Source organism: Nerophis lumbriciformis, linkage group LG15 (assembly GCF_033978685.3).
Source record: "Nerophis lumbriciformis linkage group LG15, RoL_Nlum_v2.1, whole genome shotgun sequence".
Taxonomy (NCBI): Eukaryota; Metazoa; Chordata; class Actinopteri; order Syngnathiformes; family Syngnathidae; genus Nerophis; species Nerophis lumbriciformis.
Window position 1 is genome coordinate 11,967,501 of NC_084562.2, and position 130,000 is coordinate 12,097,500.

General features: G+C 39.0%; 2 protein-coding genes across 20 annotated transcripts in view; one reads left to right on the forward strand and one right to left on the reverse strand.

Moving 5' to 3' along the window:
* Window positions 1-3,329: 3,329 nt before the first annotated feature.
* On the forward strand, window positions 3,330-91,208 carry madd (MAP-kinase activating death domain). Of its 17 annotated transcripts, XR_009816796.2 has the most exons (39): window positions 3,331-3,638; window positions 18,248-18,434; window positions 22,644-23,285; window positions 27,798-28,101; window positions 32,022-32,153; window positions 32,319-32,432; window positions 32,527-32,607; window positions 38,323-38,379; window positions 39,119-39,291; window positions 39,417-39,652; window positions 39,745-39,901; window positions 42,229-42,332; window positions 42,451-42,665; window positions 44,387-44,640; window positions 44,874-45,013; window positions 48,953-49,054; window positions 49,369-49,410; window positions 50,074-50,091; window positions 54,948-55,056; window positions 55,163-55,349; window positions 56,666-56,816; window positions 57,137-57,340; window positions 58,563-58,613; window positions 60,687-60,790; window positions 60,991-61,074; window positions 61,169-61,327; window positions 63,367-63,487; window positions 63,682-63,744; window positions 66,929-67,049; window positions 67,562-67,667; window positions 67,740-67,850; window positions 67,927-68,034; window positions 68,123-68,287; window positions 68,383-68,455; window positions 69,821-69,927; window positions 75,331-75,400; window positions 80,061-80,107; window positions 89,966-90,931; window positions 91,064-91,208. XR_009816796.2 is itself a non-coding variant. In XM_061974823.2 (38 exons), exons 2-38 carry the CDS (start codon window positions 18,376-18,378, stop codon window positions 90,077-90,079), a joined length of 5,085 nt encoding a protein of 1,694 aa, XP_061830807.1. In that variant the 5' UTR covers window positions 3,331-3,638; window positions 18,248-18,375; the 3' UTR covers window positions 90,080-90,990. The 17 variants fall into 17 exon arrangements, 16 of the variants coding, with proteins under 16 accessions (XP_061830819.1, XP_061830815.1, XP_061830807.1 ...); XM_061974823.2 differs by lacking the exon at window positions 91,064-91,208 and having other exon boundaries at window positions 89,966-90,990; XM_061974833.2 differs by lacking the exon at window positions 91,064-91,208 and having other exon boundaries at window positions 44,387-44,523; window positions 89,966-90,990.
* A 3,081-nt stretch (window positions 91,209-94,289) lies between these two features.
* Window positions 94,290-130,000, reverse strand: part of bbox1 (butyrobetaine (gamma), 2-oxoglutarate dioxygenase (gamma-butyrobetaine hydroxylase) 1) — a 78,094-nt gene continuing 42,383 nt past the window's right edge. For all 3 annotated transcript variants that reach the window (XM_061974841.2, XM_061974839.2, XM_061974840.2), the window contains exons 4-8: window positions 107,878-108,076; window positions 104,239-104,344; window positions 103,907-104,103; window positions 102,903-103,069; window positions 94,290-96,148 (exon numbers count right to left, since the gene is read on the reverse strand). In XM_061974841.2, coding sequence (XP_061830825.1) covers window positions 95,967-96,148; window positions 102,903-103,069; window positions 103,907-104,103; window positions 104,239-104,344; window positions 107,878-108,076 — 851 coding nt within the window. In that variant the 3' untranslated portion in view covers window positions 94,290-95,966. The remainder of the gene's footprint in view (window positions 96,149-102,902; window positions 103,070-103,906; window positions 104,104-104,238; window positions 104,345-107,877; window positions 108,077-130,000) is intronic.

Genomic DNA, 130,000 nt, shown 5'->3' on the forward strand with positions numbered 1-130,000 from the left:
CAGCAATACTAATAACGTCTGGATAATAATGAACGCATTACATTTTTACGATCTGCCGAGGGCCAATAGAAAACAAACGGCGGGCCGAAACTTGCCCCCGAACCACACTTTGGACACCCCTGGTTTAGGCCAACATACATATAAAACGCTTTATAAAATGTATTTATAGAATTTTTTTTTGCAAACGTGTTTTTCAGACTTTTTCAAACAAATGGTCAAAACGTATAATGACATCAAACATACAGGACTGTCTCAGAAAATTAGAATATTGTGATACAGTCCTTTATTTTCTGTAATGCAACTAAAAACATGAAAATGTCATACATTCTGGATTCATTACACATCAACTGAAATATTGCAAGCCTTTTATTATTTTTAATATTGCTGATTATGGCATACAGCTTAAGAAAACTCAAAATCCTATCTCAAAAAATTAGAATATTTCTTCAGACCAAGTAAAAAAAAAAAGATTTATAACAGCAAAACAAAATCAATCATTTGAAAATGTTTATTAATGCACTCAGTACTTGGTTGGGAATCTTTTTGCACGGATTACTGCATCAATGCGGCGTGGCATGGCAGTACTGCCATGGTCAGTACACCAGTTACTGGTGGTTTTGGCGCTGTGGGCAGGGCCCAGATCATGCTGGAAAATGAAATCATCATCTCCATAGACCTTTTCAACAGATGGAAGCATTTAGTGCCCTAAAATCTCTTGGTACACAGCTGCATTGACTCTGGACTTGATGAAACACAGTGGACCAACACCAGCAGCTGACATGGCTCCCCAAACTATTGCTGACTGTGGGAACTTCACACTGGATTTCAAGCAACTTGGATTTTGCTCCTCTCCAGCCTTCCTCCAGACTCTTAGCGCCTTGACTTCCAAATGAAATACAAAACTTGCTTTTGTCTGAAAACAGGACTCTGGACCACTCTGCAACTGTGCTTCTTTTCCATAACCCAAGTCAGACGCTTCCACCGTTGTCTTGAGTTCAGGGGTGGCTTGACCATGGGAATACGGCTATTGTAGCTGTTGAAAAGCTCTATGGAGATGATGATTTCATTTTCCAGCATGATCTGGCACCTGCCCACAGTGCCAAAACCACCAGTAACTGGTGTACTGACCATGGCATTACTGTCCTCGATTGGCCTGCCAACTCCCCTGACCTGAACCCCATAGAGAATTTGTGGGGTATTGTGAAGAAGAAGCTGAAAGACACCAGACCCAATAATGCAAATGAGCTAAAGGTCGCTATTGAAGCATCCTGGGCATCCATAACACCTCAGCAATGCCACAGGCTGATTGCCTCCATGCCACGCCGCATTGATGCAGTAATAATATAATATTTTATTAGAGCGTATCAAAACACGTATTGGTATGTCAGAGTTAGCCTTGTCGTGGTTTAACTCTTATCTTACTGACAGGATGCAGTGCGTCTCCCATAATAATGTGACCTCGGACTATGTTAAGGTAACGTGCAGAGTTCCTCAGGGTTCGGTTCTTGGCCCTGCACTCTTTAGTATTTACATGCTGCCGCTAGGCGACATCATACGCAAATACGGTGTTAGCTTTCATTGCTATGCTGATGACACCCAACTCTACATGCCCCTAAAGCTGACCAACACGCCGGATTGTAGTCAGCTGGAGGCGTGTCTTAATGAAATTAAACAATGGATGTCCGCTAACTTCTTGCAACTCAACGCCAAGAAAACGGAAATGCTGATTATCGGTCCTGCTAAACACCGACATTTATTTAATAATACCACCTTAACCTTTGACAACCAAACAATTACACAAGGCGAATCAGTAAAGAATCTGGGTATTATCTTCGACTCAACTCCCTCGTTTGAATCACACATTAAGAGTGTTACTAAAACGGCCTTCTTTCATCTCCGTAATATCGCTAAAATTAGTTCTATTTTATCCACTAGCGACGCTGAGATCATTATTCATGCGTTCGTTACGTCTCGTCTCGACTACTGTAACGTATTATTTTCGGGTCTCCCTATGTCTAGCATTAAAAGATTACAATTGGTACAAAATGCGGCTGCTAGACTTTTGACAAGAACAAGAAAGTTTGATCATATTACGCCTATACTGGCTCACCTGCACTGGCTTCCTGTGCACTTAAGATGTGACTTTAAGGTTTTACTACTTACGTATAAAATACTACACGGTCTAGCTCCATCCTATCTTGCCGATTGTATTGTACCATATGTCCCGGCAAGAAATCTGCGTTCAAAGAACTCCGGCTTATTAGTGATTCCCAGAGCCCCAAAAAAGTCTGCGGGCTATAGAGCGTTTTCTATTCGGGCTCCAGTACTATGGAATGCCCTCCCGGTAACAATTAGAGATGCTACCTCAGTAGAAGCATTTAAGTCCCATCTTAAAACTCATTTGTATACTCTAGCCTTTAAATAGACCCCCCTTTTAGACCAGTTGATCTGCCGTTTCTTTTCTTTTCTCCTCTGCTCCCCTCTTCCTTGTGGAGGGGGGGGGGGGCACAGGTCCGGTGGCCATGGATTAAGTGCTGGCTGTCCAGAGTCGGTACCCGGGGTAGACCGCTCGCCTGTGCATCGGCTGGGAACATCTCTGCGCTGCTGACCCGTCTCCGCTCGGGATGGTGTCCTGCTGGCCCCACTATAGACTGGACTCTTACTATTATGTTGGATCCACTATGGACTGGACTCTCACAATATTATGTCAGACCCACTCGACATCCATTGCATTCGGTCTCCCCTAGAGGGGGGGGGGGGGGGGGGGGTTACCCACATATGCGGTCCTCTCCAAGGTTTCTCATAGTCATTCACATCGACGTCCCACTCGGGTGAGTTTTTCCTTGCCCTTATGTGGGCTTTGTACCGAGGAAGTCGTTGTGGCTTGTGCAGCCCTTTGAGACACTTGTGATTTAGGGCTATATAAATAAACATTGATTGATTGATTGATTGAATCCATGCAAAATGATTCCCAACCAAGTACTGAGTGCAATAATTGACATTTTCAAATGTTTGATTTTGTTTTGATGTTATAAATCTTTTTTTTTTTTTACTTGGTTTGAGGAAACATTCTAATTTTTTGAGATAGGATTGCTGAGTTTTCTTAAGCTGTATGCCATAATCAGCAATAATAAAATAATAAAAGGCTTGCAATATTTCAGTTGATGTGTAATGAATCCAGAATGTATGACAATTTCATGTTTTTAGTTGCATTACAGAAAATAAAAGGACTTTATCACAATATTCTAATTTTCTGACAGTCCTGTATAGTTGTGTAAAGATAGAAAATAAAAAAAATCGACATTCGTGTCGAAGTGTCCACCCCCAGTATGCGGAACTGCCCACACGGATGAGGACGAAGAGGAGGATGTTGTGAGGGAAGGTAGGAGCGGGTTGAGCAAGGAGGTGGACAAGCTATTTGCATCCTCTTTTTTTATTTTTTATCCATGGCGCGAAGGTTGGCTCTTACGTTCTTTATGTATTTTAACGTTACACGGCGCTGCGAGAGGAAGAGACCGACTACTCCCCTCTCTCTCTGACCGAGAAGGGCATCTCCTAGGCGGGCCGTCATTACCAGCAGCGGTCGCAGCAGCTGGCGTCTCAACGGCGCAGTGAAGCTAGCAGGCTAATGTCAGCAGGTGAGGATGGCGTTTTAGTCACAAACTTCACATTTCTGTGTCATATTATCAACGTTAGCACAATTAAAAAAAATAAATAATTTTGTGCCGACGTCACATTTTGTGTTTTAATACTCGACAGGCGATTCAAAACCGACATCGCTCCAGTTAGCAACGAGCTAGCTAATCCAATGGTGACGTAGGAAAAGCTAATAAAATGACAAATATGGCGATGTTTTACTAATATATATTTTTCATACGCTAGAGTTAGCTAATATTATAACGACAGCTTTATCCTATTGTAATGCCACAGCCGCCCCCCGGCTAGTTGTCGCCGCAGTCAAATAGTGTTAAAATGTGTCGACATTTTTCTTGTGTTGCGTTCACATTAATGGTATTTGCAGTACACATTTACAGGGTAGAGTAAACATGTACCAAGTCAGTGTTTTTCAACCACACCGTGAAATACAGTCTGGTGTGCCGTGGGAGATTATGTAATTTCACCTAATTGGGTTATAAATTGGTACATTTTAAGTCTACTTTATACCTTTTGGGTACATTAGCACCCACCCGCACAAATGTACTTCAAAATGTAACAATCAAAATAAATGACTTTTTTTTGTTTTGTTTACTAGGGCATGCATATATAATATGTGTTAGTTTGACCATTTAAAATCAACGATAATAAAAAGGAGATGCTTGGAAATAGCATAAAAATGCCCCAAAAACTTGGAAAAATGCGATTCATAGCGTTACTTTTTGGTGTAACCATCATGAGCGTTCTTCCATCCATCCATCCATTTTCTACCGCTTATTCCCTTTGGGGTGGTGGGGGGCGCTGGAGCCTATCTCAGCTCACAATACGAAGGTCCTGAGTAGTCTTGGGTTCAATCCCAGGCTCGGGATCTTTCTGTGTGGAATTTGCATGTCCTCCCCGTGACTGCGTGGGTTCCCTCCGGGTACTCCGGCTTCCTCCCACCTCCAAAGACATGCACCTGGGGATAGGTTGATTGGCAACACTAAATTGGCCCTAGTGTGTGAATGTGAGTGTAAATGTTGTCTGTCTATCTGTGTTGGCCCTGTGATGAGGTGGCGACTTGTCCAGGGTGTACGCCACCTTCCGCCCGATTGTAGCTGAGATAGGCTCGAGCGTTCTGTTCAGGCATATTTCTTTTATATTTTGATAAATCATCATGTATGTATCATTAAATTTAAATAGGTATTGATCAATCTTTAAGCTGTGTGTATTTGATTTCAGTTTCCTTTTGACATCTTATTTAGAATTGTAGTTGAAACTTTTACAACCTTGTGTTGCGCTCATTATTATTATTAGCCTTTATTTAACCAGGTAAAATCCCATTGAGATCAAAGATCTCTCTTCCAAGGGAGACCTGGCCAAGAGGGCAGCAGCAAGGTTACATTCAAAACAGTAAACAAATACATAAAACATCACATTTACAACATTAAAACTTGCTCACATGACACATGTGCATACAAGGTAGACTGCAGTCCTTTCACAGAAGCTTTAAACTCATTCAACGTAACTAGGGTTTGAAGTTTAATATTCGATTGTAGGTTATTCCAAGCCTTCGGTGCTGAAAACCTAAATGCTTTCTTGCCCAGTTCAGTTCTTACTTTGGGGACGACAAATTGCAGAACATTCATTGAACGGAGATTGTGACTTCCTTGTTTCTTTGTTAAAAGACAAGACAGATAAGATGGAGTGATACCCAGAATGGTTTTGTAGATGAAAACATTCCAATGATTGAGGCGTCGAGCATATAAAGATGTCCAGTTAACCATTGAGTCATCATGATGGCGTAACCAAACTAGATTTCATTGAATTATCTTATTTTGAATATTTATTCCCTTTTTTACATTTAGTATGTTTAAATATTCATTTATAAACATTGAATACATTTCAAATATCAATAAAATGCGATTGCCTTCATCTTATAGGGTAATGTTTTGTTACACCTAGTCATGAGCGTAACACTAAACTTCATCACTTTGACTTGTAATATCTCTAATTCTGGTGGTGTTTTATGCTTTTTTCTTTTTGTAACATGTACCGGTACTATACATATAATACAATAAAGTCCCATATAAAATTATGTTTCTAGCAATACTTTAATTTTGCCTTTGAAAGTAAGACTCCAATGTCCATTAGTGGAGCTGTACACTTTTTGTTTTCGCCCTAGGGCAGCACAGTGGCACAGGGGTTAGTGCATGTGCCTCACTATACGAAGGTCCTGAGTAGTCCTGAGTTCAATCCCGGGCTCGGGATCTTTCTGTGTGGAGTTTGCATGTTCTCCCTGTGACTGCGTGGGTTCCCTCCGGGTACTCCGGCTTCCTCCCCCTTCCAAAGACACGCACCTGGGGATAGGTTGATTGGCAACACTAAATTGGCCCTCGTGTGTGAATGTGAGTGTGAATGTTGTCCGTCTATCTGTGTTGGCCCTGTGATGAGGTGGCGACTTGTGAGATAGGCTCCAGCGCCCCCGCGACCCCAAAAGGGAATAAGCGGTAGAAAATGGATGGATGGATGGGTTTACTAGGGCATGCATATATAATATGTGTTAGTTTGACCATTTAAAATCAACGATAATAAAAAGGAGATGCTTGGAAATAGCATAAAAATGCCCCAAAAACTTGGAAAAACGCGATTCATAGCGTTACTTTTTGGTGTAACCATCATGAGCGTTCTTCCATCCATCCATCCATCCATTTTCTACCGCTTATTCCCTTTGGGGTCGCGGGGGGCGCTGGAGCCTATCTCAGCTCACAATACGAAGGTCCTGAGTAGTCTTGGGTTCAATCCCAGGCTCGGGATCTTTCTGTGTGGAGTTTGCATGTCCTCCCCGTGACTGCGTGGGTTCCCTCCGGGTACTCCGGCTTCCTCCCACCTCCAAAGACATGCACCTGGGGATAGGTTGATTGGCAACACTAAATTGGCCCTAGTGTGGGAATGTGAGTGTAAATGTTGTCTGTCTATCTGTGTTGGCCCTGTGATGAGGTGGCGACTTGTCCAGGGTGTGACGCCTTCCGCCCGATTGTAGCTGAGATAGGCTCCAGCGCCCCCGCGACCCCAAAAGGGAATAAGCGGTAGAAAATGGATGGATGGATGGGTTTACTAGGGCATGCATATATAATATGTGTTAGTTTGACCATTTAAAATCAACGATAATAAAAAGGAGATGCTTGGAAATAGCATAAAAATGCCCCAAAAACTTGGAAAAACGCGATTCATAGCGTTACTTTTTGGTGTAACCATCATGAGCGTTCTTCCATCCATCCATCCATCCATTTTCTACCGCTTATTCCCTTTGGGGTCGCGGGGGGCGCTGGAGCCTATCTCAGCTCACAATACGAAGGTCCTGAGTAGTCTTGGGTTCAATCCCAGGCTCGGGATCTTTCTGTGTGGAGTTTGCATGTCCTCCCCGTGACTGCGTGGGTTCCCTCCGGGTACTCCGGCTTCCTCCCACCTCCAAAGACATGCACCTGGGGATAGGTTGATTGGCAACACTAAATTGGCCCTAGTGTGGGAATGTGAGTGTAAATGTTGTCTGTCTATCTGTGTTGGCCCTGTGATGAGGTGGCGACTTGTCCAGGGTGTGACGCCTTCCGCCCGATTGTAGCTGAGATAGGCTCCAGCGCCCCCGCGACCCCAAAAGGGAATAAGCGGTAGAAAATGGATGGATGGATGGGTTTACTAGGGCATGCATATATAATATGTGTTAGTTTGACCATTTAAAATCAACGATAATAAAAAGCAGATGCTTGGAAATAGCATAAAAATGCCCCAAAAACTTGAAAAAACGCGATTCATAGCATTACTTTTTGGTGTAACCATCATGAGCGTTCTTCCATCCATCCATCCATTTCCTACCGCTTATTCCCTTTGGGGTCGCGGGGGGCGCTGGAGCCTATCTCAGCTCACAATACGAAGGTCCTGAGTAGTCTTGGGTTCAATCCCAGGCTCGGGATCTTTCTGTGTGGAGTTTGCATGTCCTCCCCGTGACTGCGTGGGTTCCCTCCGGGTACTCCGGCTTCCTCCCACCTCCAAAGACATGCACCTGGGGATAGGTTGATTGGCAACACTAAATTGGCCCTAGTGTGGGAATGTGAGTGTAAATGTTGTCTGTCTATCTGTGTTGGCCCTGTGATGAGGTGGCGACTTGTCCAGGGTGTACGCCACCTTCCGCCCGATTGTAGCTGAGATAGGCTCGAGCGTTCTGTTCAGGCATATTTCTTTTATATTTTGATAAATCATCATGTATGTATCATTAAATTTAAATAGGTATTGATCAATCTTTAAGCTGTGTGTATTTGATTTCAGTTTCCTTTTGACATCTTATTTAGAATTGTAGTTGAAACTTTTACAACCTTGTGTTGCGCTCATTATTATTACCGGTATTAGCCTTTATTTAACCAGGTAAAATCCCATTGAGATCAAAGATCTCTCTTCCAAGGGAGACCTGGCCAAGAGGGCAGTAGCAAGGTTACATTCAAAACAGTAAACAAATACATAAAACATCACATTTACAACATTAAAACTTGCTCACATGACACATGTGCATACAAGGTAGACTGCAGTCCTTTCACAGAAGCTTTAAACTCATTCAACGTAACTAGGGTTTGAAGTTTAATATTCGATTGTAGGTTATTCCAAGCCTTCGGTGCTGAAAACCTAAATGCTTTCTTGCCCAGTTCAGTTCTTACTTTGGGGACGACAAATTGCAGAACATTCATTGAACGGAGATTGTGACTTCCTTGTTTCTTTGTTAAAAGACAAGACAGATAAGATGGAGTGATACCCAGAATGGTTTTGTAGATGAAAACATTCCAATGATTGAGGCGTCGAGCATATAAAGATGTCCAGTTAACCATTGAGTCATCATGATGGCGTAACCAAACTAGATTTCATTGAATTATCTTATTTTGAATATTTATTCCCTTTTTTACATTTAGTATGTTTAAATATTCATTTATAAACATTGAATACATTTCAAATATCAATAAAATGCGATTGCCTTCATCTTATAGGGTAATGTTTTGTTACACCTAGTCATGAGCGTAACACTAAACTTCATCACTTTGACTTGTAATATCTCTAATTCTGGTGGTGTTTTATGCTTTTTTCTTTTTGTAACATGTACCGGTACTATACATATAATACAATAAAGTCCCATATAAAATTATGTTTCTAGCAATACTTTAATTTTGCCTTTGAAAGTAAGACTCCAATGTCCATTAGTGGAGCTGTACACTTTTTGTTTTCGCCCTAGGGCAGCACAGTGGCACAGGGGTTAGTGCATGTGCCTCACTATACGAAGGTCCTGAGTAGTCCTGAGTTCAATCCCGGGCTCGGGATCTTTCTGTGTAGAGTTTGCATGTTCTCCCTGTGACTGCGTGGGTTCCCTCCGGGTACTCCGGCTTCCTCCCCCTTCCAAAGACACGCACCTGGGGATAGGTTGATTGGCAACACTAAATTGGCCCTCGTGTGTGAATGTGAGTGTGAATGTTGTCCGTCTATCTGTGTTGGCCCTGTGATGAGGTGGCGACTTGTCCAGGGTGTACACCGCCTTTCGCCCGAATGCAGCTGAGATAGGCTCCAGCACCCCCCGCGACAAGACAGGACAAGCGGTAGAAAATGGATGGATGATTGATTTATTGAAAAAAAAAATTACGTTTCTCAGTTCGAACATTAAGTATCTTGTCTTTGCAGTCTATTCAATTGAATATACTGTAAGTTGAAAAGGATTTGCAAATCATTGTATTCTGTTTTTATTCACGAATTACACAATGTGCCAACTTCACCGGTTTTGTATATTGCGTGACCCTATCTACTATTTATTTGGGTTTAACATTTGAGTTATTTGATGTAGACCCTTGTCATAAATCTCATTGTCTTGAGTGACACAGCAATAATGTCAGTGTTTTAAAACGTCCACTTTGTTGGATGAACGAGTTGTCAAAACCACACCATTTTTGATCCGTTTTATTTGAAAAATTGCAATATTAAACCCCTGGTAGCTCTCGAGCCTCCATCAGTGCGTGAATGAGACGCCATTATTCATTCTGTCAGTGTGAAGGCAAAACCAGATGCTCTATAATGTTGGATTTGAGTGTTTTCGCCCGAATGCAGCTGAGATAGGCTCCAGCACCCCCCGCGACCCCAACAGGGACAAGCGGTAGAAAATGGATGGATGGATGTTTTCGCCCTTGTGTGCACGATCCTTTCCATCCTTATCCTTTCCATCCTTTCTAGCTGAGCTACTGTGTGGAAAATGTTCCCTTGTGGATCATTAAAGTTTGTGTAAGTCTAAATCCAAAGATCTTTTTTGCCAACCAGTAATTATAATCCGCAAATAATGTGCCGTTGTTGAGTGTCTGTGCTGTCTAGATCAGTGTTTTTCAACCTTTTTTGAGCCAAGGCACATTTTTTTTCATTGAAAAAATCCGGAGGCACACCACAAGCTGAAATCATTAAAAAACTTGTCTCAAAGTACACCTACTTTGAGACAAGAGCTATAGTGATGCCTGGTTGGTTATGGTTTGAATTTATATCCAACAACTGCGAGAACGACTTTTCACTGTCAATATCGGCTGCTGAGTTTAATTTTTTATGTATTCTGCTGGTGGTGTGCCTCTGGACTTTTTTAATAAAAAAAATGTGCCTTGGCTCAAAAAAGGTTGAAAAACACTGTACTAAGTAATCGTTTAAAAAAAAGCACATTAGCTTCCTCGCCTGGTCAGTATTGTAGCAGTGAATGTCTTGCATAAATACTGTGATATAACCTAGACATGTTTATTGGAATCTTATATTAAGCACTAGAACTGATCTTGTAAAAAGTTTCTCATGAAGAAGACTTTTTGTAATATGTCTTTTCTTTATTTTTGATTTTTAATTTTTATTTATAAAAAAAAAACATCTGCACAAATTGTTTTATTTGTTTTTGATAGGTTAACGTGCTTTATATATTGTGCTCCTGAATTAATGTTGATGATCAATTTTAATTCATTATTATTAATTGAGTTGATATAATCGAGAGGAGCCAGATGAGGTGGTTCGGGCATCTGGTCAGGATGCCACCCGAACGCCTCCCTAGGGAGGTGTTTAGGGCACGTCCGACCGGTAGGAGGCCGCGGGGAAGACCCAGGACACGTTGGGAAGACTATGTCTCCCGGCTGGCCTGGGAACGCCTCGGGGTCCCACAGGAAGAGCTGGACGAAGTGGCTGGGGAGAGGGAAGTCTGGGCTTCCCTGCTTAGGCTGCTGCCCCCGACCTCGAATAAGCGGAAGAAGATGGATGGATGGATGGAGTTGATATAATTTGGTGAACTGAAATCAAACCATACACTTGTTGTTTCCCTGCCCGGTGTTGTTACCCTTTTAGGAAGAGATAAAAATTATGATGACATTTCTGTATTATTTATTTCACTAACTGATTCTTTGCTATCACTTTTACCATCATATTTGTATATATCATATTTGCTGCTGATGTTGTTGTTGTTATTGTTGTTGTTGTGTTTGCTGTTGTTGTTGTCGTCTCTCTGTCTTATCACCCTCTTGTCCCCACAATTTCCCCCTCTGGCTTCCTTTTTTTCTCTTTCTATCCCCTCCTGCTCTGGCCCGGATGCACCAATTAATAATATAAATCCATTTCCAGGGTGTACCCCGCCTTCCGCCCGATTGTAGCTGAGATAGGCTCCAGCGCCCCCCGCGACCCCAAAGGGAATAAGCGGTAGAAAATGGATGGATGGGCATTTAATGAAGTCAAATACAAATAAGGCAACAAGAGAAGTATCCCACACGTCTCTTTTGTAAAGTAAATTTGTACAGCCGATATGGGCATCGACATCAACGATACGATTTGCCTGAGAAGCTGGACAGGACAAAAAAAAGGAAAACAATAAATAAATAAATACTGTGATATAACCTAGACAAGTTTTTTGTAATCTTATATTTAGCACTAGAACTGATCTTGTAATAGTTTCTCATAAAGAAGACTTTTTGTAATATGTATTTTCGAATTTTAATTTTTATTTATCCAAAAAAAATCTGCACAAAATGTTTGAGTTGTTTTTGATATAAAGTGCTTTATATATTGTGCTCCTGAATTAATTTTGCTGATCAATGTTAATTCATTATTATTTATAGAGTTTATATAATTCGGTGAACTACAAGCAAACCATACACGTGTTGTTTCCCTGCCCGGTGTTGTTACCCTTTTAGGAAGAGGTAAAAATGAGAATGAAATCATTATTATGCTTTAAAGGCAATGTGCAAACAGAAAATATGCCGGTCATAAATATAAAGCACAAACTGAAATCCACACATGTACATCTATTTAACATATTTAGAATCATTGCAATTAAACAGATAACAAAGACTTGGATAGAAACTACAGCACCTAAAATAAAATCCTGGAGAACAGTCCTGAAACAGATCATAGAAATGGAAAAATTTACATGAAGTATTTGAGAAAAAAATGACATATGTCTTTAATATAATAATTGATAAAGATGATGGTATATAAATATAATGTAGTGTATGTATGTGTACATATTTATATGTATGTTAAGCATAGGTAAACATACTATCTCTGTAGTATGATTCTCTGTATATCTGTGCGAGATGGGAGTGTTTTTTCCCCCCGTTTTTTTTATCACTACCATTATTTTTTTATGTATATAAATATGTATGACATTCACTATCGTTATTGTTGTTGTTTTTTTTTTAAAGGGGGAGCAGGACAACGTTAAAGGACACGATTTTGTGTAATTTAGTGAAATTGAAATAAAGTATAAAAAAAGAAAAAAACAATTATATTTAATTTAGTTTTTTTAGTATCAAATGGTTCAAATTGGTCAAAAAAGGTTTACAGTTTAAATAAGTATTTATTTGAATAATTTCAGGCAAATTTGATTAACTTTAACTAGTTTCACCAAGGCAAGTTAGAAGGGCACCAAGGCATACATTATTTTCTTTCTATATATTAGGGTTGTCTTGATACCAATATTTTGGTACCGGTACTGGTACCAAAATGTATTTTGATACTTTTCTAAATAAAGGGGACCACAAAAAATGGCATTATGGGCTTTATTTTAACAAAAAATCTTAGAGTACATTAAACACATGTTTCTTATTGCAATTAAAGGACAATGTCCTTAAATAAAATAGTATACATACTAGACAACTTGTCATTTAGTAGTAAGCAAGCAAAGACTACTTATTTACTGTTAATATCTGGTTATTTGCCGTTTTAACATGTTCTATCTACGCTTCTGTTAAAATGTAATAATCACTTATCCTTCTGTTTGGATACTTAAAATTAGTTTTGGATAATACCACATATTTAGGTATTGATCAGATACCAAGACGTTACAGGGTCATACATTGGTCATAATTGAAGTTCTCGTGTGTCCAGGGACGTATTTTTTGAGTTTAAGAATGTAATATGAATTAAAAAAATACATAATTTTGTGATGATAAAAACTATTGATATAATCATAGTATCGACTAGATACACTCTTGTCTTTGTTGTTACCTAAGACACTCGTGTTGGTATCTGAAAGGGGTTGTTGCCAGAAGTCTGATGTGCGCTGCTATGGAAACGGAAATAAATGCGCAGAAGAATTTGTTCCAGCAATGGTTAAAATGATCAAAATACGGTAAATATTGTGCATATTACATATTGTTATTAATGTGTCTGTTACTACATTATATACAGATTTGCAGTGTGTGTGTGTGTGTGTGTGTGTGTAGTGTGCATATGTATGTATATGTTTATAATTTATGTATATACAAGTTCATTAAGTTTGTACATAGAGTGAACAGGTAGTTCCAGCTCAGAGTAATTTATGATTTAAAGAAAAGGGGTGGGATTAAATAAGTCTAAACTTCTTCTCACTCCTTTTCAAATATGTAAAAAAAAAAGAAGAAGAAAGTCCAATACTCATTTGTTTTCGTTTTTTATTCTCCATTGTTTTCATTTTGTTATGATGGATGTTAAGGCTATAGCACTGTATTGGATCAGGCTTGCTCTTGTTTTTTTGCATATTTGAAATAAAAATATATCAATCAATCAATCAATCAATCAATCAATCAAAAGCAGTGTTTATACAAAACGTTGATGGAGGGTTTTGAAGTTGTTTTAGAGGGCTTTAAAGGCTACGGTGACTCTCATAAGCTGCATCTTCTGGCGTTTTTTAAATGATCTTTAAAATAAAACAAAAACAAAAAAGACGTGTGTTCTTGTCTCAATGATTGTGAACGACACGCAAATTTCCCCAAAAAAGTGCAGTTCTCCTTTAAATGGTCTTATTCCCCCACTTTTTTTCGGTTACAACAAAAACCAAAATACTCTTCATCTACAAAATTCAAAGGAGAGAAATAGCTTCTCCAATACGATATTGTCATTTATGAAAAACAAAATAATATATGAAAAAAACAAAACATTTTGTGTGTCCAAAAACGAACAGCAATAACCAAATCTTATAATGCTTATGTTGTTAGTTTATACTGAACATGCATGCAATTGCATAATGATTCATCACATAATTACAGGTTTTCATTACATTATTCTGAAAAGGAGTAAGGATAAGCAGAGCTTATTTGATCCTACCCCTTTTCGTATCATAGCAGTTACTAACACATTTGTTACTACTCACTCTGTAACACAACAATGAATAAATAAATACATCAGTGAAAAAATAGACGAATAAGTAAATAATGATTAAATACATAATTAACAATAAATACAATTATCATACATAAAAAGTTAAGTAATAGTAAGTACCGTATTTTTCAGAATATAAGTCGCAGTTTTTTTCATAGTTTGGCCGGGCTCCAGTGCGACTTATATATGTTTTTTTCCTTCTTTATTATGCATTTTCGGCAGGTGCGACTTATACTCCGGTGCGACTTATACTCCGAAAAATACGGCATTAATAATGTCCTGCACGTCCTTCCTGCCCTGTAAAAGAAACATTCCAACGCAATGCAACGATAGAAAAACTCACACGCACGCATTTTCTAAACATTCTGCATAGATTCGAACAATGCAATATGCTGTCAAAATGATGTGCTTTGTGTAGCAATTATAGCTTGGGTGTGAGTATACTGTCCTACAGTGATATTTTCTGTACATAACCATGTTTTTAATCATTTACTTATAATTTACAACAGTCAGGCGCGGTGAGTCAGGAGATTTGTACTACAAATCACATTGATATATGGTGCATGTCGAGCATATACTGTATTGTCGTTCTTGCTCTTTGCTTTACGTGGTGGGGCTCAGAACGTAGTTGCATGTGTCAGGTTTATTTTTCAAATCCGGATTGATATTGGCTTAAAAGGTGCAGGAAATGTGGGCACTGTGCCGCTGCAAGACGAGGAAGCAGAAAGACTGGCTGGCTGGCTTTGTACTGCAGCATTCCTGTAATTTGTGAAATGTACTGTAGCTTGAGGGTAGATTTGAACACAGGTATATATTTTGTTGAGGTTTTTTTTTGCATTGAAGGGATGCTAGGACACATCTCAAAGCTGTGTCTAACTGATACCCTAAGATGTATAAAGTTAAGTTAAAGTTAAAGTCCCAAAGATAGTCACACACAGTCGGTGTGGTGAAATTAGCCTCACCCTGAAAATGTCAATGTGTAATTTGCATAATTGCTCATGCCGCATGTGCAGGTCATTTTTACAGAAAAAGCACCCAAAAATATGTTGAGAAATATAAGTTGACTTTCTTGGGGTAAGTAGAGCATATCTGCTTTCGTGTAACAATATGATATATTATTGTGACCAAAATGATCATGGCATTGTTGACTGTGCCTAAAAAGTACTTATACACACTCATATTTTTATTACGTAAACAAAAGAACAACCTCTAGTGTGTAACGTGCACAATTAAATAGCTTAGTTTCTTAGATAGTAATGTATTTATACAACTTTAGCTAGCTAGCAATCAGTGCACTAGCTTGCTTCTCAAGGAAATGAGCAGTATCACCAGTCTGTGAATTTATCAAAGTGCGATTATCAATCACGGTTTTATGATCATTTTGATTTGAAACCGCTATACAATGCTTGACAGTTAGTATTACCGCAGCTTATCATCATTACCGTTAATTGTTAAACCCCAATATAAGAGTCTCCAAGACCAGAAAAATCCTTAGATTTTTTTGAAAAGCTGAATGTTGAGTGTTCTGAATACTCACTAAATATAGCAACAGTGGCAGTAGTTACTCTGATCCACTGTACGGAGTTGGAACAACAAGCTACATTCACAGTCCCGTTATAATGTGTGTATGAACTAGGGATGTCCCGATCCGATATTTGGATCGGATCGGCCGCCGATATTTGCCAAAAAATGCGTATCGGCAAGGCATGGGAAAATGCCGATCCAGATCCAGTTTAAAAAAACAAAACTCCGGTCCGTGTTTTCCAACGCACCGATTTAAATAATACATTCCACTTTTCTGCTGCTCCCTAATTTCCGTTCCGCATTTTCCAGCACACTTTCAACACATCCACAGGTCTGTGGATTCTCACGCAGTTGCTTTTAGCTGCTGGCATTACATGACAGGCTCTTCTCACTCTTGCCTGTGTCTCCCTCTCACAGACAGCAAGCGCACCTTCTTACACACGTCACATACTGTCACGTCATACGTCACATACGTATACGCCCTCGCCGAGCAGAGAGGTAGCAGCATGGCTAACGTTAGCTGTGATGCTAGCGCAGCCGTGTGACCAACGTTCCCTCTCAGGTGCGCGCCTGTGCAATTGCGTCCTCTGCGCATAGCAATTATATGCCACGCACAAAATCAAATAAAAAAATAAGCGCATAACAATTTTCGACACACGGACACGACAAAGAAAACAGTTTTCGTCATCATTGTTCAAATATTATAACGTCTGTCGAGACGCTTATCTCCATTCGGTGCCACACGTCCACACCATCAAAATGCCGAGGCAAAAATGTCCACATCAACACCGTATGAAAAAATGAGTGATTTTTTTAGTTGTGATTTCCTTCTCTGCATGAAAGTTTAAAAGTAGCATATATTAATGCAGTATGAAGAAGAATGTTTTAATGTAGACATGCAAGCCTTGAAAGAACATTTTGAAAATCGAGACTACATTTCCTGCAAATGGGTGCATTTCCACCCTATATATATTTTAACTTTAGATTTATTCTCATATCAAACTCTTTTGGCTGTCTTTTTGACACTTACATCAGGCGCCGCCCCCCTCCACACCCTGGATTAAAAATAATGTAAATAATTCAATGTGATTATCTTGTGTGATGACTGTATTATGATGATAGTATATATCTGATAGTATATATCTGTATCATGAATCAATTTAAGTGGACCCCGACTTAAACAAGTTGAAAAACTTATTGGGGTGTTACCATTTAGTGGTCAATTGTATGGAATATGTACTTCACTGTGCAACCTACTAATAAAAGTCTCAATCAATCAATCAAAACACATAGAATCATCATACTGCTGTGATTATATGCATCAAGTGTTCATTCAAGGCTAAGGCAAAATATCGAGATATATATTGTGTATCGCAATATGGCCTTAAAATATTGCAATATTAAAAAAAGGCCATATCGCCCAGCCCTAGTTCAATGATGCCATTTCTGTTTGTCATGTATAATTGTGTCTATTTTGTGTTTATCCTTGAATAAACAGGTCAGTTTCTTGTTACCAACCATTGTGTATTATTCAAACTCCCCTAATTCAGCTGGCTAGTTGTTATCAAGAGTACTAAAACCCTTTTCAACATGATTCTGACAACTAAGTAGGCTAAATAACTTTAAACTTTAATACATGCTCGGATAGGCCAGTATCGGTCAGTATCGGTATCGGTCAGTATCGGTATTGGATCGGAAGTGCAAAAACAATATCGGTATCGGATCGGAAGTGCAAAAACCTCGATCGGGACATCCCTAGTATGTACGAGGGCAACACAAAATAAATGTGTCCAAATGTTTCATATAATAAACTAGAAAAGCACATTTGGGGAGCGCAGACCTCCCATTAGTAAAGAATCCTTCAAAGAAATCCTTAATCTAAACGGTGATCTTGATCACCTCCAAAATCTAAGCAGATCAGAATCCACCAATAACAGTTTGAGCTAGCTATAGCGGAATTAAATACATGGAGTGAACCCACTTGTGAGTTTTTGTCAGTCATCCACTCTCTTTGTCTCTGTAGCTGGAGGCGGGTAGCTTAACATACACACTCAAAGAAGTTGAGGATTGCCACGTAAACGTAAAATAATCGTAAAATGTACCCTGATCACTTCCAAAATAGTTACTTATCTAATTTTGGACAGTTCATAAAAGTTTAATCAAAAAACACCCATTAATGTTTTAATTGCGTTGCTAAGAGTCAGAAACCCCCCGGCGAACACATGACCCCCTGGCAAAAGTAATGAATACGTGGTATACAAGGTGTTTAAAAAAAACAAAAAACAATTAATTGTGATCATCAATAAATCAGTGTACAGCAGTAGAAAGAAAGCTCAATTTCATTACATTGTCAGCAGGTCATGTTTTGTATGACACGGAATAACAATGTAAAAATAACCAATGCATATCTTTTACGTTACAGGTCTTCTGGAATCCTAAAAAACGATGATAGAAACACAGCACTTTCACAACCTGACTGAAATCCACCGTTGAATCACTCGTGGCCATTCATCACGGATGTCGTGAAATACACGACGTGTTCGATTCAACATGGAGAAAAAGAAAATGTGCCCACGACTCCTGGACTACTTGGTAGTGGTCGGTGCAAGGTAATCAATTCCTAGCTTGTTGTTCATGATTAGCCCTTAAGAAAATATCTCTAAATTGCAAGCAAACATTTTACCCTCAGAGAAAAGTACAAATATGATGCTTGAATAGAGTTTTCCTCTATTCATCATAGAGGGGTGACTAATATATTTGACATGTTCAGATTCATTAAAGGAAAGGCTTCATTCCACACAGTGAACCAAGTTCATTGAAAATATTTCAATGAACTTTTTCATGAAAATGTTCCAATGTACTTGTCATCTTTTCTGCTGATATAGCAACTATTTCCTATGAGACAGAGGTTTTTTCAATTAGATTAGATTAATGCAATCTTGTCCATCTTCAGCTCTATTTTTACTCTAGTTTGTACAGCACATCCCTGTGAAGAATCATGCAAAAAGGCAGACAGTATCTCTTTGTTTGAACCGCTGTCGCTGCAGAAAAAGAAATACCTCGCTCTAAGGCAGTGATAGTTCAGCAAAGAGCTGTTTTCAGTGCAGCTATAGGAGAATGGATACTGTAACATTCGATATTGTGCTTCACTATTCTTAGGGTTTAGATATGGTACTTCTTTAGGGTGATGGGTTTAGATGTTTGTTACTTCTTTAATTCTCTGCCACTATTGTTCCTTTAGGTTAGGGAATCATTGGACTCTAACCATATGCAGTTATCAGGTCTAATTAGTATCTCCAGAATTTGCCAATTTGTGCCAATTCATTCAATTTCCCTAAGGAATTTGTTTCTGAGCAGCGCTCAAACGTGCACGTCAACTGTTCTATCGAAACATATGTTTGTTTCTTGTGTAGAGGAAGCAGAAACAACAGCGTGTAACAATATGTCATCTATTTATAGATCAAATTACGCAATTGTCGTCCTCCTGCATAGCTCAGACCTACTTCCTGTTCCTGTCTACTGCACTAAGCCTTCTGGTTAGTGTAGTATACAAACATTAGTTCACACTAGTTCACATGTATTTATATATCAGTTTAACATTTATTTATGCAGGATAAGACATATAAGAACATATTTTAATTCGCAATGCTGACTGTAAAGAGGCAAGATTTACATGGCAGAGATGATGATGTGCGATAATCTCTCAATGTCTCTAATTTACCAAAAACAATTAGTGCTCTAGATCGTTCTCAACAGTTCACAAATGCTCTAGATATGCGGTGGTAAATCTGTTGGAACATAAATGAATACCTAACACTTTTCTTGGAGCTATTGATGGTGTTTCTTTCTGTAATCAGAATTATTACTATTATGATTTATAATTAACTGAAACAGTACAGTAATTTGACAATGAGCTCTAAGTATGTGCTTGTATGCAATCCAGTATCTACTTTATAGGGAACCTATTATACAAAACCAACTTTTCTTATCCATTAGTACCTGTTTTTGTGTATTTGGGATCTGCCTAAAGCCATGTCCACACGAACACGTAAAGTTTGAAAAACACATATTTGGGGTTAAAACGATCTCCATCCACACAAGTGTAGTTTCAAAACTGTCTGTCTACATACAAACGCATACACCTACTGTCATGCACATTTTGTCTAATCAGAAGCCTGAAAAAAGCAGCAACAGCTGACTTGATGGCATTACATTTCCTTTGTTTATTTTGATATACTAGAGGTATAATGACATGTACATTATCTTTAAAACCAGCCTGCACGTACACATTATTAAAGAGCAAATACACGCCTGTGCTACTGAAACCCAACACTAATAGAATTATAACATGTTCAGCAACATGGTGATGTATTATATTTGCAGTGAACGCACTAATGAGCCAAGGAAACCCTTTTGCATGTATAAGTGCCTATATAAAGCGCACGGATGTTCGTGTGCCGCTGCAAAACTCTTGTGGAATTATACTGCATTTAATCATCCATATAGTGATATGGTACATGTGTAATGAAGTGTATATTGTCTTTAACGTCAGTACACACTACAAGGAGGATGCTACATCATGTTTGTTTTAGTTGTTTGGTCACTTTTTAAGCGCATGCACGGTCGTGCGCGGCTTCATCTACAAAAATGAAAGCAACGTAAGTTAACTTCATGATTGGTTGTTAAATAAGGACTAAATAATAATATAATGTTGCACCTTTCTTATGACACAGAGCAAAAAGTCTTGCTTGTCAAAGTTGTCCCATCAGCTGGAGGTTCCACAGCTATCATATCCAAAACAGCTGACTGTCATTAGCGCTGGCGGAAGTGTCGCAAAGCCCATTTTGATCAGTCTTTTTGATCAATGTGGAGTGAAAATATCAGCAAATTTACGTTCAAACATACAGTTATTCCTCTTATAGTGTGTTTAAAGCCAGAGTTGAGGAGCTCTGAAAATGACAGCGCACAACCGTGACGTCATCACAAGTCGCTGTTTGTGCCGTGTACACGCATACGCTAAGCAGAGAGTTTTGGAACTCTACACTTTGGCCAGCGTTTGCCAAAGTCTGCGTTTTTAAAGACAAAAGTATGTGTCTGCGTGTGACAAGATACCTAAACGCAGAGATAAGTATGTGTTTATTAAGTATCTGTGTTTGTGTGGACATGGCCTAAGACTTGAAATTTTGAAGTCAAACCATAAAGGCATTATGGAGATATTTATAAAACAATCTTGCCTTCCCTAACAGTTCCTCCAAACGAGCCGTTTGGAATTTGCCTAATTTGTGACGTTTTTCCCAGTTGTGACGTCTGCGGATATCTCCATATATGGTGAAGGTTTACATGCAGAGCTATGCGCGAGTCCACTATTGTAGTCCGACTTTGTAGTCAATAAGGTCCTTCTTTTTCTCTACCCTCTTGTAGTGGGGCAGACTTGCTTGTACATGCATCCTCCGCTGTTGCCATTTCTAATACAAAGAAGCATATAGTTCTGTCAGTAGACTGCATATGGAAGTGCTAAAAACTACAACATGGCTGACGGAACAGAAAGCCGCTGTAAAATAAGTCCGTAAAACATAATCTATGCAAAATATTGACCAAATAACCACCACTACATTGTATGTAGACCAGTGGTCCCCAACCACCGGTCCGTGACGCATTTGCTATTGTGCCGCAGGGAAACATTAAATATTGTATACTCGACTGCATTTTCTCCGACTTAACTTTCTCCTGTCCCACTAGACACACCCAATAAGCTTGTTTATAGATGTACAATAAAACTCCTCATAGAAAGTTGCCGTTTGTTATATTTGTTATAACTTTGTGACATGATACAATGCATGTTAATGAACATCCATCCATCCATCCATTTTCTACCGCTTATTCCCTTTGGGGTCGCGGGGGGCGCTGGAGCCTATCTCAGCTACAATCGGGCGGAAGGCGGTGTACACCCTGGACAAATCGCCACCTCACCGCAGGGCCAACACAGATAGACAGACAACATTCACACTCACATCCACACACTAGGGCCAATTTAGTGTTACCAATCAACTTATCCCCAGGTGCATGTCTTTGTGGGAGGAAGCCGGAGTACCCGGAGGGAACCCACGCAGTCACGGGGAGAACATGCAAACTCCACACAGAAAGATCCCGAGGCCGGGATTGAACCCAAGACTACTCAGGACCTTCGTATTGTGAGGCAGATGCACTAACCCCTCTGCCTCACAATACGAAGGTCCACATATAAAATATAAATGTGACAGATTGTAGCCAAAGGCTGATTTCCATCTGCATTTCATTGAAAAGAAACAAGCCCAGGGCTCCCACTAATTCAACGTTATAGTGAGTTGTATTTTTCATGCACTTATTTTTGCTGTATTTATCTGGCACAAGTGGAAAGCCGGGTCCTGAAAAAAATGCCTACACTAAACCGGTCCGTGGTGCAAAAAAGGTTGGGGACCACTGATGTAGACCACAGGGAAGTGTTTTGAATGTAGAAAAAAAAATCATAATACGACCCCTTAAAAGTCTACAATAAAATGGCTAAAATATCAATACATATTTTGTTTTTAAATGTTTTAGAGGTAAAAGTTACAAGGAAGACTTAAAACAAGTTGAATCGATGTTACTGAAAGAATACAAGCATTAAAACGTTGCAACTTTTGCCGCAAATTCAAACTAGTTAGGCAATCACATCACAAAAAAGCCAGTAAAATCCTGGAGGCACTGTTTAATATTAAGATAGGACATTAGCTGTCATTAACAATTCTTAACAAATGACTACACGTTGCAAATCAAATGTTTGTCTATCTTCTCTGTAGGCAGCCGAGTAGTGATAGTGTGGCCCAGACACCTCAGCTCCTCCGCCGATACCCACTGGAGGACCACCGGGACTTTCCACTCCCACCAGATGTGGTGTTCTTTTGCCAACCGGAAGGATGTCTGAGTATACGCCAGCGAAGGGTTAGCCTTCGCGACGACTCCTCATTTGTTTTCACGCTGACCGACAAAGACTCAGGAATTACTCGCTACGGAATCTGCGTCAACTTCTACCGATCATTTCAGCGCGGGCATCACCGTGCCCGTGCGGACAAGAGCGGTCACACAGAGACAGCAACGCGAGGGGGGGACTCTATGAGCGAGGGGTCCGATGGTAGCAGTGGAGGCCAGTCTTCTGTGTTGTCAGCGCCCAAGAAAGATGAGTCAGCTCCTCAGCCTGCTTCTGGTGATGACGTTGAACAGCAAAGTACTGAACTAAATACTGAAAAAGCTGGCCAGCTCAAACAAAATGCAGATAAAATGGCTGCCAGGAATCGCAACAGTACACTGACGTCACTATGCATACTCAGCCACTACCCATTCTTCTCCACCTTCAGGGAATGTCTAAGTATTCTCAAGAGAATGGTGGACTGCTGTAGTCAGAGGTTAACACAGCGTGCTGGACTGCCCCACACTTTCCAAAGGTAATCTTTGTCTTGTTTTGTCAATCTTCTGTGTTCCTAGTGTCTTTTTGCAAAAATTTAAAAATGGGTTTACCCATATGTGATGATTTATCAATATATATATATATATATATATATATATATATATATATATATATATATATATATATATATATATATATATGTCTTAATAAGGTTATCCAAAAAATAGTGCTCGATACCGTAGTAGAGCGCAATATATGTATGTGTGGGAAAAAAAATCACAAGACTATTTCATCTCTACAGGCCTGTTTCATGAGGGGGGGTACCCTCAATCATCAGGAGATTTTAATGGGAGCATTCGCATACCATGGTTTATATAGGGCACAGAGTGGGTGGGTACAGGCTGGCCTAGGGGCGTGGTGATTGGCTCATGTGTTACCTAGGAGGTGTTTCCGTCTATGGCGGCATGTTGTTACAATTTCGCTGCGCTTGTTGAGGGATGACAGGTCTGGACGGTAAATAATAAACAGTTTCTCTTTCAAGCATAGGTTGCATCTTTTATTACCACTATTGTAAGGTGTGCTGGATGCAAGAATTTGCCATGTTATTGAATATTCAACATTATTGTCTTTGAGGTCCCAAATGTGTTTGCTGAGTTCTGTGGTATTTCGCAGGTTTTTGTTCCTGAAAGAAGCCTTGTGATTGTTCCATCTGGTTTTGAATTCACCCTCGGTTAATCCTACATATGTGTCGGATGTGTTAATGTCCTTGCGTATTACCTTAGATTGGTAGACAACTGATGTTTGTAAGCACCCCCCGTTGAGGGGGCAATCAGGTTTCTTTCGACAGTTACATGCTTTGTTGGTTTTGGAGTCGCTCTGACTGGGGGTCGACGGCTCATTTGCAATTGTTTTGTTGTGGTTTGAGATGATTTGTCGTATATTATTCATGCAGCTGTAGCTCAATTTAATGTTGTTCTTGTTGAATACTTTTCTTAGGTTGTTATATATATATATATATATATATATATATATATATATATATATATATATATATATATATATATATATATATATATATATATATATATATTAATATATATAAATATATATGTTAATATATATTAATATATATATTAATATATATTAATATATATATATATATATATATATATATATATTTTAATTCAGAATTATTATTATTATTGTTACTAATATTTTTATTATTATTATTATTATTATTATTAAAAAAAAACAAGTATGTTGCCTTTTCCATCCAGCAACATTTTCAGAAAGTGTTTAATGCTGCAGGCAACACTGCAATTTAGTACAAAGCGAGCCTCAGTTCTGACTTGTGAGTATTTTTATTGCAGATGCCACATGCTCCCTTTTTAAAGGATGCACGTGTACAGAAACACACATCTACACAAATATCCACAGTTTCACTTAGGGATTGGAATCTTACAACTCCCGATTCGATTCTGATTGTTTGGGTGACGATTCAATTCAGCATCAATTTTCGATTCATCGTGATTCTCGATTCAAACCGATTCTTGGAATGTATTATTTAGTAAAAATTATAATAAAACCTTTTCAAAACAGATCATAGGCTACAAAAGCTCCTATTGGCTGCTGATAAGTAACACATACATGCAGTAGTAATAACGGACATGGCCTAAAAACGTATTTACATTTTTTTATTTTTATAAAAGAAAACAATTTTTAATCGTTTTTTTTATTATTATTATGAATCGATTTAGAAGCGGTTTAATAAGAATCGTACTTTAGATGTGAAATGTTTTTTTTTTAGTACCCATAGTTTCACTAGTGAAGAACACATTTACTTTTAGAGAAATGTATTTGTCATAGAGATGTAATGATATGAAAATTGGATTTCACTGTTATTGTGACACAAATAATCACGGTTATCATTATTATTGGTGTATTTTTGAATGTGTTCAAAAAGTACTTATACAAAGTATATACACACACTGAAACTTTTTATTTTTTTAAAATAACTAAAACAAACCCACTATTTTGTATGTTTTGTGTTTCTTATGCTTCACTGATAAGAGTGTTCTGGTGGGCGGTGTGTTCAGCAGTCCTTGAATAAAAACACCTCCGTGTCAAACTCCTTCGAGCATACTTGCATTATCGATCACTCTGGGCTTAGAGAGAACATCTTTTAGGTTCAATGTGCACAATAGAATAGCATAGTTGCTCAGACAGCAATGTGTTTATATACCAAGGTTAGATTGGGGTATGTTGTTTCTTAATGGGGAGAGACGTTAATGTCTCATATTACCATTTAAGCTAGTGAGCTAGCACCAGTCAGCCCGTGAGTTTATCAGTTTGGCTATCAATCACATTTTTTATTGTTTCAATTTAAAACAGTACATCGGTAGTTTTACAGGGGTTATCATTAATACCGTTTTATCGTTACATTCCTAATTAGTCAATTATTTTATGATTATTATATAAAATATCAAACGTTCTGCTAATGTTCTTATTATGTGATCAGTTCTTGTATGCATGATATGAAACCAACTCTTACAAATGATGGAGGTTTTGAAAATGGAAGTCGGTGAGTCGATCAGTGGAGTTGAATCTTTACCGTGGCTAAGTCTAAAAAAACAATTGTTTCTTACTAATCTTCTTTACTCGACAAGATTTATATTTAGCAAATTAGCAGTGTTCCTTCAGGATTATAAAACATGTTGAGTGCACACCTGTTACATTTTCAGCCTTACATGTAGGCGTATCCTCTGCAGAACTGTTTTGTGTTTGTGTGAGACAGCAGCTACAGCCCAAAGGCAAATGAAAGTGGATAATTGTTCTGGCTGACATGGTTGGTTGAAATGTTGCAGGCAATAACAGAGAAGTGGGAGAAGAGCCATTGTCTGATGGCTGCAAGGTTGTTTTTTTCTTCAGTGATGCCAATAACAGATTGAGGTCTCTGGTTTCCTTTGGGAAGCAGCTGCAGATAATAATTGTTCTCCCTCTTTGCCACTGGCACACTTACCGACACGCTCAATAGGTCTTAATGGCATTGTGACTGCAGAGCTCAGGGTTTGCCAATCAATATTTCATCAAAAGCTTAAGAGTATGTTATTTCTTGTCATCCCACTAATTAAATTGTGACTGCTGCTTGGCCATGTCTCACTGACATTGTTATTTTAAAACAAGACAGGTACCATAATACCAATCTTGTACAAATTTCACAAGTTGACAGGTTAGATTGCGCAGTATATACAATATAAATCACTTGTGTGGCCAGCCACATCAATTTATATGGCCTGCAAAAGCCTGAAAATAATCATTATAATACTTAGTATAATAACACTTTTTCTATTCTTACTATTCTTTCCATTTTGATTGAAAATATACATCTACTCCATGCAATGACATATATTTTAAAGTTAAAAGTAATCTAATATTGCAACAAATATATACATTCCCAACATTTTTTAAATAAAAAAATATATCTGCTTCACATATTATTTTAAAGCAAATTGTACACTGTAAAAATTTAAATATATTGTATGGTAAAACAAAAACTGGCTGCTCTTTAGCCAGATTTTTACTGTTAAAACTGTGGTACTGTTTTTCCTTTTACAGTAATGTGCTGTAAAAAAACACATGAAATTTTACTTTAAATCCATTGATTCTTTTTTTTATTTTACAGTGTACCTATATTATTTTTATAATCACATGCGTAAACAAATGTGTAATAATATAACGATGCAAATCCTTATAAATGTATATTCATATATTATTTACTGTTACTAGCGGCTCTCTCAGGTCAGCCATAACTGCATTGTGGCCCTCAATAAAAACTTGTTTGACACCAATTTTAGCCAACGATAGCACTGTATTAAAAGCTGTGATAATGCATGTTGACACATTCTCTCTGTGTCCTGCAAATTTGACAGTGACAAGGGAACTAAGGTTGTCCTCAACGCAATGTAGTGTCCTCGTCAGCGAGCTAGCAGCTATCAATCAATCAAACAATCAATGTTTACTTATATAGCCCTAAATCACGAGTGTCTCAAAGGGCTGCACAAGCCACAACTACATCCTCGGCTCAGATCCCACATCAGGGCTTGAAAAAACTTAACCCGATGGGATAACAATAGCTAATGTCCCTCCACAGTGCAGCTTCTATAACACTAATCCACGGCGGCAAATAAGCTGTGTTTCTTATAAGTTGTATTATTACTGGAGGACCAGTGGACAATAAATATCTAAACATGGTACACATTGCTACACATTTTAGGAGAATGCAAAAAAAGAATAGCTAACCGCTAAGCTAACCGTCTATTAGTTTGCTACACGAACACGGAGCTGTGGAAAATAACTTGAAGACAGCATCATTGTGCAGGATCATTTGTTGTAAATATAACAATATAACGTGAATAAAACAAGGTTCCCACGTGCGTCAATGCAACTTTATTATCTTGTGGTGGCTTGACTGGCTCTTGCGAGGCTGTTATTTCTCAGAAATGTCCCATAAAAGCTACTACTCACTTCTGTCCAATCATGTCTTCCACAGGGACACCATGTGGCGCGTATTCACTGGGGCGCTTTCAGTGGAAGAGAAGGGTAGCCAGCTGTTGGCTGACCTGCGGGACATTGAATCCTGGATATACAGGTTGCAACGGTCCCCAGTCCCTGTGGCAGGTCAAAGACGTGTGGATGTGGAAGTTCTGCCCCATGAAATGAAACGGCCTCTCACCTTTGCCCTACCTGACAACTCCCGCTTCTCGATGGTTGATTTCCCTTTGCATTTGCCTTTGGAGTTGCTAGGTGTGGATGCCTGTCTACAGGTGCTTGCCTGTGTCCTGCTCGAGCACAAGGTAAACAGAGATGGTAATTAATCCCAGGGTTTTATTGTAGCTGATAAAGATGCACAACATCCCATGTCCGTAACTCTTTAATTGTACTCTAAACCATGAACTATTTTAATGTTGACATCTGGTAAAATATGTTTACTTCCGTTCAGAGATCAACCGATATGTTTTTTTTTAGGGCCGATACCAATCAGCAGTAGTAAAGGAGGCCAATAACCGATATTTAGAGCATACTTGCCAACCCTCCCGAATTTTCCGGGAGACTCCCGAAATTCAGCGCCTCACCCGAAAACATCCCTGGACAAATATTCTCCCGAAAATCTCCCGATTTTCAGCCGGAGCTGAAGGCCACGCCCCCTCCAGCTCCATGCGGACCTGAGTGAGGACAGCCTTTTTTCAGGACGGGAGGACAACAGGGTGACAAGAACTAAATCATCCAGACTAGAGATAAATTGTATTATTATGTTTATCTTACCTAAAAATAAATATATGTATTAATTAAAAAAAAAAAAAAGAAATTAATTTTGACTATATTTTGCTAAAAACATCAAAATTAATTGTATTTTTATTTTTATTTTTTCTGACTCCTTATTACATCCAGCCATAGAATTACACCGGTACATTAAAATAAACATATTTGAAATAATTAATTTTAAATTATCATAATAATTCATTTAAAATGACCATATTTAATTATTAAAATAATTGCTTGTTTATCAACAACTTTACCATTTTATTCATTACAATTTGAAGCTCTCAGAAGCTAAGTTATCTTATATTCATGTTATATTTATGCAAGTTTGAAGTATCAATTATCTAAACACAGATTTGTTTGCATATTTTCAGGATGTAGATACATATATATATATATATATATATATATATATATATATATGTATGTATGTATGTATGTATGTATGTATGTATATATATATATATATATATATATATATATATATATATATATATATATATATATATATATATATATATATATGTATATATATATATATGTATGTATGTATGTACTGCAGTGGTTCTCAAACTTTTTTTGTCATCCCCCACTTTGGACAAGGGGGAGTTTTCAAGCCCCACCTGCCCCCATCACCCCAACAGAACGCTAATGCCAAGCTTAACATTTTCAAATTTATTGAACATCAAGTAACATCATGTTGTATACATTCAAACTCAATAACATAAAATAACATCAAGTTCAATAATAAATAAAATAACTTGCATCAAGTTCAATAATCAATAAAACAAAAGTGTTATAACTTGCATCAAGTTCAATAACAAATCAAAAAAAGTGTTATAAGTTGCATCAAGTTCAATAATAAATCAAATAAAAGTGTTATAACTTGCATCAAGTTCAATAATAAATCAAACAAAAGTAACTTGCATCAAGTTCAATAATAAATCAAATAACTTGCATCAAGTTCAATAATAAATAAAATAAAAGTGCCACTTTGCAATCTTTGCAAAAAAAGAGGAGCTATGCATTTGGCAAGACAGTGCAAGTGACAGCACTTTGCCCCAGGAGAGCCACTTTGCTTCACTGTGAAACAGCACGGCTGTATGATCAGCTCCCATTTCCTCACACAGTGCAGAGAACAGTCGCGCTTTCAGTGGTCGTGTTTTGATCAAATTTACCGCGCTCACAACATGTTAAAACCTCATTGAGTTCGGGGCTGAGCTGCCTTGACGCGAGTGCTTCCCAGTGAATGACACAGTGTGTCCAATGCGCATTTGGCGCAACCCTCTTTATTAGAGCCTGCAGCCTGTTTCTTGACCCTGCCATGGTCTGTGCGCCATCAGAGCAAAAGCCCACACAGTTTTCCCATTTAAGGTCGTGTTCTTTGAGGAAACTGTCCATTATCTTGAACAGCTCATCAGCAGTGGCTCTATTTCTTATGTATTTGCAAAACAGAAAATCCTCGCACAGTGACTCGCCATTCACAAAGCGGACGTATGCGATAAACAGGCAGTCTTTATTGCTGTCAGTAGCTTCGTCCACTTGTAAAGCAAAACGACTTTCTTTTAATTTGTCTACGAGTTGTTCCTCAAGATCACTTGCAATGTCGCATATACGTCTCGCCACTGTGTCGTTTGACAGTGGGACAGCTTTTAATTTTGCTACGCTTGTCTCGTCAAATTTGTTCCGCTTAGCCCCGCCCCCATTAGTTACTGTTGCTATGTCTGTCAAACTTTCGCTCCTCCCTAGAAATTTAAAGCCTACAGGAAAAATAAGTAATTTACATTTATTTATATAGCAGATTTCACAGACAGAATCACAAAGTGATTTACAGTGTGTATAGAAAATGAAAGCATAGTAAAAAAAAAATCTAAGAATATAATAAAAAAATAAAATAAAGTGAAATATCCTCCCGTTCCTCGAGCCCCACCTGACATGTCTCTATTCCCCACCAGTGGGGCGCGCCCCACACTTTGAGAAACGCTGATGTACTGTATGTATGTATGTATATATATATATATATATATATATATATATTTATACATATATATTATATATATATATATATATATATATATATATATATATATATATATATATATATATATATATATATATATATGTATGAAATACTTGGTGAATTCTAGCTGTCAATATACTCCTCCCCTCTTAACCACGCCCCCAACCACGCCCCGCCACACCCACCCCGACCACGCCCCCACTCCCCACCGCCCCCCACCTCCTGAAATCGGAGGTCTCAAGGTTGGCAAGTATGATTTAGAGCTGATATTCATTTGCAGCAAAACCTATTTAAACATGAATAGTATACTTCACGGTGGCAGAGGGGTTAGTGCATCTGCCTCACAATACGAAGGTCCTTAGTAGTCTTGGGTTCAATCCCGGGCTCGGGATCTTTCTGTGTGGAGTTTGCATGTTCTCCCCGTGACTGCGTGGGTTCCCTCCGGGTACTCCGGCTTCCTCCCACCTCCAAAGACATGCACCTGGGGATAAGTTGATTGGCAACACTAAATTGGCCCTAGTGTGCGGATGTGAGTGTGAATGTTGTCTGTCTATCTGTGTTGGCCCTGCGATGAGGTGGAGACTTGTCCAGGGTGTACCCCGCCTTCCGCCCGATTGTAGCTGAGATAGGCTCCAGCGCCCCCCGCGACCCCAAAGGGAATAAGCGGTAGAAAATGGATGGATGGATGGATAGTATACTTCAGTAAACCGCTGGACAAGTCTATAAGTTGTTTTTTAACATAGTTTTTTAGGAAACGTCGGACCAGTAGCAACATAATGTTTAATGCAGCACTAATGTTGTTAATTTACCACCAAAAACGTAAATAAAAACAATTCTGGGTTCCTTAATGTAACAGACATTTTTCAAGATGGCTGACATCAGTTCTTCCTGGATGTTACAGAAAGTATGAGAATTGTGTGAGGTGCTGCCTGCCTGCTCTTCTTTTCTAATATAATCAGTTTCCTATCTGTCAAGATATTTACACAAAAGTTTGGGGATTTTGGCTGAGTTATCTTTTCTGTTGTCTTCATGTCCATCAATGTTTTGTGTTATTTGATTGAATCACGGAACATGAAACTCGCTGCGCTCCATTAATGAGCCCACGCTGCGAGTTTTACGGACGGATGGTTGTTGAGCGGATGCCATCGCTGCAGTCGTGAAATCAAACAACCGAACCGGGAAACGCCGGGAAACAAAGTCAAAAACTGTATTCCCTGGCAAAAATGATTTGATGTTGTGACAAGCAGAAGAGACGTACTGTACAAGCGACCAGCACTGCAGGAGGAAGAGTAGGGGGGGGGGGGGGGGGGCAGCGGAAAGCGTGATTGTGTAAGCGCTGTGGTAAAGAATAAAAAAAGAGGAACTTTTCCCAATCAGGGAAAATGTGTGTGTAGAATAATTTCAACCATCCCCTTTATCATTTTCTTTCTTCAGGTTATTCTCCAGTCTCGAGATTACAATGCTCTATCCATGAGTGTAATGGCATTTGTGGCCATGATCTACCCTTTGGAGTACATGTTCCCTGTCATCCCCCTATTGCCAACATGCATGACCTCTGCTGAACAGGTAGAACACACAATGGCTATATTAGATTAAAATAAAAGTGCAATGAGTGACATGATTCTGATTTTAGAAATGTATCAGACCATCTATATGCTCCATTCTGTCAGCAATTTTCTGAACAGTTGGAGATATAGAAAAACATAATGATGAGGTTTTCCCTCTGCACAGCTCCTTCTTGCCCCTACTCCCTATATTATTGGTGTACCAGCTAGTTTCTTCCTTTACAAAGCCGACTTCAAAATTCCAGATGATGTATGGCTTGTAGATCTGGACAGCAGCAAAGTAACTACATTTTTGACATCATATTTCTATTCCTTTTATTATTTTGTTCTCAATAAATCAAGACAAGGAAAGACTATTGTGTATGTTTTTCCAGGTTACAGCACCTACAAACGCGGAGAGTCTGCCATATCTTCCAGAGCCAGAAGCTGGCGAGCTTAAGAAACATCTGAAGCAGGTACTTTTGTAATTGGTCTAATTTTGTTATAACTTGTTTTGTAATGTGATTCCACTACCATGTCAAGGCCTGTTGATGGTTTTTGAGAAGTTGTAGGTACAGATAAAATATACCCATTTACCATGAGCTGCAAAAAAATGCCTAAATTATTTGCATACTGTTCCTGCATTACCCAGGTTTATCTACAAGCCTAGCTGTGATGTTTTTTTGCCATACATTGGTCCCTGAAATTTGGAATTCTGGGAGTAATGTGTTCTCTACTGCACACTTCATTGGACAAGTGTTATCAAGTACATTGTTTTGAGCAGTATACACTTAACAGCAGCCATCTTCTCACTGCCATTTATGCTTTTTAACAAAGTTACATATTTCAATGTTTACAATGTAACAATAGTGTTTAAAAAAAAATCACTTTAAGACCCTTGCATTTTTACTCCAACCCCAATCGTGCTAAAATGCTTTTATATTGTCGTGTGTAAAAGGGTTTCACACTAAATTTAGCAGTACCACTTGTACTTAAAGGGGACATTTGCCTGTTATTCACAATCCCTATGTGAGACAAGAACACGTTTTCTATATTGTAAAATACAGCTCGTACTAGTCTGTCAACTATGTATCTAATGGGAGTCATCTATTCCGGCTATTAAGCCTTCTAATAAACATGCAAAACCCGCCACCATTACATGTCGTAACCTGCATATTAAAGTATTAGGGACATTGTTACTATAACACCCAAGGCCGAATAACTACTTTTAATAACACAGCGTCTTGATCACAGAGCGGTAGCTAGTTTATGTAGTATTGACATACTGAGCCGGTGAGCTGCTGAATCGCCTTTGTGTTGGTAGAAGTTTGTGCTCGATTAATAACCATGCCTCTCACTATCATAATAGAAGGTTGTGGCCATAAGCCAAGAAGTTAATCAACTTTGACATTTAATTTAGACCCAAAGACATGACAAGACGCTCTTTTGCTCCTAGCATTTTTTACATGAGGAGTGAGGATTATAATGAACGGTAAATACTAGTTGAAATATAATAACATCCTATCAGTGAGCTTCACAGTGAGAGCAGATATTGTACAGTAAGTAATTTGTTGTTTGTATTTCTTGTTTTGCACTTAGCAAAACTGCTATATGACGTTTAGTGTTTCGAATTAGCATAATCTTCCCAGCTCCCTAAAACTTGAAGCTAAATCCATCCTCTGTATATTCATGCTAAAAAATAAAAGGTTGGATCATCATTTAACCCAAAGTAGTCGTCATTAGCTCAGAAATTATGCCATGTCATAATAGTTGTTGTTATTGTTGAAAGAAATAGCAAATGTTGCGTAGCGCTCTGTGAAATCAATGCGCCCAAAATACATCTTTCAGCAATGCTTAAAATTTCCAAAATACCGTATTTTTCGGAGGATAAGTCGCACCGGAGTATAAGTCGCACCTGCCGAAAATGCATAATAAAGAAAGGAAAAAACATATAAGTCGCACTGGAGTATAAGTCGCATTTTTGGGGGAAATGTATTTGATAAAACCCAACACCAAGAATAGACATTTGAAAGGCAATTTAAAATGAATAAAGAATAGTGAACAACAGGCTGAATAAGTGTACGTTATATGACGCATAAATAACCAACTGAGAACGTGCCTGGTATGTTAACGTAACATATTATGGTAAGAGTCATTCAAATAACTATAACATATAGAACATGCTATACGTTTACAAAACAATCTGTCATTACTCGCTAAATCCGATGAAATCTTATACGTCTAGTCTCTTACGTGAATGAGCTAAATAATATTATTTGATATTTTGCGGTAATGTGTTAATAATTTCACACGTTAGTCGCTCCTGAGTATAAGTCGCACCCCCGGTACTACAAACTATGAAAAAAACTGCGACTTATAGTCCGAAAAATACTGTAAATATTACATGATTTCATGAATATGCCTTAGATATATACTTACACCATGTATTCTTGTTTTTAGAAGGCATTGGTAGCTGAATCTTGCTTGCGTTGATTTACGATTTTGAACATAAAAACGAGAAAGACGTGTTCTTGTCTCACATAGGGATTGAGAATGATAGGCAACATTGCAGCTCCCCTTTAATGTTTCTTAACTTTCCAGGAACTTGGGTATTCCTTAGCAGCCAGCCATTGTTTTTCTGTTGACCGTTTTCTTGTAGAACATTCTACATACAAAACTCTCTTTCAGCTGTGTGAAGAGTAGGGTCCCCCTATCCCTGCAGAGTTGTATGTATATTACCTCGTGTGAAAGCATTTGGACATGAATTTTGTTGTGCACTAACAAAAAAGCAACAATATTTTCTGCTCTTTTCTTTCTGTTGTGTTTGCATGCTGTAGCTCTTGAAGGTAAAGCCAGATCTTAGAATCGTACTATTTGAGCAAAAATATTTAGTAAAGCTGTTAAGTCTAGTTGCAGTTTCTGATCCCTCTTATCCCTCTAATCCAACATGTATCATCAGAATGTGGTTCTGATTCATGGAAACACACATTTTGTATTACTACTTCCCAATATTAAGCAGCATTAGGGACTCGCACAAACATTCATGTAAATCCTTCAGTTAACAACTATTGGAAACTTGCTTCAAAAAGATGTTATAACTTTGATCTGCGCATTTCCATTTGGAGCGAGTTAAATTACATTTATTCAATCTGACATTGACATTTTTCTTGAAAATAACACAATCATAAACTAAACTGACTTTCATTAATATCAGAAGTCTTCACTGCTGTATACAAGAATTGTGTGTAGCATGGCATCTTAGGAAATTGCATTTTGCTTGTGTGACAAGATTTTTGCTGGTTTTTTTGTGTTTTTTTTGTGGTTTCCGGTGAATTAATTTTCTGTAGCTGTTTTAGATGTCGAGGATGGAGGGAACAATTACTGTGGCAAGAAAACACTTAACCAAAGGACAGACAACAATCTCTTTTCTTTGTTTCACTGTAATTTGGTTGTGATTTAACATATTACTCAACATTCTGAACTATTTAGGATGAAAATCTTAAATAGTTCAAGTTAGGAGAATTAAAAAAACAGCAAATTGTTTCATGTATTTTTCATGCCGGTATTAATGCCAATCGATATTTTTAGTAAAGCTGTCTTCAACAAAGGATTTTCGTTGTCAAATCTGATCCTTAAGATTTTGCCCATAGTCGACTGTCCGTCGAATCTATTGCATTGTTTTTAATTTAGAAAAATAAACAGATTCTGATGATAGTCGTATATACTGACTGCTCACTAGGTTACAGTATAACGTCACATGATGCAGAGTCGTGTAGAAAGAGAGTATGGCCAACTAAACAACAGGTGCCATGACTGCTACCAAAGACGTGTGCAGCTGTGTCCGGATGCATGCAATTGCTGTTGTTTTGACGTTAGATTCTCTGACGAAATAAACCAAAATAATATGTTGATATATAGTTCTAAACATACTCCAGCTAATACATGCTTTTATTCAGTCAAAGTACAATTGTGCGGCCGTATTTGACGCACTCTGCTGCTACATTCCTGCGGTTTTTGTGACCAGCAGGCAGTCTAACAGGCAGCCAACGGCGCAATGAACGTAAGAAAATACACAGAACGACCAAAAAATAACTCACTACCCTCATTTTGCTAAAATCTTCATTATCTTTGGACCAACAATCACGGATAAATTGTGACTTGTGTGTGAAGTAAGTCAACTGTGGTGAGTGACTGCCTCCAATGTATCTGTAATCACTGTATGTATCACTCGTTATGTATTATTCTAACTGATCTTTTTTATGTAATATGTTAAGTGAGTAGGTGTAATTTTGTAGTTATTTCCCCATATTTCTGCACAATAACTCAAATATGGTAACACTGACGAGCAGTAAAGAATATGGAGTGTTTTTTGGTCCAGAACATATTTTGCTGTATTCATTGTTGACATTTTCCTTGCCACTTTGATTTGTATATGTTTGAGATTTTCAGTTCACTTTCTCATCTATTATTACACCTTAAATGGGGTTTCTTTAATTTTTTCTCAGTCTATTTGTATTTGTTTGACTTTCTATTCTGCTGCTTCCGAATTGCATTATTTTAGTTATACTGAGATTCAAGTAGTCTGTTTTTGTCAAACTATCTCTTAAATGTTATTATTTGTATTAGCTTCTGTCCAGTGTTGATGGCAAACGTTCACTTCCCTTACTTGTCTTCTTTACGGGTGGCAGGGATAGCGATGTAAAAGCTTTCCATAATTTTCCCCAGCCCCCTGCTGAACAACTGGGCATTTATACATGTAGAAAAAATAACGAGGAACCACTGCGAACACATAGGATCAGCTCAAAGTTGGTAGTCGTCATGGCATCCTTTATTCACCTGAGTGTCTTTTGACCAATCATTGAGGAGATCGCCCGAAACCGAGTTGGCCATACTCTCTTTCTACACGACTCTGACATGTTATTGTCTGACGATGCGACTGTTCAACCTCCGAATCGAGCAGAATCATATTTTAAGGCAGCCCTATTTCTAAGTAATTTTAAAGCCAAATATTTTGTTCATGTATTATATAGTATTTGCCTATATAAGCTAAGCATCAATTGACAGTAAATTAGGGCAAGCTGTTTTATGAAATTGAAAATAATTACATAGTAAGCCCAGTCAGGTGTAAACTGACACTTTTATTGATTATATACCTTGAATCAGAGCCAGTTTGATGGCTTTGAATGTTTCCTTTTGTATGGATGTGTGATTAAGACAGCTGCGGTTCCAGCTTCAATGGCGCCCTGTGCTAGACTTTTTCCCCATATTCTTGTGGCACCCTCTATAGAAATTGCCCATATGGCCCATAGCTAGAACCACCACTGTAGGTGTGTGAAGCCTTTGTTTAAAAACTAATGATGATTTGTGAAGAGCGGAATTAGCACTGGTTGGTTGTTTTTTAGAAGCTTGTGACATCTACATCAAAGTAGAAGTAGCTATTGATGTGAAAGTCACTTACATACTTGCATTGTAGCCTGCATTTTTGTCTTTGTGTTGCCATTATACCAGCTTTTACATATTTATTAGATTATATGGTAGTAGCGATTTAAAGCCTGCAAGTATTCATCTATATTTCTGAAAAGATCTGCTGGTGTATCATCATTGCTTTATCATAACCACTGGTTCATTTCAGTTAGTCATAATGCCTAATCACTGTACACAGTTGTGGTCAGAAGCTTGCATAACCTCATTGTGGGCATAAACATTATGGCAATATTTAAGTTTTAATGAGGCAATTAATGTATAAGTAAGAACCACTACGTGATATCTGACCACAACTGTATTTATTTCAGCGGCTTGGTTTTTACAGTGTCTAATAGTAGTGCTTTGTCTGTGTTCCTCATTTTCTTTTACTGCTTTTACATCATAAACATTTAGTCTTTTAGACCTCTTCCTCCCCCAACCCTTTCTGTGTCAAAAACTTGTCTCTCCAGCCACACATATACAATGATCACTTCTGCCTCCCTTCTTCAGTGAAGCAGTAGTTACTAATCATTCCAAAAATATAACTTTGTTGGTTCATATAGTCTCGATCTCGATATATAAAAAACCTCACAAGGCATATTGTTTACTGCAGAATGGAGACATGGAAGAGAAATGGAAAGGGACATGATTTTATCATGTGCTGTTCCAGTGACACTTACCACCTCAGGCCTTCATGTGAATCTCCCTGCATTGTATTCCTTTCCTAGTGTCTGCTTAGGTTGACTGTGATCACCCAAAAGCAGATCTTCTCCTGTGAAAATAAGGTTATTCATTTATCCTCCCATGAAATGTGGAATGCCCTTGCACGGACATCACTTTTCACGTTACTTTGCTTGCGACTACCCCTTTTTCAAGCTCAATAATTGAATAGAATGCATATCAGTGCCTCAGAATATCTTTCTTACCACTTAATGATGCACTTGATACCTTTGGCTTGAGCATGACTGACTGAATATGTGTGCATTGACATTTGCATCAGTGAGCCCTGGTAATCAACAGCAAACAAGGTGACGCTAATCCCTTTTAACAAAGACATTCCACCAGTTCCAGCAACTAAATGTTCCATTAACCTTACAGTAGCTAATACTGACAAGTCTGCGGCAGTTCCCTTAAAGCAATATAGTGACTTTACCACCCTCCTCCTTTTATTTCCCCTCCTCCTCAATAATGGCACATCCTTAACAGGCATCAATATGGTCATAGTTTAGATACTGTAAATCATAAGAGTATAATTTTTTTAAAATATAATTTGTCTTTTACCTTACTAAATCCAGCACAGTATTCCTGTTGTAAGGATGTTACATCTTTTTGGAAACAGACATACTTAGTCACCCTTTTAAGCGGTGTTAAAATAGGCTCAAAACTCAAATTAATTGATTTACTTCTAATTTTTTGACACGGACAAAATAGCCTAATGTTGATGCCTGTCTTGGTAGTGTTTTAGCAAAGTGTAATTTTATTCTTTCCCTCTCATTCTCTGTACTACTATGTTACCTATTCTAGGCCTTGGCGAGTATGAGTTTAAACACCCAGCCCATTTTGAACTTGGAGAAGTTTCAGGAAGGTCATGAAATGCCTCTGCTTCCTCCTGGACGTGATAAAGCCTCTCCATCATCCACGGAGTTCAACCCCCTCATTTACGGCAATGATGTTGATTCTGTGGATGTAGCCACCAGGCAAGCTTTTTCTTCAGTTTTGTTTGCCATTGTACAGTTGTTCAAGTTATTGCTGTCTCTGGAGAGAGTTAAGCACATGTCATACGTTGTAAAATAAAGTTCACATAACTTATTTTGTTTGTCAGGGTGGCGATGGTACGGTTCTTCAACTCCCAAAATGTTCTCCATGGTTTTCAAATGCACACAAGGACTTTGCGCCTCTTCCCACGCCCCGTGGTGGCTTTCCAGTCATCGTATTTTCTTGCGTCTCGACCGAGGCGCTCAAGTTTTGCCGATAAGCTTTCCCACACACAAGCCGTGGAGTTTTATGGAGAGTGGGCTCTCAATCCGACTAACCTCGCATTTCACAGGATACATAATAGTAAGATGATCATTCCAAAAGGTTTCTTTGCTGCTCTTGCATGGAATTAAAAATTGAGTGCTAATTGTACAATCTGCACACTGTGGTTACAGATGTGTTTGACCCGTCTTTAATCGGCGACAAACCCAAGTGGTATGCTCACCAGCTTCAACCAGTGGTTTATAGAGTGTTTGATGGAAACTCGCAGCTGGTTGAGGCTATGGCAAGTCCATTTGAGGATGAGAGCAATGACTCTGATCCTACAGACAGGTAAGGAAAATCAACCACATTTTTGTTTCATAGTGAGATAATTGAGCTTTTCAACTGGTTATTGTAGTATAACAAATACATTTCAAAGTAGAGCTGCATGATTCATCGTTAAAAATTGTGTTCTCGGTTCATTACAGTTTCCCTTGGGATCAATAACATTTTGTCCAAGTCAGTATTTTACAACATGTTGGTTGTAGTTTATACTGTCAAATGTATTACTTTAACATTGTATTTATGTTATTGAAGTATAGGGTTGTAAGATATAGACAATATACAATATAAACTAGGTAAATTCGGCCAACAATAGAGCTTTAATTACGATCGTGATAATGCATGTTGATGACATATTCTAACTGTGTCTGCAAAAGCGACAAACTAATGAATGCATCCCCAACGCAATGTTGCGTCTTCACTAATGTCCCCCTGCAGCGCAAAGCCACTTCTAAGTCAGTAATCCTTGCTTTAATTGCGGCAAATAAACTACAGTAGGTAAGATTGTATTTTTGCCTCATCCTTCACTTTAAGGGTGGGTGAAGAATGCATAAAGAATGCACTACCAACCCGATAAGATCTGGTAAGTCCGAAAGAGAAAGAGATGACACAGTATTATCTACTCATAGATGCTACATGGTGGGTGTTTGAGCACACTGCAGCTAGTCCTGGATAGTCCCACTCCTTAAGGCTTTAATCAAATGCATGATTCTCCCAGGAATGAGGCAAAATACAACCTCATCTCCTGTACATTTCTTACAAATATCTCTGGAGGACAAGTAATAGCTAAATATGCTACACTACACAACGTAGGAAGATAAGCTAACCGCAAGCTAGAGCTCTTGAATGTAAGGTGAGCGGGGTGATACAAATATTGACTGTAACAATACCACGTACTATATTATTATATGGTTGATACCACAGTGGTTAGATCGCTATTTGTTTATTATCAAAACATTTTTTGTCGTTTTTGTTATTGTTTACAAACTGAGGAACAAATCAAATCAAATCAACTTTATTTATAAAGCACATTTAAAATTTACCACAGGGGTAGCCAAAGTGCTGTACAATGGACAGGTTAAAAGATGATACGAGAACCGAGCAAACACAACACAACACAAACAGAGCACGATAAAAAATAAATAAATAAAATAAAAATAAATAGAACATAAAAACATAAAAACAGGTTCACAGCAGGTGTATTATGGGAGAGAACTAAGCCCCTTGACAAAGAAGGGCTTCACAAGCAAAAAGCAAATGATTTAAATTGGAGCCAGTAGTAGAAAAGGATTTAAATATTTAATTTATATTAATAATGATAAATAATGATAAATGGGTTATACTTGTATAGCGCTTTTCTACCTTCAAGGTACTCAAAGCGCTTTGACAGTATTTCCACATTCACCCATTCACACACACATTCACACACTGATGGCGGGAGCTGCCATGCAAGGCGCTAACCAGCAGCCATCAGGAGCAAGGGGTGAAGTGTCTTGCCCAAGGACACAACGGACGTGACTAGGATGGTAGAAGGTGGGGATTGAACCCCAGTAACCAGCAACCCTCCGATTGCTGGCACAGCCTCTCTACCAACTTCGCTATCCTGTGTTTCTTTCTAATTATAATTGTGATCAAAAATGTAAATGTATTGAACATTTTAAGTATCAGTATCAGCATTGGTATGACCAATACTGTCCCTGTAACTGCTTAGTATTGGATCGATACCCATATTTTTTTTTGTAGTATCGCTGAAAACTAATATATATATATATATATATATATATATATATATATATATATATATATATATATTATACAACAGCAAAATAATAAGTGTTAATTACATTTTAATACAAGTGTAGATAGAACCATGTTACAACAGAAAGTAACCGGCTATTAACAGTAAATTAGCAAGTAGATTGATAATCGTTTTGAGAAAATAATTTAACTGTAAACGACGCAATATGTTACCGCATATGTCAGCAGAAAAATTAGGAGCCATTGTAATCCATTTTGAAATTATTGTATTGTCATTTACTTACCAAATGTTGTGTTGAGATATTTTTTTTTCTTTTGGTGTTATGCTCAACAGCGATAATGGAAGTAAGTTAAGTTCCTGCTATTCACCGTACTTGAATGACCATTTGAGTATTCTTTTTTTTTTAAATTAAAATGAATCAGTTTAATAAACATTTTTGGACAAAAAAATGGGTCAAAAAATCGTGATCTCAATTTTAAGCAAAAAAAAAATTGTGATTAAAATTTTTGCCAGAATCGTGCAGCCCTATTTCAAAGTATTTCGTTGGAGTAGGTATCAATATTTTTTTTCCTTACAGCGGTAGTGACAGTGAGGCATATGATGACTCAAGTTCATCCTATTCCTCACTTGGAGACCTTGTAAGTGAGATGATACAAGGAGATATTCAGGGTGACACACCAAGTATGTTCATATTTGTCTCTACATTTTATGAATGAGAATCTAATACTTAATATGTCCGGTGGTCTTAATTGATTTTATATTAAGAAATAACTTTTGGTTCTTTTTTTTTTTAATGTTGACTCTTCAGGCCTAGAACCACACACCCATGCTGCTCTGGGAGACGCAAGTGAGGTGGAGTTTCAAGACTTTCGGGACTTCAGAGACGGACATGGCCCAGGGAGTTCATCGAGCGGGGACGGTCCTGCAGAACATTCAGATGGACAGCCCCATCGCTCAAGCTCCAGCACAACTGCAAGCTCCAGTCCCAGCACTATCATCCAGGGAGTTAACAATGTGTGTATTCAATGCCAACATATTATTTGTGCAAATCAGTTGCCACTTGCTGTTATTAAAAGAAGAATGGCTATTAATATTCTCTAAGAGATAATTGTATATTTATGTTGGTAATATGATGCCGGACAGATCTGGCAGGCCCAAATGCATAGTGAGGGTCTGCTGGAAACGTCTGGCAGAGTCTCCCGTCAGAGTTTCAATTCCCACCTCCGGAAGAACTTCGAACAGGTTACGAGGGAGGCGCTGGACATTGAGTCTGAATAGACCATGTTCTGTGCCTCTATTGTTGTGACTACCGATCGGAGTTGTGGCCGCAAGGTGGTCGGTGCTTGTCGTGGCAGTAATCCCAGAACCTGCTGGTGGGGGATGCCGAAAAGCTGAAGAAGGAGTCCTATCGGGTCTCTTTGACTCATGGGACTACGGAGGCAGCGGAAAGTACCGACAGGCCAAGCGATGTGCAGCTTTGGCAGTTGCAGAGGCAAAAACTCGGACATGGGAGGAGTTCAGAGAAGCCATTAAGACTTCTGGACAACTTTGGAGTGATTCTGGACCACCATCTGCCGCCTCAGGAGGGGGAAGCAGTGCACTGTCAACATTGTGCATAGTGGGGACGGTGTGCTGCTGACGTCGACTGGGAATGGTGTGGATCGGTGGAAGGAATACTAAACGTCTTCCAATGAGGAAGCAGTGCCTGGGGACTCCGCGGTGGGCTCTCCTATTTTCGGGGCTGAGGTTGCCGCAATACTTAAAAAGCTCCTCGATGGAAGGGATTGATGAGATCTGCCCGGAGTGTCTTAAGGCTCTGGATGTGTGGGGCTGTCGTAGTTGACAAGACTCTACAGCATTGCGTGGACTTCGGGGGCGGTGACTCTGGATTGGCAGACTGGGGTGGTGGTTCCTCTATTTAAAAAAGGGACCCGGAGGGTGTGTTCAAACTATTGTGGAATCACACTCCTCAGACTCCTCGGTAAGGTCTTTTCAAGTGTACTGAAGAGGTGGCTACCTTCGATTAAGGTGGAGCAGTGTGGTTTTCGTCCTGGTTGTGGAACTGTGGACTAACTATACTCTCGGCAGGATCCTTGAGGTTGCATGGGAGTTTGTCCAACCAGTCTCCATATGTTTTGTGGACTTGGAGAAGGCATTTGACCATGTCCCTCGGGAAGTCTTGTGGCGAATGATCAGAGAGTATGGGGTATCAGACCGCCTGATTGGTGCGGTCCGCTTCCTATATGATCATTATCAGAGCCTGGTCCGCATTGCCGGCAGTAAATCGCTGCTTCTCCACATTGGGAGGTGCCAGATGATGTGGTTCGAGCATCTAGTCCGGATGCCCCCCGAACGCCTGGCTGCGGAGGTGTTTAGGGTGCGTCCAACCGTTATCAGACCCAGGACATGGTGTAGGGACTATGTCTCCCAGCTGGCCTAGGAATGCCTCGGGGTCCCCGGGAAGAGCTGAACGAAGTAGCTGGGGAGAGAGAAGTCTGGGCTTCTCTGCTTAGGCTGCTGCTACCGTGTCCCGACTTCGGATAAACGGACGAAGATGGATGGAAGTTGGTAATATATATTTTCTAGCCACCATTTTTCTAATCACCCATCACAGGTTACCAGTACTTGTTTCCAGTTGTCTAAATTCCTCTTTTAACACAGCAGTGGTGGTATAGAATTACAACCACATGCAAACATGATAAATATTATACACTTTTGTTTTCTTTCCCCCCCAGGACCAAGGGGAAGCACCTGATAGTGAGGCACCAGCCGCCTCCGCCCCACAGAACCCTGTCCCAGGAGTTGGTAGCCAGCCATTTTTGAGACCTACAGCTGACGCTAGCCTGGGGGACTCGGCAATACGAAAACGAGAGTATGACAACCCCTATTTTGAGCCTCAGTATGGCTTCCCCTCTGAAGATGATCCTGATGCAGAAGAACAAGTGGAGTCATACACCCCTCGATTCAACCAGAACCTCAATGGCAACAAGTGTGTTAAACTTGTTCATCACTTGAATGAATACTTTTCTCTTCATTCAAATGGGCTCTATGACCAACCATGAAATGTCAAAACCCAGCATGTCAGACTAGTACTTCATTCATGGTGGTCTTGAATCTTTGGTGGTGTCATGTCATGTACATGTTGAAACATGTTACTAACATTGCATGCAAATTTTTGTTCTTTCATGAGGCCTGACTAATGATATTGTATCACTTCTTAAGGGCTCAGCGTCCTTCACGTCCCAGTAGTCTGAGACTTCCTGGGGAGTCAGACGGAGAGGGAGATTCTCATAACAGCTCACCAAACTCAACTATTTCCAACAGCAGCAATGATGGATTTGGAGGACTGATGTCCTTTGCAAGTAAGAAAATGTTATTTGATATTTTTGTTGTTGACATTTTCCTATGGAGGTGAATGGTGAGGGTTATAAAAAACCTGCATCCTGTCTGTTTGATGCACTTAAATTGATTTTAGAAATTCAAATACGGAACCATTTTGTTCTTCAGGTTAAGTTGAAGTAAGAACTTGATTTTCTGTACGACGACTGTTGAGTCCCATTGCAATTAATCACTTTTTTGGGCAATGTACCAGTGACGTGCGGTGAGGTTGATGGCTGGTGAGGCACTGACTTCATCACAGTTAGATTTACAAACATATGAACCCTAAAGAGTATCTTATTCACCATTTGATTGGCAGCAGTTAACGTGTTATGTTTATAGCTCATACCAGCATTCTTCCCTGCTTGGCACTCAGCATCAAGGCTTGGAATTGGGGGTTAAATCACCAAAAATGATTCCCGGGCCCGGCGCCGCTGCTGCCCAATGCTCCCCTCACCTCCCAGGGGGTGAGCAAGGGGATGGGTCAAATGCAGAGGACAAATTTCACCACACCTAGTGTGTGTGTGACAATCATTGGTACTTTAACTTAACTTTAACTTTACACATACAAACTGTAGCACACAAAAAAGCACATTTAATTAAAAAAACGTTATTATGGTCTTACCTTTACTTATAAGTGCGGGAACAGTGGTGTTCGTGTTGGAGGAGTTGTGAATGAATGAAATATGAAACCGTGCTGCAGTCTGCAGGTGTACCTAATGTTGTGTCCCAGCAGTCGTTCACGCTCCTCCGGCGCGAGCAATGTTGTTTTTGCACTTTTTGGCTTCTTGTTGAGTGACTTTTTTTGGGTGGATTCGGTCTTGCACGTGGAGGGTTTGGGTGTGGGCTTTGGTTGGTGTGGCGCTCCCGTCGGGGCGTGCTTTCTGCGGCGGGGGTTGCATTAACCGGCATCAGGAGGCGGGATTACTGCGAGCCTCAGCCAGTGCGTCTTTGCAGCAGTTTTATGATTGCTCAGCACAAGAAATACGTTACACACATACATTTGTTGACAAAATACACTGTACATTATATACCTCAGCTAACTAAAGTATGGAAATGTATAATATAATTCATATAGCAATACGGTCTCACTGCACAGCAGGCCAGCAGTTAGCCGAGTCCGCAATCCATGTTGAGGCACAACTGAGTGAAGTGCCTCAACTGGCTGCTGATCACCGCAAGTCTCTTCTCAGTATTTGAACGGCAAATGTGAAAATTCAGCGATTTTGAATAAAAATAATCTAAAACTGGTGAAGTTAAATGGAAAATAACTTTATAGTATAATCACTGAATACATATAACAATTTAATTAATTTTTTTTCTTTTTACATTTTTTTTCTTTCCATGATGGCCGCACGTCACTGCAATGTACAGTATTCACATGCAGTGGAACCTTGATTTACAAACTTAATTGGTTCTTGAACAGGATTTGTAAATAGAAAAGTTTGTATATTAAAGCAAATTTCCCCTTAATAATGTAAACATGACTAATTGACCTGGACAAACCGTAATAATAATAATGGATTAGATTTATATAGCGCTTTTTTCTAGACACTCAAAGCATTTCACAGAGAAGTGAGAACCCATCATTCATTCATTCACACGTGGTGGTGGTAAGCTAATTTTGCTGCCACAGCTGCCCTGGGGTAGTCTGACGGAAGCGTGGCTGCCAATTTGCGCCTACGCCCCCACCGACCATCACCTTAGTACACCAGTGTGAGTGGCACTGGGAGCAAGCGTGAAGTGTCTTGCGCAAGGACACAACGGCAGTGACTTGGATGGCAGAAGCTGGAATGGAGCCTGGAACCCTCAAGTTGCTGGCACGGCCGCTCTACCCTCCGTGCCACACCATCCCCACGGTCCATGATTTAGTAAAAGTGTCTACACTTTGAACACTATATAAAGTGCTATGCAGTACTGTATATCAAACAAACATAAGGCGGTGATGTGATGCGGTCAACTATCTCCTTAATAACAGAGTCAAAACAAAAACAACTACCGTATTTTCCGCACTATAAGGCGCACCGGATTATTAGCCGCACCTTCTATGAATTACATATTTCATAATTTTGTCCACCAATAAGCCGCCCCGGACTATAAGCCGCGCCTACGCTGCGCTAAAGTGAATGTCAAAAAAACGCTGCGCTAAAGTAAATGTCAAAAAAACAGTCAGATAGTTCAGTCAAACTTTAATAATATATTGAAAACCAGCGTTCTAACAACTCTGTCCCAAAATGTACGCAAATGTGCAATCACAAACATAGTAAAATTCAAAATGGTGTAGAGCAAAAGCAACATAATGTTGCTCGAACGTTAATGTCACAACACACAAAATAAACATAGCGCTCACCTTCTGAAGTTATTCTTCATTCGTAAATCCTTCGAATTCTTCGTCTTCGGTGTCCGAATTGAAAAGTTGCGCAAGCGTGGGATCCAAAAATGGCCGGCTCCGTCTCGTCGAAGTCATCGGATTCAGTGTCGCTGTTGTTGTGCAGCAGTTCTGTGAATCCTGCCTTCCGGAAAGCTCGGACCACAGTTGTGACCGAAATATCTGCCCAGGCATTTACGATCCACTGGCAAATGTTGGCGTATGTCGTCCGGCGCTGTCTGCCCGTCTTAGTGAAGGTGTGTTCGCCTTCGGAGCTGTGTGAAAAAAGCCACCCGGCCTCTTCGCGTAAACTTCCCTTAACCACTCGCTCATCTTTTCTTCATCCATCCATCCCTTCGAGTTAGCTTTTATGATGACGCCGGCTGGAAAGGTCTCTTTTGGCAAGGTCTTCCTTTTGAATATCACCATGGGTGGAAGTTAGCATGGCAAGCTAGAACCACAGTGAAGGATGACTTCTCATTCCCTGTGGTGCGAATATTCACCGTACGTGCTCCCGTTCCACAGTGCGGTTCACAGGAATATCAGTTGCTGTGAAATACGGTAGTAATCCGTGTGCGGATGGAGAGATTGCGTCTTTTTATGAACCGGATCCTTGTCGCTTTGTAGGAGCCATTTTGTGGTCTTTACAGATGTAAACAGGAAATGAAACGTACGGTGATATCCGCGCGTTTTTTCTTCTTCTTCCGGGGGCGAGTAGAAGAAGAAGCGCTTCCTGTTCTATGGGGGCGGGTGCTTTCCTTGGCGGTTGCTTGCGTAGAAGAAGAAGCGCTTCCTGTTCTACCGGGAAAAAAGATGGCGGCTGTTTACCGAAGTTGCGAGATCGAAACTTTATGAAAATGAATCGTAATAAAGCGCACCGGGTTATAAGGCGCACTGTCAGCTTTTGAGAAAAATTGTGGTTTTTAGGTGCGCCTTATAGTGCGGAAAATACGGTAGGTGAACTGTACACCTCGTATGCAGCCGCCTTGCCGACACAAACCCGCAATCTCACAGTTTGAATTCACAAAACTCACTAACTTTACCAGCCAGGGTCGCTACAATGGTTAGGAATAAAAGGAATAAAATACACATTACCTCATCGGATAATCTTATTGGCGTGCAGCGGGGAGGAGACAGGGTTGACAATGCTGTGGATATTTCCTGAAAAATATCACTTGTCCATTGCTTTCTTTGGACTCATATTGAGCTAGAAAAACTAGAAAACTGCTGTTAAAAGGCAAAAAAAAAACCAAGTCAAAATCTAGCAAAGTAGCACTGTAGCTTACAGCAGCACTGCTGAACTGACAAACGAGCACAGTGGATGTGCTGCCGGGCACAAAATGTCTGTTTCTGCGAGGCACACAATTGGTAGATAAAAATTTGTACTCTGAGACAAGGTTTTGTACAACAAAGCGTAGTTATATTCGTTCTCTGGTTCATTAATCGAAAAGTTTGTACGATGAGCGTTTTGTGAATCGAGGTTCCACTCTATTTAAATATGAAAATTATTTTAATTAACGATTTCAATTGCAGCAACTTTTTGCATTTATTATAGGTAATCTTTACAAGAACCATGGCACTAGTTTCAGTCTGTCCCATCTTGCTCTACCCAACAAAGCTGCAAGAGAGAAATCAACACCTTTCCCCAGCCTCAAAGGTACCGTAGCACAGCCAGTTACACCCCTGTGAACTGTCACTGGCATCTGCAATACATGTGTTTCTCATAGCCAAAATATTAGATTTTGTTCTATTTTTACACACCTCATTGCTTTATGTACCTTGGATGATACAATAATGACTGAATCTTAATAGTTATTAAAGTCATTATGGCTGCAGTACATCAATAACTTACTATGTTGCACATACCGTAATACTTGAATATGTAAGGTAGTTTTTTTGGTGATCGTTTGACTGAATATCATTCTGTTTTTTCTGTTCTGCTTTATATTCCTCTATATTGTTCTATAAAAGAATATTTGAGTTTTGATATTGAGGAGGAGAAGAACCAAGCAGGTTTGTAGAGATAAATGTTTTTATAGCCTGACTTATTTCCCTCTGATTGCTTGAACAGATATGGCACTATTTCAAAGGAGAGTATTGAGGATTTTAAGCATAGTTTTTCTCTCAAGTTTGTTAATAACTCAAGTCACCACAATGATTCCCGGGCGCGGCCACCGCTGCTGCCCACTGCTCCCCTCACCTCCCAGGGGGTGATCAAGGGTGATGGGTCAAATGCAGAGAATAATCTCGCCACACCTAGTGTGTGTGTGACAATCATTGGTACTTTAACTTTAACTTTAAGTCTTATCTTTCAACTTGCTGTGCTTTTTATGTGGCCCGAAAATGGTCATGCACAGCGGTAAATATATTTGCAATCATTGAAACCAATAACATTTGATCCATATTGTTTTTGTTTATTTCTGGGGGTGGGGGGACCTTTTAGGGCTGGTGGTGGAATAAGTGTATGTTTTTGCCAGGACAATTTAGGACATTGGCCAACCTTGCTTTTTAAAGAGGAAATGACTACTAGAAGAACATGAATAGGTTAGATTTTCAATTGAGAGAAAAAAATAGGAGTAGCATGACACTCAATAACTCAAATCCAACTGGAATAGCTGCCATAGAAATTGTGTTCTGTTCCTTTTGATTACGATGTGTTCTATCTTTGTTGTCCAGATACGCCTGACAGCCCGGGTATGTCATGTCTGATGTGATAGTCTGTATTAGTTCCTGAGCAGGCTTCTTTTCTGTGACTTGAAGTGGCCTGTATCTATCTTAGTTTCCCTATTGCTCATTACAGGACTAAGATAGAATAAATTGTGGTGTGCTGTATATCCACACCTTCCTGTTTCTTCCCTGGCCATACCTTTTTGTGTGACTAATTTATGAAGCAGACCCTCAAGATAACTCAACCCTTTATTTACACCTTGGCGAGCACAGTCAGTCAAAGTGTTTCCTCTGGGTCTTGTAAACTATTTTTACATCAACACATTTGTACTCCTGCAAGAAAGATATGTCATCTATTATAACTGCATTGCTTTTGAATGACATTCCCAATAAGTTACATACATTGTGAGTGGAATTTCCCCCATCTGACTATTTATCTGTCTGCCTTGTCTTACTACATTATGTGTGGTTACCTTGTATTTTTACCTACACATTTTCAAGGTAATTTTTCATTACTGCATTAATGAATCATTTAGAGTTGAATCTCATTCATCGATTCATTTTTTCTCCCATTGCCTTGTTCCACAGTTTCTGATTACTTGAGATTACCTAAAGTGTAACTGAACTTTTTGGGGGAATTATGCCTATCATCCACAATCCCTATATGAGACAAGAACACACATGTCTTTCTCTTTTCTGTGAATTCTAAATAGTAAACAAGCAGGAGGCAGCTAACAGGTAATGGGCAAACAATATAGTCAATAAACCTCCAACAATGTTTTACTCACAGGCTGTAAGTATGTATGTAATGTATGTATGTAATGTAGTAACAGGCACATTCATGATAACATGTCATTTTTACAGTATTTTGGTTATTTTAAGCTTTACTGGAACTTCCTTTCTTGGCGCATTGACTTCACAGAGCACATAGCAACGATCTCTCATTTTGTTGACAACAAAAAAAACTATCACTGCTCATGGCAGACTTTGTGAGAGCCAACGACAAATGAGGATACATAATCTTTTTGAGCATGAATATACGAAGCTACAAGTTTCAAGAGCTGGGTACAAAGCAGATCCAGCTTTAGTAAAACACCAAGCCATCAAGAACGAGTACTAAGGGCTAAACAAGAAATACCAAATACGAACACAATAAAAACAATCACTTAATGTCGCTATAGCATGGTTAATATGCAGGTCGACGTGTAAATAGAGGGTTGTTGGCGGTTTTTGGATATATTCTTTTTTAGATAGCTTCTTTGGCAGAATAGGTTACTCCCCTTTGCCTGCATTGTTAGACACCTCTTTCTAGCAGTTATTAATTATTTAGAACACAGAAAAAAGAGAGACGTGTTCTCGTTTCACGTAAGGATTGTGATCAATGGGCAAAATACATTTTAAAAAACTGCAGTTCCTCTTCAGGTCTTGTATTGTACCACTACTTGTTATTTTTCTGAACATTTTCAGGGTTCAGCGTTTCTTCTACGTTTACAGCTTTGGTCTAGTTGGTGGTGGAGATATGCACGTGTGCAGCATAGTCGGTCGGCTGTATTGCAAACGCTCCTTCATAGTGACATTTCACAAACTTTCAAAAATATTCCAAAATAATCCACTATGTCAAAATTAAGACTTGTCATTAATCATCCTCCGCACGCAATATAGAGAAAGCGGATGACAAATTGTAAGCGCATGGAGAGACACAATTGACTGCCGAGTAAATAAGATAAGGCTATTTCACTCATTTATTTATCTCTATTAGTGTAATAAAAGGACCATGAATATCCCATTTCATTGTGAATATTTAAATGACTTATTTTGTGGTCTGGCACTATATAGATACAGTTAACATAACCACATTATTTTATAATGGCAGGGGAAACACTTGGGTTAATGCAAATATCATTATTATGATTTTTTTATTTATATATTTATATTCTATTTGTATTTATTTTTGTGCCGTGTTTGAAGTCAAGTGTGCACGCATGTTATTTCATGGGTTGGTGTTCGAACTGGTTGTTTCTGGGCCAGTATTCCTCTCGTTGTCCACTTATTGGTGGAACTAATTCTGGGTTTTGTGTGCAGTATTTGGGCTAAATTCTTTAATGGAGATAATAACAGAGGCCCGCCCAGGGAGCGGAGAAGGTGGGTTCTGCCCTTTCCCCGAGTGAGCTGCATGCTTCTCCAAGCCAGTCAACTCCATCTCCCAAAATTATTTTCTGTTTTTGCTCTTTTTCATCCCTGTGTGTCTCTTCAATGATATACTCATCTCATCAGCATCATCATTTCCCAGACGGTTTTCACTTCACATTATATGTATAATAGTTATTAAGCCATCTATCACAAGCATCTTAAAAGTGTGGGGAATATTTAAAAACACATTATGTAACATAACCACAGGGAAATGACACCACTCACAAAACAGGATGTTAAAGGGTAGTATGATGAAATTAACTTGTCTACTTCTTTTGTCCCTTTTTTGCTGCTTCTACATTATAGATAGTATTGGGCCTAGTACATACAGTATTTGTGAAATGTATACACCCTAGTAGCTACAGCAATGGTATGCAACTGTTAAACCTATTATTAGGTATTAGTTGTTTTCAAAAAGGTCTGTCTTTTCTTGATGTAAACAGACAAAAGAAAAGAGTTGTTCAAAGCTGAACATCTCGTGCGACGGAATCTTGAAAGTAAACAAACATTTGTCGAATCTGCTTTACGTCACTGCCAGCAAACGGTGAGCGTTGATGACATTGCGAAACTCGAGCAAAGTCCGAATTCCTAGGGGTATATTTTTAACACTTTACCATGGCACTATATTTTAAGAGCCAAAGAGAAGAGCTAAAACGAAAGAGTAAGAGGGAGATTTCGGATTGAGCCTAAACCCTGGTTAATCCAAACTCAAGAGCCACATTTTTTTCTAGCCTAATATACAATTGTGATAGTTGTTTTTGGAAACTTGTTTTATTGGGCAGCCATTTCAAAAAACAACCAAAAAATGAGGTAGCATAATAGCACACATTTTAATGAATAGGCATTAGGGCTTCACAATTTAGCAAATTCAATTCTGGAACCAGTTTTACACACACATAGATGGAGTCACGCACAACATTATTAAATCCTCCATGTCTTGCTCTGCTTTAAAGAAACTTGAAAAGTCGTTCTGCCGTTTTTCATTGGAAAGTCCCTGGAAGAACAGTTAAAGGGGGACTTTAACTGTTAAAATAGAGACAAAAATATAAGTAATTAAAAAACATTGCACGCTCGCTCAGTCCACAGTATTTGTATGCACTTACAGTAATATTAACAAGTCAAAAGAGAAGTCAATGAATTAATACGATTGTGGTGATGAATAATAGCCAGTGAGCCTTGCCGGTCTCATCGGGTAGAACCAGAGCGGGGACGCCAGCTTGCCCTGTCCGGCTCACTGGGGGACAGCCAGAGTGATGTAGTGTTGGCCGTCATGCTAACAGCAATGCAGGTTAAGTGAAATGCCAGCGTTCGTTTGAGATGCAGCTTTATTTTACTTGGATAAGTAAAATTACATTTAAAAAATAAAAAATAAATTAGAAATTAGATCGCATGTTAGTATGAATCAATATTTTGATTTAATAAAAGGAACACTGTAACAACACAATGTAACTCCAAATCAATCACACTTTTGAGCTGTCTGCATTGGAAGCAACACTGACTCAGTCAATTTCATATGCTGTTGTGCAGATGGAATATACAGCCTGTATTGGGTTTTTCCACTTTAATTTTGAGTATGACTCCAAATCCAGACTTCCATGGGTTAATAAGTCAGATTTTTATTGATAACGTTTGTGTGATTTTGTTGTCAGCACGTTTAACTATCTAAAGAACAAAATATTTATTAAGAATGTCATTTATTCAAATCTAGGATGTGTTGTTTTAGTGTTCCCTTTGTTTTTTGAGCAGTTTATGTATTTTTTTGTGCAGCTCTAACAGGCATTGTGTGGAAATACTGCTTTGTTGTGCACTGGTTGAGGTGGCAGCATGTACAGTACATGATATGATGTGAGCTACAGTGCAGTATTTTCACGTTAGAAGCATTATCGCAGATATATTAGCAAAGACACTACTGTTGAGTATTGTTCAATTGATGCTGTTGTACTTATTTGTCCTTGATTCATATTTAGAAATAATGATTAAGAAACATTTACAACTTGAAACATTGGGTAAACTATACCTGTGCAAACAAATAAGATAATACATCTTGTGATTTACCTGGCAGCGAGCTAGCTGGCTGGCTGTCATTTATACAAGTATTGCTTGAGCTATGACTCATACGTGTTGGTAGGTTGCCTCATTCACTCTGCAGCGGTTTGCATTAAAATCAATATTGACACAACCCCCACATGAGGAACGTTGACACTGAGGTAGTTGTTCAGATGAGTCAGCTTGAGCCTTTTTTGTTTTCTAACTTATTTGATGTATCACTCTATTTTTTATCCTGTGCATGGAGTATCTAATGTAGTCTACACAGAATAACCTTGGTCTCTTGCATCTATATTGTTGAACATAATGCTACCACCCAGAGCACAATCTTACGTGTGTACATCCTTGTGTGTTGTGCCCTTCAACTCTCCTATTATAGAACTGATCTTGTCCAATGATTGTATGGTCAAATGTTAACAAAAGCAATTGATTCTTGGTGTATATTACTCTAATATACATACATTACTCAAACTGTTGAGAAACTTGACCTTCTACAATATGCTTTGTGAACAGTGTTCTTTGTTTAGTGTGTGCCCACTCACACTTCTTATGAGTGCTGTTATATACAGTGTGCTAGTTTGTAATTCTTGTGTAAGACTATATTTCTCTGTTGTGTTTTTGAGATCTCATTGTGTTGCTTCCTTCAGCAGGTGCTCGTGCACCTCGGGCACTTGTGGATCAGAAGTCTTCTGTCATCAAGCACAGCCCAACAGTGAAGAGGGAATCACCATCTCCTCAGGGTGGCAACAACACAAGGTATTCCGCAAGTAATATCAGAATACAATGTCCAATATTCAGTGTTACGCACACTAAATAACTAATTTAAAGTCTTTTACATCTGAGCTTTGTGTTATCTTTACAGTGAAAACCAGCAGTTCTTAAAGGAGGTTGTACAGAGTGTTTTAGATGGACAAGGAGTCGGCTGGCTCAACATGAAAAAAGTACGCCGCCTGTTGGAGAATGAGCAGCTCCGCGTCTTTGTGTTAAGTAAACTGAATAGAGCCACCCAGTCCGAGGAAGATTCCAGACAGGAGATCATACGTGATGTGGTGAGATTCTTTTTTTCAACCCACAGCATATTGGGTGTCCCCACACATCCTAGGAAAACCTGAATAATTGGTCAATTTTGTAGTCTATGTAAACTAAGAAAAACAATATTGTGGGGGAAAAAATTAAGTCAAAGAGGGCGCGTCGCTTATGGAGTTGGCTCAAACATGCTGTAAGCGCTACTCTGTAACATGTGGGTGTTTTGGCATTATTTTATAATCCATTTGTCATAATCATTTTTCATAGATAAATTATAGCCATAGACTGCACATCAAATAATTAAAAAACAAAACAATCTAGGTTAATGCAAGTTATTACTTGTCTACTTACGGTATTACTTATTTTGTCAGTGAAATAGTGTGCCGACATTTGAATGTAAATGTATACGGTGGAACCTTGATTTACAAACTCAACTGGTTCTTGAAGAAGGTTTATATACGTATATATACATATATAAGTGTTTATATTAAAGCAAATGTTCCCATAAGAAACAATGTAAACATAACTAATTACTATCAGCTTTGACAAAAGTCTCTAATTTAGTAAGAGTTTATACACATTAAACACAATGTAAGGTGCTATACAGTACTGTATATCTAACAAACATAACAATGGGGTGATGGATCAACTATGTCTTAAATAACAGCCAAAACCTCAACAACTGTCCTCTTTATATGCAGCTGCTCTGCTGATAGGCACACACACTTTGTCACAGTCAGCCCTCTGGTGCACTCACAGACCGTTTGAAATCACAAAACTCCCTAACTTTAACAGCCAAGTTTCTACAATGATTAAACATCGAAAAATACAATCCACTTTACCTTGTAGGTGAATCTTTTTGGCGTGCAGCGGAAGGGAGTTCTATTCCTGAATTTTTCAAACCACAACTTGCTTGCCTATAGCTTTTTTTGGACTCATTGAGCTCGAAAAACTAGAAAATGCTTTAAAAAGACAAAAAAATAAACACAAAGTAGCACTGAGAATAGCAGCTAATGACAGCATTGCTGAGCTGACGATGAGCACGGAGAGCGATGGATGTGCTGCCGGGAACAAAATGGCTGGGCACACAAAAGATGAATGAAACTACAGTACATTGAGACAAAGTTTTTATAACAGAGCATATTTTTATTCGGTCTGTGGTTTGTAAAAGGAAAGGTTTGTAGAATGAGGGGTTCATAAATCAATGTTTCACTGTATATGCTCCCATGGCGTTTAGCCAATATTAAACACACAAACTATAGGTTTTTAAAATCATATGTCAATTTATGTTTCAACAACAGGATTGACATGAGCTTGTGTTTTTAAAACAACTTTTCAGGAAATCAGCAGGAAGGTGTACAAGGGCATGCTGGACATCTTGAAGTGTACGGTGTCCAGCTTGGAACATTCCTACACAAATGAGGTCGTTGGAGGAATGGCCAGTGTGTTCATTGTATTGGAGATAGCACGCACACATTATCAAACCAAAGGTATGTTTCAAATCCACCACCCGGGGGTGGACACAATCTTGTTCTTTTTGTTTTGTTTTTATAAAAGCTATTTATTGGGTTAAGCCTGCTCATCTTTAACGCTTGTTTTGCCAAGAAGCTTTGGGTCTGTGCTGCAAACACTTGTCTTTGTCTTACATTATGTCAATATTATGCTGATCCCAAATTAATGAGCAATCCATGTTTGTGATTCTTCTCTTTTACTAATATTCATTCTCCTGTTTTTCATTTTCAAACTTTTTTCTCCTCAAAATTTTGGTGGAATGTTGTCTGTGGCCCCTTTTAATTTGGTAACTTGTTAGACCCGGAAAAGCGCAAGCGAAGCCCTACAGACAGTGCTAGTAGCCCAGGGAGTAAAGAGAGTCCTTCCGGTCGCATGGAGGCTGCCAAACCTCAAGGTCTTCTCAACGTTCCCCATCTGCAGCTACCTCATCACACTACGGGCAGAGGGGCCCGCCATTTTGATACCCGGAGTCTGAATGAAGAAAACTTTATTGCCTCCATTGGTGTGTACGCCACTCCGACCTGGTTGCATGTGCACTGTGAGATCCCTTACAAAGTTCATCAACCCTGGAGCCAGTTCCTACCCCCTTCAAACTATTCCCAAGAAAGTCCCTTTCTTCTGTCCCTGACGATACAGGTGTTACAATATTCCACACATTTTCCCACCTTAATTATGATGATTTTGACATAGCACTAGTAATGATGGCCTAAGGCAAAATAATGCAGTGAAAAAACCTATTTGTTAAAATCCTCAAAAATAAACTGTGAAAGCGTTTGGAATATAACACTGTCATCCTGCTCGGATTGTGTTGTCTTGCCTTCCTTAAACATCTCTGTCCCCGTTTGCCTCCTCCGTAGAGGTCTCTCGTCAGCCTCTAAGCACCTTGAATGCATGTCTTTTTATTCCTTCCCTTCTCCTAATAACTTAAATCTGCAGTAGCGGACCAGGTAAACAAGTCAAATGGGCATCCCTAGAAAAAACTCTGCTCGCTTGTGCCTTTACTGCAGGTTCCTACAATTTGTGCTGTTTAAAATGACCAGCTCCTTTTGCTCTCAGCATGGAGGGTGAAAACATCAGTCCCAGTAAACAGTCCCAGTTAAGAACTAAATGTAAATTTTTGTTTCTATAATCACTAAATTTTCCTAATTATTCTTAAATATTTTAGACTTATTCTGGGTCTGTATACCGGGGAGACTTTCAGTCAAGCAATGTGACACCTCTTTCACCCCGCACACCCCTTCTCTTCCTATTTAAAGCTGCAGCCTCAATTCTACAGAATGCTGTGAGATGTGCATCCCAGCTTTTGCAACTGCTCCCATTTCACCTAGTGGCTTGTCAGCCTATCAACCACATTCCATGCTCTTTTTCAATTAGGCAGTCCCTCTCGTTTCTCTGGAGAGCCAAACGACTTGAATTTATGAAGAGTGTTCGGTAGTCTGAGCACGTTCAGAAGTCTGTGTGGCTCTCCAGGTGCTATGAGTGCGTTGTGATGTTACCATAGTAGCTGTCTCGCATGATGAACTTAGCCTGAAGGGACATGTCTTTTTCAGGGTTGGTCAGACGCAGCTACATGCAAACATTACAAAACATTCTACGAATGCAGTTTTCTTTGAAATGCTCTTTTATTTTGTTTTGATTTTAATGCTCACCCACCATACATACCTTTTCAACCTGCTCTCTGACTCTCTGTCTTTCTCTCCTTGCTTGCAATGCATCTTGGGTAGAATTGTGGAGCAAGCACCAGGATAAGCAAAAATCTATGGAAAAACCACAGAGTAAGAGACTTCACACATAAAAAAAGGATTGGGGTATTAAACTGTTGATCTTTTTCTTCCACCCCTTTCTGCCTTTTTATAGCCAGTGATGTATTTACATCAGCAGATGCAAAAGACTGCCTATGACATATAAAACATTAATATGCATAGGCATTAGTATGACAATCGATTCTTAAAATTGAATACCTTCAAAGTTTATATGCAGTGTATTACACACTGTTGTTGCCATCTTTGACCAACTTCTAAATCATTTATTGTCTAGAATCTAAACACATAAATTGAAGTTAAACACCTTTCAGTTCAGATAAGTTTGCAGCCGAGCTTTTTAATTATGGCACTAAATTGGTTGCTTTAGTTTACAGGCAAGCTCTTTCTAATGTTAGACCTTGCATCAAGATATAAGAAGAAAGTTGCCCTTTCCGGCTCTTCAACTGTCATTTACAGTTGCTTTTTTATGTTATATTTTCTTGTAGAAAATATTTTCAAAGCCGGTCGCAAATATGTCATGTTACAAACGACGTATTGTAGACTGTCAAACACCTCTTGTTTGTCGGCATGCCTAACTGCCTGTGTCTGTGTGTTGTTGTAACTTGAGCCACATCGGCAGCACTGGCAAAGACTTAATGTTGCGCTAAGTAATGGAGTGTTACACTGCTACACGCTCTTGCAGTTTTGTTTTCATTTGTGATTGTTTGTCACTATTTTACTGCACTTTGGGTTTGCTCCCTTGTCTTTTCTCTGTCTGGTCCTCCTAAAGTTGCTTGATATGACATTTGAATGATCGTTTTACATAAATTAACTATTCACATGAACTGTCTTTGCAATTTTTGGGGTTTCAAGGATATCTTGGAACTATTTAATTGTTTTCCCTAACAGCCAGAATGTTATTGTTAGTGTGTTTTCATGAAAGTCTACATGGTGTTTCTTTATACAGAGTGCATATTTCACCTCAAAGCCCTTTCTTCAAGCTCTTTTTTTTTTAAATTCAGTATACCACTAGGCTTATTTGAAAAAATAAATATTAGGTTGGCTCAAGTATTTAGATGTCAGATTTATGATGTTAATGCACTCTTGGGTTGATCCTGAATGTCTTTAAAGCTAACACGTCCTTGTACTGATTTAACGCTAAAGAAAATAGCTGGAAGCATGATTGGGGGCTTGTTTAGGTTTAACCCTTGTGCAACCGCAAAAATTGACGATACAAATTACTCTTAAAAATAAAAATCTGTTCATGAAGGGTCATAAGTCAACAAAATAATATTGTTTTCTTAACTTTCAACGCTTGGAGTATCTAATTTATATAAAGTTTGTATTATTTATATTTTCCTATGTTTTATGGCATTTTGTCAAATATAACTGTTTTTATAACAATGGGGAAATGCTATATGTGCAATATTTTTTTGAAAATGAGGAATATTTGACATTGTCTAATTACAGCCTTAAATAGTTCAATAATTCATGACAACATTGATTTTGGTACAGTAGACACACAAATATTATTTTTACAGTGCCTAATGAGCTTGAATGAGAGAAAGCAAGCAAGACATAGTTGATTATATGTAGTTCACTCAAGTAAAATATAAAAAAAACTTGTGAAAAACCCCCTGGCAAAAATTCAGAACACTAACCTTGAAACTGAGCAATTATATCACATAGGGAAAACCTGTAAGGGCCCAGTTTGGGCATTTGAGTGCACAAGGGTTAAGGTAAAAAAAACAAAAAAAAAAACTTTTGCACTAAATTTCTCATGTACATATAATTATTTTGCTCTCAAAAGATGTTACTGAAATCCCAATATTGCCATGACCTTCATGTGGTAGGTGCAATTACAATTCTGTACTGTAATGTTTGTAGCAACAGGTTAATTATGGCAAAATATGTTTTCATAGAAGATGTAATAGTCACCAGAAGTAGTTTGGTCTATTGAGTGCTGAAATGATTACCGTACATGAATGAAGTAGATCTTTTTTGCTTTTATTGCTGTGCGGTGCTGGCTTTGAATTGGTCAACTCGCAGCAAGGTAAGGTTGGTGGAACGTTGATAACGGGACTGACAGTTGTACTCCTCCCTCAGGGGCTGAAGGGGCAAAGCAGCAGCGCCCTCAGGTGACCGATGCAGAGGAGAAGAAATCACAGATCAGTGCTGATAGTGGTCTCAGTGTCACATCTGCGTCTCAGGTTAGTGCAGGGTCTACACAATATTGTCTGAATTCAAACAAAGAGAACCTACAATGTTCAAAGAAGCAGTGATGTAATCCGCATTGCTGCATTTTGTGCCTCACTAGGTACAGTACACAACCTGTAATTTTAGTATGTTAAAATATGCCCATTGGACATTACCACTAGTGCCTCTTTTTGTTTTCCCCTTGGCTTTTCAGAAGAGCGACACAGAGTCCGTAACAAGTTCAGAACCTCCCATCTTGACGAGAAGTACCAGCCAAGACTCTGAGGCGAGCACGGTGGTAGGGCATGATTTCATCATTTCAAAATATTTGATATTTACAGAATCCGTAAACTGAAGCGTTTGTATTGAAATGATTATTTGTGCATGTTTAGATAAGCTTCAGCTCTGGAGAGACACTGGGTGCTGACAGTGACTTGAGCAGCACGGCGGGAGATGGCCTGGGTGGGAGAAGCGCTCTGCATTTAGCTCAGTCCAGAGGGACCCTCTCTGACAGTGAGATTGAAACAAACCCTGCCACCAGCTCAGTCTTTGTAAGTTCACCAAATATGACTCACCATGCATTTCATTTTCTGTGGGAAAAATAACTGAGGTGATTTAGACTTACACTAGTAGTTTGATCACCAGTTTAAAGTTAACCTACTCAGTGGCCTAGTGGTTAGAGTGTCCGCCCTGAGATCGGTAGGTTGTGAGTTCAAACCCCGGCCGAGTCATACCAAAGACTATAAAAATGGGACCCATTACCTCCCTGCTTGGCACTCAGCATCAAGGGTTGGAATTGGGGGTTAAATCACCAAAAATGATTCCCGGGCGCGGCCACCGCTGCTGCCCACTGCTCCCCTCACCTCCCAGGGGGTGATCAAGGGTGATGGGTCAAATGCAGAGAATAATCTCGCCACACCTAGTGTGTGTGTGACAATCATTGGTACTTTAACTTTAACTTTTAACTTAAGCCCATACCGTATTTAGGTAAAACAAAGATTTCAGTTTTGTTTTGTCCCAGCAAATGGTCTTGATTCCAGAACACTACCCTAACAAAAGCGGTTGAAGTTATGGGGGTTTAGATAAAGTAGTACCTCAACCTATAAGCTTTATTAGTTCATTACTCAAAACACTTGTATCCTAAATCAGAGTCGCCCTTCAAAATGAACTGAAATCAATTTCCATGCTTTGCCTCTTTAAAACCTGTAACAAACCTTTTTAAAAAGAAAAACAAACCTTTAGATAAGAAATTTGGTATGAAAAACAATACAATAAAATGTACTATAAATTACTATAGTATATTGGACTTCTACAGTATCTCCTTTGAGCTACTGCTCTGTCAAACACAACATCAACAGCCTCTCCACATTTTCATGGATAAATGTCCGTCGGTTATATATTATTTTAATGTTTTTGGTTGGCGTTTGACTCCTGCTTTAGTTTGATTCAGACTTGCAGGGCTACGCTCCAACTGTTTCTTCAAGTCAGGTACATGATCAGTCGTGTTTTTGATGATTTCTTTCTTTAAAAGGGTAATTTAATTATTTTTTTTCTACATTTAAAACACTTCCTTTTGGTCTACATAACATGTAATGGTGGTGCTTTGGTCAAAATGTTGTATAGATCATGTTTTACAGACCCTCTTTAAGCCGCTCTTTGACTGTCTCTTCGGAATGCTCCGTTTTGTGGGCAGACTTAATTTCTGCCTCCAGGCTAAGATCACTTTGAATGTATCTCCACACTGTCAGTTTTCAGTGCTTCTATACCGGGTCTACTGACAGATATATGTTAAAACTATAAGCTACTTTTTATTAGAAAGGAGGATTTTTGCATGCATGAGCCAGTCTGCCTTACAACAAGGGAATAGAGAAAATTAAGGAATTTACTGACTACAACTGGATTAAAATGATGGACTAGTGCAAAGCTCTTCGGGTAAACCTCTATCATATATGAACTGATGTAACTAAGGCAAAATATGTCACCAAAGTCTCAAATTCCGAACGGCTCTTTTGGAGATTGGAAAAAGGCAAGATTGTTTTATAAACATGTCCACCATGCCTCCATGGTTTGATTTCGGATTTTATGGGATTTATGGGGATCCCAAACACAGAAAAACAATAATCCGCTTCTTCTTCTCAGCTCTTTCCTTGATGCTCACTTAGTCCGTTCCAATGGTTGCAAAACAAAGTTATGTCGATCTACTAGCTATAAGCTATTTTTAGGGAGTTACACCGGATGTTTTGGACAGCTCTTACAGGATTCATTCTGACAATTAGTTGTCGATCGGGAGGCTCGTAACTAAATTTTTTGCTCTTAATTTAAAGTGTTACAGTTAGCCGGGAGACAGCTCGTATCTCAAAACACTCATAAATTGGGTTACTCACTGTACATACAAGGAAAATAGTATATTACAGTATTATCTCATGGGTATTAACACCCTATTTTCATGTTCTGGTTCGTATCAGCTAAAGTTGAGAAATCCAACCCAAACTTTTTGTCTTGTAAGTCTCTTGATTATACAGTCTTGTATTTTTATTATTATTATTTTTTTTATTGTAACAAAAATGTGAGAGTCCTCTGTCTTCAACAGGGAAAGACTCATACACTGAAACCAGGGGCAAAAGAGCACGCAACTGCAACGGCAAAGGGGATGCCCACTCAACCTATGGAGGATATCAGTATGAGGATCTATCTTTGCGAAGGCCTGCTTGGTATGTTTCGCCTGGTTTAAAGCCCACCCATCAAAATCACTGTTGTCAATCAGATTTGTCTTTGTCTCCATTTTTGTATTTTCTGGGCTTGGTCTGCTCCTTTTTTATGCCATTAACACTTCTCACCTCTTAGCCTAACCCCCTATGCTTCTCTTCTCTCCTGCTTCATACGTGTCCTGGGGAAAATCTTCCAGGCCGTGATAAGAGCTCCGTTTGGGATCAACTAGAGGATGCTGCCATGGAAACCTTTTCGCTAAGTAGGGCTAATCTCTTGCTGTTGCCCTTTCCCCTGTGTGTGGGGTGCAAATGCCGTTCATGCCTGCCGTTCACCAAGTGTAGCTCTGAATATAATCTGTGTCGTGATGTGGGTTTCTCCAGTTTGTCTGTGAGCGCAAACTCAAAGTTGTGTGGGTCTTTTATTATGCGGGAATTGTGAGAAATTCTCCCTTTGTCTACATAATTGTTATGGTGTAGTAGTCAGCCTTGAACGCCTCCTTACTGATACTTCCATTATCAAAATATGTTAATTGTCTTATCTCATTTCTTATCTTTTTATTATTTCGACGTATCATTTATAAAGAGCACATAATTGAAAAAGTGAAAATGTGCAATCAAGTGTTAATGTTTAAAAACAGGGGGCTTTTGCGGGCACTTTTTTTTTATGGCCCACAGCACATTTTATAAATATTATTTTAAAAAAAATATAAATAAAAAATACATAAAAAGTGGAATAAGATAAAACTAGTGTGATGTGTAAATGTTGCAATATTGAAACTAATATTACAAAGCTGCCATGCAGGCAGTTTATTTTAAAACTGTTATTGCTGAAAAAATAATAATGAATAAAAATTAATATTGGTATGAATTAGGAACCTTTTAGATTTCTTGTTTTGTGTGTTAGCCATGTAAATGGAGAGGACATTGACAGTTTGACTGAGTGCATCACAGGATACAGTATATAAACTTCTGTGTGGAAAACACTGTGCCCTCCAAGATGGTCCGGTGTTTTCCCAACAAGAAGGACTACAAACAAAAAATGGAGCCACAGCTGGAGAAAAATAACATCCGTGAAGTGTGGTCCAGCCTAAAACAGATTTCAGGTCATGGAAGAGGTGGAAGTGGTCACCAGGCTTCTGCCAACCAAGAGTGGGCCCACAAACTCAATGTTTTTCTCAACAGGTTTGACTCTGGCCCCACTGCAACCCCTTCACATCCACACCACACCACTCCACACCTGCCCCAGTTGTTTACACCTCAGCATGGTCCACACCTTCCTAACAAACCCCTCTCAGTCAGCCCCCCAAAACCCACAAGCCCAGTTCACCGCACCCACCCAACACTCCATCAGTCTGGATCAAGTGAGGGGGGAGTTGGGAAGGAACAAGGTCAGGAAGGCTACAAGCCCAGATGGCATCAGTTCCAGGCTACTCCGAGAATGTGCGGACTAGTTAACTGTTGTGGTCCATTACATTTTTACCCCAAGCCTCAGCCTGGAAAAAGTCCCTACACTCTGATTTTTACCCCAAGCCTGAGCCTGGAAAAAGTCCCTACACTCTGGAAGACCTCCTGTGTAGTTCCAATCCCTAAAACACCTCATCCCAAGGAGCTGCACCACTTCAGACCTGTTGCCCTGACCTCCCACCTCATGAAGACCATGGAGTGGATAATCCCCAGCCACCTACGCGAGCAGACCGTGTCAGCAATAAACCCCTTGCAGTTTGGTTACTGTCAAGGCATCGGGGTGGATAAAGCCATCATCTACTTGCTGCATTGGGCCCACCTGGAGACTGCAGGGAAGTGCGATGAGAGTCATGTTCTTTGACTTCTCCAGTGCTTTCAACACCATCCAGCCAGCACTGCTGCAGGTGAAACTGGAAGAGGCGGGAGTGTACCATCAACTGGCTGCATGGATCATTAACTACCTCTTCGCCAGGCCGCAGTACGTTAGGCTGCGTAACTGTTCTTCAGATGTGGTAGTTTTCAGCACAGGGGCTCCCCAAGAGACGGTACTCTCACCTTACCTGTTCACGCTCTATACCTCAGACTTCAGGCATGACTCCAACCGCTGCCATCTGCAGAAGTTCTCGGACAACTCCGCAGTGGTGGGATGTGTGTCTGAGGGGAGCGAGCAGGAATACAGAGAAGTCATCACAGGTTTCGTTGACTGGTGTGCACGTAATCACCTGCACTTGAACACCAGTAAAACAAAAGAGCTTGTGATAAACTGGACTGGACTCACAATTTAAACACTGTGTACAAGAATGGTCAAAGTCGCCTACACCTGTTGTAGGGACTGAGGTCCTTCGGGGTGTGCGGGTCACTGTTGCGCACCTTTTACGTGGCTTCTGGGGTGTTCTATGTCATCGTTTGCTGGGGTGGGGGCAGCACGGTCAGAGACCGAAACAGACTTAATAAACTGATTAAGAGAGCTGACTCTATCCTAGGCTGCATGCTAGACAGCATTGTGGAGGTGGCTGACAGAAGAATGCTGACCAAGTTGACATCCATAATGTCCAATCCATCTCACCCCATGCACGGCACTGTGGAAACCCTGAGTAGCTCCTTCAGCATTAGACTGTTACATCCACAGTGCAAGAAGGAGCGCTATCGCAGGTCCTTACTACCCACAGCCATACGACTTTACAACGCGTTTATGTGATTACTGCGATGTTTTTTTCTGTGGTGTGCCATATCGATGTAAGTGGGGTATTTTTGTTCTATTTTATCTTCTATCTATGCATATTAGTGAGGAATATATAGTATTTATTACTATTGTTTTTTTTTCCATTACCCTATACTTCTGTTACTGTATGTAAAAACCTGCACTGCAACAATGTCATTTCCCCATTATGGGTTACATAAAAGTTTATCTTATCCTAACTAACTAAATATATATATATATATATATTCGACAAAAAAGGGCATAAAACATTAAAAACTAATACAAACGTACAATCAACTCAAAAAACGACACAAAATGTTGTTTTGAATTATTTACCTATTTAAAACTCCAATTATTTCACATCAAATATTCCACTTGGAACATTTTATTTGGGAAAATGTGTATTTAGTGTTTTTGCCATAAAAAACAAGTTTATTTGACAAAAACAGCATAAAACATAAGAAAATGTAAACTTTATGTCAACGGATAGATCTGAAGTTGATCTATAAATATTTAAGTATTAAAGAAAAAAAAAGAACACACTTATTTTTAACACTTTAATGACTGACACACTTTTATGTCCCTGGGATCTTTAAAACTTGCCTAAATTGAAGGGATAAAATATATATAGTATTGGTTTTGAACATGAAATATATCAAAATGACCCTGAATGTGTTCTTTTTCAGTGTGTAGCTCTCAGTGGAAAAAGTTTGGACACCCCTCCTAAGACAGCCTTGTAAAATGTATTTTTTGTGTTGAACTATATTACGTGTTTTCAGGTAAAGAGCGCTCAACGCTTTGGGACCAGGTGCAGTTCTGGGAGGATGTCTTCTTAGATGGTGTCATGTTAGAGCGTGAAGGGATGGGATTGGACCAGGGACCCCAAGAGATGATTGAAAGGTTTGGAAAGTTTGATTATCTCTCATTGAAACCCACAAACCAACTCAAATCCAACCATTTTTTTATATTGCTTGTCACTGGTTAGGGACGGTGACTTCCAACATTTTATTTCCTCCACCATGCACAAATCGCAAATGGTTATGATTTGATCACTATGTTTTGGTTATTAATCTGTGTAGCCTACACCTACAGCATGGGGACTACCTCATGTACAGTTATAAAGTTTAGCCACACATTCTTATAAGTGCTATTCAGACACACAAATTATTTATTCTATAGGATACAATGACAACTACAAAGCTATTTTCAACAAAAACCCTTAAAATCTCAGAGCTTGTCTGGTTATCAAAGGTGCGGTTTGAGGAATTTATGATCACTTCTTAATTTGAGTTACTATGGAACTCGGATGTACACAGTGTTTGTCCATTTGTACCTTCACACATCATCCTTAATGAAATAGCCCGACAGAATCCTGAAAAAAAACGTGTGTTCCTGTTAATATTATTCAATAGGTACCTGTCATTGGGAGAACATGACCGCAAGCGTCTGGAGGACGATGAGGACAAACTGCTGACTACCTTGCTGCACAACATGGTTGCATACATGCTCATGATGAAAGTATGTAATGTTTGTTTGCACTATGGCATATCATAGACACATCCATCCCCATTCAACCTCATGTTTGTGTAGGTGAGCAAAAATGACATCAGGAAAAAAGTGAGACGTTTGATGGGAAAGTCCCACATTGGCCTCACCTACAGCCAAGAGATCAATGAGCTGCTGGACAAATTGGCCCAAATGGTCAGTATTTGTGTCTTTCATGTAATTGTTTGAACTCTTGTGTATCACTAGTAACTATTTGTCCATTACTGTTTAGAACGGCCGTGAGCTGTCGATCAGGGCCTGTGGGAGCCGTCATATCAAGAAGCAAACGTTTGTTGTACATGCTGGTACTGATACAACCGGCGACCTTTTTTTCATGGAGGTCAGCGTTCTCATCACTATGCCATTCTAAATTGATCATATCCATTGTTCAAAAGATTTGTTTAACACGTCATTCATTGATGTGGCAGGTCTGTGACGACTGCATAGTCCTGCGTAGCAATATTGGCACGGTGTATGAGCGCTGGTGGTACGAAAAGCTCATCAACATGACTTACTGCCCCAAGACCAAGGTTTTATGTCTCTGGAGACGCAACGGCCAAGAGACACAGCTCAATAAGTTCTATACCAAAAAGGTCAGAAGTCTTATTTCCCTTTTTCCCCCCTTTTTTTTTTTAGGAGAGTAGCCCTAATTTTTATATGTATCATAACATTTCCTGTCTGTTTTTAGTGTCGCGAACTCTACTACTGTGTTAAAGATAGTATGGAAAGAGCTGCAGCCAGACAGCAAAGCTCAAAACCAGGTATGGACATTTTTTTTTTGTAGATCAAGGATTCAAGAATCTTTGTTGTCATAACAAGACACATGAGATTCTACGAAATTTAAAAATGTGACTTAGCACAGGGAATTTTTATCATGGCACAAAATAACAGAACCACTTAGGATGTGACAAAGAAGTAAAAAACATAAATGTTTTAATTGGGCTTCCTATCAATATAATCATGGCAGACTTAGTAACAGACAAGGAAGATGACTGTTTTTGGACAAATGAGGATTTACAACCTTATATTATTAACGCTCTTGTCTCTCATAATGATTGGGAACGATAGGCAAAATTCCCAAAAAAGTGCAGTTCCCCTTTAAAAGAATATACGAATCCAGGGTAGTTCCCACAATGCAGTCCAATTTCTTTTTTGACTTAAAAAAAAAAAAACACTACCTGATATTAGTTGCAGAATAATATGTCCAAAGTGTTATTGTAATAGACATCACCAATGAAAAGAACTGGTTTTATACAAAATAAATATGGAACGATTCTGATCTTGTTTTTGATAGGGTTGTCAAATTATCACGACAAATTCATTAAAGTCATGTCTAGTGCGTTGTTTTTTATTTGACACCTGACCGATGTTTTGCCAGATATTGTGCCACACGCACCCACACTGTCTCGAGTCCTGTGGTGCACTCACATGTTAAAATCACAAAACTCCTTAATTTTAACAGCCTGGTCGCCACGATGTTAAGAATAAAAAACAAAATCGACTTTACCTTGTCAGTTAATCTTGTTGACGTGCAGCGGAAGGGAGGGAACAGGCAATGTCGACAACGCTATGGGTACTTCCTGAATGCTTTAAGCCACACATTGCTTGACCATTGGTTTCTTTGGACTCATTTTCAGCAAGTAAAGTAGCACAGTAGCTATCGACAGCACTGCTGACAGCCCGCCCACAATGGCTGTGCAGTAGGTACACAATGGGCAGATTAAACATTTGTGCGGTGAGACAAGGTTCATATTATGTAATGAAATTATTGCCCAAACTCCACAATCCCACAAAAATGGTTTTTGTCATGCCCAAGTAAAATAAATAAAGTGTTGCAAGTATAAAAACCATTTTCTGCAAGTATAAAAAATATTTCTTTAAACTTTTGGTAGTAATATAATATTTGAAGGAAAATACCTCAAGGGCTTTTCTCAGCATTTTTCAGCTGAGATCAAAGAGATGAATTAGATATATTCATTACAGATCATAATTAATCCCTGCATTTTTTTTTATTCATTCGACCGCATTAGTTTTTGATGTTTCCATGGAAGAAACCAAAATAAGCAACCAGACATGAATCTAAGCCCTTTTTTCAGTCCGTAATAGTTAAAAACTTATTTCTTTAGGCCCAGAGTTGGGGGGAGAGTTCCCAGTCCAGGACATGAAAACTGGCGAGGGAGGATTGCTGCAAGTCACGCTGGAAGGAATCAACCTGAAATTCATGCACAGTCAGGTAAGTAGCCAGGACCATCGCAGAAAGAGGCTTTACATCTCACTCAAGGGCATGAAAACAAACTCACTCATAGTCAAATCCAGTTTTCATCCCATCCTTTTCTATGCCTTTCTGCTCGTCTCTCCAGTTTGCTTTTTTACCTTTTTTTTCATGTCATGACTGTCTTCCTCTAGTGTTAGCTTTTAGTCCAAACCTAGTGTCTGATAAAACGTTTGATTGGCATTTTGTCACATCGTGCCAGATGTTTTCCCTCGGAGGAAGAATTCATGTCTGCGCTTTTGTGTTTTGTGTTTGCTTATTTCTTCTTTTTGTGTTAGTCTGTGTGTTTGCCTTGCATGCCTGCATTTCCAAAACAATAGTAACACATCCCTCCATGTGTTTATTTTCACATTTGGGAGATAAAACCTCTTGTCCATTTACTGTGTGGGAGGAAATGAAGTGTTACTGTGTGTATGTGATGCACATCAGTGGTAAGACTGATGAGCTTGTTCTAAGACTTTTCATTAATAATTGGCTATTTAGTAGCAACTTTGACACCTAAGTCTGGGCCCTCAAACATCATTTTGTGTTGTCCTCACATCTGCACAGTTAGTGAGAGCTTGGACAGGCGAGTGACAAATTAAAGGAAAATCCCACATACATCGCTAAGTTGGTGTTCAATGCACATTGGCACAGATTTTCGTGCCATTTTTGTTAGTTAGCTGTTAGTGACGTACACATTCTGTTGAGTTGACCTGAGTTGAAAGCAGTGAATAATGTACAGCAGCAACATGATTCACAATTAATTTTATTCCCAAACCATCCTTGAATCAATGCATAAGGCCTATGACCTCCTTGACCATGTTTACAATACAGGCCAAAGTGAACCAAATCTGATTTTTTTTTAATCTGATTTATTCCATCTGACTGTTAATTTTACAGACTGTTATCAGACTCTACTATAAACGCGCACAGGCCCCAATGTGGCCTCGACGTCACTTGCATGCACAGTTTGATTAAGTGAAAACAAAGGAAGTTGACCGGATTACGTAAACAAACAAGGAAGTCTCTACTACATAAGAAAACATGCATGCCACAGATCAGCGTGTTAGTGGGTTTGTGCCATTGCTGTTGTGTAGAGAAGTTAGTCAGATGGTTGAAAACAACTGCAGGAGGAGGAAGAAGATAACTGCAAAAAGAATAGTGATCGTGCTGCGCACATGTACTGTGCGGCGTAGCTCGACCAAAGATGACGTGAAACTCGCAAAGAGGTCGCATTGCCGTTGAGACAGCAAGCATGTTTATAAAGATCATATTCCAAACGGATTCGGACTACCTCCTGATGTGGTCCAATCTGGTGCGAAAATATCAGATTTGAAGCACTTTGGAGTGTTTAGACTGGCAAAAAAATATCCGATCTGTGTCACTTAAAGGCAAAAAAATCCGATTTGGTGTCCTTGTTCAGTGAAGACAACAATGTCATGAATTGTTCTTTGGCCCAAATCACAGCATCATATACAGTACAATAGGTTCATATTTCTATCATAATCAATGATCTTTAAACCCAGTGTATTAGGCCCCAATTAATGAATTTCCTATACATTTTGGCTCATTATACAAATGCAATATATAAGTCTGATACATTAACTCATTGATATACAGTATGTTCCAGCAATCCTGCCTTGAACTCCAGCGGCACCTTTTTTTTCCCTCTAACTTGTCACTCGTCTGTGTGTTGTTCAGTGGAACCTTGAATTGTAATCTAGCTGTGACTGAACTATTTGTCAAATGGCAATATTTTCTGTTAGCATTTTTCATAAATCTCAAATCCAACCTAAAACGTAATAAAAAATATCTTGTTACTGGCACTACTACAACTACAATGATTAAATGTCAGTGGTAACAAAAGTATAATCATGTTTAGTCCTACCTCGACGATGACTGAATATGTGGTATTATGAATGGACTGATATATTTGGCTGCAGTGCAATGTCAAATACAGTGGAACCTCCAAAGTCGAATATTCCAATACGGCGGTTTTCAAATTTTATATTTTCTAAACTTTTTCATAGCATAGGAAATATCCCAAATTTAACATTTACTGTAACATTTGAATGCTGTTAATAGAGATGTTCCGATCAGGGTTTTATGCTGCCGATTCCGATACCAATCATCACGCGTTTCAGCTGTAAGGTTTTAAACTAATTTATGGTGAGTGTTATTGAGAGTTTAACAATATCAACACAATATTGAAACAAGTTCCTTATTGTATTTTACATACAATTGTTTTATTAAAACAAAGTCAATAGTACACATTAACTCAACAAGAGCAAAAATCTACCACTCATTTAAATCCTTGGTTTTTTTCTCTCAAATTACTCCTGTGTGCAGGGAATTATTCCTCGAGTTTGTAAACATTAACAAAAACAACACCAAAAATGATTTAGAAAAAATTTAACTATCGTTCTAATTATTCTAGTATCTACCATACACTGATACTACCCTTGGTATAGACACCACTAATGTATGAATCGATCCACCCTTCTCTTACATGTCGTGTACTTTTGGCTGCTACAAAGCTGACACACCAATAGTTGTTGTTATATTATTGTCTCTTTAGACTATTATTAATCTACTTGTTAAATTCCTGTTAATAGCTGTTTACTTTCTGCTGGAACACGGTTCAATTTACACTTAAACTTTACTAAGCACTTTGATCTAGATGTTGTTTCAAGACTTTAATCAGCAATGGCTAATACACCTGGCTCACATACTTTTGAATCAAAAAGTATGTGATCGGTAGCCGATCGATGGGCACACCCTTACTTGTTAAGAGTCATGCCAGTATAAAAGTAAATCATTTAATATAACTAGCATTTTAAAACATTTGTGGATATCATAAAAGTGTATTAATAAGTTAACCGCTGTATAGTAAAACTTGATCAATAATATGCTTGTCATAAACTGATGACAAATGATGGATGTAAACATGTATGCCTCTGAAGTGAATTAAGTCACAGTAAGAAAGGTCATGTTTATGTGATGTTTTGAGGGATATTTCAACTGTTTTGTCGTGTTCTGGTTGTCTGTGTACTGTAGAACCCAATTTTTGTGTCTGAAAATGGAACAAAACAGAAACAGGCTTCATTTAGACGGGACAAAAGCAACATTTTGAAAATGGCCGTCCGTACTAAAGTTGCAGTCAATTGCACATGCATGCGCAGTTTTCTCTACAACACACGGTTGGGTAGAACCACCTGTTTCTCAAAGTGTTACTACATTGTTTGTGTCGACTCAGACATAATTCTTACTTGCTTTGGATGAGCCGACCCACATGTAACACAGGCAATCAAACAGTCATATTGTTGACTTTTTTCAAGCCAAAAAATATAAGAACACTAACAACAACTGGCCCAAGAGAACTAATTGTGTCTGTCTACATACAGTATGTCACGATTGGTTATAGTTATACTTTGTTGACCCGCACAGACGTACACGATAGCGGCACTTAAGGATTTGAAAATGCAACAATGGCCGCCGCCCGGTGAGCAAGACCACACAGCCCTCAAAACACTGCCCTTCCAAATTGTGCTGTCCTTTTTCTCTGTGCATGTTTATGTAGGTGGGGTATGTATATCTTGCATGGTTGAACCAGCAAGAGGGCGGGTCAGCTCATCGGACACTAGCAGCCTCAAGGCGAACTGTATCTTTGTTTGCTGTACCCAGGCATAAAAGGGCGGGTCTCTACTTTACACGTGTTCATCACAAAATCACAGTCCTGCAGTCGTGTGTATGAAGAGATGGTGTTATGTACCGATGTGAATCTTACAACAACTCATGATTCGATTTGAATCGGAATCCTAGGGTGAAGATTAGATGCAAAATGTGTTCTCGACTATACCGATTTTTGCAATACATTTTTTGGAATAATAAAACCTTATCAAAACTGGTTACATGTCACAAAAAAAACACTTTTGGCACAGTGACTAAGCCTAAAAAAATATTTTGATTCTTCAAAAACAAAACACAAAAGAAATCGATTCTTGAAAGGGATTCATCGATTCGGAATCGTCACAAATAAAACAAATTGTGATTCAGATGTGAATACATTTTTCCCAGCAGTGATATGCTGTTATAGTCACCATCCCATTCTTCTTCTTGCCACCACTGGTACTTTTGTGGCAATATAGAAATGCCATACAAAACTGAATAAATATCAGATATAGATCTCATCTGATGTATTTTGCGATATATGCTGAAAATTTGGGAGGCATGTGACTTATGTAGGTTCCACTGTACTACGAACCACAATTTTACAATCAAAATATACATGTAGTTCAGTTTATCTACATGTTTTGGATCCTTTTATTACAAAACACTGTTTAGTTTTATACTGTCAGTATTTGCTGATCTTTTTGGAGCTGGTTTGTGACTTGTTTAATTGCGCTTTCAGTTTGAAACTTACTCTGCTGTAAATGGAATGGATCCAATTTAAATTAAAGCCTTAAAGGCTCCTAGTGACAAGCACAGGTTGCGTTGCATTTGCGCTGAGAAGGTATTGGAGACGACATCACAAGTGTCCGTCAATGACTGCCCTCATTAATTTGTTGTGCTTGTGTGAGCGTGAGGTGCCAGCCCTTGTTGCTGGAGGAGGAGGCATGGAGGGCTTTGGAGGATGGAAAACAAAGGTGAAGCTAGCTTTTACCACTACAGTCAAATGACTAGTCCTTTTTTTGTAGTAATTGCAGGGTTTGGGTCTTTTTATTTGGTCGTTCTTGGCTACATTCTCAACTAAGTTGCTGCGAAGCTTCTGTGGATAGACAGTGCCCACCCACCCAGAGTGCCGTTGAGTGTTTGTGCTCTTCTGTCCGATAATAATCCAAACCATTTCTCTCCCATGCTTTCTCCCCCTGCAAGGAGCGGAAGGTATACAACCTCTGCTGTGTTTGCTTCTTAGCTGTAACATCTTATTGGGTTCCTTTTTGTTTCCCCTCTTTCTTTTTCTGTTGTAGCTGTATGTCCTTTTTTCTATTTTTTTCATAAGGAAATTCCATGTATGCATTTATGGGCTGTTTTGCATCTCCTGGATACTGTTCTCTTACCCAAAACCCTTTAATTTCAAACAGTAACAATTCATTTTGAGTAAACATGTCATCTTGAATTAGCAGTTCCACTATTGCCCATGTATCATGGAAACTTCTCATATTATGCCTTTTTTATTTTCCTCTGTTAGCTAGTAAAAGCTTGCATTCCACATCTAGCTGTTTTTTTTTACCTTTCATCCTGAATATGACAAGTTTGAACCTGGTTCTTTATTTTGTTTGATTTGTTTATTTTTTCAATACAAAGTTTGATCTTTCATCCAGTGTTGTTGAGTTAATAATGTTCTGTCTTGTGTTGTTTTTTTGTTTTTTGTTTTTTTAGGTTTTCATAGAGCTGAGTCACATAAAAAAGTGCAATACAGTGAAGGGAGTCTTTGTCCTGGAGGAATTTGGTAATTACACCATCTATTGATTGTAGGCCTGTACTTGACACGGCAGTAACTCAGCTTCATGGCCAAGGCCACAGCTAATAGGAGTTCTCTTATTTGGATGTGAGGTTTAGATCGTCTCTAATGGACACATTTATTTTATCTCAATCATAAACAACGGGACTTGGAGAAAAATTGTAGCATCAAACTGAGAAGTAAAAGCTATTAAATGTAATACATTAACTTTATTAAATTGTGCGTGATAAATCATCTATGTAATGTTGTTAAGAATATTTTTGCAATATGATTGGAAGTAGAAAGACACCACTCAGCAGAAAGGCATAGTTTATCCTGGACTAAAAGAAGAAAATAGAGAAATTATGAATGTATACATTTAGTTTGTACTGTCAAATCGGTAGGAATACTGCAAGACGGCATAAAAAACAAAAAATATACATTTAAAAAATAGTCCTACAGTATTTGTGTGGGCATGGCTTTAATTTCACTTAGAGGATTTTTATTTTTACAGTAGTACCTCAACTTACGAATTGGTCCTCAAAGGGAGCTTTTAACGCAAAACACCTGTATCTCAAATCAACGTTTCCCATTGAAATTAACTAACTAAATCAATTAAATTAGTGCTTAACCCCCCAAAACAGCACAATTTTAACATGTAACTTGCATTTTACAAAGAAAAACATACAATACATATTGTGTAAAAACTATACAATAGCATGTACTCCAAACAACTACATTAATTTTATTAAGTAGTTTAATAATAATGTACAGCAATGATTCTCCCAATTGTAGTGGTACACGGGCTCAATTTAGTGGTATGCCAAAGAGTCACTTAATTGAATATTCAAATACAGCTTTAATGTTCAAACTGTGTGTAACAGGCATGTGATTTTTCCGTCTAAAGTCGGAATTCTGTCTTTTTTAATCTCGGGGGAAAAAAAAAAAAAATCTCCCGTTTTTCCGTTTTTTTTTCCGACCCTAAATCAAGATTCGAGACGTAGTTGATTGGTCGATATGTTCCTTGTGACCAATCAGGACATCTGTTATGAATGATGACGTTAATAACGTCATCATTCATAATAGTTATTACCGCCATTTTCCATATGTAAACGATGTCGGTTCTCGAGAGAAAGTACGCTTTACGAGTAAAAGAAATTGATAAACATGTCAAAAATAAGTTTCGATGGAAAGGGAAATCACTGATACTGTTGGGAAGAAGGAAGTTACGACTTTGTTCGGTGATTTTATTCGGAAAATCGATCGTCCCGGAAAGGTTTTGTGCACGTGGTGTCATGATAATATTGACTATGGATCACGAGGTTTCAAGGCTTTGGAAGTACATGCGAAACGCCAAAAACATATGAAACAACTTGAAGCAAGGAAAACTAACTTTTCAGTAGCTGGTACTTTTGGATGTCAACCGAAAGTGAGCAAACCTTACGGACTTCATCCTTTGTTTACATCGACAACTGCGTAGACATCGAGAGGAAAGATCCACCCTAACAACCCACTTCAGTTGCAGACAGGGTTGTTAATAATGAGGTAAGCTAAAAAATATTTGCTTGCGAAATACGCATGTTTGTTTTAAATATTAACCAATTATTGCTTTGCGAAATATAAATGGGTTTTTCTAAAAATAAAAAGCCACGTGAAAATATATTATGAAATTACAGAAATTCAAAGAGTCGCATTATTGATTCCAGTTAACAATTTATTTGAAATAAATTTGCATATAATACTATTTTGTAATATTAAGTTAAGACATTAAGGAAAAGACATTGTCATGGACCCTGTCAACGGAAAACTGTGTCTCAAGATCAGAACCTCAAGCAAGAGGTACAGGGATAATCTAGAGCAGATGGAAGTGGAGAGAGAGTCCAAGAGGCAGAAGTTGGCACTGAAATCCAAAAAAGAAGCTATAAAAGCAGAGACCAAAAGGAAAATGCAGGCTGCTCAGAAATTTGCAAGGAAAGCTCATGTTAGGGCTCTCTGAGAAAGCTAATGTGTGAAGTGAACTGAAGTAATGTGGTAATACTGTAAATAAACTGTAGATAATAACACTGATCAATGTGACACCTGTGGATGTGAAATGAACACAAGATGTAAATATTAGTGACTAAATACTGTTGGGACTGAACCATATACAGTGATTAATTAGGATAATCGGGTTATATATGTTCTATTAATGATGTTTTCATGTCTTTAAACACTAAAATATTTTCTTCAAATGGTGCTGTCTTTGTTAATTTTAGCATGTTAAATTGGTGAAAAACCAGGAGCTTCGGGGGTCCCCCAGACCCCAGGAAATTTTTTCAGTCTTTTTCATTGTGGTCAAATCACATGCCTGGTGTAATGTTACAGTGGCCAGAAATATTTATTATACTTGTTAAAATAAAACTATGCCCTGTTTTTAAATGCATGTTTAGGCCTACTATGCCACTGTATTTTAATGTTGGTCATTATTGTGGTACTTGGAGAGCCAAGTGTTTTCTGAGGTGGTACTCATTGAAAACATTTTGAGAACCACTGATTTATAACATTTACCTTGGAAAGTGGACTTCAACAGTATCTCCTTTGAGCTGCTTCTCCGTCAACCACACGACCAGCAGCTTTTCCTGCTTTTCATTAGTAAGTGTCAGCATTAGATATTATTTAATAATACATGTATTAGACTCATTCTGCTTCAGTATGGTGTAGACTAGAGGTGGGAACCTTTCAGCACCTCACGATTCGATTACGATTCAGGAGCTACGATTCGATTAAATATCGATTATTGATGCAGTTTTACATTTCATTTCACCGAATAAACGTTTATCACTTGCAACGTTATTTGGAATAAGAGACGGTTAAATTAATTCCCACATTAATGAAAATGTGTGAAAAACTGGATCCTAAGTGCTCTATGGTAAAGGAGCTGGTCGGATCTCTCGGTGAGGTGGCTTGCTGCAGTCAGCCAAATTTTAGAACTCTCTGCATTACTTTATTTACAATATACTGTATAATCGATTATTACTATTACTAACCGATTCTATAATTGTCCATGTCCAAATTGCTATGCATCTAAAAATCGATTATTTCCCCCACCTCTGGACACAGCCGGTCATGATGATGATTTTTTTTGTATAACAATAAATATAATTTGCCTCCTCTTGTCAGCACACTCACTTCCTTGGAAAACCAAAGTTATGTCCATCTCTAGCTATAAGCTAATGCTAGCGAGTAAAACCAGCTGTTTTTAGCGGAGTTCACTATTTTTTTACTTCAACTTACAAGTGTTTTCAGATAAAAGCTTTCCCTCAGCTAATTGTTATGCTTCACGTTGCAAGCAAAAATGTAAATTTACAAGCATCCGCACCATTTTTTTTAACCTTTAATTGCCCAGGAAAGCTCCATTGAGATTAAGAATCCTGCACTTTCATACACCAGTGTAGGTGACACCGGGAGCTAAGTAGGTGAAGTGTGTTGCTCAAGACACATAGGCCGTGATTAGGATAACGGAAGCTGGGATTGCATCCCTGAAGTTGCTGGTACAGCCGCTCTACCATCTGAGCCATGGCGATCTCTGCCATTAGTTGATGTAGCAAATGTCCCAGTGAAACCCCGTAAGATCCGACCAAAACGTCTTACACGCTAGCATTGGCTTATAGCAAGAGATGGACATAACTTTGGTTCCAGCCCATACTGTTGGAAGAAAGCCAGTTTGAAGGCGATGTTGATTTGAGTGTTTTGAGTCAAGAGCTCTGTCACAAAACCGGTTAAGCTTGTAAGTAGAAGTACTACTGTATTTTTATTTTTAAGACATGAGTCATCAGCTTGCATTAATATTAGTATTGGAGGAGCTTCGCTGCAATGGCTAAGTAGGTTAGTCTAGTGTAGTGTAGTGTAGTGTTGCTACAGGCAGGAAAGCAGGTCGTCAAAGGTTGAAGTGAAGCGCCAGGCTGGGTTACTGTCTTGTCTCTGTGCTGATTTTGTAATGTTGCCCTCATCTTTGCCACTATGAAAACCTTCATTCTCCAGCAGGTAAAGTCTTGTCACCTTTCTTATTCAGATCAATTCTCCACACACACACACTATCTGTTCCTTCGACTCCTTCATTTTCCTTTTCCTGTGCTCCCTTCCCTTGGGAGATCACCCCAGACTCCATCTCTCATTGGTCATTGTTGTCTCAGCATGGGGAGATTTTCCAACAACTGTGTTTTAGGGTGCTCGGAAAGAGACGTAATATAGACTGGCACCTTTCTATCTGTTCAGCCTCTTTCTTCTCTCCTATGGGTTCACAGTTACTAATGAAAAGTCAGACTGTCCTGAGGACATCAACATGGTCCTGGGCCAAAGATGTTTAGCATTGTGTAACTCTGTCTTGTCCTGTCACTTCACTCTACGTGTTTTTGTTCTTTCCATATTGAAACAATTTTTGTGGGCTACATCCTGTCCTTACCAGTCAATCATAGCAAAGATGTGTTACTTTCCAAATGGAGTTCATTATCTCTTCAACTCTGGGAAGAGGTGCATCATTGTGATACACATGTTTTACTGGTGGTGGACATTAGTGGCCCACAGACTATCTGAAGCCATGTTCTGAGTTCACCTCTTCGACAAGAAAAGTTGAACTGAATCAAGTTCCTGCTGCCTTTGAATTTCTCTTCTGTCTCTTGCATCGGCATAGTTCCTGAAACTAAAGAAGTGGTGATCCACAAGTACAAGACCCCCATGGTGAGTCCTCATCAGTCCGCCAGCACACCACTGCAATCGTTTACATGTGATGACTTCATATATATTTGTCTAACAGTCCAAAGTATGACACACCGAGACAATATGTTTACAATTTGTTTTCCTGTAGCTTATAAACATCTCATTAGACACTACTGGGCTAACAGGATGCCCATAATTCCTCAAGGTTTAACTTGAGACCTCAACAAGATTTGGCCAGTGTAGCATATGGTTTGCCTTTAAGCTGTTTTTCAGTAGGTCAACAACAGAAAGACCACTGCTCAGAGGCTGGAAGGGAAGTATAGTGCCACCTTTAGTGACAAAGGTGGACATTCTTCTACTGATAAATCCACGCCCTGTAGTGTCTGGACATTGACAGCAGGTTTAGGATTGTTCCTTAATACAGAATATGAAACCATAAAAAAGCAATTGCTATGTCTTTATACTTCTGCAACTAAATGTATACCGAGTGGTTTGTGTTTCCCACAGAACGGCAATCTATTTGTGGCAGTGGGGGGTGTGGTCGGGGCGATATCAATGACATCATCATACACTTTGCATATTATGCCATGATAAAAAAAGGCTAAAAAAATAAACATTATGCCTGTATTTAAAGACAAATCATTGTGCTCCAAGCCCTGACCGTGGTAAATTAATTACTGCAAAGTAGGAAGCATTAATTAGAAATTAAATGTATTCATAGCTGGAGCATACAAAACAGTTTACAGTCTTCTGAATATGTTCTTTTTATTATAGGGGCCTTCTAGACATGGAATAACATCAACATAGTCATATGTACATTAGTTTAATATATTGCCCCCATGTGCGTGAGAGGTAATAGCGTATATCTTGACACACAGATAAATAAACATTCACTTCAGCGAGGCATGAAAAAAAATTCTGTCTCCTAGTAAAATTGAACTGTGAGCAAGTTCTAAGCAGCCCGTTTAATGCAGTGCTTCTTAAATAGTGGAACCTTGAAGTGTCAGGGTAAAATGGGCGTGAGAGGCAATGGCTTTTAATCGCGTCTTTAGTGTTTGTAAGGAACTATCTTGTCACATGCAGATAAAAAACAAAACATTAACTTTGGGTCTGCGTGAAAAAAAATATGTCTCTTAGTGGAGGCATTACAGAAAATAATTTAAAACAACTTGTGTAATCCAATATAATAATGCTTCCTAAGGCTGAGCCAATCAAGGACTACACAACTGAGCGGTACACTCTGATAAGTTTGGTCTGTTGCCAATACTACTGTAATATTGATATTTTTTAGGTCATTGAGCCATATTTATGCTTAAAATGCTTAATTTATATAGAAATATAAGAATATTATTTTATATAAAAAAAATCTGCGAATGAGTTACTGCAAATTTACACGCGCGATGTGGCAAGGGACGACTGTAGTTATTGATATCAATCAACATTTCTTTTCACATATCGTTTTACTGTATTTTTCAGTGATTTTATAACTACAATGTAACACAGGCGGCACTTTGTACATCCCTGGTTTAGTTACATAAATTATTCTTCCTTCCCTAAATGTTGGGATTTACTTTGGCAGCTATGTAAACACTACTTTAAATTAGAGATTTAAAAAAACTCCCAACTTGAGGTAATTTATTGATAGTCTCCACAATAAAGTTACTGTAAAACTAAGCACACAAAGGGAGAGTACATTAATATACATATGAAGTGCACATACATGTAAGAATAATTTTAAATTGACAATACAGTTTGGTATAAACTGAAAAAAGCAATACAACCATACAGGATAAAGGATGACTTTTATGCTGATAGCTTAATGCTAACATACAATGGACAATCCCATTGTCAGGCGAACACAAATTAGCATCGCAATCGTATTGTTTATAAACAGTGGATTTTTTTTTTTAACCATTTAAATTTTATTGGAACAAAATTAAACAAAAGATATTTCTACTTCACAGGAATGTAGTCACCAGACTCTGTGGAAACTTAAAGGTGTCGTAATGTGGCCAGAAATGGTACTGCAATCACAGTCAAAATTCTGTAGTCCCCTCCCACTCTCCATGACTGAGGTTGCCAGATACGCAGCCTGATTCCGAATCCTACTCCAAGGAACTTCAAATGGCAATCGACGAGTCCTACGCTGTAGGTTTCTCTTGTTTATGCTTCTTGCAAGATGGTTTACTAAATAATTATGCCACATTTTACTGTTGTCGATTAGCCAAATGTATTTGTAAAGTTGTGCAGCAATATTTTCGTCGGGACAGATTGTTGGCATTACCCTGCTAAAATTTCTAGATTTACCGGACGGACCACCATCAAAATAATTATATATAATAATATATATTGCATAGGCCTACTTTGATGGCAAGCCAAGGCCAACAGTAAAATTACCACCACATTCCGTTCAGCATAACGCCATGTTGCATCCAACCTGACGCACTGCATTCTCTTCCATGTACGCACATCACCATCTTTCAGTGCAGCGTGCAACTCTATGAGCCAATACTTGTTACGCATAAATCATATAGCCTACTACCATGTCAATACACAAAGTAGAAAATCATTACATGTAATGCATTATATTGTGCCAAGCAAATACCACCCCATATGTGTTTGATGCACATACAGTACCAGAAACAGCAATTAGCCGTGCTAATGTTAGAACGCATTTCCTCAGTGTATCAGCATATTGAGAATGAAATAGGCACTGACACTACCCATTTCCACATAAGATTTATTTGTCGAAAATATATTTTGCCCTGTCAGTTGGATGACACATTGACATACAGGCTAACGGGCATATATTTCCCCCGTTAGCCTATATGTCGATGTGTCATTGACCGGGCTAGCATGCTTAGCATTACACTAGGAGCTGAGCACCACCACACTAAGCATTTGTTGCACTAACATACAAGCTTTGTTAGACAAGATCATAGACCTTATTGGACAATATAGTTTACATACTAAATGTCCATTTCCATGTATTACAAGTAATAAGAAAATGTATATGCCTGACTTACCTATCGAGGAGGAAATTAGCACGTTTGGCGTCAGATGAAAAATTCTTCTCCGCCTTCAATCGTCTCCATCTTTCAAAGGCATCCTCGTTTTGTTCCTGGCTATGTCATGAATAAGTTGAGAATCGTAACGACGCCTTTTTAAATTCACTAAGATCTTACATGTTTACTAACTTTACCAGTGGCAGCAGCATGACGAAGATGGCGGTGTGTAACTGGCAACCTGGATGTGACACACTCACAGACTTTATTATTGGTGGAACGGTGGGGCATCGAAATGAAAACAATAACAATATTTTGGGGCTGTAAATCTAATTTTGAAATGAGCATTTCCCGACTGAGCTACCGTTATCAGTTATAAAGGTATTAAAAAAAGAACATGATTTATTAATGCCTTTTGACATATCAGGGCCATTTAATGATTACCTGACATGAAATTATTACATATGGCACCTTTAATATTGACCGCTAACTTTGTAATACTAGGCCAGCTAGCTGCTCTTCACTGCGTGCTCAAATCTCAAATTAAAAAAAACAAAAAACATAGTCAATGATTGCAAGGTGAGGGAAGCACATATATTACCTAGAAAGTGAAGTGTTACTTTCCTGTATCGTAAAATATAAGAAAAGAAAATCAGGAAAATAAAAATAAAAAACACTTTTGGCAAAAAAAAGTTTAGGGATGTGGCCCCAAATTGAAAATTAATTAATGGGAAAATCTGGTGGTGCTTTGACATACATGTTTAATATATTTTGTTACGGCGCTCATAACCTAAAAAATCTAAAATCAATGCCCCCTTTGAAATTAATTGAAAAACAAACTGGGTGAAGAGCCAAGTAGGCACAACCTTTGTACTTTGCGACATATTTCAATTTAATATTTCTTTCTCATCTTCTTTATCAAATTGCTGGCTCTCACAACTTCCTTTGGCCCCATATTCTCTTATTTTGCATTAGTAGGATTCTTTATTTGGGCACTCGATTCGCAGAATGATACTGGGGTTAACAGATCGTCTTGCCATTAAGATAACTGAGATGGTAGACAGAAACCAGGGCATTATTTGTGCAGATAAACCATTGATATGAAAAGTTTGCTGCCTGGGATTTTTGAACATGCTTTATGAAATATATAGCCAGTTAATGATGTAAATTGTTAATTCTCTTTTTGTATCGCCCGTTAGCTGCTTTCAGTAAAACAGTGCTATCATGTCATTGAACGGGTGATACATGCACCATTTTTATCACCTCCCCAATGTGGCAGTAATTGACGTGTCATAAGCAATCAGCATCCAGTAGCTTCATCTCTTTTTTTTTAAACAGGATATATCTTATAAAAGGTATATTTAACTACATAAAATTTGTATTGGCACATTTCAGACAACGTAATTTCATTTTTGTATAAGATTCCAAAGTTGAAGATGACTTTGGAGGAACAGGATTGGAAGTAAAAGAAGTGTTTAGTATAGAAGTAGCAAATATGTTGATGGATAGATACGTCATTGATTCTGAGATAAATTGACATTACTTTACAGACATTAAACAAAAACTAAAAAAGTAAGACAAAATAATTGAGGTAAATATTTATCAAATATACAGACAAAATAATGAGTGAATTTTTGGCCTGCAGGCAATCTGAATGGTGCAAATTTCTATGGACCATGTGATGTGTGGAATATTTCTTTTTTTTTCTTCAGAAAGCAGTAACATGGGAATGAGTGATAAGGAAGGGACTGTTTTTTTTTAAAGAAAATAATAATAATAATAATAATACCTGGGATTTTTATAGCGCTTTTCTAAGTACCCAAAGTCGCTTTACATGTAGAACCCATCATTCATTCACACCTGGTGGTGGTAAGCTACTTTCATAGCCACAGCTGCCCTGGGGTAGACTGACGGAAGCGTGGCTGCAATTTGCGCCAACGGCCCCTCCGACCACCACCATCATTCAATTCACCGGTGTGAGTGGCACCGGGGGCAAAGGGTGAAGTGTCCCGCCCAAGGACACAACGGCAGCGATTTTTGGATGGTAAGAGGCGGGGAGCGAACCTGCAACCCTCAGGTTTCTGGCACGGTTGCTCTACCCACTACGCCATGCCGCCCCTAAAATAAACTTAAATTATGGTTGAGGTTAAGTGCAACAAGATTAAAAAATATCCATCCATCCATTTTCTACTGCTTGTCCCTTTTGGGGTCGCGGGGGTGCTGAAGTCTATCTCAGCTGCATTCAGGCGGAAGGCGGCGTACACCCTGGACAAGTCGCCACCTCATCAAAAAAAAAAAAAAATATATTTAATATATATATAATTGTGTGTGTGTGTGTGTGTGCGCCAAGCTAGTGGGATATTTTGTTAAAAACATTTTTAATTAAACTCACTCCTAAATCACAAAAAAAACCGTGTAAAGTTCAAGTTTTTATTTTTTTCATTATGACCTTTTTGAAAGCCTTTTGAATAAATGTTACAAGTTTGTGTAAGATAACTTATGCTAATTTATACTTATTGAAAACTGACATAATTTGAGCAAAATGCCTTCAAAGGGTTACAATTTAAAAAATAATGACATGTTTGGTATTTTTGTTTAGGGCTTTAGTGAGATAGAAATTTGAGCAAATAATGAATCCAAAATGTTTTTATGCCCTTTGGGCTTTGATATACTGTGTAATAACTGCCAGTGTATCGTACACCTGTGAAATAATTAGACATTAAAATTGTATATTTAACATGAAAAAATATATCTCATGAAAAATCATGTACAATTTAACAAAAAATATGACCCCAAAAAGGGACAAGCGGTAGAAAATGGATGGATGGATGACACAAATGCAGCAAAAATGTACTGAAAGGACAACAAAGTCAGTCATTGCCCCCTGAGGGTTGATTTTGTGGTGCATTTATACACTTTTATTTCTGAGACACAAATGGCATCAAAGCAAAGACAGGTGAGTTAGTCCGGTGCAACTTGTAATTTACATAACCGAGGTGTTCCTCAAGGCACCCCTTTAAGGTTTTTTTTCATAATAGGATTAATATACTAACTTCAGATGCAATCAGTAGTCACTTGTTTATCTTTTTTAGTTATACGAGTGGTGTTCCTTTTTAGGTCCTCTTTTTTTCATCATAGTCAAGGGTGTCAAAAGTGCGGTCTGCAGATCATTTTTTAAAAGGCTCACGGCATATTTTAAAAATATTATTACAAAAAAAACTAAAAATTGGAATAAAACATCAAACCGGTCCAATGTAACGAAAACATTTTGCAATATTGACTCTAATAGCACAAAACTGCCATGCATGCAGTTTTTTTTACTTTAAATCTTTGTAACTTGATGGATAGCTCTGAAGTTGATCTAGAGGTTCAAGCATTGAAAGTAAAAATAATATACACTGATATGATTTATTTGTAACACTTTATTGAGCCGGGGCCTTTAGTCTGATTTATAATTTTTTAATGTCATTGTCATTTACATTTGTTTTATGTAATTGTTCAAAAAATAAAGAAAATGGATGGATGGATATATATGTATATATATATATATATATATTACATATGTACTTACATCATGTATGTAAAACCTTAATTGAAGTTTTTGGATGTAGGCAGAATAGAGTGGCTCCAATGTAAGCAAACTTTTGATCGCATTCATTTAATATTTAGAATGCATTAGAAAATAAAAAATACATCCGTCATGTCTTTCATAATGATTGTGAACAATAGGCAAAATTACAACAACAAAAAAAGTGCAGTTTCCCTTTAAAAAGAGTACAGTTCTGTCATTGAGATGTTCTTTGACTAGTTAGTCCTTAAAACAAGAACAGCACAAAATCAAATGTCTACTGTACAGGACGCTGGTTCCCCGGAATATATAAAATAAGATTAATAGTGAAGGGAGAAGTTGGGCCCTCCAGTCCTTAGGTTTCTGGAAAAACAAAACAATTGAGTTGAATGTCCCTGGCTTAGTGCAAGTGAGAGCCAGTCCCAATACACTCCCATCCCTACATTGTGCGCGTTCCCGTGAAGGTAGTGGTGTCCCAATGACTCTTTGCATGTAGAGGTAGTGGGCATAACAAGGAATAGTGGGTTTGAATCTAGCCTTCAGAGTGAGGGATTTCAGATACTGACTCGCTCAGGTAGAGCCAGAGAAAATTCCCCCAATTTTTGCAAATTACCCTCTGCATTTGACCCATCCCCTTGTTCCACCTCCTGGGAGGTGAGGGGAGCAGCGGTGGCCGCGCTCGGGAATCATTTTGGTGATTTAACCCCCAATTCCAACCCTTGATGCTGAGTGCCAAGCAGGGAAGTAATGGATCCCATTTTTATAGTCTTTGGTATGACTCGGCCGGGGTTTGAACTCACGACCTACCGATCTCAGGGCGGACACTCTAACCACAAGGCCACTGAGCAGACAAATACTATACATTTATATCGTGTAAATATAATACTATAAAGCTTGCGATTGTGAAAACTAACGTTACATACCTTCAAAAATTCACAAGCGACAACAGTTGTCGATGGCGGCTTCTTCTCTGTGTAGTTTGTTTATTCATCAATTGAAGCATGATGAATAATAAACGATCTCAGCCGTTAACTCCATTTCTGCCGGGTTTGTTGTGTAAAGGTGGGACTATAGGGTTGTACGGTACAATGCTACTAATAAAGTACCGCCGCACTACTGAATTATAGCTGCTTTTGGAAAATACGCACTGCAAAAAATGAAATCTAAGTAAGATTAAATATCTCAAATAATGGTGATATTTGTTTATTTTTTGTCTGAGAAGATACTTCTTCTCACTAAGCAGATTTTATGTTAGTGTTACTTGTTTTAAGGGTTTTGGTCCTAAATTATCTCAGTAAGATATTACAGCTTGTTGCTGAGATTTTATGACCTATATTGAGTAAAAATGCTTGAAACTGGAATATCAACTGTTGCAAAGCTGTGCCATCAACACTCACAAGTATAAAACTACTTTTTTAAAGTAATAATTTCTTACTTCAAGCATGAAAAAAAAATCATGATGCCAAGCGCATATCATTATGTCAAGATAATGGCACTAGCATTTACTTAATTGAATATTTTTCAACATATTGAGCAAAAAGGTCTCTTTTTTTTCTACCAAGAAAAGTGCACTTGTTATTAGTGAGAGTGTACTTATTTTAAGGTATTTTTGGCTTCATTGAGGTTAGCTAATTTTACTTGTTTTGGAAAGTCTTGACAAGCCGAATGTTCTTGTTCTATTGGCAGATAATTTTGCTTAGTTCAAATAAAATACCCCTAATTTTTGTATATTTCTTTCTTGTTTTTGAACACTGATTTTTTGCAGTGCGGGTAGTTATTTTTCATCCACAAATGTCGCCGTACAGCGGTGACGTTGCTAAGCTGAGGCGCGGTGTATTCGTGCGTCAATACGCACACACTGAGCGCATACAAGCAGAAAGAGGGTGCTTGAAGCGCATTATGGAGGAATTTGGGCTTCAGAACTATCGATAAAGGTGACGCTTAAAACACGGAAGCACGGCACCGCTTTAAAACACGCCTCGCCAAATGTGTCAATACAGCATTAAAACCTTTGCTTCAAACTTAGGTAAACATTTAATTAAACATTCAGACATGCACAAGGATTTCAAAGAGTGGCAGGTTATACATTTAACAGTTTCCCCTGTGCACATAGAGATAAGTAGACGTTCAAACAGCTACTGGCTTGTTGATACTTATTAGAGTAGTCCAAACCGCCCACGTGATGTAAAATAATGTAAATGAATTGACTGAATTTTGTAACAAATTGCCACTATTTTTTTTGTGTTTTATCTTTAACAATGTGTGTTTTACCTGTTACTTGTCTTATCTGTCTCTAGCCTGGTTTTCAGTGTTGTATTTGTACTAAATATTGTATTTGTCTTAATGCACATATCAAAATTGGCATCCATAAATCATGAAGCATTTAATACAATGTCCATAAAGCTGTCTATTCCAACCTAGCCTAATTCTAGATGTTGACAGGCTACAAGTCAAATAAATGTTAACTATTATTTGAGTGCAATAAGAACAGACCATGTGTTTAATGCCTTTTAATTTGAATTCTAAACTTCTAAAATTGTTCTTTGAGTGCAATAAGAAACGTGTGTTTAATCATACGTTTTATCATAAAATTTTCTGTTAAAATTAAGCTAATTTGTGTGGTCCTTATTTTGAAAGGTATCAAAGTATTGAAATACATAATATACATTTTGGTACCAACATATTGGTGTGGGCACAACTCTAGGTGGGACATACAGTACAGGCCAAAAGTTTGGACACACCTTCTCATTTCAATGTGTTTTCTTTATTTTCATGACTATTTACATTGTAGATTGTCACTGAATGCATCAAAACTATGACACCTGTGAAGTGAAAACCATAGCTCATCGACAGAATGCCAAGAGTGTGCAAAGCCAAAATCAGAGCAAAGGGTGGCTATTTTGAAGAAACTAGAATATAGAACATGTTTTCAGTTATTTCACCTTTTTTTGTTAAGTACATAACTCCACATGTGTTCATTCATAGTTTTGATGCCTTCAGTGACAATCTACAATGTAAATAGTCATGAAAATAAAGAACACACATTGAATGAGAAGGTGTGTCCAACATTTTGTCCTGTACTGTGTGCGCAAACATAATGTAGTTGCTTACGTGCCCGAACATAAACTATGCAGTGACGTAGAAAGTGGTGTCCCAATTCCTAGGGAAGATTACAAAGTTCTACCCCATGTTGCTTCATTTGGAGGGTGGAGTGAGATCGGGCCTGAGTACACTTGGTTCTGTCTCAGCACACTTAAGTGTCGAGTGCACGATGTCTCCCTGATCGTCCTTCCTCCTCCTCTGCAGGCACATCAGATCTGTTACTCCGTCCTCTGTCTGTTCTCCTACGTGGCAGCTGTGAAGGGGAAGGAGGCGGACGGAAAAGCCAAGATTCTCTCCCCAAGACCCCTTCCTAGCTAGTGCCCGCCCTCCCTCCCCCACCTGCCCCAGTTCTATGTGCCTCTACCTGAAGCGGCGTCACTCAGCAGACAAATCCCTTGGCGACCCGGAAGCACACAAACGTACACCACGTTTGGTCCCCCGAACCCCGGGAAAGGGGTCATCTCTCCAAGCCCCTCGTCGATTTGTCTTCAGTAACGATGGAACCGAGTGCATGCAGGTCCCATGCACCCCACCCACTCCTGTTACCATGGTGACGTGCATACATTAGTGACATCACTGGCCGACCCTTTTTGTCCAACTACTGTTCTACTCCTAACCTCGTCTGTGCCCTGCTGTTTATCACGTCTAGCATGTTACATGTGTGTGTGTGTGTATATATATATATATATATATATATATATCATATTTATTTACATTGTTGCTGTATATTTCACACTAAAAATAATATATCAACTATGGAATTGCTTAAAGCGCAATACTGAGTAGTTCGCCATTCCAGCAGCTTTCCGTCCTATTTGGCGTTCACAGGGTCTAACATAATTTTTTTTTTTTTCTTTGTATTGCTCAACGTGAATTTTAATATAATAATAATAAGTGTGATTTCTTCTAAGTGTGAAGACAATACAATGTTCCTTCGGTGACGTGTGTGCATTTCAGGTGATCGGGAGTTTTTCTGTCTACTGTCCCCAAAGTGTCATCCCTCAAGTCAAATATTGGTCACGTGACATAAAGTTAATTGGTTCCTGTAAAAAATATTATTCTTCTGTGGAAATGTGAACATGAATGCCGGAATCATCGCCGCTCCAATTCAGGCTTGTTGTGCTTCGAGTCATGTTGTCATCGTGTGTGAGGAGAAACATGAAATGCCAAGTGAGTATTTCCACGTGTACAGCGTTAGCAATACAGTAATAAAGTTGTCCCAACATGGAGATGCGTGTTATTGATTTTTTTTGATTGGAAAAAAAACCCCATCAGAACTGATTCAACTTTGGTTTATTTCAGGTGCAGCGACGATACTCGTTACAAACTGATTGACAGAAAGCAGCACAGTAATTTATGCATGACCATGTCAAGGAAGCAAAAAGGCACAGGACTGACAAGCAGACAATTGTCTTCCAGTCGTTCATAAGTCACACAAACATGGCAAAGGAATTGGCGAGCAGACGGTACGTACATTACAGACGGTACGTACATTACCTCGCTTTTGTTGCTCATCTGAAGCAAAGCAAGTCTTAATCAGCCCCTCCACAATTTCTGTGGCCTTTTGGTAGTGGTTGCCGCCTAAAATGCTTGAATTTCTTAGCAACGTTTTTTCAGAAAGTTGTTGCAAAGTTTTGAAGCTTGTTTTCATTTTCAGTAATATTCAATCAAATTGTAATAGTAATTTTTTTTTTTTGCATCAATGTGTGAAATGTTTCTTGTAACTTTAACCTCAAAAAGCACCGGATATCAACACAGATTACAAAAAAAAATATTGATGTTAAAAGGAGACACTAGATGGCAGTAAAAGCACTGAGCTCATTGTTAAAATGACTGTACTCTTTTCATTCATTATAACTAATAGTAATAATTATAACTACAGAAAGAAACACTTTTTTTAATTATCTGTTGCAGACATTCTCTTTGTATGTTTTACGCTTGAAAAGTGTTTCTCCGTCCTAAACATGTATGTTCCAACACATTAAGAGAATTTGTGAATGGTTGAGCGCGATTTAGAGCGCTAACAATGAGTTATCACACTTCAACCTCTCTATTATGTAAACACTGTCTCTCTGTTTGGTCAGCATTACAAATGAACATTTTAATAATAAACCTGGATAAATAGGGGTTAAATAAATATATAAATACATGTAAACAAGGTGTGTTGCTAAATATTTATATACCACATTACCCAAAAGGGTTAGCGTTGTAGACAGAAACCGGAAGTATGTCTAAGGTAGTGATTCTCAATCTGTGGTACCAGTAGTGGTACGCAGGCTCCATCTAGTGGTACGCCAAATAATCCAATATTCACACACAGAGTTACTGTTCAAACTGTGTGTAATGCCACAATATACGTGTGTAATAAAACCTCTGCCTTGTTTTTAATGAGTACTTAGGCTTACTACGCTACTGTATTTTAATGTTGGTCATTATGGTGGTACTTGGAGAGCCAAGCCCCCCACCTTGTCCAAAGCTCCCCAAACCAGTATGAATCATTTGTGTTTTATATATAGTTATGAAGTTAACGTTTAATTGTTTTATGTTATTATATGTAATTATCGTGTTATTAATCATAACTAGACCCCCCAACTATGTCAAAAATCTCTCCAAACTTGTCCCATTTGTTTGTGCTGCAGACCGTTTTGTTTGTACGGTTTTTAGCTTAACATTTTGTGGTTTTTCAAGTGTGTTGATCCATAACCAACCCTCCAACCACGTCAACATTTCCCCAAACCAGTCCCAATCGTTTTGTGCTGCAATACATTTTGTTCTATTATAGTTTTCAAGTTATTAACGCATTAAGATTTATGAAACATTATTCATTTAAAAACTATAACAGCAGCATTGACAAGCACAAACAAAAGGGAGATTTGACGCAGGTTGATATGATGTTACGAGTTGTTGTTCCTGCTTTGTCTACACAAGAAACTAATATACATTTGGATCAGAGACACGTTTAGGTGCCAAAAAATAATGCTGATTGGCCAAAATGTGCAAGGCAGTTCACCAAATGGTGGAGGGACTGATTCTGTGTACCGTAAATTGCATTACTGTGCAGACGTTATTACATACTGTATGTTGTTTAAAGGGGAACTGCACTTTTGGGGGGAATTTTGCCCATTGTTCACAATCATTATGAAAGACAAGGATTTTAAAGATGATAGAAAAAACGCTTTCAAGATGCGGCTAATTGGAGTCAAAGCCCTCTAAAACAACTTCAAAACCCTCCATCAACGTTTTATATACACACTGCAAGTCTATATAGAATGTTGTAACAGACACGTTCATAACAATATGTAATATGTTCAATATTTACCATATTTTGGTAATTTTATGCATCGCCGGGACTTATTTATTTCCGTTTCCATAGCAACTCATCTCCGACTTCTGGCAACAAATATCTTCCTACTCCTTGAATCAAACAAGTGTTTTCTAATCATGGCAGACTTGGTAACAAACAACAAAGAGGACTATTTTTGGACAAATGGGGATTTACAACCTTATACCTTTTGAAGCTGAATATACTGCTGTTTCTAGAAGCGAGCACGAAGGAAGTGAGACGTTGGCGCAGACGGGAAACGAGAAAGTGAAGTCGGCGTAACTTTGACGCTGCAAATGTGGAACTTGACCCCTGCTATTTCGACATGAATTTAGTGCTTACCCAAATAAACAGACAAACAACAAAGACGACTATTTTGGGACAAATGGGGATTTTACAACCTTATATCTTTTGAAGCTGAATATACTGCTGCTTCTAGAAGCGAGCACGAAGGAAGTGAGACGTTGGCGCAGACGGAAGACGAGAAAGTGAAGTTGGCGTGACTTTGACGCTGCAAATGTGGAACTTGACCCCTGCTATTTCGACTAAATGGAGTGCTTACCCGAATAAACTGGAAAAAAACGTCCATCGAATGGGTCACACTTTATATTGATTATGATACACACATAATGTCATGTATGTTATTACAACTACAGTACATACGCTGTCTGGCTAACTGCGTGCAAATAAAACATGAAATGTGGGCTAATACTTTACACATATGTTGTAATCATGTTTTTTCAGTCAGTACAGATTGGTGTAGTATCGCAGTGTTGGGCATTACAAACTCAAAAGTTATACAGCTACTGACGTAAAAGCTATCTTACGGCTAATACCGTAGCATGGGGTTACTACGCTAGAAAAAGAGTCCCTCAGTGTTTGCTCTTACAATTACGATGTCGCTACAGTTTGGTGGTTATACAAGTTACAGAATGTACATGAAGTATTGTTGGCGGTTTTTCAATGCATTTTTAAAGTGATTTAGGGGTAGAATTGATTGCTCCCATTGGCTGCATTGCTAGTTACCTAGGGAAAAAAACGATAATTTACAAATTAGAATGCAAAAAAACCTGTCTTCTTGTCTCTCATAGGGATTGTGAACAAAAGGCAAAAATGTTTTAAAAAGTGCAGTTCCCCTTTAAGCAATCATATACTAACCTTAGATCAGGGGTGCCCACTTTTCAATTGACCAAGTGGAGGGGATCTGCCTCATTCATATATATATATCTTTTATATTTATTTATTTCTGAAAGAGACATTTTTGTTAACAAGTTAAAGGTGTTTAATGATAATACAAGCATGTTTAACACATATAGATTCCTTTCTTTCATAAAGACAAGAATATAAGTTGGTGTATTACCTGATTGTGATTACTTGCATTGATTGGAATCAGACAGTAGTGATGATAACTTCCACATTTTCAAATGGAGGAGAAAAAAAGTCCAATACCACGTGAAAGTGGTTGTTTTTTGGCATCTTATTTGTCCAGCTTCCTTACTTCTTTTTAAACTTTACAAGAAATACATTGACAGCAAACTCCGTAGCTCGCTAGCCTGTGTGGGCTAGCTTCTTGAGACTCTTATTTTGTTAGCGCAGGCAGGATGAAGCAGCGCTTTTATTGTATAGACAGGAACTGTGCGGTCGGTCTTTAGAGTTTTGAAGGCAGGTGCGGCGCGAGAGTCTGTTGAAATAAAAAAAAGTGTTTCTCGCCTTTCTGTAAGTCGTTTTTTCTTAATAATGAGCGTCATCTCACAACACTCTCGGGTGCCATGAACGTCAATCAAATGACGTCATAGTGAAGATTGATGGTCGCTAATTTTTAGGTATCTTTTTTTAAGGCGGTGTAGCTCGGTTGGTAGAGTGGCCGTGCCAGCAAATTGAGGGTTCCTTGTTCGATCCCCGCCTCCGCCATTCTAATCCCTGCCTTTGTGTCTTTGGGCGAGACATTTTACCCACCTGCTCCCAGTGCCACCCACACTGGTTTAGATGGAACTTAGATATTGGGTTTCACTATGTAAAAGCGCTTTGAGTCACTAGAGGAAAGCGCTATATAAATATAATTCACTTCACTAATTCACAATGCCTGACTGGCCATCGACTGACACACCCTACGTGATCGATCGGTAGTTAATAACAAGATCTGATAGCTCAGTTACAGCTCATGTTCTATTCTGTGTTATATGTTGCACGATTGCACCAAGTAAAATTCCTAGTTTGTGAACCCGTTCTCAAACAATGGCAATAAAAACTGTTCTGATTCGGATTCGGATTCTAGTTCGCGATCGACATAATGGGCACCCCTGTCTTAGACCAACAGCAAGGTGTAGTTGTGGAAGACGTACAAAAGAGTACTAATATTACATTCCTCACCAGAAAGTTTGATGGGAATCCACTTAGTATTTCCTGTCTTCTGCTAATTGTGACTATTTGTTTACTATCATATAGTTCTTACATCCCCTGTCAAAACATGACGTTTGAGGCGTCCTCGATATTGTTGAAGCGGTGACGCGACTCGACGCCGACATTTGGAGCTTCGAACATCCGGTGATGATTTTTGATTATGCAGCATGACCCTTTCAAAATAAGACAACTTTCCACTTCCTGTGTGTGCAAACAAGAATGAAGGCAACAAGATGGAGGAACATACGAGCCTAAAGATGACTGAGTCTCATCGTTACGTGTAAAAGTACATAAAAACAGTCCAAATTTGCATCGGCGTGTCGCGCTGAAGTCGAAAGAAAAGTTTTACAACCAAAACATTTTCACTCACTTTACGAATGTTTTGGTTTTGGGATTTTATTCGGATTAACAATCCCTGGCCTGGTTTCTTTGCACCTGTCCCATACTCCTGTCTGCCCGTGGCTGTAAACGACGCCGTACCTTTTAAGAGGCCGATTGCGGCGCGGCGTCGGCCTGGTGAACTGCGCGGCGGAGTATTCGGAGGCGGGACATGACCTCGTCCCAGTCCAGGTAGGCGCCCTCCAGGTGTCGCAACCTGTCGGGTCGGCTGACGTAGTGCCTTCTGCCGTGCAGGAGACGCCAGTTGTCGAAGGTCACGATGTCGCCTGCAGTCAGACACAAGAGGCGTGGCCGTCAGGCTTCCAGGAAGTCATGTGACTTCTGAGGTCACATGACCGACAGAAGCCCCATACTACACATTTGGGTATGGATCCAGGGGCAGTATAGGACATACCAAGTCATTGACAATTCATTACAATCAGACAACATGTGATGGAACAGTATCAATTATTACAATGATTTCTTTATTCCATACAAAATGTATAATCACTCTACTTATTTTGTGAGTGTGTAAACAAAAACAACAATTTTGTGAAGACATTAACTGATAAGTGTATTTGGTATCGTTACTGTCGATATTTGTATCGATCCGCCCACTCTTGTTTACATTCAGAAGCTCGAGCTTGGCGGGTTTTTGACACTTGTAAAGAAACGCAGTTTATTTGCCGCCATGGAGGCGGGGATTGGCGATTTGCTAGCAGCTTTGCACTGTGGAGGGACGTTAGCCGCTAGCTCGTGAGTGACAATGCTACGTTGCCTTTGTTTGCAGTGTATTACATGTATTATCACGATATTATTAAAAGTTCTAGCGTCGTATTTACATCGTATATCGTCTTTATGGCACAACCCTCGTTTACTGAGCACTTTTTTCTTGGTGTTGTTTAAAAATAGCTTAGCTGTTAGCTTCGCTATTAGCATGCCTGCTCTTAGTTTGCTCTCGGTGAGTAACATGTTTAGCCTCATCCTCCAGTGATATTATTACTTGATAACGTTACATAATTTACTAAGAAAAGCAGTTTATTTTCCGTAATGAAGGTGATTTTTCTTTAGCTTAGGGCAGGGGTCGGGAACCTTTTTGGCTGAGAGAGCCATGAAAGCCAAATATTTTAAAATGTATTTCCGTGAGAGCCATATATTTTTTAACACTGACTACAACTAGATGCGTGCATTTTTAAGTAAGACCAACATTTTTAGAGTATAATGAGTCTTTTATTCTTTTTAATAACATTGTTATTCTGAAGCTAACCAATAATAAATAAAATACTTCTTACCATTAATGCGACTTCTTGAACAGGTGCGGTAGGAAACGGATGGATGGATTAAAATGCATGAGAATGTTTTATATTTTGAACGTTAATTTTAACACTGATTACCAGCTGAATTATTCATTACTTATCGTGTTAAGCAATGTCAGCTAAGATTTATCTGAGAGCCAGATGTAGTCATCAAAAGAGCCACATCTGGCTCTAGAGCCATAGGTTCCCTACCCCTGGCTTAGGGTAATGAGACATATAATTCAACGCTAGCCATTTGTCAGCCGGGGACTAATAAAAAACTGTTTGTAATCAACATTAAAAGCATGAGCCGGCAAGGGAGATCACACATTTTTTTTCCACAAAAATCATCCGATACTGATCTGGCCGATCGATGCGCACATCCCTAAAGTCAGGTCATGTTTACAACAGACGTGTTAACAATTTTGTGATAATAACATCCTATTTTTATTGTAACATTTAACTGTGATGTTCAGTTCTTATATCATTATTTTCTTTTTATATTTAACTCCCATTTGCAATGCAGTTGCACTTCCAAGACATTAGATGGCAGTACTGTATAGGCTATCTATGCTATGTTGTCTTAAGTAGGAAGTAGCTTTTTCCTTTAAGCTGAATGTGTTATGTTGTGCCCTACAACGTGTCTACACTGTAAATACGTTGCCTATTACACACCATTCTAACATTCCGAGTTTCCATTACCAAATTTGGAGGTGTTGAAATAGCCATGAAAAAATTGCTAATGCTAATAGTAGCATGTCTATGGCAAATCCAATGCAAATTAGCATCAGGATAGCGCATTTTGGAAGAGTGGAGCCTTACTTTACGTTTAAGCGTTTTCTTCCAAACACACTTGCTTTGTTGGTGTTGAAAATTGCAGAATTACTTAAGAGTTTGGCTGAGTAATTGTTTCCTTGAGCATATTTGGTGCCATATTTGCAACAAATATGGCACCGTTTGATTTTTATGTGAACTGATACCTAGTAGGACTGACAGAATTTGGTGGATGGCTATAAAAATACTGAATTTGGTACCCATCCCTAGTCTTACAGTTCACAGCGCTTCCTTTTTCCCCTCACATTTTATTACGTTACAGCCTTATTTCAAAATGAAATAAATTCATTTTGTCCTCAAAATTCTACAAACAATACCCCATAATGATAATGTGAAAAGTTTTTTTCTTGCGAATGTATTAAAAATAAAACTAGTAAAAAAAATCACATGTATGTAAGTATTCAGACCTTTTGCTCAATACTTTGTTGATGCACCACAATTACAGCCTCAAGTCTTTTTGGATACGATGTCACAAGCTCAGCACACCTATCTTTGGGAAGTTTCGCCCATTCCTCTTTGCAGCACCTCTCAAGCTCCATCAAATTGGATGCAAAGCGTCGGTGCAGAGCCGTTTTCAGATCTCTTCAGAGATGTTCAATCAGATTTAAGTCTGGGCTCTGGCTTTCAGATATCTTCAGAGATGTTCAATCAGATTTAAGTCTGGGCTCTGGCTTGGCCACTCAAGAACATTTACAAAGTTATCCTGAAGCCATTCCTTTGATATCTTGGTAGTGTTCTTAGGGTCCTTGTCCTGCTGGAAGATAAAACAGTCACCCCAGTCTGAGTTCAAGAGCACTCTGGAGCAGGTTTTTATCCAGGATGTCTCTGTACATTGCTGCATTTATCTTTCCCTCTATCCGGACTAGTGTCCCAGTTGCTGCCGCTGAAAAACACCCCCACAGCATGATGCTACCACCACCACGCTTCACTGGAGGGATGGCATTTGCCTGGTGAAGACCTGTGCCGGGTTTCCTCCAAACATGATGCCTGGCGTTCACACCAAAGACTTCAATCTTGGTCTCATCAGACCAGAGAATTTAGTTTCCTATGGTCTGAGAGTCTTTCAGGTGCATTTTGGCAAACCTTTTATAAGAAAAGGCTTCCGTATACCATACAAGACTGATTGGTGGATTGCTGCAGATATTGCTGTCCTTCTGGAAGGTTCCCCCTCTCCCCACAGAAGAATGCTGTAGCTCTGACAGAGAGACCATCGGGTTCTTGGTCACCTCCCTGATCGCTCAGTTTAGTCCCAGTGGTTCCAAACTTCTTCTATTTACAGACTGTGCTCATTGGGACCTTCAAGGCAGCAGATATTTTTCTGTACCTTTCCTCATATTTGTGCCTTGAGACCATCCTGTCTCAGAGGTCTACAGACAATTCCTTTGACTCGATGCTTGGTTTGTGCTCTGCCATGCACTGTCAAGAGTGGGACCTTGTATTTAGACAGGTGTGTGCCTTTACAAATCATGTTGAATTTACCACAGGTGGAGTCCAATTTAGCATACCTCTAAAGGACTTAGTGGCCACATGCGTGGACAGCACCTTTTAGCTCTTATTTCCAAAATTGTGTACACTACTGAATTGGGGTCTTATGGCCCTTATGTGGATACTTATACTGCCATCTGGTGGTGTCAGAAGAGTATAACATACAATGGAATTTGGAAAAAAAAAAGTGTAAAAATAAGAATTAGCATGTCACTAAACATGAAGTACACGTTTGTTACTTATGGACTAAGTACATCATATTAAGGCTGAAACGACGCGTCGACGTCATCGGTTACGTAAATACGTCGACGCCGTTTTTATGCTTCGACGCGTCGCATATTTACGTCACACTGCCGTCATGGCGGAGCGCAAAGCAGATGATGCGAGCGGTGCGAGCGAGGGAAAAAAAGCACGCCAAAAGTCGTCAAAAGTGTGGGAGTATTTCAATAAACGGCCTAATAATGTTGTAGCGGTGAACAGCTGTCTCGTCAGCTGACGCGCGAGCTCGCAACCGTGGTTGTTTAGCAACCAGCCAAACCCCACTTAATAAAATTATATTTTATCTTAGAGCACATCCGCATCCCTATTCACCTAGGCAACCCCAGGAAATGTATATAATTCGGCATTATTTCGGCCAGTCGGCTTATAAAATCAGAGCCGATCAGTTTACGTTCACGCGCAGGTATAACGCGGCGCGAGCTGTCTCATCTGCTGGTGCGCGAGCCCAGTAATTAGACAGCTTTGTCAAATCAAGGAGTACAAAAGACGCCAGCGCAGAGTGGAAAAAGGTTTAGTTCATTACAGATATGTATGTAAGATTTAATATTTCTCTTCGTGGGTGTGGCGCGCGCCTGTTGCGCTGGTGAGATGGGGGGGGGGGGGGGGGGGTTGTGTGCATGTAGCGTGTAGCTTAGTCTGGAGGCTAAATACACACAGTGTGTTATGTAACTGTTGTTTAGTGTTGATATTGTTTGCTTAGTTTGATAAATGTTGGAGCAGTTTGCTTCATCAGGAGGGTGAAGTCGCTCAATTTAAAGTGTTGGATTTAACTGTGTTAGATCATTGGCTGCTGGTGAGGGCATAGAAAAAGGGGCATTTTTCTACCAGTAGACAGCGTTTAAGATTGAGTGTTTCACTGCTAAATTAATAATATATTTATATTGAATATGGATTTTAAATATGTATCTAAATAGGTGGTTAATTGGTTAGGTATTTATGTATTTGCATATTGGGTTTTCTGTTGCATTTATCTATTGTGTTTCTGGGTTTAAATGTATTTTATATGTATCTTGGTGCATTTATGTTGAGACAATTTATTTAAAATCTGTTTTAACTTAAAGGGAAAAGATGTGTCCATTTTCTTGCACTTGTTTAATCGTTAAGAGTTTGATAGCCTCATTAATAATTGTAAATTATGGGATTGATAATTGATTGATTTTTTACAGCATGTTAATCTTGTGGTGTTTTGTCCTTAAAGGTTTTTCACCTACTAAAGAAGCTAAAGGCTACTAAAGGCTACTAAAGACAGCTAATGACAGCTAAAGAAACTAAAGTCTACTAACACTGCTAAAGACTGCTAAAAAGACTAAAGAAGAAAAAAGAAGCTGTTTCTTCGTTGGAAAAACTGTTGCAAACTAAAGGAAAATAAAAGGAAAAAGTAACTACGGTCTGGTCTTTTGAGTGAAATCCAGAAGCCACATTCAGCATTGGTACATCCCTTCAAGTGTGGGATAAGCACAGCGAAAAAAGCAAAACACTTGACAGTTGTTGTATGCACACTGTGTCGAGCGGAAATGGCCTATCATAGCAGCACAACGGCTATGAACGAACATTTGAAAAGAAAACACCCGACAGCGTTCTTGCCATCACCATCAACTAGTCAATCGTCCGCGTGAGTATACGTTGTCATCATTACACAAAAACATGAATGTGTCATTTGTATCTGCGTTGTAAATTCATAAACTAAAACACTGTTTCGCTCTGAGAGGCGCGTTTGGCGTGGCCTGTTCAGTGTTTACAAAGACGCGCTCCTCTTTAACGCTAACGTTAATTAGTTGTGCAAATACCTTTTACAACATTAACAGTTACATATACTATGTACAAACGAACAATTAACTTTCACTTTAATCATACTATCATTGTTGTGTTATTAAGCAAAATAAGCAATACTTGTACTTTTGTTGAAATGTTTACACTGTTACAGAATATTTCGTTTTGCACTTTTTTGTATTGAATGTTTATCTTTATTTTTGCACATTTTAAAGCAAAATAAGCAATACTTTTACTTTAGAAATGCTTATACTATTGCAGAATATTAAGATTTGCACTGGATGTTTACTTTTATATTCGCACATTAAAAAGCAAATAAGCTACTTTTAATTTTGTTAAATGTTAAAAGTTTTAAATGTTTACATTGTTACAGAATATTTTGTCATGTTGTTGTCAATGTTGACAGAGTGGCCATACTTTTTTTTTTTGTAAATAAAAGTCATGCCTTTTGAAAAAACTGGCCTACATTTATTTTTTCATGTTCATTTTAAATAAAATAAAAAATCGGTAAAAGGAAAAATAATCTATAGATTAATCGAAAAAATAATCTATAGATTAGCCGATTAATCGAAAAAAATAATCTATAGATTAATCGATAGAAAAATAATCGTTAGCTGCAGCCTTACATCATATCAAAAGATGATTCTTAGTTTTTATTCTAACTAGGGTCCAATAAGCCCAAATGGCAAAGAGAAATAAAAAAAGCATGTAAACAAACAGCTTGGGCCTTAAGAGGTGAAGGACGATCAGCAACAAGATGCTCACGTTTGAGCTTCATGGCAGAGGCTGTAAATAATGACATGTGACGTCTTAATTTGATAACATTTCTATAAAAAAAACCTTCTCACATTGTCATTACGGGGTATATTGTGTGTAGAATTTTAAGTGCAAAAATGAGTTTATTCCATTTTGGAATAAGGCTATAACATAAAAAGAAAAGTTGAAGATAACTTTCCGGATGCACTGAACGTATTGTTGACCTTCATGTCACATGTTCATCTTGCTTGCAATTCAGTTTGTCACGTCGTAGAAGTAGTGATTGAAATATTTCCATGGCTGAGCACAATAACTCCAAACACTTCTTCTTGACATCAGACCATCATCGGGCTGTCAGTTTGATGTGTGAGTCTAAATGTGATGTGACGTGGTAACAATGGGCCCATAATTGAACATAACAAAGACTAATGACTTGTCTATGGCGACACACATCATTTAGTCTTGGAGTTCGTGGAAGGACACGGCGTGCTATCATTCTTACAGAAGTCATGGGTGATACGATGGACGCTTTGTCAGACGAGAGATATGACCTTGTGACTCGTCACTGGAACAGAGAGCGATGACTCTGACAAAGTAAACGTTGAGTGAGTCCCACACTGACCTGGCTCCATCTTGTAGGTGACCATGTTCTCAGGTCGGTTCATGACGTTCACGTAGGCCTTGAGCGCCCTGTAGAAGGGCTGCACCTGGTAGAGAGGGAAGTCCAGCACAGAGTCTCTGGTGGCGTTGTTGTAGTTTATCCTCACAACTCGACCCTGAGCGTTGACGCTACACACACACACACACACACACACACACACACACACACACACACACACACACACACACACACACACACACACAAACACACACACACACGCACACGCACACACAAACGTGTGCACACAGTCAAGTCATTTAGGTAGTAGTTGAAGACATCAAGGAAACAATATTTGACTCCTGAGATACTTATCCTCACCACACTGGTGGAACATAAAGTTCCTTCCAAGTAATATTATCACTGGAGGACGAGAGAAGACGGAATGGCTGAGCACGCTAAACACACACACCAAGCAAGACGACACAAGAAACTAACTGCGAAACCTTTAATGTAAAGTAGGGGCGATCCATCTAGATGTCGATAATATCGATACCTGGTATGGTATCAGTAAATAAATGATACCAAAGTGATTTCATCAATATTTTTTCGGCATGTGCGACTTATACTCCGAAAAATACGGCACTTAATGTTTCTGTGTGGCCTGGTAGAAAATTTGTCACAAACCGGTGGTTGGGGACCACTGATGTACAACACATGTGTTCAAGCTAGTTTTTGTATTGTTTTTCATTTTTGAAATATCGAGCGATATTCTTTTTTAATCACCCTGTATGTATGTATGTTTTTTTTTTAAAGGTATATATCCTTGTTTGTGCAGGATACCAAAAAAGTGCAGTGAGTGCATGTAAACACAGCATGTCTGCACACGTGTATGAAATAATGTTGACCAGCAGATGGCAGTGTTATTCTTTCTAATCTCTCATCTTTGTGAGTTCAAGCATGGCAAGTGTGTTTTTAAATGTGTGTGTATGTTGGAGTGTGTGTGTCTTTGCTAATCTGACACTTACTCGATAATGCTCTTCTTAGACTGCAGCATGAAGTCGCAGTAGTCCGTCCCCGTGTCCGTGAAGTCCACAAGGAGCGAGGAGAGCGTGCAAAAGGCCTCGGGGTCTTCCCTCTGCAGCTGCTTGGCCGTGTGGAAGCCATCCACCACCTCGCTCTCGCCGCCTTCCTCGGCCTGGTTGATGCAGTGCAAGAACTGCACCTACACACCACGCAACATATTACACACACACACAAATAGCAGCCGTCCAAACGCCTTATAGAAGAAGCTTCATTGCCAAGTGGTGCCGCATATGTTAGGCCTCAAATGAAAACATGTCACTTTCTCTCTACTTACTCCAGGTGCAAAATGTAATGCAGGGTAGTCAGTGTGGAGGCTGAGTTTTCCTGGAGTGTAGGCCACATTGTTTGCCATGTACTTGTCCAGGACCTGCCATGTGTGCCTGAGGACAGCAATACAACATGACATGAACAAGAGCACTTTGTGGAGCGCAGACCTCTGCTGAGCAGTCAAAGTACAGCAGGTATGTATCCACTATGAATACTGTGTGTTTATGTGTGTACATACATTACATACATACATACATACATATATATATATATATATATATATATATATATATATATATATATATATATATATATATACACACGTATATATCTACACACACACATATATATATATACAGTGTATATATATATATATATATATATATATATGTATAATGTATGCATATATGTGTATGTATATATATATATATATATATATATATATATATATACATATGTGTGTATGTATGTGTATATATATGTGTGTCAGTGACATGCAGTCACCATCATGGAAAGAAAAAAAATGTAAAAAGAAAAAAAAAAAAATTAAATTGTTATATGTATCCAGTGATTATACTATAAAGTTATTTTCCATTTAACTTCACCAGTTTTAGATTATTTTTATTCAAAATCGCTGAATTTTCACATTTGCCGTTCATATACTGAGAAGAGACGGTGCGGTGAACAGCAGCCAGATGAGGCACGTCACTCAGTGCCGCAACATGGATTGCGCAATGACTCGGCTAACTGCTGGCCTGCTGTGCAGTGAGACTGTATTGCTATATGAACTATATTATACATTTCCATAGTTTAGTTAGCTGAGGTATATAATGTACAGTGTATTTTGTCAACAACTGTATGTGTGTAAAGTATTTCTTGTGCTGAGCGATCATAAAACGGCTGCAAAAGACGCACTGGCTGAGGCTCGCCTCCTGCACCCCCGCCGTAGAATTGTTATATCAACTAAAGCCCACACTTAAACTTTCCACGTGCAAGATTGAATCTATTTAAAAAAATTATTTCATAAGAAGCCAAAAAGTGCAAAAACAATAATGTTGGTGTTGGAGGAGTTGTGAATGACTGCAGGGACACAACATTAGATACACCTGCAGACTGCAGGTGTACCTAATTCACAACTCCTCCAACACGAACATTGTTTTTGCACTTTTTGGCTTCTTATTAAATAACTTTTGTAACCTATTTTCATGGGCTTTCCTCTTTGTGATGTTAAGTTCCTGTTATGCGCTGTTATACAGTATATGCCTTGAGCTCTTATTTTGAAGGCACTAAGAGCGGAAGTGATGTCACGTTGCGGAGGTTTTTGAAAGAAGGTAAATAAAGTGGTCCTCGTGTAAACTGGAGCCTCCGTGTTTGTTATTTTGTAGTTTCATACAGTATAGGCGACATTTATAAACCCTCGGTTACACTTTTTTAAATAGATTCAATCTTGCACGTGGAAAGTTTAAGTGAGGGCTTTAGTTGCGGCGCATGGACTTAATTTCTAAGTAAAGGTAAGACCATAATAACGTTTTTTTTATTAAATGTGCCTTTTTGTGTGCTACAGTTTGTATGTGTAAAGTTAAAGTTAAGTTAAAGTACCAATGATTGTCACACACACACTAGGTGTAATGACATTTGTCCTCTGCATTTGACCCATCCCCTTGATCACCTCCTGGGAGGTGAGGGGAGCAGTGGGCAGCAGCGGCGCCGCGCCTGGGAATCATTTTTGGTGATTTAACCCCCAATTCCAACCCTTGATGCTGAGTGCCAAGCAGGGAAGAATGCTGGTATGAGCTTTTAGACATAACCCGTTAACTGCTGCCAATCAAATGGTGAATAAGATACTCTTTAGGGTTCATATGTTTGTAAATCTGACTGTGATGAAGTCAGTGCCTCACCAGCCATCAACCTCACCGCACGTCACTGATGTGTGTATATGTATACGTGTGTGTGTGTATACATATATATATGTATGTATATATATGTGTATATATGTATATATATGTACAGTATATATGTATAAGAATATATGTATATATATGTGTATATATATATATGTATGTATGTATATATGTATGTATATATATATGTATGTACAGTATATGTACATACATACATATATATATGTATGTATATATATATGTATATGTATATATATATGTATATATATGTATGTATATATATATATATATATGTATGTATGTATATATATGTATGTATATATATATGTATGTATATATATATATATATATATATATATATATGTATATGTATATATATGTGTGTATATATATATATGTATTTATATATGTATGTATGTATTTATATATGTATATATATATGTATGTATGTATATATATATATATATATATATATATATATATATATATATATATATATATATATATATATATATATATATATATATATATATATCCATCCATCCATCCATCCATCCATCCATCCATCTTCTACCGCGTATATATATATATATATATATATATATATATATATATATATATATATAACAGAGAAAATATATACTGTACACACTATAACCACATATAAACCTGTTTGATGCTTCGGAAAGTTGCTGGGGATCAATTTTGGTTCAGATCAGGTAAAGGTTGAGCTGAGCCATGATTTTATGGCAGTTTTAAAATTTAGTAGGGAAGTCTGAATTTTAAGGTCTGTTGGTAGTGCATTCCACTGTGTGGTGGCAAAATAGTAGAATGCATTTTTTCCCATGAGTCTTGAATTTGGGAGGGGACGAGGTCTGAGGAACTCCGTCTCGTGAAGTACCTGTGAGCATCACTTAGTCTTTAGTTTAGTGGGTGGTACTTGGATCTTAATAGATCAGGCCCTAAACATGTTTCATGTCATTTAAAGTTAAGTACCACTGATAGTACTGTTTGTACTTGGCAGTAACACAACACAGTGACAGCTAAAAGACTGAAGTGAATACAATATGTCCTGCATGTGTTCTGTACAACAACAACTCCATGTTGGGTATTTGCCGTCGGAAATAGGTCAGGGGGAAAAAGTGAAACGGGGTGAAACGAACTCCGCGCTCGCCCTTGAACTGAGCATCTCCCCAATGTTGCGACTACAGACGATCACTGAGAGGCAACAAGAGTGGCGTGCTAATGAGGCAACGTTAGCTGCCATGTTCCGACTTTGGTAAACAGACAACTCTTTACTTCCAGCCCTATGAGCTCATCCTCTGGCAGTGGGAAGGCGTCACGCTCCATACCTCAGTTCTGACTGAGTGCACCAGGTAATTCCTCTAGCTTAGAGCGTCTGGAAAGATTTTGGCTTGTTTTCCCCCCCATCTCTGTCTTCAAGTAATAAGTCAAAGCGATAAACTCTGGCGAGATGAAAGGACTAAAGCACTCGCTCTTAGCTTCCAAATAAATTAAACCTACAGATAATTGGAACATAACATACATTTTCCTAAAACTAAAGTTGTAAATAAGTCTTCCACCCAAACTTTGGCTTTGTTTTTGGCATCCCTGGAAAAAGGGCTATAAGTAATGTACCTAGTTATCTTTAATAACACTTCCCGGGCTCTTCTCCAACTAAATCGTGTTCATGGGAAAACTCACCATTAGAAGATTTGGCTCAGAGAGTAACTGCGTCTTCTTACCCGTAAAACGTCAGTCTAAGGTAACCGATCCTCTTCGCCAGTCTGGCCACTTGGCCCAGCTCTGCCGGAGCCCCCTTCAGGTAGACGATGCCCACGCGTTTCAAGGCCAGAAGCCACGCCAGCGCGGCCTTGTCGTCATTGAGGACTTCCTGGTAGTTGGCGGTGGGAATACGCAGTTCGCTGCCCCAGTAATAACGCTCTGGAAAGACAAGACCATGTTGAAGAAATACAATTTAGTCTGTGCGCCTGTAAGGATGTTTATTTGTATAAAAATGTTCATTTCAAGGATATATAATTACATTTTTTCGAGTTTTTAAAGGGGAACATTATCACCAGACCTATGTAAGCGTCAATATATACCTTGATGTTGCAGAAAAAAGACCATATATTTTTTTAACCGATTTCCGAACTCTAAATGGGTGAATTTTGGCGAATTAAACGCCTTTCTAATATACGCTCTCGGAGCGATGACGTCACAATGTGGATATCCTGCGACACTCAAAGCAGATGCATAAAGTCAAAGAAATCTGCCGCCAGACCCCCATTGAATCTGCTAGAGTGTGTGAGCAATTCAGGGACAAAGGACCTCGGTAGCACGGCAAGCAATGGCGGCAGTTTGTTCCCGCAGACGAGCGAGCTAAACCCCCTGGATGTCTTGGCTCACACCGTCCCGAAGATGATCAAGAGAAGAATATCGACCCTAGCTTCCCTGGCCTGCTGACATGAGGGTATGTCTACAGAATATATTAATTAATGAAAATTGGGCTGTCTGCACTCTCAAAGTGCATGTTGTTGCCAAATGTATTTCATATGCTGTAAACCTAGTTCATAGTTGTTAGTTTCCTTTAATGCCAAACAAACACATACCAATCGTTGGTTAGAAGGCGATCGCCGAATTTGTCCTCGCTTTCTCCCGTGTCGCTGGCTGTCGTGTCGTTTTCGTCGGTTTCGCTTGCATACGGTTGAAACCGATATGGCTCAATTTCGTTTTCGCTACCTGCCCACACTACAACCATCCGTTTCAATACATTCGTAATCTGTTGAATCGCTTAAGCCGCTGAAATCCGAGTCTGAATCTGAGCTAATGTCGCTATAGCTTGCTGTTCTTTCCGCCATGTTTGTTTGTGTTGGCATCACTATGTGAAGTCACAGGAAAATGGTGGTTAAAATCAGGCACTTTGAAGCTTTTTTTAGGGATATTGCGTGATGGGTAAAATTTTGAAAAAAAACTTCGAAAAATATAATCAGCCACAGGGAACTGATTTTTAATGGTTTTAACAATTCTGAAATTGTGATAATGTTCCCCTTTAATTATTCAAACATCAGTGACACATGTTTTAAATTCACATTTAAGCATCTTCCTCGCTACTCCACAACAAAAGGAGGTTTGTACCATTTATCATTTATTCTTTTACTCACAAGTAGTGTTCCGAATAATGGCGTTATATGATAACTATTGCAGAAATACACTTAATTACTTTTAAAAGTAACGTATCAAACATTGCTCACAAGCAACAAACACGTCAATAATGAATAAAGCAAAACATGTTCTGGACCAAAAATCACTTCATATTCTTTACTGCTCACTAGTGTTACCATATCTGAGTTATTGTGTAGAAATATGGGGAAACAACTGCAAATGTGCTCTTTATTCATGACAAAAAAGATCAATTAGAATAACACAATGTTGGATATAGAGAACATACAAAACCTTTATTTATTAAATCACAATTATTGGAATTCAACAATTTGGTACATATGCAAACAGCTAAAATGATATACAAAGCAAACTATAACCTGCTACCCAAGAATGTACAACAATTCTTCTCAACAAAAGAGGAGAAATATAACCTTAGAGGAAAATGTAATTCAAAACATTTGTATGCACGTACAACACTTAAAATCTTTAGCATATCAGTATGTGGAATTAAATGATGGAATGGATTAACCAAAGAAATCAAACAAAGCACCAATATGATTCAGTTTAAGTGACGGTTCAAACTACAAGTGTTCACAAAGTACACAGAACAAGAATTATGATGAACATCTTGAACCCTTTTTTTTCCTTTTTTTTTATTGAGACAAAGATTATGTCTTTAATATTTGTTTATTTATTTATTATTTATTTGTTCACTGTTCTGTTACAGAGAACAAGGACATGGGATAAAATTGCTATGGTATGAAAAGGGGTAGGATTAAATAAGCTCTGCTTCTTCCTACTCCTTTTCGTACGTGCTGTAATGAAACAGCCGGAACTGTGTGACGCATTACGTTGTATCGAATGCATGTTCAAAATAAACTGAAACTGAACTGAACTGAACAAGTACAGTAGGGCTGCAGCTATCGATTGTTTTTCAGAGAATATCACAAGAAAATTCTTGGGTCTTCGTTGCTAAAGATAAAGGTAATAGAAACACATGTTATGTAAATTTTGGGAGCTAAACATGGCTAAAGATGGTTAAAAAGTGTCTTAACAGAGTGCTAAGATTTCTATTGGAGGAATCGAAATTAGTCGAGTTTCATCTACCAAATTTCTAGGTATCCTAGTGGACGAAAAATGGTCATGGACAGAACACATAGGTTCAGTAACTAACAAAGAGTCAAGATCTCTTGGTATCATCAGAAGAATCAGGGGTTTGGTTCCTCATCATGCCTCTTAACTCTTTATTACAGTTTAATTTATCCATATCTTATCTATTGCAATATTGTCTGGACTAGTACATATCTATCACATTTACACATTATTCATTATGCAAAATAAATATGTAAGAATAGCTACCTCTAACTATTTGGCTCCATCTGCTCCCGTGTTTAGGAAACTAAATGTACTATCTATTTATGATATCAACACAGTTCAGTCCTCTTCCTTTATCTATAAATGTACTTGCCTCCCTGATACGCTTTCAACGCCTTTCTCAAAGACTATTTTAAGACCAATTCGCAAGTTCATGATCATATTACCAGACAAACTGATAATCTCCGTCCTATCTTTGGCCGTATCACTCTTGGCCAGTTTTCCATCAAACACAGAGGTCCTTTACTCTGGAATAGTCACCTATGTATTGCAAACTCCTCATCTTCACTCACTAACTTTGAACATAGATTAAGGGCCAGCCTGATGAATCAACATTCTCCATCTGTTCCTACCTTACAATGTAGCCCTATACTTCCTCACACACACACACGCACACACACTCACGCACACCTATACTGGTAGGCTAGCAGGGCAAATGTCCCTAATGCGGCCAACATGTAAAAAAAACAAAAAACAGGTTTGAGTACCACAAGTCCCGCAGCCGGCCACGCGAGTCCTGAGGTGCCCAACATGCCCAAAACGCACCCAGCATAGTCACAGGGGGATGGGGGGAGCGAAAATTCCCCTTCAGGGGACCTTTTGCAGCCGGCCACACGAGTCCAGGGGTGCCCAACGTGTCCAAAACACACCCAGCAAAGTCACACTGTGAGTGGGGAAGAAAAGTTGGGAAAGTTGGCAAAAGTCCCGAAAATGATCAAAAATGACACCCAGGTTCGAGTCCCACAGGTCCCGCCGCGTTCCACCCGAGTCCGGGGGTGCCCCCGACATGTCCAAAACCCACCGAGCAAAGTCACACTGTGAGTGTGGAAGAAAAGTTGGAAAAGTTGGCAAAAGTCCCGAAAATGATCAAAAATGACACCCAGATTCGAGTCCCACAAGTTCCGCCGCGTTCCACCCGAGTCCGGGGTGCCCCCGACATGTCCAAAACGCACCCAGCAAAGTCGCACTGTGAGTGTGGAAGAAAAGTTGGCAAAAGTCCCGAAAATTATCAAAAATGACACCCAGGTTCGAGTCCCACAGGTCCCGCCGTGTTCCACCCGAGTCCGGGGTGCCCCCGACATGTCCAAAACCCACCCAGCAAAGTCGCACTGTGAGTGGGGAAGAAAAGTTGGAAAAGTTTGCAAAAGTCCCCAAAACAAATCCCCTACAGTGATTTTGTAAACAGGTTTCCCTTCAGGGGACCTTCATTTTGGTCCCCATAACGTCAAACGTCCCCTAAAGTGACTTTGTAACCAGAAAGATGTCCCCAATAAATACGCATTGCCAGAACACACACACACACACACACACACACACACACACACACACACACACACACACACACACACACACACACACACACACACACACACATACGGGTTATCAGTTGGTATGGGGACCAAGTTTTTGATCATCACTTGTGGGGACCACCCTTTCTACAGGTTGTGGAGGCATAAAACAATTTAGGTAAAAGGGCCACTGCCCAGTTAGCTCATACACACACGTCTTTAAATCTCTGGATTGATGAAGTAACGTGCTGATCATTCTTACTGGGGACCCTGGGGAAAAAGAGTTAATATGCTTCATGGGGACCACATTTAAATAATTTTGCATAATTCACACACATTTGTACGTGACTACTGAGGACCATTAAAAAAAAAAAAAAAAAAAGTTCAAATTAGATGTTAAGCATGTTTACTTTTCAGTAAATATGTTTTATGGGCCAAAGCTTAAAGGGGAACATTATCACAATTTCAGAAGGGTTAAAACCATTAAAAATCAGTTCCCAGTGGCTTATTATATTTTTCGAAGTTTTTTTCAAAATTTTACCCATCACGCAATATCCCTAAAAAAAGCTTCAAAGTGCCTGATTTTAACCATCGTTATAAACACCCGTCCATTTACCTGTGACGTCACATAGTGATGCCAACTCAAACAAACATGGCGCATAGAACAGCAAGCTATAGCGACATTAGCTCGGATTCAGACTCGGATTTCAGCGGCTTAAGCGATTCAACAGATTACACATGTATTGAAACGGATGGTTGTAGTGTGGAGGCAGGTAGCGAAAACGAAATTGAAGCTATTGAGCCATATCGGTTTGAACCGTATGCAAGCGAAACCGACGAAAACGACACGACAGCCAGCGACACGGGAGAAAGCGAGGACAAATTCGGCGATCGCCTTCTAACCAACGATTGGTATGTGTTTGTTTGGCATTAAAGGAAACTAACAACTATAAACTAGGTTTACAGCATATGAAATACATTTGGCAACAACATGCACTTTGAGAGTGCAGACAGCCCAATTTTCATCAATTAATATATTCTGTAGACATACCCTCATCTGCGCTCTTTTCCTGAAAGCTGATCTGTCCAGTTTTGGAGTTGATGTCAGCAGGCCAGGGAAGCTAGGGCCGATAGGGGGTTTAGCTCACTCGTCTGCGGGAACAAACTGCCGCCATTGCTTGCCGTGCTACCGAGGTCCTTTGTCCCTGAATTGCTCACACACTCCGGCAGATTCAATGGGGGTCTGGTGGCAGATTTCTTTGACTTTATCGTTGGAAATGCATCTGCTTTGAGTGTCGCAGGATATCCACACATTCTTGCCATCTCTGTCGTAGCATAGCTTTCGTCGGTAAAGTGTGCGGAACAAACGTCCAATTTCTTGCCACTTTTGCATCTTTGGGCCACTGGTGCAACTTGAATCCGTCCCTGTTCGTGTTGTTACACCCTCCGACAACACACCGACGAGGCATGATGTCTCCAAAGTACGGAAAACAGTAGAAAAAACGGAAAATCACAGAGCTGATTTGACTCGGTGTTTGAGAAAATGGCGGATTGCTTCCCGATGTGACGTCACGTTGTGACGTCATCGCTCCGAGAGCGAATATTAGAAAGGCGTTTAATTCGCCAAAATTCACCCATTTAGAGTTTGGAAATCGGTTAAAAAAATATATGGTCTTTTTTCTGCAACATCAAGGTATATATTGACGCTTACATAGGTCTGGGGATAATGTTCCCCTTTAAACATCACTTAGGCATCTTCAGAATGGATCTGACTATCATTTAAAAAGGTTTCCCTTTAGGGGACCTGTTTTTTTGTCCCCATACCGTCAGAGATCCCTTAAAGGTGACTGTGTAAACAGAGCGATGTCCCCATTAAGTAAGCATTGCCAGAAAACACACACACACACACACACACACACGCAAACACAAGGTAGACTACTTGTTATCTTATTTTTTCTATACCGTATTTTTCGCACTATAAGTCGCATTTTTTTTCACAGTTTGGCCGGGGGTGCGACTTATACTCAGGAGCGACTTATGTGTGAAATTATTAACACATTACCGTAAAATATCAAACGATATTATTTAGCTCATTCACGTAAGAGACTAGACGTATAAGATTTCATGGGATTTAGCGATTAGGAGTGACAGATTGTTTGGTAAACGTATAGCATGTTCTATATGTTATAGTTATTTGAATGACTCTTACCATAATATGTTACGTTAACATACCAGGCACGTTCTCAGTTGGTTATTTATGCGTCATATAACGTACACTTATTCAGCCTGTTGTTCACTATTCTTTATTTATTTTAAATTGCCTTTCAAATATCTATTCTTGGTGTTGGGTTTTATCAAATACATTTCCCCCAAAAATGCGACTTATACTCCAGTGCGACTTATATATGATTTTTTCCTTCTTTATTATGCATTTTCGGCCAGTGCGACTTATACTCCGTAGCGACTTATACTCCGAAAATTACGGTATGCTATGTTTAATTTTGCACTTATTTCACATTACTAATTTCTTGTCTCCATGTTTTTGTTTCTTTTACATTGTGACCTTTTGTACTGTTTTTATTGTGCAAATAAATAAATAAATACAAATTAAAATAACCCAACTTAAAATAACATCATAGAACATGTCAGATTATTATTTCAAAGCCACTGAGGAAACTTTCTTTCTCTTCCTTTCATAGGCCCCATTGCGAAGCAAGCCCTAACCTTCTCCGAGAGTTCAGTGTTGCATCATGGGAGTTGTCTGAGCAGGTTACAAACTTCAGTCGCATGCTCCCGAGTGTTTGCTTCCACTCAGATATCAGCGATTGATTCGGAATGCATGGATATTCGCTTCTCTCCCAGTAGTCTCCCAACACCTTCCAAAAAGGGCTTTATTTTCCCAAAACACAGCATTTAAAAATCTTAAGTGGTAACTTCTTTCTCAGTGCCTTTTCCAAACAAACTTGGTAAGCAATGAGTCAAGTATGAGTCAGGAAGCTTAAAGAAACAACTTCTCAATAGGAATAGAAAACTTTTCTTTTCAAGCAACTTTGCCAGGAATACCAGTAAATACCCTACAAACGCAAATATAAATTTCTGTTTACCCTCAATCCATTTATAAATTTTTCACGGTCGACTTCATTAGGATCAGCATTTTGCTGCTCGGAGGATGATATGACAGAAACCCATTAAGGTGATTAACACCTTTCATTCATAAATCTAATATAATATTGATGCAGCTCCAACAATTTCAAGCTATATTATTAAAAATAAATAAAAATACTTTCACGATTTTACCGTTTTGTGCTGAGGTAATGAGGCCTAGGTCATAAAATCCTCCCAGGAGTGGTGCTGATGAAATGGATAAGAAGCAGCCTCGTTTGAGCAGCAAAGCGTGCCCAATCTATTAACCACGCATCACTACCTCCAGAGCACATTAACCTCCAAGGGTGAACTCTTATGTCACGTCTTGCCCCGTGAACAACAGTCAATATACATTTGAGCACACGTTTCCTCAATAAAACATTACCAACAGTGCCTACATATTTCATTTTAACGTCAACACACTGTAGAAATGTAGTGTTACGTTCTGGCTTGGTGTTGTGTTGCCGTGTAGCCGGAAAATGCACAAAGCTCAGACAGGCGTAGGAGGATGCACAAAATGCAAAGCAACATGTTGAGGTACAAAGCAAATGATTTAGACGTGAAACTCCAAACATTTGAATATTCAAGTCCAATCACTTCAACATCTATTTATCCATTTTCTAACTATCTCAGCTACAATCGGGCGGAAGGCGGTGTACACCCTGGACAAGGACATGCAAACTCCACACAGAAAGATCCCGAGCGCAGGATCTTTCTGTGTGGAACCCAGGACCTTCGTATTGTGAGGCAGACGCACTAGCATATCAACCTCAAATGTGATACTAATATGTGATTCAGTGACGTGCGGTGAGGTTCATGGCTGGTGAGGCACTGACTTCATCACAGTCAGATTTACAAACATATGAACCCTAAAGAGTATCTTATTCACCATTTGATTGGCAGCAGTTAACGGGTTATGTTTAAAAGCTCATACCAGCAATCTTCCCTGCTTGGCACTCAGCATCAAGGGTTGGAATTGGGGGTTAAATCACCAAAAATGATTCCCGGGCGCGGCGCTGCTGCTGCCCACTGCTCCCCTCACCTCCCAGCGGGTGAACAAGGGGATGGGTCAAATGCAGACGACAAATTTCATTACACCTAGTGTGTGTGTGACAATCATTGGTGCTTTAACTTAACGTTAACTTTACACATACAAACTGTAGCACACAAAAAAGCACATTTAATAAAAACAACGTTATTATGGTCTTACCTTTACTTATAAATGAAGTCCATGCGCCGCAACTAAAGCCCTCACTTAAACTTTCCACGTACAAGATTGAATCTATTTAAAAAAGTGTAACCGAGGGTTTATAAATGTCGCCTATACTGCATGAAACTACAAAATAACAAACACGGAGGCTCCAGTTTACACGAGGACGACTTTATTTACCTTCTTTCAAAAATCTCCGCTCCAGTCCAACGTGTCATCACTTCCGCTCTTAGCGCCATCAAAATAAGAGCTCAAGGCATATACTGTATAACAGCGCATAACAGGAACTTAACATCACAAAGAGGAAAGCCCATAAAATAGGTTACAAAAGTTATTTAATAAGAAGCCAAAAAGTGCAAAAACAATAATGTTCGTGTTGGAGGAGTTGTAAATTAGGTACACCTGCAGTCTGCAGGTGTACCTAATGTTGTGGCCCTGCAGTCATTCACAACTCCTCCAACACGAACATTATTGTTTTTGCACTTTTTGGCTTCTTATGAAATAACTTTTTTAAATAGATTCAATCTTGCACATGGAAAGTTTAAGTGTGGGCTTTAGTTGATATAACTCTCCCGTCAGGGGGTGCATTCTACGGCGGGGGTGCAGGAGGCGGGATTAATGCGAGCCTCAGCCAGTGCGTCTTTTGCAGCCGTTTTATGATCGCTCAGTACAATAAATACGTTACACACATACAGTTGTTGACAAAATACACTGTACATTATATACCTCAGCTAACTAAACTATGGAAATGTATAATATAGTTAATATAGCAATACGGTCTCACTGCACAGCAGGCCAGCAGTTAGCCGAGTCCGCAATCCATGGTGAGGCACAACTGAGTGACGTGCCTCAACTGGCTGCTGTTCACCGCACCGTCTCTTCTCAGTATTTGAACGGCAAATGTGAAAATTCAGCGATTTTGAATAAAAATAATCTAAAACTGGTGAAGTTAAATGGAAAATAACTTTATAGTAGAATCACTGGATACATATAACAATTTAATTAATTTTTTTTCTTTTTACATTTTTTTTTCTTTCCATGATGGCAGGTGAGACCCCGCCTCACCTGCCTCTAGTGACTGCACGTCACTGATGTGATTAGGGGTGTAACGGTACGTGTATTTGTATTGAACCGTTTCGGTACAGGGGTTTCGGTTCAGTGCGGAGGTGTACCAAACGAGTTTCCACACGGACATATTAAGTAGCGTAACGCACGTTGTGTAAACAATGCACACCCAGGCTGCCTATTCCTAGCAGCTAATGGGCTACGATAGACTGACCATACGTCCTCTTTTCACCGGACATGTCCTCTTTTGCGGAGTTGTCAGGGAGGAGTTTCTTAAATGCCTCAAATGTCCGGCATTTTGAGTTAGGGTTGCGTGTATTTTCAATGTACATTCAGGGTTAAGAAGGGGTTAAAAACAAAACAAATTGTGCGCGCAGCAGCATTCGTGAGGGAGGGGCGGAGACAGAGAGAGCGAGAGAGTTATGATAAACGCGCATGCGTCGCCAGGCTCTGCTTTTTATCCATAGATTTATCACATTTAATTTTTTATTATCTATAGCAGGGGTGTCAAAAGTGTGCCCCGGAGGACATTTGCGGCCAACAGCTAATGTTTTAAAGGCCCACGGCACATTCTAAAAATACTATTAAAATAAACAAAAACATAACAAAAGAGAAATAAATAAGCTTAAAGGTTAAATGTAATTTAAAAAAAGTCGCAATGTTGACTAATAAAACAAAGCTGTTTTTTTTTCTCTTTCAAACTGTCATTGCTCAAAACATAACATTGAATCAAAATCAATGTTATTATGAATTATGGACCTATCCAAGGTTCCGATTACTTCACATCAACTATTCCACTAAGAAAAATATTTTTGGTGGAAGATTTTGCAAATTTGGTAAATAAATAACCCCAAAATGTATATTTTGTTGTTTTCTTACTGTACCGAAAATGAACCGAACCGTGACCTCCAAACCGAGGTATGTACCGAACCGGAATTTTTGTGTACCGTTACACCCCCATATGTGATATAAACTCATTACATGCAATGTGAAATATGTTAAGCTTTTATTTGCTATAATTTTGATGATCATGGTTTTCAGTTATTGAAAAAAACCTAAATTTCTGAACTTTTCAATTCGAGGTTGTCACAGGCTATAATCATCCAAATTATATCAAAAGGAGCCTTGAAATATCTTGAGTTGCATGTTATGAGCCTATGTCACATTAGTTTCACCTTGTAAATCTACCATAAATTCCGGTATTTAAGCCACACCCACCAAACTTTAAAGAAATACGTATTTTTACAACTGCACCAGACCATGAGCCGTAGATACCGGTATGAAAGATTTTGTAAATGTATAGTTACATACCTTAACTGTCTAAAAACAGTGGCTGTCACATGGCAGTAAAATGGCTTAACAAACAAAACAGAAGTCATGGCCATGTACCCACTGGTTGCGGAAGCTCGGGCTCCAATCAGTTTAACAGACGCAATAACTCTCATACGGCGAAGTTTTAATGAATTTACGAAACTGAAACAATACAAAAGGGATGTCGTTGTAAGTTAATAATACTAACACAGACACTTGTAAACGTGTTAGCATATTTGCTACAAATATGCAACCTTGAGACGTTCGAATTCGGGAGATTGGGGGGGGGTTGAGGTGAGCGGGGTTTGGTGGTAGCGGGGTGTGTATATTGTAGCCCAGAAGAGTTAGGGATGCAAGGGATTCTGGGTATTTGTTCTGTTGTGTTTATGTTGTGTTACGGTGCGGATGTTCTCCCGAAATGTGTTTGTCATTCTTGTCTGGTGTGGGTTCACAGTGTGGCGCATATTTGTAAGAGTGTTAAAGTTGTTTATACGGCCACCCTCAGTGTGACTTGTACGGCTGTTGAGCAAGTATGCTTGCAGTCACTTACGTTTGTCTGCAGAAGTCGCATACAACATGCGACTGGGCTGGCACGCTGTTTGTATGGTGAAAAAGCGGATGCGTCGACAGGTTGTAGAGGACACTAAAGGCAGTGCCATCACAGCACGCCCTTAATATTGTTGTCCGGGTGAAAATCGGGAGAAATTCGGGAGAATGGTTGCCCCGGGAGATTTTCGTAAGGGGCACTGAAATTCGGGAGTCTCCCAGAAAAATCGGGAGGGTTGGCAAGTATCATGGTAACACTCCAACACACATCACACGTGGGATGGTTTAGTAAGTATGAATTGTTTTATCTATTTTACAGAACTTATAAACTCATCATTTTTAAGCAGAAGCACTATAGACAGTTTTACTTTCGGCTTAAGGCATTAAAACAAGAAGTACATTTTCAACCCGCAATACCTGCAGTGAGCGAACTCATCCAAAATTTGGCGCCACAGCCCAAACAATAACACACATTTTCAGTGTCTGTTGAAAGCTATTTGTTGAATACAAAACATTATAAATTAGCCGCAGAGTTCAAAATGTAGGGAAAACCACAGCAGCTTATAGTTAAAAAAATACGGTAACAGCTGGAATAACGATCCTTTGCACAATTTTTTAATTGTTTTAGTTTCCCCTGTATTAGAATAATCCTGGTTGGCAATCAGGGACATTGAGGGAGCCAGCGCTCAGACCGGAGGAATGGAGGCAAACAGGAAGGAAAAATAAAAATAAGAGCACTGCACAGGAAATACAAGAAACTATCGTATTTTTCGGACTATAAGTATATAAGTATATAAGTATACTCAGGAGCGACTTATGTGTGAAATTATTAACACATTACCGTAAAATATCAAATAATATTATTTAGCTCATTCACGTAAGAGACTAGACGTATAAGATTTCATGGGATTTAGCGATTAGGAGTGACAGATTGTTTGGTAAACGTATAGCATGTTCTATATGTTATAGTTATTTGAATGACTCTTACCATAATATGTTACATTAACATACCAGGCACGTTCTCAGTTGGTCATTTATGCCTCATATAACGTACACTTATTCAGCCTGTTGTTCACTATTCTTTATTTATTTTAAATTGCCTTTCAAATGTCTATTCTTGGTGTTGGGTTTTATCAAATACATTTCCCCAAAAAATGCGACTTATAAATGTTTTTTTCCTTCTTTATTATGCATTTTCGGCCGGAGCGACTTATACTCCGTAAAATACGGTAATGTCATGTGAGATCATGACGTTAACACTTTTATTAATTGGCTTTTTCATTAGTGCCAGTGGCATTTACAGTAGCTTTCAACTGCGAGCAATTCAATATGACAGGCGCACTAAGAAAAACCAACAAGCCTCTTTCAGACAGACAAGCGGAAAAAAAAAAAAAATCCTCCCACTGCTCTACACCCATCTGGCTCCGCTCCTTTTTCCACTAGAGCCTCTCTCCAGTGACTTCCACATAACAGCTGCGAAATATTTGTGGTAAGACGATGATTTAAGTGCAGAGATTCTCTACCTGTCTGACGTTTTGAAGCTCCCTCACATGCCTCCTTTTGGTACCGCTTTCTTTAGAGCTTTTCAAACGTCTGCATTGCAAACACACTGCGAGGCAAAAGCCCGCAAGGCCAGCCTACTAGAATCTGTGCATTATTCAGGAACATGGATTTGCATTGCTTTATTTTGAAAGGAAGGGAGAATTGCAGTATTGGTCAGAGACCCGCGATGAAGATGACGACTGGCAGACATTACTGCAGACGGTCGTTATACAATCGGTTTCTGGTAGCAAGGTTCAGAGGGTGAGAGACTCGGCTTGTCATGTGTAAAGAGGTCAAGCCTAAATGTTGCAATTACTCTTGTGAAACATGGTCTGAGTGTCTTGACAAAAAGGCTACACCTTTGCTCACCGCGTGCATATACATCACTGCTGAAGTCCAAGCCGCACCTCTACAGGTATCTTCTTTGCGAAACATACACTATATTGCCAAAAGTATTTGTCCACCTGCCTTGACTCACATATGAACTTGAAGTGCCATCCCATTCCTAACCCATAGGGTTCATTAAGATGTCGGTCCACCTTTTGCAGCTATTACAGCTTCAACTCTTCTGGGAAGGCTGTCCACAAGGTTGCGGAGTGTGTTTATAGGAATTTTCCACCATTCTTCCAAAAGCGCATTGGTGAGGTCACACACTGATGTTGGTCGAGAAGGCCTGACTCTCAGTCTCCGTTCTAATTCATCCCAAAGGTGTACTATCGGGTTCAGGTCAGGACTCTGTGCAGGCCAGTCAAGTTCATCCACACCAGACTCTGTCATCCATGTCTTTATGGACCTTGCTTTGTAAACTGGTGCACAGTCATGTTGGAAGAGGAATGGGCCCGCTCCAAACTGTTTCCACAAGATTGGGAGCATGGAATTGTCTAGCATGTTTTGGTATCTTGGAGCATTCAAAGTTCCTTTCACTGGAACTAAGGGGCCAAGCCCAACTCCTGAAAAACAACCCCACACCATAATTCCTCCTCCACCAAATTTCACACTCAACACAATGCAGTCCGAAATGTACCGTTCTCCTGGCAACCTCCAAACCCAGACTCGTCCATCAGATTGCTAGATGGAAAAGCGTGATTCATCACTCCAGAGAAGGCGTTTCTACTGCTCTAGAGTCCAGTGGCGACGTGCTTTACACCACTGCATGCGACGCTTTGCAATGGACTTGGTGTTGTATGGCTTAGATGCAGCCGCACGGCCATGGAAACGCATTCCATGAAGCTCACTGCGTACTGTACGTGGGCTAATTGGAAGGTCACATGAAGTTTGGAGCTCTGTAGCAACTGACCGGCGACCTCTTTGCACTATACGCTTCAGCATCCGCTGACCCCTCTCTGTCAGTTTACGTGGCCTACCACTTGGTGGCTGAGTTGCTGTTGTTCCCAAACTCTTCCATTTTCTTATAATAAAGCTGACAGTTGACTTTGGAATATTTAGGAGCGAGGAAATTTCACAACTGGATTTGTTGCACAGGTGGCATCCTATGACAGTTCCACGCTGGAAATCACTGAGAGCGGCCCATTCTTTCACAAATGTTTGTAGAAACAGTCTCCATGCCTAAGTGCTTGATTTTAAACACCTGTGGCCGGACCAAGTGATTAGGACACCTGATTCTGATCATTTGGATGTGTGGCCAAATACTTTTGGCAATATAGTGTAGCACGCACTTGACTGCCATTGAGTCAAAGATAAAACATAACCATTTGATCATTGCCTCACCTCCTTACGTTAACATGTTTAATCTTTAAAAAGTCATTTTCAGAAGATGACAGTACAAAGGAAAGGTTGGTAAGCTCTAATATTCGAAACAACCAAATCAAGTTATATATGATACAGACTATATATGATACAGACCAGTGGTTCTCAAACTTTTTTCACCAACTTGGCTCTCCAAGTACGACCATAAAGACCAACATTATAATACAGTAGTGTAGTAGGCCTAAATATTCATTAAAAACAAGGCAGAGGTTTTATTTAACAATTAGATGTAATATATTTGACCGTTGTTACATTACCCACAGTTTGAACAGTGACACTGTGTTTGAATATTTAATTAAGTGATTCTTTGGCATACCACTAGATGGGGCCTGCGTACCACAGTTTGGGAATCACTGATATAGACGATATAAGTTTGGCCAACGATTGAGCTTTTAATACCGTATTTTACGCCCCTAAAAACCTCAAATTTTCTCAAAAGCTGACAGTGCGCCTTATAATCCGGTGCGCCTTATATATGGACCAATATTGAGCCACAACAGGCCTCGTAACTACGGGATGCATAACGTAACCCCAGCCTCTACTGTAGCGTCTATTCTATGCGCCTTATAATGCGGTGCGCCTTATATATGAACAAAGTTTTAAAATAGGCCATTCATTGAAGGTGCGCCTTATACTCCGGTGCGCCTTATAGTGCGGAAAATACGGTACTACGGGTTATATCGTGATAATGCATGTTAATGAAAATTTCTAGCTGTGTCTTCAAATTTGACAGCAACAAGCGAACGAATGCGTCCTCAACCCAATGTAGCATTCTCGTAAGTGGCTGGCTTCCCTACACGGTGTGAAAACCACTTCTAAGTCAACAGTCTTCAGTCCCATGACGGCAAAAACTATGTTTCTTACGAGTATTATCTCTGGAGGAAGAGGAATAGCTAATCATGTTACACAAATACAACTATAGCTCTTGAATGTGAACAAAGGTGGGCAGATCAATACAAACATCGACAGTAATCGTACGAATAATATCATTATTTGGCCGATATTTTTTATTAAAAAAGGAGGGCTTTAAAACCTCTTAAGGCCCAAGCTGTTTGTTTACATGCTTTTTTTATTGCTCTTTGCTATTTAGGCTTATTGGACCCTAATTAGAATACAAACTAAAAATCATCTTTTGATATCATGTACTTAGTCCATAAGTACACAAACGTGTACTGCAAGTGTAGTGACATGCTAATTTTTATTTTTACACTTTTTTTCCCAAATTCCATTGTATGTTATACTCTTCTGACACCACCAGATGGCAGTATAAGTGTCCATATGTCGGCATAAGACCCCAATTCAGTAGTGTACACAATTTTGGAAATAAGAGCTAAAAGGTGCTGTCCAAGCATGTGGCCACTAAGGCCTTTAGAGTTAAGGGCAAAAACCAAATGACTGAAATCAGAGCCAACAGTGTTTGTGCTATGGTGCCATCTTATGGACGAGTTCACTCACTGCAGGTGCTGCGGGTTGAAAATGTACTTCCTGTTTAGTGCCTTGAGACGGAATTATATGCCGTTTCGTCTTTTATTCGTCCCTAGCATTTCTGCTTGAAAAGCAACGTTTGTAAGTTTTACAGTATAACCAAAACAATTCATACTTACTAAACCGTCCAATGTGTGATGTCTGTTGAATGTTTTCATGCATATGTGTACGTGCTATCATAATGTAATCAAGCTAGCGTCGTTAGCATTAACGAATATGCTAATACGTTTACAAGTGTCTGTGTTAGTATTATTAACTTACAATGGCATTCTTTTTGTATTGTTTCAGTTTCGTAAATTCCCCAAAAACGTCATTGTGGAGTTATTGAGTCTATTTAGCTGATTGGAGAGTTAGCTTTCGCAGCTGGTAGGTCCATGACAATGACTTATGTTTTGTCTGATCAGCCGTTTTACTGCTGTGTGTCAAGCGCCGTTTGAAAATAATTAAGGTATGTACATAAACATTTACAAATTATTTCATACCGGTATATATTTGCGTCTTATGGTCTGGTGTGGCTCATATATGTAAAGATATGTGTTTCTTCTAAAATTTGGTGGGTACGGCTTGGATATCAGTACACTCTATAGACAGGAAAGTATGGTATATTGTTATCATCGGCTGCAATATACAGTACAGGCCAAAAATTTGGACACACCTTCACATTCAATGCGTTTGATTTATTTTTATGACTTTTGTAGATTGTCACTGAAGGCATCAAAACTATGAATGAAAACATGTGGAGTTATGTACCGTATTTTCAGAGTATAAGTCGCTCCGGAGTATAAGTCGCACCGGCCGAAAATACATAATAAAGAAGGGAAAAAAAACATATATAAGTCGCACTGGAGTATAAGTCGCATTTTTTGGGGAAAATGATTTAATAAAACCCAACACCAAGAATAGACATTTAAAATAAATAAAGAATAGTGAACAACAGGCTGAATAAGTGTACGTTATATGAGGCATAAATAACCAACTGAGAACGTGCCTGGTATGTTAACATAACATATTATGGTAAGAGTCATTCAAATAACTATAACATATAGAATATGCTATACGTTTACCAAACAATCTGTCACTCCTAATCGCTAAATCCCATGAAATCTTAAACGTCTAGTCTCTTACGTGAATGAGCTAAATAATATTATTTGATATTTTATGGTAATGTGTTAATAATTTCACACATAAGTCGCTCCTGAGTATAAGTCGCACCCCCGGCCAAACTATGAAAAAAACTGCGACTTATAGTCCGAAAAATACGGTACGTAACAAAAAAAGGTGAAATAACTGACATGTTTTATAGTCCAGTTTCTTCAAAATAGCCACCCTATGCTCTGATTACTGCTTTGCACACTCTTGGCATTCTCTGGATGAGCTTCAAGAGGTAGTCACCTGAAATGGTTTGCACTTCACAGGTGTCACGTGGGGGTCGCATATTGATGCGGGATCGTTCCTTCAGTGCAACACGGACACTCCGGACAAAAACGTGAAGGTATGAGGTGATTTATTTACATAAAAAACAGAAAACAAGCAAAAGAAAAGCGTGCCGAACGCACGGGAAGCTAAGGCTAAACTTAGCACAGGACTCAGGAACATGAAAACAAACCAACGTGATTGTAACTCACCGCAAACAAGGAGCACAGGACGAGTGAACAGAAAGGCAGGCTTAAATAGTGTCAGTGATGGAAAACAGGTGCACGTCGGGAACACAAGCGGCAGGTGAAAATAATAAGTAACCATGGTGACGAAACAAACTCACAGGTGCACCAGCAATAACTAAAGGAGTCCAAAACTAACCAAACATAACTGAACAAAACATGATCCGGACCACGGACCATGACAACAGGTGTCATAGTTTTGATGCCTTCAGTGACGATCTACAATGTAAAAAGTCATGAAAATAAAGAAAACGCATTGAAATGAGAAAGTGTGTCCAAAGTTTTGGCCTGTACTGTGTATTGGGATATAGATTTAAGGCCAAATCGCCCAACCCTACTGTACAGCTATACTGTATATGTACTGTGGCCACTTCAAGTAACAACACCGATTTGTATAACTGTAGAGCTGCAAGTAATTACTGCAGGGTGGACTGTACTTAGAGCATAGAAAAAAGTGACTAGACATGGATTAAGAGCGAGGCATGACAAGTGATTAAAGCTTAAAATGTCTTTGTCAATCTTCAAGCATTAAGGCGAAGAAAAAAAAACCCAACTGGAAAAAGTTTTAGAGAGATTAAATCACCACTCATTTTCCCATATGGGAAGGACTGTGATTCTACAGAGCCAATGAGGGAATCAATGTTGCTCTCTCTTGCATAGTTTCCAGCTGTGGTGAGCTGTGAGAGGCCATGTCAGAATTAACATGTGTGTTGTCATGTGTCTACGTGTCAAACTGAAGCAGCCCTGAGTTGCTGCGGTTCACTCATTTATTTAAAATCAGCAGGGATTTGACAGAAAATACTATAAAAGCCCATGTTTGAAATGACGGCGTGACAAGATAGTATATGTACATAAACCCCCCCTCAAATGTGGTCTGCTACACTGGCTTTTCCAGAAGCCTGAAGCTGTGGCTCCTGTGGCTGTCAGGCAGCTCAAGGCAGGTTGCATCTCCCCCTAACTATGCACTGTTAAAGCCTGGAGGGCTGCATCACCCTCATAACAGAACTGTGTTTTGACTTGACTTTTTATCACAGCGCTGCCATCATATCAATGAGCAATCTGTGGAATGCACATAAGAGGGCTCAGAGCCTGATTGGAATAATGACCCTTTCAGGCAGAAATAGTTGATAAATATGCACCAAGCTGTTTGATGCAAATTCAAGTTTTCTCAAACAAATAACCAGGTACTAAGATACAACTTATTGTACTTTTTATTATTAAAATTATAATTATATTGAAGACAAGCACTGCAAATTGATACACAGAGCATTGGTCATACCTTGTTCAAATGTCTGCTTGAAATTAAGCTGTTATATTGAAGAAGAAAATCATTTTCACAATAGATTTCCTTCAAAACAAAGTACATGAAAATTAAGATGCACATTAGAGATGCGCGGTTTGCGGACACAACCGCGGAGTCCGCGGATTATCCGCGGGTCGGGCGGTTGAAATAAAAAAAAAATTAGACTTTATCCGCGGGTCGGGTCGGGCGGTTGAAATAAAAAAAAATTAGATTTTAAATAGATTCAGGCGGGTGGCAGTTAAACCAATTCGGAAATATATATACATAGTTAAATGTTGTTACCCACATACGAAAAACGAGCAGGCACCTGCAGCATATGCCACAACAGAAGAAAAAAAAAGAGATGGACACTTTTACGGAGCGGAGAAGGGACGCCTCGCCGGGGTCCGGGACCGAGGCCCCTTCCCCCGAGAGGGCCCCACCGGGAGCCGTAGCTGAGGTGGTCCGTGAGAAGGGCCCGACGCACGTCCAGGGTCACCACCGCGCCCACCGCACCGACACCCCGCCTCGTCCGCCTTCGCCGCGGCCGGCGTCACGCGCAGCAGGTAAGCAGCTTACCTGCCCGCCAGCCCCGTGGCCGGGGGCTCGTAACAGGGGTCACTCCGCGCGCTCCGCCCGCGCAGCTTACCTGCCCGCCACCCTCATTGCCGGGGGCGCGTTTAGGGGGTCACTCCACGAAAGGGGTGGGGCTCATCCTGGTGACACAATTCACTTGAATCATTCAGCCTAAGAGCTGGGGGCGATGGGGCTTCAGAATTAATACGGCATTTTGCATATTTGTTTAAAAAAATAAGCTAAGCAGGATATACGATACAATAAAAATCAAGTTCATTAACTCAGATTGCTCATTCTCTATATCTCATCTACCGTATTTTTCGGACTATAAGTCGCAGTTTTTTTCATAGTTTGGCCGGAGGAGCGACTTATGTGTAGGGATGATACTCGAAACCGGTTTTCCCGGTTGTTCGATAAGAAAATAATCGAGTAATCGGACTCGAATCCCTTTTTGAGAACCGGTACCCGTTATCGAGACCACTATAGCAAAGAAAAAGAGTTGGTTCTTTATTCGAATCCCGTTCCGACCAGAAATGCCCCGTGAGACATCACAAGAAATGACGTCACGTAGCTCAGTCATTAGGCGAAGATAGCGAAAGCAGGAAAAAAATGGACCGGAAAAAGCGCTCCAAGGTGTAATGAAGTTCAAAACAAAAAGGTATAATCCAATGAATAACTTTACTGAGAGATTTGAGCAGGGTACAAACACATGACCAACACTTTTACGACCAACCAGAAACATAGCAACCAGGCTAGCAACGCACCTCCTTTACGGCAGCTGTCGCAACGTTCTTAAAGCAACCGCAGCACATACATATATATACAACATATATATCCCTTTTTTAACTTTTGTTTTTCTTTCCTTGTAAACAAAACAAAATCACACTGTATATGTGTTGTCTGTCTAATTATAAATAATGCAGACGAGGCGTGTTGGCTGAGTTCTTGACGTTTACTTTCACAGCGTGCTCATAACCTCATTCTTAGCTGCTGGGTGGTGACATGCAACAACACTTTTCGGGGCTACCGCACATGCTCGTCACTCCCGTTGCATGCTAGGAAGTGTAGTTGTTATATTCCCTAGCTCATAAAATCACATCTTTCTCCCGATAAAGAAATAATGTTAACTCAATAAAGTGTATTTCTTTTTTTTGCTTTAACTTTTCATTTTTTAGCATTTTAACCACATTTGCAAACAACTTTTCTCTTCATATAATTTTCTTTCAATAAAGAAATAAAGTGCAAAAATGTCAAAGCATCATAACAAACAGTTATGTCAAATAGCAGCAGAAGTGCACTTTTTGGAGAACTGTATTATTTTCAGTTTTGTGCCCAAGGGACTGATTTTATTTAACACTATATTATTATTTATACACCTATAGGGATCACAGAGACAGGTTGTTTTTGTGTTACTGTATATATTTGTTTTTCTGAAAAATCCCACTTAATATACTTTGGGTAACAACAGTCAATATTTATTTATTTTATTTTATTTTTTTTGGGAGGGGGTAATATTTATTTATTTATTAGATTTTATTTTGTTCTTATATAATAAAAGTGAGCTTTTGTTAAACCAAATATTGTGTTTTTTTCCATATACAACAACCTATCTGGACTCGATAAGAGGATTCGATAATAGGCTCAAACTCGATAATTTCTTATCAAACATCATCCCTACTTATGTGTGAAATTATTAACACATTACCGTAAAATATCAAATAATATTATTTAGCTCATTCACGTAAGAGACTAGACGTATAAGATTTCATGGGATTTAGCGATTAGGAGTGACAGATTGTTTGGTAAACATATAGCATGTTCTATATGTTGTAGTTATTTGAATGACTCTTACCATAATATGTTACGTTAACATACCAGGCACGTTCTCAGTTGGTTATTTATGCCTCATATAACGTACACTTATTCAGCCTGTTGTTCAATATTCTTTATTTATTTTAAATTGCCTTTCAAATGTCTATTCTTGGTGTTGGGTTTTATCAAATAAATTTCCCCCCAAAAATGTGACTTATACTCCAGTGTGACTTATATATGTTTTTTTCCTTATCATTATGCATTTTCGGCGGGTGCGATTTATACTCCAAAGCGACTTATACTCCAAAAAATACGGTATGTGAGATGCACGACTCTTCTTAGGTAATATCCAAATAATATTGAGCTTGTTGGTTTCTTTTCTTAGTGTATGGTTATACTGCGTTACAGCATACAATATAGGTGGCCCTCGGATTGCGAACAAGTTCCGTTTCCATGACGGGTTCGAGTGTACATCAGTTACTACCACTTAAGTCCCTCAGACTGTACCCATAACACATCAAGGACATAGAACATGATAATACAAACACTAAATGCAATGCCGTGCATCGTAAAGGGGAACTGCACTTTTTTGTAATTTTTCCTATCATTAACAATCATTATGTAAGACAAGAGCACATGTTT

Bases quoted from the DNA above. Each gene is read 5' to 3' on its own strand.
- madd (XM_061974823.2), top strand. From the start codon at position 18,376: ATGGAGAAAAAGAAAATGTGCCCACGACTCCTGGACTACTTGGTAGTG. The intron at 32,154-32,318 runs GTAGAACACACA...CCCTCTGCACAG, and splicing joins GCATGACCTCTGCTGAACAG to CTCCTTCTTGCCCCTACTCC. The intron at 45,014-48,952 runs GTAAGAAAATGT...CATTTATTATAG, and splicing joins AGGACTGATGTCCTTTGCAA to GTAATCTTTACAAGAACCAT.